This window comes from Heteronotia binoei, chromosome 15, assembly GCF_032191835.1.
Source record: "Heteronotia binoei isolate CCM8104 ecotype False Entrance Well chromosome 15, APGP_CSIRO_Hbin_v1, whole genome shotgun sequence".
NCBI lineage: Eukaryota > Metazoa > Chordata > Lepidosauria > Squamata > Gekkonidae > Heteronotia > Heteronotia binoei.
This window is the reverse complement of record NC_083237.1, coordinates 17010082-17152880: the sequence shown is the minus strand read 5'-3', so window position 1 is coordinate 17152880 and position 142799 is coordinate 17010082. Positions and strand designations below refer to the sequence as shown.

Here is a 142799-nt window from a genome sequence, read left to right as displayed (position 1 = left end):
AAGGGCAACTAGAATGATTAAAGGTTTGGAACACTTTCCCTATGAAGAAAGGTTAATACGCTTGGGGCTCTTTAGCTTGGAGAAACATCGACTGCTGGGTGACATGGTAGAGGTTTAGAAGATTATGCATGGGATGGAGAAGGTAGAGCAAGAAGTACTTTTCTCCCTTTCTCACAATACAAGAACTCGTGGGCATTCAATGAAATAGCTGAGCAGTCGGGTTAGAACAGATAAAAGGAGGTACTTCTTCACCCAAAGGGTGATTAACATGCGGAATTCACTGCCACAGGAGGTGGGAGGTTAAAACATGGAGGTTAAAACATGAAATTGGTGGGCATTGCAAGACTCTCCTTCCAGCCATTCCACATTTTCTTTGCAACTTTTTTTGTGCTGCAGCGTAAATCAGTGGAGTCCAGTGAAGCTTCGGGCTGGAGGAGAAGCAAGTGAAGACGAGGCTGAGGAAACTGGGAAGTCTGGCAGCCCTGAGCTCAGAAAGATGATGACAGGCAGGGGAGAGGGTGGAGGGTGCTGTAGAAGAGAGCCTTGAGCCAGATTGAAGCCCTGGGTGGGCCAGTTCTGTCCCATGGGCGGAAGGTTTGACAGCCATGCTCTAGGTGGTGCTCTTGCCCTAGTAAGGTTTTAGGGTTTCTCTGACATTGATTTCTATAGGGCTTGTGGTGAAACGGGCTGCAATGCCCTGCAGGCCGTATTCTGCCCTGCCTTCCAAGATTTTTCTCAACATCTGGAGAGGATTTTCTTTCCCTCTTGGGTAGCTCACCACCACCACCACTTGACCTTTGTAAGGGACTGCCTGCCAGGATGGTCAGTACTCTCAGCTTCCCTTTCAAGTTCTGTGGCCTTGACTCTGTCTCTCACTGCCCAGTGCTTGGTCACCACAGGGAAAGTTTACTGCCTTGTGCACTCCTGGAGGAATTGCTTCTTCCAACTGCTGGCCTTCCCCCTGTCAGTTTTTTTTTAAAATAGATGTCGAAGACAGTGGGGGTCTATGTAGGGTTGCCATGTCTAACTCAGAAAATATCCATGGACTTTGGGGGTAGAGCCAGGAGACTTTACCATGCCCTAAAATAAATTTAAAAATACAGCAGTGCAGTTCCCCTGAATACAGTCTTCATTTTCTCACCCCCAGCAGCTACGTTTCCACTAAATGAAAGTGAACAAACACTCTCACAAAGCAACCAAAATAAACACAGCAAGCGCACACTTTTGTGATCTCGCTGGGGCAATTTACTCTCATTACTGAGCATAATCACCTGCTGTATTTCAACCAACTTCTTCAGACTAATAGGAAATTGACTTTGATCAATTCTGGACCATTTTGGCATAAAATAAGATAAATGATGCAACAGGTATGCCTAGGGCTTTTAAAAAAGCAAGAACGCACAGGAACGCACTTCTGGCTGGCTTGGTGTCAGGGGGGGTGGCCTAGTATGCCAATGAGTTCCTGCTGGGCTATTTCTACAAAAAAACCCCTTTGTGAAATAATGGTGAGGTCAGAAGTGTGCCCTAATATGCAAATTAGTTCCTGCTGGGCTTTTTCTACATAAAAATCCCTGTGTATGCCCTTGACCAGGACATAAGGCTGTATTATAAGAGGCCTCAATTACATCTCTTTGCCCAGGGGTGGCCAACAGTAGCTCTCCTGATGTTTTTGCCTACAACTCCCATCATTCCCAGCCAGCATGGCTGATGGCTGGGGCTGATGGGAGTTGTAGGCCAAAAACATCTGGAGAGCTACCGTTAGCCACCCCTGTTTAGCCTTTGTCACTTTATTAAACTATTTTATTTTTGATCCAGCATTGATTTATCGATTTGTTGTATTTTGTGATAGGAGCCTCTATGTGTGTATATTTGTTTGACCTCTGAAGAAGACCATTTCAGGTCGAAACGAGACAGGTCAAATGGTTTCCCATTGTGGTTGTACGATTTTACTAAGGAAAGAGGCTAACGATGGGCCCCTAAATGTTTTTAACTTGCTGTAATAAATACATGTATTCTTGGTTATGATTTTACTTTAGATCCTGCTTTTAATTTTTGGCCCTTACTGCATATTAACCTTTTAGGTTCTTAATTCCTTCTTTTTCTTTTTCAGAATGCCATCTTCTTATTGTTTATTGGGGTTTTAACTGATGTTTTAAAAATGGGAACGTGGTTATTGTTATAAATTCTTATGTTGTAAACCGCCCTGAGCGTGCTGGCCGGGAGGGTGGGGTAGAAATTTAAAAAAATAAATAGTATTTCCCTTCACAGGAGCAGCGGATCAAAAATTCATGGCTATGGATTTCATGACCCAAGAAGCCAATTGCTACATGACCCCAAGAAACCAACTTGTGCCATTTGCAGCATGATCCTCTACAGTCTCCCAAACCAGCCCTATGGAAATCAGCGGCACTGGACTCTGCAATGCAGCAATGAAAATGTCCATCCTTTCTTGTTTTTCTTCCGTTAAGGGCTTCTGAGGCAAAGAAATTGAGGAAACAAACAACAAATTACTAATAGACCTTAAGGGAGCGCAGCAGCCCCTGCGGAATACAGCTGAGGTTTTATTATCTGTGTGAATCTTCAAACCTTTGGAATTTAACGGTGAAAAAAAAGCACTCACCTTGCTGCCAGTCTTCTAATCCGGAGAGCAGTTGGCTCGTAGCCGGTCTGTGTTGACTCTCCTTTCTGAAGGCATTCAGCATTCCTGACAGAAAGAGATACCAAAGTAGCATGCAAATTAGAGTTCAACTAATATGCTTTGTATGGATTTTAAAGTCCTTTAAAGTGCTGGGAAGCTTAAAGTGCTTCCCCTTAAAGTGCTGGGAAACTGCTACCAGTCAAATTTGGGAGTATTTGCCTGATTTCACCTAAAGCCGCTTTTCTCTCAACTTTACTTCTGAGGGTAGCCATATTAATCTGCTGCAGGGTTTGTGTTCCGGTTAGGGTTAGGTTTCTAGTTCTCTCAGTCCTAGGGGAACAGAAGCTCTTTGGCAAAATTGGCCATCTTGGCTTCCATCGCTCCTTACAAAGACTTGGATCTCCAGCAGTGAGAAATGAAGCAGCGTGCTCCAGTTCAGTAACACGGACAGTTTCTGCCTATTTTGGGGGTTTAGTGGTAATCAATTCCAGAGGGTCTTCAGGTCATTTGCGCTGTTGTAAGACAAGGAAACAGAGTTCTCATAGCAGAGGAACAAACCAGTTGATATTCAGAGAGGACTTTCAAAGAAGCAAGGACCTCATAGGAAAGATGGCATAGGTTTTGCCTGGATGATCCAGGTAAGGAGATATCTTGGTGATTGAGTATCTTTTTTACATCGAGGATATCCCAAGTTCCATGAGTGGCATTACCAGTTACAGAATCTCAGGAAGTAGGTACTGGCAGAAACCTCTACTTCGATTTCTGTTGTCACTCAAAAATTGAGAACAGTGAGAGAAAAGTGATTTGGAATATGGCAATTTTTTTATGTTTGTGCATCTGTGTTTGGAAAACATTATCAATCAAATGAGTTTCCTCCTTACCATTAAACACCTTGCATCAAGAAGCAAGTTTACCACAGACGGGTCTTACTAAGAAGCAGGGACCTCATAGGAGAGATGACATAGGTTTTGGCTAGAAGATCCAGGGAAGGAGAGATCCAGATGGCAGAGTATCACCCCAAATTCCATCCAGCTAAGGGACCTCAGGAAGCAGGTCCTGGGAAAAATCCCTACTTTGATGTCACTCAGAATTGAGAGAAGTGAGAGGAAACCAATGTTCCCTCTAAGCTGCAGAGTCTTGTGAGCAAAAATTCTACTTTGTGAACTACTGGCATGAAAGTTTGAGTTGCTGCAAAAATCATTTTGCTCTGGGACCATTTTTCCTGAGCTAGGACAAAAATGTGTGAACTGGAGGCTAAAAATCTGTGAGCTAGCTCACACTAACTCAGCTTAGAGGGAACACTGGAGGAAACTGGTTCAGAATATAACTAATTTTTTTATGTTTGACAATCTAGTGAGTTCCCCCCTGAGCATTAAAACACCCTTGTATCAAAAAGCTTTCTTAATCCCATCCGGCCATTGTCGCAGGTTACTCAAACCACTTACATGGAAATCTCCATCTTGGATGTCAAGGAAAACCTGGGGAAAGCACAAAGGTAAGATTTTTTTTGGTAGAAAAAGCCCAGCATGAACTCATTTGCATTTTAGGCCACACTCCCTGATGTTACCATTGTTTCACATGGGGCTTTTTTGTAGAGAAAGCCCAGCAGAAATTAATTTGCATATTAAGTCACACCCCCTGATGCCAAGCCAGCCAGAACTGCGTTCCTGCTCCAAAAAAGTCCTGGGTAAGATTATGCTCAACCTGAGGGAAACTGATTTGCACAGTAAGGGGGAAGCTGGGACAACTCACTCCGTGATGTCTGTGTGAATGCATGATCTGAAGTGCTGTTTGAAGGCACAGTTTGTGTTAATCTGATGGCAGTGTTTCAAGTAAATTAATTGAATATTGGTTAAGGCAGCTTCAGAGGGCAGCTGTGTTGGTCTGCAGTAGGACATCTGGATTCAGTTCCAGTTGGACCTTTGCGGTGGAAAGTCCTTCCAAGTCACAGCCAACCAAAGTTTCTGAAGGCAAGGGATGTTCAGAGGTGGTTTCCCATTGCCTTCCACTTTCTGCATGGTCTCTCATCCAAATACTAGGCATGGCTGTCTCTGCTTAACTTCTGAGATCTGAGAAGATCATGCTAGTCTCAGTCATCCAGGTCAAGGCAGAAGCACCTTAGAGATGAAAAAGATTTGGGGGTCAGTGGGTGGGGTTTAGTTGAGGTAATTCCTGTGTTTTCCCCACTTCTCTGTCTTCCCAGTTGCAGCCAACTGAGTGTTCTAAATGCGTGGGATGTATAGAGGTGGTTTTCCATTGTCTGACTCTGCGTAGCAACCCTGAACCTTCTTCATGGTCTCCCACCCAAATACTAGGCATGGCTGACTCTGCTTAACTTCTGAGATCTGACAAGATTTTACTAGTCTGGGTCATCCAGGTCAGGGCAGAAGCACCTTAGACCCCAAGAAGATTTTTGGGGGAGGGGAATTCCTGTGTCAACCCCCGCCGTTCCTCTGTCTTTGTAACATTATCATGCATACCAAAAGACAGATTGAATTTAGCAAGAATTGATTGCCCTGGGAGCAACAGAGCTGAGGGAAACTATGGTTTCTTTGTATATTTGGAAAGTCAACCATGGTTAGAGCAGGCTTTTGAGAAATCTGTTTGTTTGTTTATGGGGGCTGAAATCTGCCCTTCATTGTTCTTCTGCCCACCATTTAAGGACCCTGTGAGGCAACTTAAATGGAGTGAGTGTGTCATTTGGCACAAGGTCACCCAGCAAGCTTCTATGGCAGTGGGGAGACCCTAACATGGGTCTCAAAGATCCCAGCCTGACAATCAAATGACTATAAAACGTTGCCTGTTAGAATCATGGAGATTTATGTAGAGAGTATGACTACTTTGGGGACTTATATAACAATGCTGAATTTGTTGAGCTTCTTATGTGCTTCCTTGAGTTTGGCAGGGACAAAACAGTGTCCCTTTGAAAAAAAAAAACAGACCTAATCTCAAGAAATGCCACATTCACTCTCTGGTGTTCTTATTTCCACAGGTAGAAGGCCACAATGGATATTAAGAACCTCACCTCAATCACAGAATTTATCTTGGTGGGACTTTCTAGTCAACGAAAGACTCAGCTTCTACTCTTTGTAGCGGTCCTTCTCACCTACTCACTCACCATCCTGGGAAACCTGGTGGTCATCCTGCTGGTATGGTTTGATACCCACCTCCAATCACCCATGTACTACTTCCTCATGCACCTCTCTAGCCTAGAGATCTGCTATGTCACCAGCACAGAGCCCCAGATGCTGGCTCACCTCTTGGCTGGGAATGGAGTCATCTCCTACACTTGTTGTGCTGCCCAGCTGTTTGGCTACTTGTGTTTTGGTGCTGCTGAGTGCTTTCTGCTGGCCGTCATGGCCTATGACCGTTACCTGGCCATCTGTCAACCTCTGCTGTATCCTGTTGTCATGGACAGGTGGCGTCAGATGTACCTTGCCTCCAGTTGCTGGGCAGGAGGCTTCCTTGGGGGTGCAATATATGTGGGGTGCACCTTTCGCCACTCCTACTGTGGTCCCAACCGTATCAACCACTTCATCTGTGAGATGCCATCAGTTCTGAAACTTGCCTGTGATGATACCCACGTCACTCAGACAATTATTTTTGTATTGGCTGGGGTAGGCATCTTGATTACTATCGTTATTGTTCTGACCTCCTACGTGGTCATTCTGTTCTCCGTGTTACAAATGCGGTCAGTCACTGGATTGCACAAAGCCCTTTCCACATGTGCTTCCCACCTCATCGTAGTTACCGTGTTCTATGGAACTGATATTGTTACATATGTGATTCCACGATCAGAGACTTTCTCAGACCGTGACAAAAATATTGCCTTGTTTTATGTGGTGATCACCCCTTTCCTCAACCCTATCATTTACACCCTCAGGAACAAGGATGTCCATGAGGCCGTCGCCAGAGCACTTAGAAGAGGTAGATTTGAATCAAAATGAGTGTTGACTGTAAGACAAGATCAGCTTCCACACATATAGTAGAACGAGGTAGGAAGGAGACAGAATATTGAAATGTAGGGCTTTTTTTCTGGAAAAAGAGATGCCGGAACTCTTAAGAGGGAAACAAAGGAGAAAAATATGGGTGCCCCTCATGAATTTTTAAACTTTTTTTTTTTAGCATTTTGTCTCCACGAAGAGGTTCCAGAACTCCTTTCCACTGTGTTATCCCAGGGGGAAAAAAAGCCCTGCGGAAATAATTAAATAGATTTCAGAATTTTACATCAAATAACTTTTTAAAAATACAAGCCTTATAGGAAGAGGTGTGAGTTAGATGTGGTAGTGGCTGTTTTCAGAGGATTTTAGTTTCTTATCAAACTGTTTTGTGCATTCAGAGTTTGAACTGATTATGCTTGTGGAAAAGCAATCTCCACATGGGTCCAGTGGCATCTGGCCTCCATGCGGACAGGGAATTTACATTTTAGGGAGATTTCCTTGTGGGCCGCAAGTGGCCAGAACCAAGGCATGCCCAGCACTGCTCCTCTGTCAGTGCAGCTTGGCCAAGACCCTTGATTGTCAATGGTCATGCTTCAGAAGCCATTCTGCTTAGCTTATTCCAGGGCTATTTCCCCCTACCTATTGCGGCTGGTGGAGAGACCACCAATGTGGTCCATGGCAGGCAGAACCAGCAACAACAGTCGGCAGAGGGATGGATTCTGGCTTTGTTTTTAGACTGTTACATTGACCGTTTTCTCACACAGATAACCTCGCAGTCACAATCCTGTTCCCACCGCAGCGTCCGGTCGGATTTCCCACCCTCTGTGCCGAAGTTACAGGAGGTGCTGTGTCTTTTGCGTAGCAAACGTAAACTGCTAAAACCCAGTTTACGTTTGCTACGCAAAAGCCGCGGCACTTCCTGTAACTCCGGCACAGATGGTGGGAAATCCGACAGACGCTGCGGAAGGAACAGGATTGTGACTGCGAGGTAAGCTGTGTGCAAAAACGGTAATTATTTTTTCATAAGAATCTGATTTCAACTTTGCATTATTGTTTGTTGTTACCCGCTTAGAGCCCATTCGGGAAAGGGTGGGCTATAAATCAAACAGAATAAAAATAAATAAAATCTCCATTTCTGATGTTTGTTGCCTTTGCTGTTGTTTCTACACAGTCAACACAATCTAGCAATCATCAGACTCCAACTTGTGAGTCTCTTAACCTGCTAAAAACATTTCCACTACTTTGCATACTCATTCACTGCCCACTCTCTCTATTATGTAGGCCTCCTTTCCATTCCATCCTATTTTCTGATGGACTGTGCTTCTAGCATACAAAAGCTTCCATTGTCAATAAAACTTTGTTGGTCTTAAAGGTGCTCCTGGACTCCAACTTTGTCCCATTGCTTCAGATCAACACGGCTGCCCACCTGGGTCATTTTCCATGTGGTCATGTAATATAAGCCCTGACCAGGTCCTGTAAGAAGAGCCCTGCAAGCTCTTAGGAGACTGGCTACATGAGAGGGGTGTGGCCAGGGCTCTTTTTTTTGCAGGAGCTCCTCTGAATATTAGGCCATGCCTCCCCGATGTAGCCAATCCTCCAAGAGCTTAGAGGGTTCTTAGTACAGGGCCTGCTGTAAGCTTCAGGGTGATTGGCTACATTAGGGGTGTGTGGCCTAATACGCAGAGGAGTTCCTGCTAGAAAAAGAGCCCTGGGTGTGGCCTAATATGCAAAGGAGTTCCTGCTAAAAAAAAAAAAGCACCCTGATTTCAACACAGAGACAGGTGACAGTAAATCACACACGAGTGGCTCTTTCCTTGAAACCCCCAAGCGGTCGCTGCAAGTCAGCTGAGACTTTACAGCAGTTTCTACCACCTGAAGCAATGCAAAGCAAGGAGCTCTTTGGCTATATTGAAGGCATTTCCACACCCCTGGGTAAAGCACTACATACAACCCACCCAAGCAGGGACGGTGCTAGGCTTTCTGGCACCCTAGGTGAATCACCCTAGGTGAAGAGAGCCAAACTTTTCACTTTTTTAATTTAGTGATTTTTAATTTTATTATTATTTTTTAAATGTGTTAAGTTATAAAAAAATTGTGAGAATAAGTGCTCGCCAACCACACCAGGAAGGAGGGTGGTGGGATAGGATGAGGTAGGAGGCCAATTCACACATTGGGGAGAGGCAGGTGGCTTGGTTTTGTTGAAGGCAGCTTGGTGATGGGTGAGGAGACGGTGACAGTGACAGTGGTCAGGAGCCAGAGTCATGTGTCAGAGAGGGGGCGCCCAGTGATGCCCCCTAGGCCAGGTGGCGCCCTAGGCAACTGCCTGCTTTGCCTACTCCCACGCACCGGCCCTACACCCAAGACTAACTTTCAGAAGTCCCCATGCCGTTGCTTTCAGCAGGGGACACTTTTCTCGAAACAAAATGATTGGCGACAGGTGCAGAGTGCTGGAATTTTGCTGTTAATTGTGCAATCTTAGGCAAATTTAATCAGAAGCAGCTCTTTCTACATTCAATTGGATTCACTCTCAAGCAAGTCTTTGGAGGCGGGCAGACTTCAGAAGGCTAACTTTGTATGGTGGCAAGAATGGTTATATGAGGGGGGAACTCTAATAGAGGGCCCCGTATGCAGAGATGTCCCTGTCTCTCCCAATATGTCCCCCAGAGAGCCTTACGCTTAGGAGATCAGCATCTGTTGATGGTCCCAAAAGACATCTTAGCCTCAACCAGAGCCAGAGCCTTTTTTGACTCTGCTTCCAGCCTGGTGGAACATTCTCCCAAGCAGGTCTTTTTTTGTAGCAGGAACTCCTTTGCATATTAGGCCACACGTCCCTGATGTTCACACTGAAATGAGAAGCTTGATGCTGTGATTAGAGAATGTAGCATGGGGTTCTTGAATAATTGAGCCGTTAAACTGAAGAAAGAATTGAAAGGTCATCAAAATCTAGAGAGACATCTTTTAAGAAAGCGGCTAAGTTGAAGCTACGTTCCTCAGGAGCGCCCATTTTGTGAATTCCAGTTGGACTGTTTCCAAGTTTGGACTTATATCTATTCATATGGAGAAAAGGGGGTTTTTTTTACCCCTTTGGGGTTTCTGTCACTTTAAAAGGTCTTAGCACCGCCGACCTTTATCATTATTGTATCGTTTAATTTGTGTTGTACACAACTCTTGTAAGATATATTTTTGCAAATTGAAAGACGGTGTATTGCTTGGTGGCTTTCATCAGTCTACTAATTACACCAAGTGCCCTTTAAACAGCTACTGGGGACCTGAGCTGGGTAATGCTCAGATCTCAGCTTCCTCCTCATAAATACAATCATTCAATGCGATTCGTCTGTAGTGTTTCTCTTTCCATGAGCAGTGGATCAAAAACTCATTGCAATGTATTTCATGACCCAAGAAGCCAATTGCTATATAACCCCCCAAAACAACCTGGGCAATTTTCATCTCAATCCTGTGCAGAGTCACCCAAACTAGCCCAAGTGACATAAATGGCATTAGACTCTGTAACTTGGCAGGATTGCACCGACAGCATCGCTCCTTTCTTGTTTTTGTTCCATTAGGGGCTTCTGGAACAAAGAAACAAATAGCAAATTATTAATAGGCCCAAAGGGAGCACAGCAGTCCCTGTGGAATACAGCTGAAGTCTTTATTATCTTCCTGAGTCTTCAAACCTCTGTGATCAGATGGTGAAAAAAAAAACACTCACCATGCTGTTGGTCTTCTAATCCAGAGGGTAGTTAGCAAGTAGCTAGCCTGTGTTGACCCTCGTCTCAGAAGGCATTCGACATTACTGACGGGAACAGACACTAAAGTAGCGTACAACTTAGCATTTGATGAATAGGCTTTGTATGACTCTCAAAGGACCTTGAGTGTTTTTAGTACAAGGAAGCTCATCCCCTTGTAGTATTGGGAAGCGGCTGCCAGTCAAACTATAGAATACTTGCCTGGTTCTGCTTTTCTCTCAGCCTTACTTTTAAGATAGATCCAAATAGGCAGCCGTGTTGGTCTGAAGCAGTAGAATAAAATAGGAGTCGATTGCACCTTTAACACCAACTTAGTTTTATTCAGAACGTAAGCTTTCGTGTGCATGCACACTTCTTCAGACATAAAGCCCTTACTTTCATGGATAGCTGTGTTGGTCTGCTTTAGGGTTAGGGTTCCGGTTAGGATTCGGTTAGGTTTCTAGCTCTCTCATCCTGAGAGGACAGAATCTCCTTGGCAAAATTGGCCATCATGACTTCCGTCTCTCCTTACAGAGACTCTGATCTCCAGCAGTGGGAAATAAAGCAACGTGCTCTGGGTCTGTAACATAATAGTTTCTCTCTGTTTTGGGGATACGAGTGGGTAATTAATTCTAGGTCATTATTGCTGTCTTAACACATGGAAACACCATTCTCATAGTAGAGGAACAAACCAGATAATATTTTGGATACCACAGACAGGTCTTTCAAACCAGCAAGGACCTCATAGGAAAGATGACATGGATTTTGCATGGATGGTCCAAGTAAGGAGACATTTCTATGATAGGGTATCAGTTTTGCATCAAGAAGACCCCAAGTTTCATCAGTGGCATCTCCAGTTAAGGGACCTCAGGAGGTAGATACTGGGAAAAAAACTCTACTTTGATTTATGTTGTCACTCAGAATTAAGAAAACGGAGAGGAAACTGAATCGGAATGTGGCTAGTTTTTATGGGTATGCCTATGAGTTCAGAAATCATTGTTATTCAAACAAGTTTCCTTTAAACACTTTGCATCAAAAAGCTTTCTTTATTCCATCTGGCCATGGTTGCATATTACTGAAACCAGTGACATGAAAATCTCTTTCTTCGATATCATGGAAAACCTGGGGAAAGCACAAAGGTAAGGTTATACCCAACCTGAGGGAAATTGATTTGCACAGGATGGAGGAGGCTGGGACACTCCCTGATGTCTGTGTGAATGCATGATTTGAAGTGGTGTTGGAAGTGCTGTGTGAAGCTAATGTTAATCTATCGAAAATGTTACAGATGAATTAATTAAATGTTAGTTAAGGCACGTCAAGAGGGGAGGTGTGTTGATCTGCAGTAGATCGTCTGGATTAAAGTAAGTGGACTATCCAGATTAAAGCCCATTTAGTGGTAGAAAATGCCTTAAAGTCGCAGCCGACCAAGGGTTCTGAAGGCAAGAGACGTTTAGAGGTGGTTTGCCATTGCCTACCTCTGTGTAGCGACCCTGAACTTTCTCAGTGGTCTCCCTTTAAATGCTGACCAGGGCTGATCCTACTTACCTTTTGAGATCTGAAAAAAAAAAAAAGTAATCTGGGCCATTCAGGTCAGGGCAGTAGCACCTTAGAGATTTAAAAAAAAAAAGATTTGGAGGTATAGTTAAGATAATTCCTCCGTCTTGCCCATATCTCTGCTTTGTAATATTGTCTTGCCCATATCCGTCTTGCCCATATCTCTGCTTTGTAATATTGTCATGCATGCTGGAAGAAAGAAATTCAGTTTAGCAAGAACTGATCACCCTGGGAGCAAGAGGGCTAAGGGAAACCATTGAAAGTTGATGTCAAGGGGCATGGCTGATATAACCAGCACTCCACTAAAGTCGATCCCCCTGTCGTTGCTTCTGTATTCAAAATTTATGTCCCAGGAAATGACTCAGTAGGCATAGGGATGGATTAAACAAAAATTGGTTTACTAAAACAAACTGGCAGGGAAGGGTATTGGTATATACACAGGTGTTTAGGATTGAACAGAAGTAAACTTGCACACAAAACATCTGCTGAGGTAACTGGCTTTACCTGATACAGTGTTTCCCTTAAAGTTGTTTAACTTTCTCTCAGGGTTTCACAAATGTCACTGGTTTAACTTTTTATGACTGGACTATATTTCTGGTTAAGGTTTTCCTTTCACAGTTTCCCACAAACTTGAGTGCGCTAAGCTTTGTCCCTATGGGTAGAAGACCAAGGTCTCCGCACTAGACCTTGTCCTCTTGGCACGATCAATACTATCTGCCCCTTCAAACTAGTAACCTGGGCTTGTGGACACCTTTTGAGGACCTTATACAGTCCCCTCAAAATGCCTCTTACAAAGCCTGATCTGCCAGCCTTTCAGTCTTTCCCCCCCTTTGGACATTTAGCTTCCAAAGGGGCTGTTTTCCCCTTTAGGTGTTTATTTGATTAACAAATACAGAGACTGGTCTTCACTTTTGAGAGCAGTCTCTCACAAGAGTCTCTAATATTTAAAACCCCGCTTCATGGGCTTGGCATCAGACTCTGCCTTGTGAATTTTATCACAGTCTAGAGAGCATCTCCAAAAGACCTCTGCTCTCTTCTCCAGCCAGTCTTCAATTCCTCTCAGCTCCATAACTGACTTTTCCAACTGCCTAACTACCACTCTTCTTTGACAGTTCGAAGCAGCCTACCAATGAGAGTGAGTTCTATTAGCTGTTACTCAATGGTCCTTAGCATGCATATTTCTGCTGTTCATCACAGTTGACCATGGTTAAAACATAGAAACATGGGTTTTGAGAACTTTGTTTGTTTATGGGTACTGAAATCTGCCCTTCATTGTTCTTCTGCCCACTGTTTGAGGACCCTATGAGATAGCTTACACTAGAGGGTGTGATTGGCTCCATGTCACCCACCAAACTTCCGTATCAGAGGGGAGACCTGAACCTGTGTCTAAAAGTTCCCAGTCTGACACCCAAACTACTACACTATGTTGCCTGTCAGATTTGAGTAGAGGGTATTAGTTCTATGGGGACATATCACAATACTGAATTTGTTGAGCTTCTTCTGTGCTTCCTTGAGTCTGGCAGGGACAAAAGTATGTCTTTAAAAATATATATATTACCTAATCTCAAGAAATGCCACTTTCCCTCTCTTATGTCCTTATTTCCACAGGCAGGAGACCACAATGATTGCTGAGAACCTCACTTCAATCACAGAATTCATCTTGGTGGGATTCTCCAGTCAACGAAAGACTCAGCTTCTACTCTTTGTAGTGCTCCTTCTCATCTACTTACTTACCATTATGGGAAACATGGTGGTCATCCTGCTGGTACAGTTTGACTCCTGCCTCCAAACCCCCATGTACTACTTCCTGATGCACCTCTCAGGCCTAGAGATCTGCTACGTCACCAGCACAGAGCCCCAAATGCTGGCTCACCTCTTGGCTGGGAATGGAGTCATCTCCTACAGCCGCTGTGCTGCCCAGTTGTTTGGCTACTTGTCTTTTGGTGCTGCTGAGTGCCTTCTGCTGGCCATCATGGCCTATGATCGTTACCTGGCCATTTGCCAACCTTTGCTGTATCCAATTGCCATGGACAGGTGGCATCAGATGCAACTTGCATCCAGTTGCTGGGCAGCAGGCTTCATTTTTGGTGCAATATATGTGGGGTGCACGTTTTGCCATGCGTACTGTGGTCCCAACTGTATCGACCACTTCCTGTGTGAGATGCCGTTAGTTTTGAAACTCGCCTGTGATGACACCCACATCACTCAGACAATTGTTTTAGTGCTGGCTGGGTTTGGCATCCTGATTGCTGTTATTGTTGTTCTGACCTCCTATGTCGTCATTGTCCTCTCTGTGCTGAAAATGCGGTCAGTCACTGGATTGCGCAAAGCCTTCTCCACGTGTGCTTCCCACCTCATTGTAGTTACAGTGTTCTATGGAATTGTCATTTTTACATATGTGGTTCCCCGATCAGAGACTTCCTCAGACCGTGACAAAAACATTGCCTTATTTTATGTGGTGGTCACCCCTTTCCTCAATCCTATCATTTACACCCTCAGGAACAAAGATGTCCATGAGGCTGTGGCCAAAGTGCTGCGAAGAGGTGGGTTTGAACCAAAATGAACATTGACATTCTGAGCTGGAAGAAAATGGAGCTTCTATAATACTACATTTGTTTTAACTAGGGTTGCCAAGTCCAATTCCAGAAATATCTGGGGACTTTGGGGGTGGAGCCAGGAGACTTTGGGGGTGGAGCCAGGAGACACTGGGGTGGAGCTAGGAGCAAGGGTGTGACAAGCACAATTGAACTCCAAAGGGAGTTCTGTCCATCACACTTAAAGGGACCTCACAACTTTTTAAATGCCTTCCTTCCCTCCACCTTCCCCTTCTCCGATTCCACCCCAGAGGCGGAGCAGAGCAGGCGATGCTGCCGCACTGCTGCCGCCTCTTCCCCGCCCCACCGCAGCCGCTCCTCCGAGATGGGCCCAGCCTGAGCCCATCTCGGAGGAGCAGCCATGGTGAAGCGGAGAAGAGGCGGCAGCTGGCAGTGGTGTTGCCCGCTCCGAGATGGGGCGGCTCGCCATACTCCTTGGCGCCGTTTCCGCCCTCCCCCCGCTTCCGTTTTTTTGGGTAGCGGGGGAAGAGGCTGGAAATTTTGGGGTCCCCCGCCAGGGTGGGAGGGTTGGGAAGCCTACATCAACCCCACCTCCTTTAACAATGTTCTGAGTCCAAAATTACTGTTTACATTTCTACAGCTGACTTTTGTTACTTTAGGATGACTGCCAGAATGTTATGTCACTTTCTGCACCCAAATCTAATGATTCCCACAAAGGTCTTTCCTCCCCTCTCAGAACTGAGATCAGGTCAGCCTGCAACACCCACTTTTTCTCATGAAAGGCGACACAGCTTGGTCCAAGACGGAAGAAGGCAAAGTGCTGTAATTAGCCATCGGGTTGGTTTTCATGTTCTCAAACATTGTGTGGTGTATGATCCTTTTCAGAACTGGTTCTGTGAGCTCTATACCAAGGAACTGGGCTACTTTCTGGATTTCCCGGGCTGGGTCCTAGGGAGAGACAAGACTGCTGATGGGATTTTGGGCTGCTATTAAGCTGTTGTTTATTGTTTAACGGAAGCACTGCTGTGAGAACCCAACATAACAAAGTAATTCCTTAGGGTACTTCTAGCAGCAGCACTCCTTCATAGGTAAAATAACTACCTCAAAGAGTCATGTGTTTGTGTGTAAGAGAGAGACACAGAGAGAAGGAGGGGTTTCTTACCTCCTTTATATCTTCATAAAAGAGGTACAGAATTGGATGCCGGTCCTTGGCTTCCCACCAACCACGGACATGGTCAGACCAAGATCCATACAAAACTGCACACACAAGGTGGAGAGTGAGTGTAGAATTCTCATCTGCCCACTTCATTCATCACCACTTGATATTTACAACTTTTTGTAGGGTTGAAAAGAAAATAGTGGACTTTAAAAGGTTTTAAACATTTAAAAAGACAGTATAACAAAAATATGCCACATCTATTATACAATTGTGACACCAACTGCTTAGCAAAAGTCTCAACCTTCTATATTCTAAAAAGGAAGAAAAATTTAGTAGCCATTTCTTCAGGAACTAACCCATTTCCTAGCATGTTCTGCTAACTAACCCCAGCTAGTTCCTGTGATAAAACGTATATCCATACTATTTGCCCCCCCAATCGGAAAAAGAGGCAGACACAAAGTTGGATGAAAAAGGGCTGCTTTATTAAACACAGCTTGAATGAGCAGGGATGGCAAGAGGTCAAAAGCCTAACAGGATAAGCCCTGGGGTCAAACCCTGGACCCCGCCTTGTCCTAGGAGGGCGAGCCACCCTGCCCCCAGCCCAAGCCGAATATCATCCGGCTGGTGCTGAGCAGCCAGGCTCAAACGCCACCTCCACGTAGGCCTATATCCAACCCAATGGAAGAATCCACCGCTGTGAGGTTTTGTCGTGATCTGCACTCCCCGCACTGAGCCATGGAGCCCATCTGCAGTTCGTACAGACCACGGGCACCTATGGTGCCGAGCCATAGGTGCTCCCCAAACAAATGCTGTAGCCAATACCTCATCCTGCCACCGCCAATTCCAAGCTTCTGCTTAGGCATTTGCGCCCACCGGGCAGCCCAGAGCTGCCTGCAACCCCCTCTTAAGCTTGTCCAAAAAGGCCCGGTTTCTGAATTCAGATAAATGAACTCCATCCGGTCTGTACAGGTCCGGATTCCCGACCCGTATAGCCGGATTGGGGAGGAATATGCCCATGCCCCCTTCCATGGCCTTTTGCAAGGCCCGGTTGGCCTTGCATCTGGCCCACTCGATTGCCCCAGGATGTAGGGCGGGCCGCCAGACCCTGAGCGGCAAAATTGCCGACCAAATCAAAAGGACCCCCAGCCACCTCCACTTGATGGCTTCCATGTCCTCCTGTGCTTGCAGGGACAGGGCCTTGCCCTTCATAAAGCCCAGGTCATTCCCACCCAGGTGAATGACCAGGATATCTGGGGGGGGGGGCGCCTTCCTTTCCTGGAAAAGAAGCGGCATAATGCCTGGCCAACGCAGGCCACGGCGCCCAAGCCACTCCACTGTCGCCCACTTGCTGAGACCCAGCTGAGTACCAATCGGGGATCTCCTTGCATGGTGGGCCGCCCAAAACACCATGCTGTGCCCGCAGATGAGGATGCGATGCCTCCCACTACGAGCCACAGCACCTGAAAAACAGAAAAGAAGTCAGACACCGAAAACAACATGCCAACGCGCAACATTTGCTAACCATACGAAAACTTAACCGACCAATGGGCGGACATAAGACCTATAAGCAGCGGAACGCCACTGGCCCATCTGCTGAATAGCGGGGAGGGGGGGCATATCCCATAGCTGCCGCTGTAAATGCGGCCCCTATACGGAATGAATGGGTCCCGAACTTGACCCCACCCAAACCCAGCTGGGCCAGGGCTCTCCCAGTTATTGCCCAAAATTGGTACTTCGTGAGGGGAGGGCCATTGGCATGCCTAAAAAAGGGTCCCTCGCCCTCTCCCCTATGGGCAATATATTGCTCTAAAGCTCTGACTGGGCATAGCTCCGCTGTAACGCATTGGCCAATAACGAGTACTGTCCCCCTCTAATATTGATCGGTTTTTGACCGGCACACAGTCAGTTTGACCTGTGCTCCTGCAAACTTCACATCAGCAAACCCTAGGGCCCGGCCGGACTGGTCTCCCTTTGACTGCACCACTAGCTCGCTGATCCATAATGCCCCGAAAAAGGCGACCAAGGAGGCCGCATGGAACAGGGAGGCCTCAAACGAAGAGGAACAGACCTCCGGCCATACCCTGTGAAGCCCCTGAAGCACTAAAGGAGAAATTGGCTGCCGCGGGTCGACCCTGGGCCCCCGTTCCCTTAACCAGCCCTCCAACATCTTCCTAATCCTGAAATCGCTGGTAAAATCGGGGAAACCCTGGGCTTTACTAAGGAATGCTAATGCTGCCAATTGCCCCTTAATGGATTTCAGGCTTAACCCCTTCTCCTTTTGATGCACACAAAACTGAATCATGTGGGTAATCATGTCTTTTTAGAATTTTAATAGATTTTAATCAATTGTAGTTAAAATGTTATTTATTGTTATTATTGTACAATGTATGCATTAAGTTCTTGTTGTTAGCCGCCCTGAGCCGCTTTGGCGGGGAGGGCGGGATACAAATAAAAAGTGACTGACTGACTGACTGACTAACCGGGACCGGCCAGCTGTCTAAGAGCCCCACGTCTGTCCTGAAGCGCCGAAATTGTAATTCTGCCCTCCCATAGGCTTTTCTGGTGCTAGGCGTTAGAGCCAGTTGAATTGCCCTACCGGCTTTCACCTCTCAAGGTGCCAAAGCTCTGGTGGCATTCGTGCTGGTCGTTGGTCCGCCTCCAGAGCAAGTAGGCAAAAACGCTCCATCTGTTGACGAGATAGTGCGTCCGCCACCCCATTACAAACTCCTGGGACGTGCCGGGCGAGAAACAATATATTCAACCACAGCAACGTAAAGTAAAAGCTCGGACCAAGTTCATCACCACGACTGATTTTGAAGACAAGGAGTTGATAACATGTACAACCGCCATGTTATCACACCAGAAGTGCACTGTATGGTTGGACAACTGATCACCCCAGAGCCAAACGGCTACCAAGATGGGAAAAAACTCCAAGAAGGTTAGGTCACGACATAACCCGCTGTCCGACCACGCATCAGGCCACTGCTCCGCGCACCAGTGCCCCCTGAAGTATACTCCAAAACCAGTAGCCCCGGAAGCGTCGGAGGAGATCTGGAGTTCCGCCTCTATCTTCAAATCATCCCGCCAGAACGAAGTTCCATTGAAGGAATTCAAAAATTCCTCCCACACTTCCAGGTCTCCCCGCATGCCAGCATTCACCCGTAATCTGTGGTGGGGGGACTTCAAGGCCAACATTGCGTTGCATAGACGCCGCAGGAATGCCCTGCCCGGGGCAACCACTTTGCATGCAAAGTTGAGATGCCCCACCAACTGCTGCAGCTCCAAAAGCGACATCTTGCGTTGCTGTTTAAGGGTGGCCAACCTGGCCCTAAGGCCCTCAACCTTGTCAGCTGGCAGCCTAGAAGTTTGCTGCACGGTGCCCAATTCGATGCCTAAAAACGTAAGGACTGCCTTGGGGCCCTCTGTCTTCTCGTGTGCCAATGGCACACCAAGTTCTTGCGCGAGATCCTCAAATGCATGCAGTAATCTGGCACATTGACCGGACCCAGCGGGGCCCACGAAAAGATGTCATCCAGGTAGTGAATGGTGTCATTCAACCCTGACCTGGCCCTGACTGCCCATTCCATAAAAGAACTAAATCTTTCAAAAGCCACACAGGACACAGAACAACCCATGGGCAGGCCCTGTCCATATAATATTTTCCTTCAAATGCAAAACCCAACAAATCAAAATCCTTTGGGTGAACTGGCAGAAGACGAAATGCAGACTTAATGTCGCATTTTGCCATTTCGGCCCCTACGCCGCAAGCGCGCACCACCTTGATCTCTTGATCAAAGGAGGTGTACCTGACGGAGCAAAAAACTTCAGGGATGGTGTCATTCACCGATCCTCCCTTGGCGTAAGATAGATGATGTATCAAACGGTATTCCCCCGGCGCCTTCTTAGCACAACTCCTAAGGGGGATATCCATAATGTGGACAAGGGGGGGGGGCATCAAATGGGCCAATAACCCTGCCTTCCCTACATTCTTTCGCTATCTTATCCCTTACCATCTTTTTCATCCCCTTTACAGAGGGCAAATTAGGAGCCGAACCAGGGACCCCAGGTCCCTGGTAAGGAATCCTGAATCCATAAGTAAAACCCGCCAGTAAATATTCCTTATCGACTGTCAGGGGGTAACCGGCCAGCAGCCGCCTAAGTACCCTCAGATGAATGGGGCTGGGCCCCTTTTCCAGGTGGCTGCTGGCTCCCTTCGATTTACTGCAGGCTGAGAAGGCGTGAGACCCGCCACACAATGGACATTCGTGTCTGAATCTGCAGGAATTCCTGGAACAGACGCCCTTGGACGTAAATTCCCAGCAAAGCAGCCGGGGTTGAACCGACTGGCCCGCGACACTGCGGGCCCCTGCCCTGCTCTGCTGTCTCTGTACTAAGTGCCCGCTATCAGCCCTGTCCCCCGTATTGGGCTTCGCAGGGGACATCAACTGGAGCCAGAGCTGCTGGTTGATCTGATCCCATGGAAGCCCTGGATTGACAGCAGCACGCATCCGGAAGGCCTGGTCATATTGTAACCACGCTGCACCTACGAAATCTGTATACGCACGATGTCACAATATTGAAACAACGCTGCAGCCCGTGTAGGCTGTGCCCTGGCAATAACACCCACGTAAATCAGGAAACCCGGCAACCAGTTGGCCCAGGTCCTATCCACCTTACGGCGCTTCAGCTTCTCTTTCTCCTTATCATCGAGCTCATCTTTGTCCTTTTTCTCGAGCTCCCTGAAGAGAAGACTGAACACGTCCATGTATTCACCCCTCAATATTTTATCCCTAGTCGCTGCCGTTAAATGATCGCCTAGCGGTAGGGTGGTATCCCCATATGGCAAGGCATAGAAGGGAATAGACCCGTACAGATTGGGGGGATAATGCCATGTCCCCCACTGGCACCCAGGCCACCCTCCCAGCTGAGGCGTCTGCTGCTGACTCCCCCAGGGCAGTATGCTCGCTGTCGTCACAGACGCAGGACTGCCTTGTGTTGAGGGTGTGGCTGTCCCCTGCCCGGGGGGGTGAGAAACAGGCCCAATCGCCCCCTGGTATTGAGGCGCCGCACAGGGTGGGCCCCAGGCCCAAGAGGTACCCCATAGGCCCAGGCTGTCCCGCCGCCGCCGTCACCGAGCCCCCCCAGCCTTGTGGGGAGGGGGCCGGCTGCACCGGACCCCACGGCCAGCACAGCAACTGGGGCAGTGTCTGTGATTTACCCGGAACCACAGGAGGGGATACCACCACAGCCGGATCTGGATGTGGAATTTCCCCTTCAGGTCCCGGCGTAGGCTGTTCTCCACTGCCTGCTGCCTCCAAATCAGCCTCATCCTCTTGGTCTGACCCCTGCTGCTTATCCGCCGATGCACCCTGTAAGGCAGAAAGGCGAGCAAGAACTTCCTTCTCAAATGTCATTTTAGAGGAACGTGCCGACGCCCGGTGTCGTCCCTCCCAAGTAGGGGCCCCGGCCGCTCCCCTCTGCTGCTCGTGGGTTTCCAACTGCCCAATAATGGCTTGCCTCAACTGGGCCTCCTCACCCAGGTCCACGGGGGAAGCAGGCCGCTGGGTACGTTTCTTAGCGGGTTGCTTCCCTTTGGAAGTGCCCTGGCCCTTCTTGGGAGCCATGCCTTTTGCCACCCGGCTACTGCTGGCGAAGGCCTGCGCGCCGCCCGCATGGGCCTTGTTTGCCCGCTCAAATGCCGAGGATGGGCTAGCCGCACTGATTGGGGAGGGGGTGCCCACACTCGAGAGCACTGACTGCCCTAGGGGCCCCACTTGACCTCAGTCACGCCGCAGAGTGCGTGAAGCGGGGGGGGGGGCGAGGCCCGGCTCGCACCGCGGACCTTGCACCAGCTGTGCACCTGCTGCCCTCTTACCACTATGATCGGCGTAAAAGGTACCCTAAAAGACCCCCCAAAATGGGGGAGGGTGGGGATGGGGCGGCAAGGCGCTGCACCCTCACACAAGGGCTCTTCCCCGCCACACCACTGCATTGTGTTTGGCATTCCTAGCCACATAAATGACCTGTGGAAATACAGCAGAAACAAGAGGGAACCCAGAAGTGAAGAAGTCCCAGAGATTAATTATATTCAATCCCGCCTTACCCCCAGTCCCCTCCCCCAAGTTGTCCTGACCTTGCAGTTCTGTGCCCAGAAGGAAGGAGGCACCAGTTGAATGGGGAGGTGAGTTTTGATGGTCCTTGGAGAAGGTAAAGCCTCTGCATCTTCCAGGCCTGAAACACCAGGTGGCAAGTCCAGGAGGGGTTCATGCTGAGAACACCTTCCCCAGAACTAGACAGCTATTTCCTGAAACAGTACCTCCTACTCACCTGAAGTCATGGGTCTGGGAAGGAACAAATCTATGTAGGGCATACGCTTGTGTGTTGGGGCCCGAGCACATTTCTGTGGGTCCCCTCCCTGTTGGACCATGTCCACAATTTCCTGGATCCAGGTGGTCCCTGAGGGAGGGAGGAAGATAAATGAAGTGGTAATTCAGCCACTGGCCTCCAATCCCCACAGTTCCATAGTCAACCACCTTTTGTTTTGCCAGGGTTCTGGTTCCATATCAAGCTAGGGTTGCCACAATTGAGCTCCAGATGACCAAGAGCAGTTCTCCTGGATAAAATGGCTGCTTTGGAAGGTGGATTATATGGCACTGTATTCTGCTGAGGTCCCTCCCCTCTTCAACCCTGTTCTCCTCAGGCCCCACCCCCAAAATCTCCAGGTATTTCCCAACCTCCTTCTAGCTCTGCTACCTGCTTTGGGATAAGTGGAGATCAGAAGATTTTGGCTGGGCTGCAAAGGCCCACAAGAGACCCCAATGCTCTGCCGTATTGATGTGCAATAGGGTTGCCAATCCCCAGGTGGGGCAGGGGATCCCCTGGTTTGGAGGCCCTCCCCCCACTTCAGGGTCGTCAGAAAGCGGGGGGAGGGGAGGGAAATGTCTGTGGGGAACTCTTATTCCCTATGGCGATTTATTCCCTTAGAAAATCATGGAGAATTGATCAGCGGGTATCTGGGGCTCTGGAGGGGGGCTGTTTTTTGAGGTAGAGGCACCAAATTTTCCGTACAGCATCTAGTGTCTCTCCCCAAAATATCCCCCAAGTTTCAAAACGATTGGACTAGGGGGTCCAATTCTATGAGCCCCAAAAGAAGGTGCCCCTATCCTTCATTATTTCCTATGGAAGGAAGGCATTGAAAAGGTGTGCTTTCCCTTTAAATGTGATGGCCAGAACTCCCTTTGGAGTTCAATTATGCTTGTCACAGCCTTGATCTTGGCTCCACCCCTAACGTCTCCTGGCTCCACCCCAAAGTCTCCTGGCTCCACCCCCAAAGTCCCCAGATATTTCTTAAATTGGACTTGGCAACCCTAATGTGCAGCTTCCACTAGTTTTGCCCGTTTGATGGGGCTGATGTCGAACTCTTCAAGGTCAGATTTGAAATCCATTTTCTAGAAAGCCTACAAAAGAGATACTATTAAATATGGGAATATTCTGCCCTCCCCCCTTATCTAAGAAAACCATGCTGCCCCTCCACTGCCTGCTGCCACTGCCGCTCAAAAGCACTACTGCAGAAAAGCAACGGCTACTTACTGATTTTACTCCCCTTTCAGGCAAGTCAGAGTTCTGTACTTCAGCCTTTTTTTGCTCTGGCTTCCTGAAACCTTTTCTGGTTTGCGCAGGGCCTATGAAACCGGTTGGGTGTATCTGTAGGAGAGGGAGCAGAGGGGGCACACACGTGGCTAAAGTATCTGGCATGATAGGGCCAAGCACTTTGCCAGGACCTTCCCTTCAGGTCACTTGATAGATTTTGTGATTTTATAAACCAATAGGCAGCTAAGGGTATTGTATGTCCAGGGGAGCTGCGGCTTCTCCCACAGGCACCACACACACATACACTTTCAGAGTGTATGTGACCTGGAAGCTAATCTGCACTTTGTCCTCTCTTGTGCTATGTTCACAAAGGTCCCTGATTAGCTCTGGAAAACAAACATACAGGAGCTGGAACAGCACACGGAGACTGCCACGGACCTACTGTGTGGCCTTAAGTCCAAACCATACCTGAAAATGGAGGGGGTTCCTTGACCGAGCTCCCAAGTGATTTTTTCTCCTTTCCCCTTTTTTTTCTTTTAAAAACATAGGCCTCTCATTTAGATTGAGATAATGGCAAGGAAGGACTGGGGTTGAGGTGTGTTGAGTCTTCCTGTCTGTGCTATTTACCAAATGGAAATAGCCTTCCCGGGGCAAACATAAAGGGCGTGATGAGGTCTTGCTATGGATACCGTTAATGTTTCCTCAGTGGGGCAAATGGTGGTTCACCAGGGCTGCTTCAGATTAGGAAAGTGGCACTGATGTCAAGAGAAAATCCTTAAGGGCCATTTGGAGCAATTTGACCTTGTCTGTGTGAAAGGAGGTGGGGAAAGCATTTTGCAGAAGAGAGTTAATTTGTTTTGAGTGAACCTTGTTTTGAGTGAACCAAGTGAAGATCATTAAGTCATTACCTTGTCTATTTTAAGTAAGGTTGCCAGGTGGGATCATTGGGCCCGTAGGGGGATTGAGGGGCACTCTGGGAGTGAGCAATGATATTGTCCAATGTGCTGACATCACCCAGAAGTGACATCATTGCATCAGTGACACTGGGGGTGACCCTGTGGTTTTTCGGCAAAATTCTATGGTAAAATCGGCATCAAACCATAGAGCTTAGCCCAAAAACTAGAGTGTCGCCATGCAACGTCCCTTGTAAACAGCGGCAACACTGAGGTGCGGAAGAGGTCTGAGTCTGTCAGGCCCAAGGTACCTGTTACAATGGCACGCATCTGTGCCTTCAAAATCTAGTCTTCCCCTAGATCAAATCAGTATGATAAGTCCACTGAAAGAAATCCTCTGCAGAATTACTCCAGGCTAGGATTGCCCAGTTCCCCTTGGCCACCAGTAGGGATGGGGTGAGAGGCAGGGTTGCCAGATCCAGGCTGGGGAACTCCTGGAGACTGGGGAAGGCAGAGAGACATCAGTGGTGTACAATGCCATAGAGTCCACCCTCCAAAGCATTCATTTTCTTCAGGAGAATCGATCTCTTTGGTCTGGAGATGAGCTATAATTCAGGGGACCCCCCAGGTTTCACCTGGAGGCTGTCATCCCTACGCCAGGCTAAGCCCACAACCTGGATGGCACAAGTTAGCCGGATGTGATCAGATCTTGGAAGGTAAGTGGGACTGGCCCTGGTGAGTACTTGGATGAGAGATCACCAAAGAAGTCCAGGGCTATCAAAGATTTCAGGTTTTCATGGCTGGTAACATCATTAGGGTTTGTAGAATCTTTCGGGATCAGGTGCCGTGTTCTACTGGAGAAAGTTTTCCTTCCAGACGTTTCGTTCTCAGCGTTTCAACGTTCTCAATGAAACGTCTGGAAGGAAAACTTTCTCCAGTAGAACACGGCACTTGATCCCGAAAGATTCTACAAACCCTAATGAAGTCCAGGGCTGCTATGCAGAGGCAATGGCAAAAAGCTCTTTTGGATTCTTGTCTTGAAATCCCTATGGAATTGCCATAAGTCAGCTCTGACTTATTACCAAGACCCATCAGTGTGTTTAAACTAGAGTAACTCTTCAAAAGCCTGTGCATATGGATAGGAAGTGAAAAGCCCTTTCCCTCTTTAAGAACATAAGAACATAAGAGAAGCCGTGTTGGATCAGGCCAATGGCCCATCAAGTCCAACACTCTGTGTCACACAGTGGCAAAAAATTTTATATACACACATACACTGTGGCTAATAGCCACTGATGGACCTGTGCTCCATATTTTTATCTAAACCCCTCTTGAAGGTGGCTATACTTGTGGCCGCCACCACCTCCTGTGGCAGTGAATTCCACATGTTAATCACCCTTTGGGTGAAGAAGTACTTCCTTTTATCCGTTTTAACCTGTCTGCTCAGCAATTTCATCGAATGCCCACGAGTTCTTGTATTGTGAGAAAGGTCCGGCCCCTTCCCAGCCGAGCCAGCTGGCAAGCTATAGGCTGGGGGCCGTCTTTGCACCCCCGGAAGGAGGGAGGGGCACCAATATCACCCGACATACGGGTGTTTTGCAAGGCGCGGAGTTGGGGCTATATAAGCCCGGCTCCCGCCTTATTGCGCAGTTTTGTTTCGGCTCTCTGGAGAGAGCCACGTTGGTCCGAGCTCAGGGTTAGGCCTGAGCAACGAGGGTCGTCCTAGCAACTTGCCTTCCGGGGATCAGCTGTTCAGCGCGGCGTTGGCTTCGCGCTGCGAGGCGCTTGCGAAGGCCGAAACACGCGCCGGCGTAGCAGCGGCCTCGGAGAAACAGCTGTTCGGCGCGGCGGGGCTTCGCGCGGCGAGGCGCTTCAGAGGCTGAGTCAGGCGTGGGGGCCAAGGCCCAGTGGGGGGGAGGCTCGGGGGTGGCCGGGACGGATCGGGTCGGCGCGGCGCTCCCTGCTTAAGGCTTCCCAGCCCAAGGGCATTTTATTCCCATTGCTTAGCCCGAATCAGGGCTGCGCGAAGTGGCCCCTGGTCCAAGCGTGCGCAGGCGACTGGCCATTATTAGGCAGCAGCCTTCTCCTGGGGGTCTCAGGCCACCACAGTGCGGCGTTTTTTCCTCCCCTGGCCCTGACCTGGATAGCCCAGCCTAGCCCGCTCTCATCATAATTTGGAGGGGATTAGGCCACTGTTTTCCTTGGATTGAGTGGCGCGGCGAGCATCCTGTCCTCCCCAGCCCCCCCCCCCTGGTTTCTTTTGCTTGAGGGCCGGGTGCCTGGGCTGGTGCCTTTGGCAACCTTCCCCCTCTCTTCATCCATTCCCTACTTGTGGGGCTGGTAGTTTCTGGGGTGGTGTCTTTCTGTGTCTGGAGCTGTGGTGTGGGCCACCCCATTAACAGGGGTGTTTGCTGCTCTTCCTATTCTGGGAGGAGGTGGGGGCTGAAAAGGGGCCTTGGGTGGCCGGTAAGTCTCCGTTAGGGGCATTGGTACCATTAGAGGATGGCACCTAAGAAGGGACAGGGTAAGTCTAAGGGCAAGCAGCCTGCTCGCCCACCCCGGGGGCGGGGCCAGCAAGGAGCCCCAACTGAAGATCAGGGCCAGAGTGAGCGGGTTCGCCTCGCTATTATTAGCCAATTGGACGCCCTCGAGCAGGAACGTGTGGCCAGAGGTTCACCCATTTGGGAGGGCCGTCGCCGTGCCACCAGCCGGTCGGCCCGGCTGACCTTTGAAACTGAATTGTTGGCAAGGTTGTCTGCTTTACAGGGCGGGCAGTCGGAGCCGGAAGCGCTGCCGGAAACTGACCAGGTGGAAGATCCAGGGGAAGGTCCTTCGGGCGTGCCATCGGGCGAAGGGGCATCTGGAAGCGGTGGCCCGCGGCCCCCTGGAGGCTCGGGCGTCTTTCCGGGTGATGGTGGTAAGCCCATGACTTTGCCCATTCAAGGTTGGCCTTGGGGTCCAGCCCAGCCAACCCCCCATTTGCTGGGGGTGGGCGGGGTGGGATGGGGGCCCGGGTGGTCAGGTGCCAGCGAACAGTTGGGCCCCGCTCAGCCGTGGGCTTTGGGTTTTCATACACCCAGTTTGCTGTCCAGTGCAGTTCCTGCCCCTGTTGGTCAGCTGGTAGGCGCTGGGGCGCCCCCTGCAGCCCCTCCTTCGCTGCCCACACCGGGCATTTGGCCAGGTGGTGGTCAGCAGGGGGCCCAGTTGCGGGGTGCATGGCCTTCAACTCAAGTGGGTGGGTGGTTCTACCCCCCGAACCCCTATGCGAGTATCCCCTTCCACGCTCTCCCCTACGGCGACACTTCTTTGCCGTTGGGGGATCATCTGACGGCGGCCACACGGGAGAGAATCCTCCGTGGGGAGTACGTCGATGTTTTCGGTCTCCTGTTCAGGGAGCTCGAAAAAAAAAGTAAGGAGGAGCTCGACGACAGGGACAAGGAAAAGATAAAGCGCAGGAAGGTTGACAGGGCCTGGGCGAATTGGTTGCCCGGCTTTCTGATCTATGCCGGGGTCATCGCAAGGGCACAGCCGGCCAGGGCGGCCGCCCTCTTTCAATATATAGACATAGTTTATAGGGCTTATACGGACTTCGCCGGGGCAGCATGGCTGCAATACGACGAAGCCTTCCGGATGCGGGCCGCTGTCAATCCCGGAATGCCGTGGGACCAAATAAATCAACAGCTGTGGTTGCAGCTGATGGCCCCGGCAAAACCAAACTCCGGGGATAGGTCCGACAGCGGTCATTTGGTGCAGGGAGCACAGCAACAACAGACTACCCCAGGTGCCCGCGTCTCCGCGGGCCAGCCGGATCATTCCCGGTTGTTGTGCTGGGAGTTCGCTTCCAAGGGGGTCTGCCCCAAGGAGCCCTGTAAATTTCGTCACGAGTGCCCGCTGTGCAGTGGGCCCCACGCACTGTCGGCCTGCAGTAGAGCAAAGCCCGGAGCGGGCGGTAAGCGCCCCGGAGGCGGAGGCGGCAGTTCGCAGCCACCTGGAAAAGGGCCACAGCCCCATCCGCCGGCCGGCTCCCAGTAGGTTGTTGGCCACATACCCGTGCTGGGCTGATGCTAGTTATTTCTGGGATGGTTTTGCTCTGAGGTGAACAGGTTGTCGGGGATAAAAGATCCAAGGTAGGCAGTCCTCCGTGGAGGGTTAGGGGGTCGGCCTAATGTTTACCAATTTTGTGCACGTTGCTGATTGTGGTTTGTTTTTCAGGTGCTGTGGCTCGGGGTGAGAGAAGGCGGGTTCTCATCCGCGGGCGCAGCATGGTCCGTTGGGGCTGCCCATTTCGCCGGACGGCTCCTGGGGCACCCAGCCCGGTCTCAGTGCAAGGGCAGACGTAAGGCCAATTGGGCCCTTCCAGGGTCTTGGAGGAGGGATTAGGTTTTTCCCCCTCATCCGGCCATTCGGGTCATTTAAGTCGACCTGTACCGGCCGGATGGTGTTTAATTATTGGATTTGGGTAACCGGGCCTTTGTAGAGGAAGTTTGGCAGGGGGTGCGGTTGGCTCTGGGCCACCCGTTGGGGCGCTAATGCCTAAGCAGAGGCTTGGCATTGGCGGTGGCTGGATTAGGTTTGGCCATTGGGTTTTCCAGGGGAGCACCTATGGCCTAGCACCGTTGGTGCGGTGGTATGCAGGAACCGTAGATGGGCTAAACGGCTCAGTACGGTGATGCAGATCACAGAGAGCCTCACCTGGTTGGATCTTTCCATGGGGATTGATGCCAGCCCGGTTGGTGATGGCTGCGGGCCTGGCCGCTCAGTACAACCCGATTACGGCGGGTTTGTGCTGGGGGCAGGGTGGCTCGCCCTTTGGACAAGGCGGGGTCCAGGTGTTGACCCCAGGGCTTGTCTGGTCTGGTTTTCCCTTCCCTGCCAGTTATGTTTGTTAATTCTAATAAAGCGGCCCGGTTTAAATCCCAACAATTGTGTCTGCCTCTTCATTCCGACTGGGGGGGCAAGGTCCGGCCCCTTCCCAGCCGAGCCAGCTGGCAAGCTATAGGCTGGGGGCCGTCTTTGCACCCCCGGAAGGAGGGAGGGGCACCAATATCACCCGACATACGGGTGTTTTGCAAGGCGCGGAGTTGGGGCTATATAAGCCCGGCTCCCGCCTTATTGCGCAGTTTTGTTTCGGCTCTCTGCCCGCCCGCCCTTCCCATTGGCAGTACAGGTACATGCCGGTCGCCTTTTGGGGCCAGGTAGGAATTTTTTCACTCCCACACAATTGGCCTATGTGGGGGTGTTTTTCGCCTACCTTGTACTGCCTAGTAGGTTAGGTTTTGTTGAGTATTAGTTCGGTCGCAGGCTGGATTAGGTTTGGCCATTGGGTTTTCCAGGGGAGCACCTATGGCCTAGCACCGTTGGTGCGGTGGTATGCAGGAACCGTAGATGGGCTAAATGGCTCAGTACGGTGATGCAGATCACAGAGAGCCTCACCTGGTTGGATCTTTCCATGGGGATTGATGCCAGCCCGGTTGGTGATGGCTGCGGGCCTGGCCGCTCAGTACAACCCGATTACGGCGGGTTTGTGCTGGGGGCAGGGTGGCTCGCCCTTTGGACAAGGCGGGGTCCAGGTGTTGACCCCAGGGCTTGTCTGGTCTGGTTTTCCCTTCCCTGCCAGTTATGTTTGTTAATTCTAATAAAGCGGCCCGGTTTAAATCCCAACAATTGTGTCTGCCTCTTCATTCCGACTGGGGGGGCAAGGGAGAAAAGTACTTCTTTCTCTACTTTCTCCATCCCATGCATTATCTTGTAAACCTCTATCATGTCACCCCGCAGTCGACGTTTCTCCAAGCTAAAGAGTCCCAAGCGTTTCAACCTTTCTTCATAGGGAAAGTGCTCCAGCCCTTTAGACACTTCTCTAACCACTTTTCTACTAGCTGGAAGCTAAAGGGTTTTTCAGACCATTGTGGAGAGCAGGACTTTGGGGATCAAAGTGGTAGCCAAAGGGAAGGTTCAGCATACATTTCCCTACAAACTTTTTTAAAATACTGAAAATGACATGTGACTTTGTTGTAGAAAAAGCTCAGCAGGAACTCATTTGAATATTAGGCCACACACCCTGATGCCAAGCCAGCTGGAACTGCGTTCCTGTGTGTTCCTGCTCAAAAAAAGCCCTGCTTATGCATAATATATCAAAATACATTAGGCAAGTCCGTTGAGAGATGTTGTTATCAAGGCTATTCTCCATTAATATAAATCTTCTCTAATCCATAGGCAGGAGGGGGAGGTGAAGTCACTCTGTGGTGGAGAAAGTTCCTTTCAGACTCTGATCCTTGGCTTGTACACTATTGTACTCCTTCTGGTGTTTGGTTTGAGGTTCCTGAACCCAGCACCTTTGGTTGGCTGCCCATGGCCTGGGCCATGAGAATGACAACATCACAAATCTGGCTCCTCCTCTTCCTGCCACTTGACTCTGATGTCAGGTGTGGATCCCATGCTTGCAGGTGTGGATCCTATGCTCAGTGAGTCCTGTGTCTGGAAAAGTTGAAGATTGCTTCCTGAGAAAGTTTTTCGGTATTTTGAAAAAAAACCCTCTGAAAATATTGATTGGGGCTCTGTCCCATTGTATTTAGTTCAAATATTTATGTCCTGCACTTCAGTTCACTGAATTCTGAAAGCGATAATAATGCAACAATTGCATAGAATTTAACAGTAATAGATACTATCAAAAATTCATTTACAAATGAAAGGAAACCCATAACCGAGAGAAATCACACTTGAAAACACAACAAAACCCTGTACACAAAATTTAGCTTGGTCGGCCTTAGTTTGAGGTTCATTTTATTTAGCACAGGAAACAATCCAGGCACATTTTGGTGTAAGTTTCACGGAATAACATAAAGGTGGGCTTACAGCTCTGTGCAGAAGGTCAGGCCAGTGCCCCCCAGTTTCCGAGCACAGACTTCATCCATCCGTTCACTCTGGGCCACTGTGAAGTGTTCCTTCCAGTTTCCTACAGCACCTGAAGGTGAGGGAAAAACCAAGCCAGACAAAAATGAACAATCTGCTTTCCTCCTTTCTTGGCCCCTTTTTTGACCTTCACTGAACTTCATTCTAAATAAATTTCTCTGCCACTTCCTTGCGCTTCTGAAGGTTGCCAGTGCAGACAACTTAAGGCAGTTTCTAGCCCAATATCAGGTCAGTAAAGAATCTGTCTTATCCAAGAGAGCTTGAACTTGCTTGGCCACCACTCAACTGAACACCTTGTCCAAAAGAGATAAATTGGCATCAGGGATTAAATTCTGAATGCCACCCCTCCGCACAGAGTTCATCACCATTCTCGGGATTCAGTCACATAGCCCCCCTCAGCTCTCTACTTTGAGCCATGAGGAGCAAATGTTAAAAATTGAAGAGTGGCATTCCTTCAAGTAACTTGCCCATATCTTCGTCAAACTACAGCAACTGAAATTCATCCAGATAAATGAGACTGCATTTTTTATGTTATTTTTATTGAAAGCCCACAGGTATGAAGAGTGGATATGGGAGGGGATTTAATCACTGTGCTATTTAGTTCATTAAAAATCCCCCCTGAGGTGTGTGTGTGGGGGAAAACAATAGGTGGGGAAATGGAAAGTTATCTGGAGAAATTCCTTCCCCATATCATCGAAGCCCAGTTTTTCTCTTTCCTGATCACAGCTTTTTAATCTCAAAGCAAATGTTAGACTCTCCAACCATAGATTTCCTGAGTATGGATACCTTATGGAGCCAGTTTGGTGTAGTGGTTAAGTGTGCGGACTCTTATCTGGGAGAACCGGGTTTGATTCCCCACTCCTCCACTTGCACCTGCTAGCATGGCCTTGGGTCAGCCATAGCTTTGGCAGAAGTTGTCCTTGAAAAGGCAGCTGCTGTGAGAGCCCTTTCCAGCCCCACCCATCTCACAGGGTGTCTGTTGTGGGGGAGGAAGGGAAAGGAGACTCTTCGGAGTGGAGGGCGGGATATAAATCCAGTATCTTCTTCTTCTTCTTCTTCCTTGGCCATCGTCTTGCTGGGAGCACAAACCACAAGAGGGAACCTCTCTCACAGAAACACACTCATGGGTCTGCATACATATGAGATCTGGTAGACTTATGGGCTTTTGTTGATCTTTGGTACTGTAGTCCAATGGCCAGCCCACTGTTCCAATTCTTAGCAATTACTTTACCCCACTTCCTCACACCTTCTTTCATTCTTTAAAGAGGTATAGAGTGAGGGCTATGAAGGAAAAGTACTTTCCAGCTTGCCTTTACTTGCCAATCTCCAATAATTATGCGCCAGAGCCATCTTGTAGATCAAATGTCATCAGGGCGTTCCCACAAGCCTGAATCTCGCTACTTCTTGGTTTAGGAACGAGGCACTGCTCCCACCTCCCTTGACAACATTTGGAGTCCAAAATTACTGTTTATATTTCTAAAGCTTACAGCTTACTTTTCCACAGCCAAAACAAATTATGCCACTTGACAAATCCGCAAAGAACTTTCTTCCCCTCTCAGAAGTGAGCCAAGAGGCTAACCTGTGACACTCACCTTTTCTCATGAAAGGTGACACAGCTTGATCCATAATGGAAGAAGGTATACTGCTGTAATTAGCCATTGGATTGGCTTTCATGCTCTCAAATGTTGTGTGCTGCACAATCCGTTTCAGAACTGGTTCTGTGAGCTCTATGCCAAGGAACTGGGCTACTTTCTGGATTTCCCGGGCTGGATCCTAGGGAGAGACAAGACTTCTGAGGGAAATTTAGGCTGCTGTTAAGCACTTGTTTCTTGCTCAACTTTGGCACTGCTGTAAGAACCCAACATAACAAAGTAATTCCTCAGAATATTTCTATCAGCAGCACTCCTTTGTAGTTAAAATAACTATGTTGAAGAGTTATGTTTGCATGTATGTATGAGACACATACATACACATATGTATGAAGCCCCATGGTGCAGAGTGGTAAAGCTGCAGTCCAAGCTCTGTTTACAATCTGAGTTCAATCCCAGCAGAAGCTGGGTTCAGGTAGCTGGCTCATGGTTGACTCAGCCTTCCATCCTTCCGAGGTTGGTAAAATGAGTACCCAGCTTGCTGGGGGTAAAGTGTAAATGACTGGGGAAGGCAATGGGCAAACCACCCCGTAAAAAGTCTGCCATGAAAACGTGAAAGCAATGTCACCCCAGAGTTGGAAATGACTGGTGCTTGCACAGGGGATTACCTTTATGAGACTCAGAGAGAAGGAAGAGTTTCTTACCTTCTTTATATCTTCATAAAAAAGGTACAGAACTGGATGTCGGTCCTTGGCTTCCCACCAGCCACAGACATGGTCAAACCAAGAGCCCCACGCAACTGCAGACACAAGGTGGAGAGTGAGTTGTAGAATTCTCACTTGCTCACTTCATTCATTGCCAATTGAAGTCTGTAACTTTTTGTATGGTTGGAAATAAAATAGTGAATAGCTATGCAGATTGATGGCATTTTCCCAGTTCCTTTTGTATTCTGCTAACCATTACTGCCCAGTTGCTATGGGGAAACTACTATGTACATAAAGTAGGGATGGCAATTTTTAGGTGAAGCTTGGAAGTCTCCCAGAATTACAATTGGTCTCCAGACTACCGAGATCGGTTCCCTGGATAAAATGTCTGCTCTGGAAGGTAAGCTCTATGGTAGTATACTCCACCAAGGTCCCTGTCCTTGCCAAACCATGCCTCCCCAAGGCTCCACCCCTAAAATCTCCAGGTATTTCCCAACTCAGAACTGGCAACCACCAGGCTGCAACCCACTTATGGCAACTCCAGCAAGGGCTTTCAAGAAAGTGAAAAACAGGCCATTTGCCATTTCCTTACCATGCAAAGTCTTCATTGGTAGTCTTCCATTTAAGTACTGACCAGCTTCGCTTCTGAGGTCTGATGAGATCAGGCTGAACCATGAAACCTTCCCTTTTTGCAAATTTTAGACCCATACTATGTCAAGAGGCTAGAGCCAGGGTGGGGGGCAAAAACTACCCCTCCCACACCAAGCACTTCCTGTTTCCCAGCTCCAGCTCCAGCCACTCCACTCACCCTTCCCAACAAGGTAATCTTCTAGAAACTGGTCCCAGTTTCCGGGCTCTGGCAACCCCTGGTTCATGCGATAGAAGTGAAAATAGGACACGGCATTGTCTTTGGCATTCCTGGCCACATAAATGACCTGTGGAAATACAGGAAGAGAAAAGAGAGCCCTCGCATCTGTCCCCTTACCTTTCCAGTCTGTAAGAGTCACTGTTATATCGTGGCAAGTTGTACATTTGGTGATGTTCCCTTATTGAACTGTTTAGTGACTTTCCCCTGATCCCTTAGGGCTGAAAAGCCTGTGCTGTAGATAGTTCAATTTCAATTTCTTCTCCTGGTAGTTAGCTATTAGTTTTTGCTCAAGCAGGTGCCAAGAAAGATTTTGTTCCAATAAAATTTTCAATCCCTCTGGCATGGTGTGCTTGTGGAATTATTACAGTCACCTTCCTCCATGTCCCCACTAAGAACAAATGAGTCAGTCAGCCTGTTTGGAATTCCTGGCCAGGATTATGATTATTCTTAGTCTGCAGACAGACTATTTCACAATTTCCAGAGCGTTAACTCCAAGATTGAGACCTGAGCTAAATTAAACCATGCACTCTACATACACTTTGAGGCCCTCTCCGTTTTTATTAGGACAGCAGGTTTCCACCTTTGAGCCCAGTAAATCAAGAAGAGGTCCCAGAGATTAGTCATATTCAGCCCCACCTGCCCCTCAGCCTCCTCCCCCCCCCTCAGTTGTCCTGACCTTGCAATTCTGTTCCCAGAAGGAAGGAGGCAAGAGCTGAATTGGGAGGTGGGTTTTGATGGTGCGTGGAGAAGGCATCACCTCTGCATCTTCCAGGCCTGAAACACCAGGAGGCAAGTCCAGGAGGGGTTCATGCTGAGAACCCCTTCTCCTGTTCTCTGAAACAGTACCTCCTACTCACCTGAAGTTAAGGGTTTGGGAAGGAACAAATCTATGAAGGGCATACGCTTGTGTGTTGGGGCCCGAGTGCATTTCTGTAGGTCCCCTCCCTGTTGGACCATGTCCACAATTTCCTGGATCCAGGTGGTCCCTGAGGGAGGTGAGGGGAAGAGACATGAAGAGCCTATAATTCATCCAGGGGCTTTCAGTTTCCCCAGCTCCATAGCCCTCCACCTTTTGCTTTGCCAGGACCTCTGGTGTCTCTTCCAGTTCTGCTACCTGCTTTGGGGTAAGTGCAGATCAGAAGATCGTCTGGCCGGGCTGCAAAGGCCCACAAGCGACCCCAGTTCTCTGCGGTATTACTGTGAAAAGGGACTCCCTCGACCTCCACTAGTTTTGCACGTTTGATGAAGTTGGCGTCCAAAACTTCCTGGTCAAATTCAAGATCCATCATCTAGAGACCCTACAAAAGAAACAGTATGAATGCTGAAAGTATCTCCCCTCCCCTCTCCTAAATAAATAGTGCCACTCCTTCAATACTCGATGCCACCTGTTTGCCAATCTCCAGATGGGGCCTGGAGATCTCATGGAATCACAACTGATCTCCAGACTACAGAGATCAGTTCCCATTGAGAAAAGGGCTGCTTTGGAGGGTAGACTCTATGGCAGGTAGGCTTCCCAATCTCCAGGTCCCAGAGGGGGATCCCCCGGTTTTACAGGCTTCTCCCCTCCCCCACCCCACAGCCATCATGCACCACCATGAACGATTCCCATAGGGAATGATGGGGAATTGAGCTGCTGGTATCGGGGGCTCTGGGGGGGGCTGTTTTTTGAGATAGATGCTCCAAATTTTCAGTATAGCATCTAGGGCCTCTCCCCAAAATACCTCCCAAGTTTCAAAAAGATTGGACCAGGGGGTCCAATTCTATGAGCCCCAAAGGAAGGTGCCCCAATCCTTCATTATTTCCTATGAAAGGAAGGCATTTAAAAAGATGTGCAGTCCCTTTAAATGTGATGGCCAGAACTCCCTTGGAGTTCAATTATGCTTGTCACACCCTTGCTCTTGGCTCCACCCCAATGTCTCCTGGATCCACCCCCAAAGTCCCCAGATATTTCTTGAATTGGACTTGGCAACCCTAATGGCAGGGGTGGCCAAATTTGTTTAATGTAAGAGCCACATAGAATAAATTCTATTCAAGAGCCACAAGACATGAATATCAGATGCTTGTGAGAAGGAAGGAAGGAAATAGATGGGGAGGGGAGGGAGGGAGAGGTAGAAAGAAAGCAACTAACTTTAAAATATGTTCTCCAAGCCACCAGCTGGTATGGCTTGGAGAAGTGATTTAAAGAGACAAATGCCTTCTCCAAGCCAGCCAACAGGGCAGTGGGGGCTTCAAGACCCACACAATATGTGTGAACGAACCACATGCGGCTCCCGAGTCACAGTTTGGCCCCCCCTGCCCTATGGCATCATAGCCTGTTGAGGTCCCTCTCCTTCCTAAACCCTCCCTTCCCCAGACTTCACTCCCAAAATATCCTGGAATTTCCCCACCCAAAGTTGGCAACCCCAGAGGGCACTACTGTAAAAAAAAAAGCACATCCACTTACCGATTTTACTCCCCTGTCAAGCAAGTCACAGTTCCTTACTTTATTTTTTCTTGCTCTGGCTTCCTGGTTTGCTTCCTGAAACCTTTGCTGGTTTGCGCAGGGCCTTTGGAACAGATTGGGTGTATCTGATTGTGAGAGGGAGCAGAGGGTGGCTGAACACGTGGATGAAGTGTCTGGCATGACAGGACTGGGCATTTTGCCAGGACTTTCCCTTCAAGTTACTTGACAGATTTCATAACAGATTAAGACAGAAGGCACCTAAGGGTATTGCATGCCAGAGAGCTGCAGCTTCTACCATGGGCGCCATAGATTGAGAAATCTATGTCCTCTCAAAAGAAGAAATATGGTAACCTCAAATAACAGGCTTCTTTGTTCCTTGCTGTCTGCATTGTTTGGATCTTTACAGAAATATATAAAAGGTAACTGAATCCTTATAATTTAAAGGTGCAATAACATCCCTGGGAATAATTGTACTTTGCTTCCAAAATAATTTGTAGCAAATTCAGAAATGGAATCTCAGCTTTACGTAAGTGCAGGTATGAGGTAGCTGCGCCTTTCTTTTAAACAGTGTCACCTGCCTTGTTTGATTATACCAATAACTAAGCCTCAGTGTTTTGTTTGCACTCATTTTGAAATTGGGAGTGGGAACCGTGGCTCTGTAGTAGAGCACCTGCTTGGTGTGCAGAAGGTCCTAGGTTCAGTCACCAGAATCTCTAGTCTAAATGAAGCAGGTAGTAGGAGATGTGAAAGACTCCTGCCCAAGTCCCTGCAATGTTGCTACCAGTCTGAGGAAACGATAGCGACCGAGAGATCTGATTTAGAATAGGGGAGCTTCATCTGTCCCATGTGGGTGTGTGGTTGTAAAAATAATTAAATGCACACAAGTCTTTAAAAATACTAAACTTCTGTCAAAACTTTAATTCAACATGTCAAATACACAGGGCTTTTTTTGAGCCGGAATGCAGTTCTGGCTGGCTTAGCATCACGGGTGTGGCCTAATATGCAAATGAGTCCCTACTGGGCTTTTTCTACAAAAAAGGCCCTGCAAATACATAAAGTCAAGTGGCAAACAATAAGGTACTGGACCATGAAAAGGAACCAGAAACAGCCCTTATTTTTGCCTTTTGAGTGTGTTGTGTTAATGTTTTGTTTGTTTCTGTTGTCATTCTTTACGGTTCAGTACCCTCCATAGGATTCCATGAGAGAGAGAGAGATCCATGGTTTCTGGCATCAATGCATTTGCATGAACATTAAACAACCTGCAGTTCTCAGTCTCACATTTCATACAGAGAGTCTATAATGTCCCCCTTTGGCTGTGGGTTCCCAGGTCAGAGTACTCACTCAAGTACCCATTCTCCAGTCCATTCAGCAGAGACAAGCTGGCTCAAAACATCAGCTGCTCATTTGCAAGGAGGCAACTCCAACAACCAACATTCTCAGCTAACATACAAAACTGGAAACTGAAACAAGAGCTCTGTCATTCGGACCAAACAAAATCTCTCAAATATTAGGAAAGGAGCAGACTGCTCAATTACATACATCTCTCTCTCTCTCTCTCTCTCTCTCTCTCTCTCTCTCTCTCTCCTGCTGTTATTGAACTATTAATGACTTCTAGAAGGATAGATTATATTTTTCTAGCATAACTTTGTCCAAAAGAGCATTCACTCTCCTGGCATTTACACTCATAAAGGATGGGGCTATGGCAGGATAAGAGAATGCAGCACATTATCATGGAGTGAAAGCCCGTCAGCACATCTCACTAGTGGAAGATGTGGGACTCACAAACTGTTCCTTGGTGTGTAAAGAGGGATGGGTAAGGAAATTCCTGGAGATTTGAATGTCCCAACACAGGCCTGACAATCCTAGGCAAAGGTGCAGATCAGAGAAAGTCATGGCAGCAAAAGGGTGGTGGTAGAAGTCACCACCTGTCCCACAACTTCACTGTCTGAAGACACTGCTCTCACCTCAGAGCTGACCCTGCCTGAAAGTCCCGGCATAAGGATTCTTATCTCTCCATGAGCTAAAATCTAAAAGGATAAGAGGCAGAGATTTCTGGCTTGTAGCACCACACAGCTGTAGAACTGGTATCCAACAGAAGTTTTCCCGGAACTTAAAAGTTCCAGATATTCCAGAGGAAATATATATTAGTGTTTTGTTTTGCTGAACCCGCTCTTTATGACTGTGGCCTAAGGATTTGATTTGTCCCTTGAATAAACAATTTTATTGGTAACATATGGTAGCAGAACTAAATCTACAACTTATAAAAAACTTAAAGTAAAAGAAAGATCTTTCTACCCCATATCTTACTTTCCCCCCACCCCTCCCTCTGTTACTTGACCCCCGCCAGTGTTATTTTCTTTTAAAAAGCAAGTATTAAAGGTACCCTTAACTATTAAGAAAAAAAAAACCCAAAGGTTATATTCTTATTTTAAAAATCTTAATCATCATCAAAGATTGTCCAATGTCCTTTTATTTTCCACTCTTTTTCTACGTATCTTCTGAATTTCTTCCACTCCAACTTAAAAAGTTCCAAATCATCGTCTCTTAATTTTCTTGTTAATTTGTCCATTTCACTCCATGACATAACTTTTGTAATCCAATCCCATTTCTCTGGTATTTTTTCTTGCTTCCACAGCTGCGCATACAATGTCCTAGCAGCTGAGAGCAAGTACCATATTAAAGTTCTATCTTCTTTTGGAAATTTTTCCATTTGTAGTCCCAGCAGAAAAATCTCTGCCACTTTGTTAAATTCGTATCCCAAAATCTTAGAAATCTCTTGCTGAATCATCTGCCAAAACATTTTAGCCCTTTCACAAGTCCACCACATATGGTAGAAAGAGCCTTCATGCTTTTTACATTTCCAACACCTATCTGGCATCTTGTTGTTCATCTTTGCTAATTTTTTTGGAGTCATATACCATCTATACATCATCTTAAAACAGTTTTCTTTAATACTATGACATGTTGCGAGTTTCATAGAGTTCTTCCACAGATATTCCCAAGATTCCATCTTTATTTCTTTATTTACATTAATTGCCCATTTTATCATTTGAGATTTCACTACTTCATCTTCTGTAGACCATTGTAAAAGTAATTTGTATACTTTTGAAATTAATTTCTCATTATCTCCAAGCAGAACTCTTTCCATTTCTGTTTGCTCTTTCCTTATTCCTTCAGTTTTAATATCATTCTCCACCAAGCTTTTTATTTGTTGCATTTGAAAACAATCATATTTGTAACTCAGTTCTTCTGCAGTTTTCAGTTCTATTTTCCCACTTTGTATTTTTAGTAACTGGTTGTATGATAGCTGTTTTTCTTTGGCTGTTTTAGCCGTTAACTTTATCACTTCAGCTGGCACTATCCACAAAGGTCTCCTCTCATCACCATATTTCTTATACTTTATCCATACATTTAGTAGACTACTTCTTATATAATGGTGAGAGAAAAGGCCATCCATCTTCTTTTTTCCGTAATACAAGTATGCATGCCAGCCGAATTTTTTTCCATGGCCTTCCAGCACTAAGAGTTTTTTATTTAACAACGTTATCCATTCTTTCATCCATACTAAACAAACTGCTTCATGATACAATTTCAAATCTGGTAGTTGGAATCCACCTCTCTCTTTTGCATCTGTCAAAATTTTCATTTTAATTCTTGGTTTCTTCCCGGCCCACACAAATTCTGAAATTTGATTTGTGACACTCTTTATAGCGTTTTGGTTTGATGTTTTTGTGTGGTCTGCTTCATAGTAAGTTTTTGATCATTCTGTCAAATGTTTGGCTATATTTTTCATGGCTGTTTTGAAAGCTTTCCAGTAGGGTTGCCAAGTCCAATTCCAGAAATATCTGGGGACTTTGGGGGTGGAGCCAGGAGACTTTGGGATGGAGCCAGGAGACACTGGGGTGGAGCTAGGAGCAAGGGTGTGACAAGCACAATTGAACTTCAAAGGGAGTTCTGTCCATCACACTTAAAGGGTCCTCACAACTTTTTAAATCCCTTCCTTCCCTCCACCCTCCCCTTCTCCAATTCCCTAACCCCAGAGGCGGAGTGGAGCAGGCAACGCTGCCACGCTTCTTCCGCCTCTTCCCCGCCCCACCGCAGCCGCTCTTCCGAGATGGACCCAGCCTGAGCCCATCTCGGAGGAGCAGCCACGGTGAAGCGGAGAAAAGGTGTCAGCACAGCGGCGTCGCCCGCCCTGCTCTGCCTCCGAGGTGAAACCAGAGAAGGAGAGGGTGGAGGCAGGCCAGGAGCGCGGCGAGCCGCGAGTCCGGGTCCTAGAAGGACCCAGACTCGCGGCCCGCCACGCTCCTGGCCCACCCCCACCCACCCCCTCTCTGACTCCACCTCAGAGGCAGAGTGGAGCGGGTGATGCCGCCGTGCCGCCGCTGCCCCCTTCCCAGCCCATCCCAGCTGCTCCTCCGAGATGGGCCCAGCCTGAGCCCATCTCGGAGGAGCAGCCACGGTGAAGCGGAGAAGAGGCAGCAGCTGTGCAGCGGCATTGCCCACTCCGAGATGGGTTGGCTCGCCACGCTCCTTGGCGCCGTTTCCCCCCTCCCCCCACTTCCGTTTTTTTGACGAGTGGGGGAAGAGGCTGGAAATCCTGGGGTCCCCCACCAGAGCGGGAGGGTTGGGAAGCCTAGTTTTAACCTATGTAGTAGAATGAGATGGGAAGGAAGCAGATTCCTGAAACAATGAAATGGAATGTACCATTTAATGACAGACAGCAGAGAGATCTTCTAATGGTTCCATGCAAAAAAAAAATCTCACAAGTATCATAGATGTAGGATAGGCTTCTCAACCCCCCCGCCCTGGCGGGGGACCCCCGAATTTGCAGCCTCCTCCCCCGATCTCCAAAAATCTGGAAGCGGGGGGAGGGACGCTGCCGCAGCAACACCAGTGCCGCCACCAGCGCCGCTGGCCCGGGCCCGGGCACAGGCAGCAGCCGCCGTCGTCGCCATCACCGCTGCCATCGCTGCTGCCACTGCAGCCCGAGCTACAGGCTGCCTGAGGAGAGCGGCAGAGGGTCTCCTCTCCCTCCGTCCCACCAGGCCCCGGTCACTCTGCAATTCATCCTCCAGTATGCCAGTTTGGTGTAGTGGTTAAGTGTGCGGACTCTTATCTGGGAGAACCGGGTTTGATTCCCCACTCCTCCACTTGCACCTGCTGGAATGGCCTTGGGTCAGCCATAGTTATCACAGAGGTTGTCCTTGAAAGGGCAGCTGCTGTGAGAGCCCTCTCCAGCCCCACCCACCTCACAGGGTGTTTGTTGTGGGGGAGGAAGGTAAAGGAGATTGTGAGCCGCTCTGAGACTCTTCGGAGTGGAGGGCGGGATATAAATCCAATATCTTCTTCTTCTTCTTCTTCTTCTTCTTCTTCTTCTTCTTCTTCTTCTTCTTCTTCTTCTTCTTCTTCTTCTTCTTCTTCTATGAACTACAGACCCCAGCATGCTGCACGACTTTAAGGCATGCCGGTCTATCTTGCGCCGCCGTAATCCACTTCAGACCACACACCCCAGCTTTCCTTGCGCCAACCCGCCCTCACCCCCTGCCTAGATGCATTCTGGGATTCATAGTTCTGTGCTTCCCGACGAAGTTTCTCTCTTCTGTCGGCTGTTGCCCATGCGTGAAAGAGCCACAAGTGGCTCCTGAGCCACAGTTTGGCCAGCCCTGCCCTATGAGGTCACCGTAAGTCAGCTGTGATCTGACATCCCTTTCCACCATCACCGCACAGCATCCAACTAACTCTATGCTGAGAGAATGTTATGGCTTTCCCTGAAAGCAGCTGTGGCAGGCAGTGGGGCAGATCTAGCCATCCCTCCGTGGATTTTTTTGCTACCTGTCCCTTTTTCAGCCATCTGTTTTGACCACCAGAAAGTTGGTTTCTTTGATTTCTTGACAAAGAAGCTCCCATCGTAACTCACCTCATATTGTTGTGAGCCGCCCTGAGCCTGCTTCGGCGGGGAGGGCGGGATATAAATCAAGTCAAATAAAATAAATAAAATGATAAATGCATCGCCTGCTGCCTGAACCTTCTCACTGGGGATGCCAGGGATTGAACCTGAGACCTTCTGCATGCTAAATAGATCCTTTGCCACCAAGCCCTAAAAGGAGGTGCCAGGCTGCACGGCAGAAGAGAAGCAGTGGATGAGTTCTTGGAATCTGTCATTCTGCCTTCATAGGATGGAGTTAAGTTTGGGAAAAAGTCACAACTCGGGGAGCAATGAGGAATTGCCAACTGAGCCCTTAAATGGCCGAGTTCCCTTGTGGCTTATCTCTTAAATAAAAAGAACAAAGTCATTAGGTGCTTGTGACCTCTGAGCTTCACGCCCAAAAAAGGTTCGCTGATAAGAGTCTTGACGAAAATGGCTGGGCGAACGCAGGTCGTCATCTTGTTTTTCATTGGAATGAGCTTTGTACAAAACAACACAGGTAAGAGAAATGCATGCTGTTGGCTGAAGGAGATGGAATGTTGTATCGAAGATTTACACCGGTGGCAAACTTGCTGTTATGGACTTTAACCCAAGAGGGGAAGGGACTCTGTTAATTTCAGGCAGCTCTTAACGGTTCCCGAATTGGAATGTGCTTTTAATTTGGTGTGGACTTAGTTGACAGGGTTTTTAGACAGCTCTGTATAACAGAGATGATACTCCCCGCCTGTTACTGGCAGTGCCTTTGATTTTAATCTGAGACGTTAGCTATAATTTATGAGGTGAGTTGAGCCTCTTGGCCAGGTTTTTAAGAAAAGTTACCGATTAAGCTGGAAAGTCGGGGAGGGAACAGTTTCAGAATCCATAAAACTAGACTTATTTAAGTGTCACAATATAAGAGCTGGAAGGGACCTTAAGGCTCATCTAGTCCAACCCCCTGCACAAAACTAGACATTCACAACAACCTCCCCGCAACTCACCCAGTGACCCCTGCTGTATTCCCAGAAGGCAGAAAAACTCCAGGATTCCTGGGCCACTCTCACCTGGAGGGAAATTCCTTCCTGACTCGAAAGTGGTGGCCAGCATTCCCCTGGAAATGTAAGAAAGGGCGACAAGGGCCAAGCACTGGCTTGTCCCTTCCTGCCCTCCCTCTCACCAGCTGTCTAAATTTGGTGTAGATCAGAGGTGGCCAAACTTGCTTAACGTAAGAGCCACATAGAATAAACATCAAATGTTTGAGAGCTGCAAGACATGAACGTCAGATGTTTGAGAGTGGCAAGACATGGACATTAGATGTTTGAGAGCGGCAACACATGGACATTAGATTTGTGAGAGCTGGCCAGGGAGGGAGGGAGGCAAATAGATGGTGAGAGGGAGTTGAGAGAAAGAAAGCAACTTTAAATGCATTCTCCATGGTGCCAGTAGGATGTACTTGGGGGCTGTATCCATATCAATATAGAGGGAATTGGGGCCAATTGGGGCTAACAAAAGTAGAAGCAACAAGACAGGCAGAAAAGGCTTCTGGCATTTTACAGTTGAAGAAAAGAGGAACTAAGTAAGAGTAGCCTGTAACATTCTTAGAACCAAGGCAGACTGGTAAGTTACTGTATGCGCATCAGTAGGGGCCTTCCATATAGGCTTCAGTATCTAACTGATGGTTTGTGACCGGGGAAAGCACCCCGATTTATCAATAGGAAACTGAAATACCAACGGTCTGTTTTCCGTGTGCCTGACTGGAAAGTCCCATACTCTCCTATGCTGCTGTATGTAATGTACCGGACCTAGAACCACTGATCTGTAACCAGTACCCATCAGTTCATGTTCAGTAGTGTGCGGTCGCATGTAACCAGGTGACCTATGTTTGAAATGGTATAAAAGATTTGTGTTTCACTGTGTCCTTTGCTCAGACTCCCACCTTTGTGGCAGATGCCAGGGGGGTCTGGCCCGCACGTGTGTATATTAATAAACGAATGCTGTTTTTCCTGATTACGCCTCAGACCTCCTCTGCTATTGCACCCGCTTTAACTTACAAGGTGGGGTCTTCCTGCAACAATGCTAAGGATTATGTTTCAGGAGGCATTTGGATTGGAATATGTATCTAAATCACTGTATGAGTTTTTATTCAATGACTATCCTTGGTCACCAATTTTTTATACGGTGCCCAAAATACATAAGCCCAATAACCGCCCCCTGGTTGCCCCATCATTTTCAGGTTTAGTTCCATCTTGGAAGCACTTGCTAAATATTTCAATTCCATCTTGAAACCTTTTGTGGAATCTATGAATTCTTATATTAAAGATACCAGGGATCTTATAGTGAAATGTGAGGATTTAGCTTTCCCAGAGGATGTAGTACTAATAACGTTCGATGTGGCATCCTTATACTCATATAGTCTCCATGAGGAAGCCAAGACTATCTTAGAGGACATGTTTAATAAGAGGGAAAAGGGATGGGCACAGACCCGAACCTGAACTAAAATCTGGCCCGGACTTTACTTTGTTTGAGGTTCGGACAGCTTGGTTTGAAAGTCACATGTTCAGACCAGGAAGTAGGGTTGCCAATGCCCAGGTGGGGGCAGGGGATCCCCCGGTTTGGAGGCCCTCCCCCTGCTTCAGGGTCATCAGAAAGCGGGGGGAGGGAAGGTAAATGTCTGCTGGGAATTCTATTATTCCCTATGGAGATTTATTCCCATAGAAAATCATGGAGAATTGATCCACGAGTAACTGGGGCCCTGGGGGGGGCTGTTTTTTGGGGTAGAGGCACCAAAGTTTCAGTACAGCATCTAGTGCCTCACCCCAAAATACCTCTCAAGTTTCAAAAATATTGGACCAGGGGGTCCAATTCTATGAGCCCCAAAAGAAGATGCCCCTATCCATTATTTTCTATGGAAGGAAGGAATTGAAAAGGTGTGCCATCCCTTTAAATGTGAGGGCCAGAATGCCCTTTGGAGTCCAATTATGCTTGTCACAGCCTTGATCTTGGCCCCACCCCTAATGTCTCCTGGCTTCACCCCCAAAGTCCCCAGATATTTCTTGAATTGGACTTTGCAACTTTCTGCCTGGTTCAGAACCTCTCATGCACTCTTGGCAAAGAAACTCCATCCATGGAGTTTCGTGCTGAAAAGTGGGTATGGGTGGGTGTTTTCAGCCATTGAGGGACCAACAGTGACAATCTGAAGATGATAGGCAAATCTGATTTCCAATGACAGGCATCGATCTGATTTCCTCAGGATGGAGGGGGTGGGGTATATATAAGCACTGGAGGCACATTCCTGTCCTCTGTTTGCGTCTGGTTTTTGCGAGTCTTGTTCTTCTTGCAGGTGAAAGAATATATTTTAGTGGATTGCGGGAGGAGGGGGGGATTACTGGGGTGAGTGGAGAAACCTGTTGAATCTCCTGGCCTCTATACAAACTGCCAGAGTAAAAGCATCACCTCTCTCTTTTTTTTCTTTTCCTTGCATTCAGAGCTACATTTCTCTCCCCCCCCCCATCTTTTTCTTCACTGTGAAGAGTGGGAAACATGGGTAGATTTTTTTCATATAAAACATGTTTTTTATTTGATTTGGGGTTGGACTGTTCACTTTTGCGGGTTCTGAAAACTGCCCTTTTCTCTGCATGCTGGCTGTGGGGTCCCCTTTCTGCTCCTCCAAAAAGCACCCTGTTTCTTCCTGCATTGCTTGGGTCTCTGCCTGGGGGGTTTCCTCTCTCCTCTCCCACTCAGGCACCCAAACTACCTGCAAATTTCTGAGGGGCTTGGCTAACTGCCCTCTTCCCTGGTTGTGGGGTACCCTTTCTGCTCCTCCACAAAAGCATCCTTTCTCCTCTGTTACATATTTCCACACATTCCCTTAGCTAGTCCACTAGTGCCCCCTCCCATTGCTGCGCAGTGAATCCCGGTTGCCAGGCTTGTTTGTCCCTGTCACCTTCCCAGGTAGGATGGAAGGCTTGGTCCCAATTAGTCATCATGTCACCACGGCTGGGTGGCTGGTCCCAGGAAGACACAGCCACTTGCAGTCATGTGGGTGGTCCCTGCGGAAGTACTCTGGGAGTCTGATACCTGTAGCTTAACCAGGTCCACACTGTAGTGTCTCAAAATGACACTGGACAACTCCCCCCAAAACAGTTTCCTGGAGGCATCTTGCTTAGTGGTCTGCTACTTGGATCCTCCCAAATCTGACATGCATGCAACATATGTGGGCCATGTGGAGGGTCAGCCCAGGGAGGAATTGTGTGCGTTGAAGGCCTCTAGCTCACCCAGGTCAGTTTTTGTCACTCCTGAACCAGCAGAGTGACATTCCATTGAAAAGCATTGCACTGAATTACCTTTTTTAGGGGTCTGCAACTCAGCCCCCTGAAGTCCAATGTGGACCAAACTTGGTGGGTACACTGAGGAGAGTGATCTGGAGACAACCTGCTATTTTGGAGCTTTGAAGCCTTGTGAGGGCTTTATAAAAACCGGACCAGTTTGCGAACTGGTTCGCAAACCAGGCTGTGGTTTGGTTTGCGAACTGGTCCGGGAACTGGTCTGGTTCCATTTGTGAACCAAACCAGCATTTTCTGGTCTGTGCCCATCCCTAAGAGGGAGTATCTGAATCCACCAATCCATTTTCTGATGGACCTCAGAGACTACGTTTTAGAACAAAACTACTTCAGGTACCTGGATAAGTTCCATTTACAAGTTAAGGACATTGCAATGGGCAGCCCATTGGCACCTGACACTGCAAATTTATTTGTGGATAACTCTGAACTCAAATGGATATCTAATGCTAGAACTAACCCCTTTTACGGTCACATAGTCCTCTACAGGAGATACATTGATGATCTGATTTTCCTGTACAGAGACAAATTTAATATCAAGGAGTTCCAGAACTGGTTTAATCAGCTACACCACTCTATCAAATCTGAAGGGTGATGGGATCCCAATAGAATATCTTATTTAGGCAGAGTGGTAAAGCAGCAGTACTGCAGTACTGTGAGCTGAACTCTCTGCTCACGACCTGAGTTCTATCCCAATGAAAGCTGGTTCAGGTAGCCGGCCCAAGGTTGACTCAGTCTTCCATCCTTCCGAGGTCGGTAAAATGACTACCCAGCGTAAGTGTAAGTGTAAAAGACTGGGGAAGGCAATGGCAAACCACACCGTAAAAAGTCTGCCATGAAAACGTTGCGAAAGCAATGTCACCCCAGAGTTTGAAACGACTGGTGCTTGCATAGGGGACCCTTCCTTTCCATATATAGGTCCAAGCAGAATGCTGTAGCATTTGAACTGTACAGAAAGTAGACTGACTGCAGCTCATACCTATATAACCTCACCACCCAGCTCAGCTAAGAAACAATTTGCCAGATGCCCAATATCCTAGACTTAGAAGAAATTCTACTCAGCAGGGGTTCTTTCTGAGAGATTTAGCAATTCTGGACCAACAACTAAGTAAGAGGGGTTATCCCAAACAGGTGCTCAAGTCAACTAATTGTAGAGCTTTAGCTATGGAATGTACTCACCTTTCAATAATTACAGCAAGGACAGGAGACAAAATTTATGTTGGAACATAGACTTCACTGATTTAGCTGTTCCGATTAAAGATTTAGTTAAAAAAAACATTGACATTTGATATCAAACCTCCCAGCCTGTCAGGAGGGTCCCACTATAGTGTTTCATAGGAGTGAGAATGTAAAAGGCCTGCTTATGAGATCTGATAGGCTTAATTTTATACATCTCCTAATGTAAGATCTCCTAACCTTCAGGCATGCATAAATGTGGTCATTGCACCATCTGCAAGTTTATATGGGAAACTACTACTATAGAGTTTCCAAATGGCCAGAAATATGAGATTAGGGATTTTTATAATTGTTCAAGCACCAGAATAATTTACATGATCTTCTGTTCCTGTAACTTGGCATACATAGGAAATTCCTCCAGAAGCCTGAGGGTCTGAGTTCAGGAACATAAATCAGGAATAAAGTTGAAATATTTAGAATCTCCATTGGTATCTCATTTTTCATCTAAACATCACACTGTTGAAAATATGTGAGTGGCTTTATTATATAGAATGTCAACACATCCCTATAACTGTACTGATATAAGGAAAAGACTGACAAATAGAAGCCCAGTTCATTTTAAAATATAACATGTTAGAACCATATGGGCTTAATCAATTTAATGATTTGGGATGTTTTCTGTAAGTTGTGCAATGACTTATAACATGGTGCTTCATATCTTTCAGTGAATTTTGGTTGACATGCTACATAATTTCATGGAAGATGTAGCTGGCCATAGTAGGAACTTGTGGAATTTGGGAAGTGATTTGGAAGATGGTGCATTATACCTCAAAGAAAATATTAAATAATGTTCAATATGCTGTAATTTATGGGAGCTGTAGCCAGCCAATAAGAACATGGAGCCTATTGGAAATGAGCCATGGCTGCATATGCATTGACAGAAGACTCATTGTTCCATTGTGAATTTTTCTACCAGGGAAACTGTAAGTATGAATCAGGCTGCCTTTGTAATGACTTTTGCTAACTGCCTTCATTACATTTACTGTGATTTATTTTGTCTCCCACAGTCTTTCTTGTTTAGTTACTTTCCAAAAGCTGAACCTTTTTTTCAGGTGCACAGCCATACTGGGGACCTGATTCTGGTAATGCTCAAATCTCAGTTATCTCCTCATGAATATAGTCATAAGTGGGATTCCCCAGTAGTGTTTCATCATTCAGGAGCAGTGGATCAAAAACTCATTGGAGTGTATTTCATGACCAGGCCTCGGATTCAGTGGGAGCTCACAGGATCACAGCTCCTAAACCTGAGAGTTCCACCTCCTTGTCCATTGAATAGTAGGTGCAGCTGCATAACAATCCCTGGATGAGCTCTACCACCTATTTTTCTACAAAACGGCCCCTGTTCATGACTCAAGAAGCCTATTGCTATATAGTCCCCCCATCCCCCCAAAAAAGAACTTGTGCAATTTTCATTACAGTTCTGTGCATAGTTACCTAACTAGCCCTATTGAAATAAATGACATTAGACGCAGTAACTTTGCAGTATTGCACCAACAGTTTCAATTTCAGAAGGCATTCAGCATTCCTGGCAGAAACAGACACCAAAGTAACATGCAAAGTTGAATTCAAAGAATACGCTTTGCGTGATTCTCAAAGTCCCTTGGGTATTTTTACTACAAAGAAAGTCATCCCCTTGTAGTACAGGGAAGCTTCTGCCAGTCAAACTAGAGTGTACTTGACTGGTTCTGCCTAAAGCAGCTCTTCTCTCAGGGTTAGTCTGCTGTAGCATTAAGGTTTTGATTAAGTCTCTAGCTCTTTCAATCCTAGAGGACAGAACCTCCTTGGTAAAGGTGGCCATCATGACTTCCATCTCTCCTTACAGAGACTCTGATCTCCAGTAGTGGGAAATGAAGCAGCATGCTCTGGATCAGTAAGATGTACGATTTCTATCTAGTTTTCAATGTGTTAGTGGGTAATTGATTCCAGAGAGTCTTCAGGTCATAATTACTGTTGCAAGCTGAGGAAACAGTTTTCATAGCAGAGAAACATACCACTTAATATTCAGTCTATCAGAGACAGGTCTTTCAAAGAAGGGACTTCATAGGAGACATGACATAGGTTTTGTCTGGAAGGCTCAGGTAAGGAGATATCTAGAGTAGAGTATCAGTTTGGCACTGAGAAGATCCTGAGTTCAATCAGTGAGATCTCCAGTTAAGGGACATCAGAAAGTAGGTGCTAGGAAAACCTCTACTTTGAATACTGCTGTCACTCAAAATTGAGAAAAGTGAGAGGAAATTGAATCAGAATATGGCTAATTTTTATGTTTATGACTCTGTGTTTGGAAATCACTGATAATCCAATGAGTTTCCTCCTTACCATCGAACACCTTGTATCATAAAGATTTTGGAATCCCATCTGGACAGCGTAGCATATTACTCAAACCAGTGGCATGAAAATCTCTGTTTTGGATGTGAAGGAAAACCTGGGGGAAGCACAAAGGTAAGATTATACTCATCCTGAGGGAAGTTGATTTGTACGGGATGGGGGACGCTAGGATAACTCACTCCCTGATGTCTGTGTGAATGCATGATCAGAAGTGCTGTTTGAAGATACAGTATAAAGTGTGTATTACTCTGGTGACAGTGTTACAGGTGAACTAAATAAATATCGGTTAAGGCAATTTCAGAGGGGTGATGTGTTGGTCCACTATAGAACATCTGGATTCAAATCTCAAAGTCAGTTTGCACAAAAGTTATCCATCCATTCATCCATCCAGCCAGGCAGCCATCATCAATTTAGGAAAGGAAAGGTCCCCTTTGCAAACACCAGTCATTTCTGACTCTGGGCTGACGTTGCTTTCACAACGTTTTCACTGCAGACTTTTTGTGGGGTGGTTTGCCATATATGCAAGAGCCCCATGGTGCAGAGTGTTAAAACTGCAGTACTGCAGTCCTAAGGTCTGCTCACGACCTGAGTTCGATCCCTGGTGGAAGCTGGGTTTTCAGTTAGCCGGCTTGAGGTTGACTCACCCTTCCATCCTTCCGAGGTCAGTAAAATGAGTACCCAGCTTGCTAGGGGGGAAGTGTAGATGACTGGGGAAGACAATGGCAAACCACCCTATAAAAAGTCTGCCGTGAAAATGTGAAAGCGACGTCACCCCAGAGTCAGAAATGACTGGTGCTTGCACAGGGGACCTTTTCTTTCCTTGCCATATATAGATATAAATAAAAAGTGCCTTCAAGTCACAGTCAACTGAGGCCTCTAAAAGCATGACATATTTAGAGGTGATTTGCCATTGCCTGCCTCTGTGTAATGACCCTGAACTTCCTTAGTGGTCTCTCATCCAAATCCTGACCAAAGCTGACCTTGCTTCGTTTTTGAAATCTGAGAGGATTGTACTCATCTGACCCATCCAGATCAGGGCAGCGGCACCTTAGACACCAAAAGGTCTGGGGGGCTTAGTTAAGGTAATTCCTCAGTCTTTCCGGTTCCTCTGTCTTTGCAATATTGTCATAAATGCCAAAGACAGAGATTTAGTTTAACAAGAATTGATGGCCCTGGAAGCAACAGGTCTGAGGGAAACGATGGTTTCTTTGTATATTTGAAAAGTTGACTTTTGTCAAAAGAGTGAACCATGGCTTTTGAGAACGTTACTTGTTCGTTTATATGTGGGAACTGAAATCTGCCCCTTTGTTCTGTCCACCATTTAAGGTTCCTGTGAGGCAACTTCGATTGGGAGGGTGTGATTGGTGCCAGATCACCCAGCAAGCTTCCATGCCTGAGGAGAGACCAGAACCTTTAAGGTCTTGAGTAGTCTGGGACCAATGTATCTGTGGGACCACCTCCTCTGCTATGTCCCTAGTCGAGCATTATGTTCTTCTAGTAGTAATCTGCTGGTGATCCCTGATCCTAAGGAGGCCTGGCTGTCCTTGACTAGGGCCAAGACCTTTCCTGTTCTGTCTCCAACCTGGTGGAACTCTCTGTAAGGTGAAATCTGGGCCCTGCAGGGCCTGTAAGGCAGAGGTGTTCCACCAGGCCTTTGATTAAAGACAGGAACAGCTGGCACCTTTCCTTCTTTTCTGTCCACTGCTTCAGAAATTTTGCTCCTTCCCCTCCCCCATATGCTTTGACCGTTCAGAAAGAGAACTTAACGAGTGGGTTGCTATTATGGACTTTTAGAGTTTTATTACCTTAACTTTTTGAAATGTCTTAATTGGAATTTTATTGATTTTGTATTGCTTTATCTGTTGTACAGGAGCCCCATGGCACATAGTGGTAAAGTTGCAGTATTGCAGTCCAAGCTCTGCTCACGGCCGGAGTTCAATCCAGGCAGAAGCTGAGTTCAGGTAGCCAGCTCAAGGTTGACTCAGCCCTCCATCCTTCTGAGGTCAGTAAAATGAGCACCCAGCTTGCTGGGGGGGAAAGCATAGATGACTGGGGAAGGTAATGGTGAAGTACTGCGTAAAAAGTCTGCCCAGAAAATGTCATGATGTGACATCACCCCATGTGGCAGTAGTGACTCAGTGCTTGCACGGGGAACTACCTTTACCTTATTTAGACTTTTATTGATTTTGTAGTGCTTTATCTGTTGTGTACCACTCAGAGACTGCCTTGGCCAGGATGGGTGATTAAACTAGTCCAAACAACAACAACCTTGAAAGGACAGCTATTGTGAGAGCTCTCTCAGCCCCACCTACCTCACAGGGTGTCTGTTGTGGGGGAAGAAGATAAAGGAGATTGTAAACTGCTCTGAGACTCTGATTCAGAGAAAAGGCCAGGATATAAATCTGCAGTCTTCTTCTTCGCTCAAACTCTTGATTGTCAGTGGTCATGCCTCAGGAACCACGCCACTTAGCTTAATCGAGGGCTGTCTCCCCTACCCATTGGGGCTGGTGAGGAAACCAGCAGGCTGGTCAACGGTAGATGGAACCAGCATGAACTGTCGACAGACAGATGAATTCTGGTTTTGTGTCCATCTTCCTTCATTTCTATAGTACAGAAGAAGACAACTGTATGTACAAAATAGTCTCTAGAGACATTTTTTGCAATTATAGAAAAGGAAGATACCAATCCTCTGGGCCAATGCCAGGTACTCTGGAGCCACAAGTAGACAGTTTCCAGGGACTCCCTCCCCTCCTCTGCCCACCACTGGCACTCAACTCAGAGGGAACACTGCTGAAAACTGAGAAAAGTGAGAGGAACATGATTCAGAATAGAGCTAATTCTTCTGTTTATGACTTGGAGTTCAGAAGTCTAGTGATTTTTCTCATGCCCTTTAAACACCTTGGGTCAAAAAGCTTTCTTTAACCCCATCTGGTCGTTGTAGCATATTAGAATCATAGAATCATAAGAGTTGGAAGGGACCTTGAGGGTCATCTAGTCCAACCCCCTGCACAATGTAGGAAACTCACAAACACCTCCCCCTAAATTCACAGGATCTTCAGTGCTGTCAGATGGCCATCTAGCCTCTGTTTAAAAATCTCCAAGGAAGGAGAGCCCACCACCTCCTGAGGAAGCCTGTTCCACTGAGGAATCGCTCTAACGGTCAGGAAGTTCTTCCTAATGTTGAGCCGGAAACTGTTTTGATTTAATTTCAACCCATTGGTTCTGGTCCTACCTTCTGGGGCCACAGAAAAGAATTCCACACCATCCTCTATATGATAGCCCTTCAAGTACTTGAAGATGGTGATCATAACACCTCTCAGCCGCCTCCTTTCCAGGCTAAACATCCCCAGCTCCTTCAACCTTTCCTCATAGGTCCTGGTCTCCAGATCCCTCACCATCTTTGTCACCCTCTTCTGGATCCATTCCAGCTTGTCTATATCCTTAAAATGTGGTGCCCAAAACTGAACAAAGTACTCCAGGTGAGGTCTTACCAGAGCAGAGTAAAGCGATACCATCACATCACGTGATCTGGACGCTATACTTCTGTTGATACAGTCCAAAATTGAATTTGCCTTTTTAGTCACCGCATATTAAACTAATGGGATAAAGATCTCTGCTTGGCTGTGAACATGGGGGGAAAGCACAAAGATAAGATTATAGTTAATAGGTCTGTAGTGCCCAGGGGTTCCCTGAACCACCACCCCACTCCCTAGAGGGAGGCCAGCCTGAGGCTTATTGGCAGGGCACTCTCTCTATGCTGCCACCAGGCTGGGTTTTTTCTATTGGGGCCCAGCCTTCCCATTAAGAGCTCCCTAATTTCCAGCTCCCCAACCTGGCAATGGGTTTGCTTTGTCTATAATAGGGCCAGATAGCCACTGTTACCAAGCAAGCCACAGACACAGAAATTACGAAAATATATCTATAAAAAAATTATTCTGTAAGGCCGGTAAAACCCCAACATAGTGCATAAACAAAATAACAAAACATTAGCTAATTACCTTAACCTAAGTTACAGGTAAAAGTTCAGCAGATTGAGTCTTTCAAAGCTTCTTTCCGGGATGAAACAAACACCTCTCAGGGCTTCCAAGAAATACAAACTGACCCTGAGGCCACCTGAGCTTCTAACCTGGACAAGAGCCATCATGGGGGAAAAGGTTTCCCCTTTTCTAGCCACCAGCTTGTAACCTCCAGAACTAATTACCTATAGCTGGTGGCTCCACCCTATGGCCACCCAACAAGGGAGGCATCCTGACATGACTCAAGGCTTCCTTAAAACGTGCCCCCTGGCACTACAAGGTCAGAAATGGATTTCCATAGGATGGAGGAATTGGGACATCGTGTTGCTGATAACTGGCTTGTTTGAGTTGTTAACAAACTGAGTTGTTTCAATGCCTGAATATTATTTGGGTACTTCTGTGGTCTTTGCCAGACTTTACAGTCCCCAAAATCAAGATACTCATGGTCAATGGCAGTGCTGGAGGCTCTTAGGCAGCTGACATCTCGGGGGCCTCTCGCAAATTATGTGAGTTGGAGCACCCACCCCACCGCCCACAGCCGCCACCGCAGCCTGCAGGCACCTTCTCAAAAGCCCCTTTGACAAAGCTGTGGGGGAGAGACACAGAGAGGAAAACTTGGCAGCAATGCCAACAGCAGCTGCACCAGGCAAGTGGGGCAAATAGTGGCTCAGATGCTGGCTGTGTGTGCAGGCTGGGAGTGCTGCAAGCAGGGGGGAAATGGAGAGGGGAAGCCAGCCCAGGGTCCCTAAAGGCATGGGGGCCCATAGGTTAGTGCAGGAGTGGGCAACAGTCGCTCTCCAGATGTTTTTTGCCTGCAACTCCCATCAGCCCCAGCCATTGGCCATGCTGGCTGGGGCTGATGGGAGCGGTAGGCAAAAACATCTGGAGAGCCACTGTTCCCCACCCCTGGGCTAGTGCCTACTTGGCCTAATGTTAATTCAGCCCTGATCAATGGAATTGGACCAAAGCCCGCCTCCTTTCCAAGAGTGACAAGGTGATTGAGCAAATGGCATGCAAAATTTCATCTCTGATGTCAGAGGCTGCTGTTACCCAGCAGAGAGTTATAAAATGCGTTTTCATCCCCATCAAATATCTGGCAATGGCCCTGAACTTCCATGAAAAATAAGTAGTCTGGCCCAAACTGGATTTTGGTCGAGGACCTGCCTACCTGAAGGACCACCTCTCCCCATATGAACCCCAGAGAGCACTGAGGTCAGTAGGGAAGAACCAACTGACTATCCCAGGGCTGAAGGAGGCAAAATTAAAGAAGACTCGTACACGGGCCTTCTCCATTGCAGCTCCACACCTATGGAACCAGCTCCCAGAAGAAGTGCGGGCCCTGCGGAGCCTTGAACAGTTCCGCAGGGCCTGCAAGACCTTCCTTTTTAGGATGGCCTTGTCTTAAGTGATTCCGCCATCATACTTACTTGCATCTAATAGAATAGCACCAGAAATGTTAATTTTAAATTGGAATGTTTCAAGTTGAATGTTGATTTTAAAATTTGTTGTATAACTCATTGTACTGACTGATTATGTTGTTAGCCGCCCTGAGCCTGCTTCGGCGGGGAGGGTGGGATATAAATAAAATGTTGTTGTTGTTGTTGTAATAATAATAATAATAATAATAATAATAATAATAATAATAATAATAATAATAATAATAATAATTATTATTATTATTATTTTCCTTTGTCCATAAGGAATCAATGTGTTCAGAATGGCCCAAAGGGTAATTTTAGTGTAAACCCCCAGGGGCCCAGGATTTCAGACTCTAGGTGGTGCTCTTGCCCAAGTAACTTTCTGTCTAGGGTTGCCAATTCCCAGGTGGGGGTAGGGGATCCCCTAGTTTGGAGGCCCTCCCCCTGCTTCAGGGTCATGAGAAAGTGATGGGGGGAGGGAAATGTCTGCTGGGCACTCCATTATTCCCTACGGAGACTGATTCCTTTAGGGTATAATGGAGAATTGTTTTATAGGTATCTGAGGGGGTGGTTTTTTGAGATAAAGGCACCAAATTTGTAGCATAGCATCTGGTGACTCTCTTCAAAACACTCTCCCAGTTTCAAAGAGATTGGACAAGGGGGTCCAGTTCTATGAGCCCCAAAAGAAGGTGCCCCTATCCTTCATTATTTCCAATGCAGGGAAGGCATTTAAAAGGTGTACAGTCCCTTTAAATGTGATGGCCAGAACTTCCTTTGGAGTTCAATTATGCTTGTCACACCCTTGCTCCTGGCTTCACCCCCAAAGTCTCCTGGCTCCACCCCCAAAGTCTCCTGGCTCCACCCCCCAATTCCCCAGATATTTCTTGAATTGGACCAGGCAATCTTATTTCTGTCACATTGCTTTCTATAAAGAATGATAGAGTTTACCCTTTGGTGCAACTGGCTTGAAACCTGAGGGATCTTTAGTGGACAGGCAGCACTAATTCTCCTGCAACTATGGTGTCATTTAATTATTTTTTTAAAAAAATAACAAACCCACTTCCACCCTTCTCCCCCATCCTATTATGGAAAATAACTGTACAGACTTGCAGGCTCTGTGTACCAAATTTGAGACAAGGGATTTGAATACTGTTTGTGCCCTTTCCAAAATCTAAAACAGAACAATAAAATTTTAGGTCCACAGCCTTACTGGGGACTTGATTTTAGTAATCCTCAGATCTCGGCTATCTCATCATGAGAATATAATCATACAATAGGATTCCTCAGTAGTGTTTCTCTTTCCATGAGCAGTGGACCAAAAACTCATTGCAATGTATTTCCTGACCCAAGAAGCCTATAGATATATTGGCCCTCCCCCCCCAAAAAGAACATGTGCAATTTCCATTGCAGTCCTGCGCAGAATCACCCAAACTAGCCCTATTGAAATAAACGGCATTAGAATCTTTGCAGGATCGCACCAACAGTTTCCATTCTTTCTTCTTTTTGTTCAATTAAAGGCTTCTGATACATAAACATGAAGGAAACAAACAACAAATCATTAATGGATCCAAAGAGAACACAGCAGTCCCTGTAGAATACAGCTGAAATGTTTATTATCTTTGTGAATCTTCAAACATTTGTGATCAGATGATGAAAAAATCCATTCACTAAAATGCTAGTCTTCTAATCCAGAGAATAGACAGCAAGTAGCCAGTCCGTGTTGGCCCTCATTTCACAACGCATTTGACATTCCTGGCAGAAGCAGACACCAAAGTAGCAAACAAACTAGAATTCAATGAATATGCTTTGCATGAATCTCCAAGGCCATTGGGTGTTTTTACTACAAGGAAGGTCTTCCCCTTATAGTATTGGGAAGCTGCTGCCAGTGAAACTAGAGAGTACCTGCCTGGCTCAGCCTAAAGCAGCTCTTCTCTCATCCTTACTTTTGTGGGTATGTGTGTTAATCTGCTGAAGGGTTAGGGTTCTGGTGAAGTCCCTAGCTCTCTCAAACCTAGAGGACAGAATCTCCTTGACAAAGGCAGCCATCACGACTTCAGTCTCTCTTTACAGAGACTCTGATCTCCAAGAGTGAGAAATGAAGCAGCATGTTCTGGATCAGTAACACACAGTTTCTTTCTCTTTTTTTGGTAGGTTGATGGGTAATTAATTCCAGAGAGTCTTTATATCATTCTTGCTGTCTTTAAGATGAGGAAAGAGAGTTCTCATAGCAGAGGAACAAAAGTTAACATTTAGTCTACTACAGACAGATCATTCAAACCAGTTGGAACTTCATAAGATAGATGACATGGATTTTGCCTAGAAGTTCCAGGTAAGCAGACATCTCAGTGGTGGATAATTATAGTTTTTTCATCGAGAAGATCATGAGTTCCATCAGTGGAATCTCCAGTTGGGACCTCAGACTGTAGGTACTGGGAACAACCTTTCGATTTTTATTGTCATTCCAAATTGAGATAAGTGAGAGGAAAGTGATCTAGAATATGGCTAATTTTTATATTTATGCCTCTGAGTTCAGAAAGAATTGTCAATCCAATGAGTTTCTTCCTGATCTCTAAACACCTTGCATGAAAAAAAGAAAACTTTTTTTAATCCCATCTGACCATTGCAGCATTAAATATTGATTAAGGCAGTTTCAGAGGGGAGCTGTGTTGATCCTCTGTAGAACATCTGGGTTCGTCCACTAGGATACATCAGAATTCAAGTCCCAAAGCCAATTTGCACAAAATTATCTATTTTATCTATTTTATCTATCAATCTATTGTTACAGATAAAAAGGGTCTTCAACTGGCAGCCATCTGAGGGTTTTAAAGGCAAGGCACGTTTTAGATGTAGTTTTCCATTACCTGCCTCTGAGTAGTGACCATGAACTTTCTTGGTGGTCTCCCATCTAAATACTGACCACAGCTGACCTTGCTTCATTTCTGAAATCTGAGAAGATTGTACTCATCTGGCCCATCCAGGTCAGGACAGTAGCACCTTAGACACCAAAAGATTTGAGGGGTTTAGTTAAGGTAATTCCTCAGTCTTTCAGATTCTTTTGTCTTCGTAATATTGCCATACATGCCAGAAGACAGAGATTTAGTTGAATTGATGGCCCTGGGAGCAACAGGCCTGAGAGAACTATTGTTGCTTTGTGTATCTGGAAAGTCAACCATGATCAAAGCAATGAAACATGGCTTTTGATAACTTGTTGTTTGTTTGTGGGGACTGAAATCAGCTCTTCATTGTTCTTCTGCCCCCCATTTAAGACAGATTGATGAGGCAACATAGATGAAGAGGATGTGACTGGTGCAAGGTCACCCAGAAAGCTTCCAAGGCAGAGGGGAGAACTGAACTGGGTTCTCAAAGATCCCAGTCTGAAACTCAAACTACTATATCTGTTAGAATCATGGGGATTTGAATAGAGACTATTACTACTGTGGGGACTGATATCACAATGCTAAAGTCGTTGAGCTTCTTGTGTGCTTCCTTGAGTTTGACAGGGACAAAACAAAGTCTTTTTTTTAATTGACCTAATCTCAAGAAATGCCAGTTTCTCTCTGTGGTGCCTTTATTTTCATAGGCAGGAGATGACAATGGATGCTGAGAACCTCACCTCAATCACAGAATTCATCTTGGTGGGACTCTCTAATCAACGAACAACTCAACTTCTACTCTTTGTAGCAATCCTTCTCATCTACTCACTTACAGTCATGGGGAACCTGGTGGTCATCCTGTTGGTTCGGTTCGACCCATGTCTCCAAATCCCCATGTATTATTTCCTCATGCACCTCTCAAGCCTAGAGATCTTCTACGTCACCAGCACAGAGCCCCAGATGCTGGCTCACCTCCTGACTGGGAATGGAGTCATCTCCTACACTCGCTGTGCTGCCCAGCTCTTTGGCTACTTGTCTTTGGGTGCTTCTGAATGCTTTTTTCTGGCCGTCATGGCCTATGACCGTTACCTGGCCATTTGCCAACCTTTGCTGTATCCTGTTGTCATGGACAGGGGGTGTAAAATGCAACTTGCCTCCAGTTGCTGGATAGGAGGCTTCCTTTATGGCACAACATATGTAGGGTGCACCTTTCACTACTCCTATTGTGGTCCCAATCGTATCAACCACTTCATGTGTGAGATGCCATTGGTCTTGGAACTTGCCTGTGATGATACCCACATCAGTCAGACAATTCTTTCTGTAATGGCTGGGGTAGGCCTCCTAATTCCTATTATTGTTGTTGTGACCTCCTACACGATCATTCTATTCTCCGTGTTACAAATGCGCTCAGTCACTGGATTGCGCAAAGCCTTCTCCACGTGCGTTTCCCACCTCATTGTAGTTACCGTGTTCTATGGAACTCTCCTTTTCATGTATGTGATTCCCCACTCAGAGACTTCCTCGAACCATAATAAAAACATTGCCTTGTTTTATGTAGTAGGCACCCCTTTCCTCAACCCTATAATTTACACTCTGAGGAACAAGGATGTCCATAAAGCAGTGGCTAGAGTGCTGCGAAGAGGTGAGTTTTAACCAAGATGAATGTTGACATTCTCAACCAGAGGCCAATAGAACGTCTACAAGGTTTGATAAGCTTCAGCCCATGTAGTAGAATGAGATGAGAAGGGGATAGAATCCTGAAACCATGAAGTGGAATATACCATTTAATGTCAGACAGCAGAGAGCCCTTCTATTGTTTTCACTTTAAAAATATACAACTATCATATAGAGAGGTGTAGGTTACATGTGGTAGTGATTGATTGAGAGGGATTTTAGTTTCATATGAATTACGTATGAAAATTTTATCTGCTTTGCGGGTTCAAACTGCTCTTGCTTGTGGGAAACAGATATCCACATGTTCCCAAAGGTAGCTGGCACCTGTGTGGACTGGCCCTTTATTTGTTTATTATTGCATTAGGATTTTATTCTGCCCTTCGTATGAGCAGTTTAATCTACATGGATATTTTTTGTGGGCCACTGCTGGCTAAAAGGAAGCCAAGCCAAGTCCCAGCAACTCTGTCATTACCTCCTGGCTCAGACCCTTGACTGTCTATGGTCATGCCTTAGGAGCCACTCCACTTAGCATAACTCTTGGCACATACTTTACTTGATCAATTCTTGTTCCAGGTGGCATACAAGAAAACACTGAATGCTATAGGTATGCCCTTGATTAAGACATAAGGCTATAGAACAAGAGGCCTCAAGAACCTCTCTAAGCCTTTGTCACTTCACTAAATTTCCTTGTGGTCCAGCATTGTTCCATTGTTTTATTATGAGTCAATATGTGTACTTACCTTTCTGACCTCAGAAGAAGACCAATCTAGGTTGAAACGCATCAGGTCAAGTTGAGAGGGTTCCTATTGTGGTTTTATGATTTTACATAGGATATAGGCTTATGATGGGCCCTTAAATGCTTTCTACAATAAATTCATGTATGTTGATATATGGTTTTTTTACACTTTGTTTTTAATGTTCGGCCCTTTAATTGCATATTAACCTTTTAGGTTTCTTACTCCAGTTTTTGGGATAAGTTTCTTTCCCTTCTTTGTTTTTCTCTAAAAGCAAGCCAAGCCAAGGCAAAGCAACTCTGTCATTACCTCCAGGCTCAGACCCTTGACTGTCTATGGTCATGCCTCAGGAGCCACTCCACTTAGCTTAATCCAGGGCTGTTTTGGGGCTGGTAGGGAGACCAGCAGGCTGGTCAATGGCAGGCCAAACCAGCAGCATCATTTGACAGTATTTTTCAGGTGGACTGGGGCCAATGTTTCAGCTCCTTCCTCATCAATACAATCAGAATTCTCAGTGGTGTTTCTCTTTCCATGACCAGTTGCAGAATGGGAGGCCTTCTAGTGGAGGGCTTCTGGTGGACCTCCTGATGGCACTTGGTTTTTTTTTTTTTACCACTGCGTGACACAGTGTTGGACTGGATGGGCCATTGGCCTGATCCAACGTGGCTTCTCTTATGTTCTTATGTTGCTCAAAAATCCATTGCTATGTATTTCATGACCTGAGAAACAAATAGCTATGTAACCTGAGAAGCCAACTTGTACAATCTTCAGTCTTATGCAGACTCACCCAGACTAACCCCATTGAAATACCTGGTTTTAGACTGCTGTAACTTTGCATCAACAGTGTTCATCCTTTCTTGATTTTCTTCCAGTAATACCTCTGATGTGAAGGCATGGAAGAAAGACACTACACATTATTAATATTAATAATAATTAACAATCATTAATTATCAAACCATCAAGGACCTTATTAAACCAAGTAGTTAGATGACATACATTTTATGTGGCGGTTGCAGATAAGGAGATATCTCAGTGGTAGAGTATCATTTTTGCATTGAGAAGATCCTTATTTTAATCTATGGCATTCTTAGTTAAAGGACCTCAGGAAGCAGGAACTGGGAAAGATCTCTATTTTGAGTGCTGATGTCACTCAAAACCAATGCTCCCTCTAACACTGTGGAGTCTTGTGAGCAAAAATCCTGCTTTGTGAGCTACTGGCTTTAAAGTTGTGAGCGAACGATTTGGCTACTGCATAAATTAGTTTGCTCTGGGGCCACCCTTCCTGAGCTAAGACAGAAATGTGTGAGCTGGAGGCAGCACTGGCCCTAGACTGTCTGGCACCCTAGGCAAGGCAAACGTCTGGTGCCCTTCCCTGCTGTGATAACATCACTGAATCACACGGCAATTGCCTAGTATGCCAACTGACAGGGTTGGCCCTGGCTGGAAGCTAAAAGGCTGTGAGCTAGCTCACACTAACTCAGCTTAGAGGGATCACTGCTCAAAACTGAGAAAAGTGAGAGGAACATGTTTTGGAATAGAGCTAATTCTTCTGTTGATGACTTGGAGTTCAGGTCTAGTGAGTTTTCTCATGCCTTTTAAACACCTCGTGCCAAAAAGCTTTCTTAATCCCATCTGGCTGTCATAGCATAATAGTTAAACCAGTGGTATAAAGATCTCTGTTTGGATGTGAAGGAACATGAGAGGGAGGGAGGGAGCACAAAGATAAGATAATAGTCAATAGGACGGAAATGGATTTCCATAGGATGGAGTAATTGGGACAGCATGTTGCTGATAATTGGCTTGTTTGAGTTGTTAAGAAAATGAGTTATTTCTTTTCAGTGCTTAAAGAATATTACTTGGGTACTTCTGTGGTGTTTGACAGGCTTTACAGTCCCCAAAATCCAGATACTCGTAGGCAAAAGAGTTGGCCCAAAGCCCGCCTCTTTTCCAAGAGTGACAAGGTGATTGAGCAAATGGCATGCAAAACTCCATCTCTGATGTCAGAGGCTGCTGTTACCCGTCAGAGAGTTATAAAATATATTTCCATCCCCATCAAGTTTCTGGCAATGGCCCTGAACTTCCATGACAAATAAATAGTCTGGCCCAAATGCGATTTCCTTTGTCCAAAAGGGATCAATGTGGTCAGAATAGTCCAATGTGCAACTTTAGTGTAAACCCCTAAGGGCCCAGGATTTCAGACTCTAGGTGATGCTCTTGTCCAAATAACTTTCTTTCTAGGGTTGCCAATTTCCAGGTGGGGACAGGGAATCCCCTAGTTTGGAGGCCCTTCCCCTGCTTCAGGGTCATCAGAAAGTGGAGGTGGGGGAGGGAAATGTCTGCTGGGCACTCCATTATTCCAGAGCCAGTTTGGTGTAGTGGTTAAGTGTGCGGACTCTTATCTGGGAGAACCGGGTTTGATTCCCCCCTCCTCCACTTGCACCTGCTGGAATGGCCTTGGGTCAGCCATAGCTCTGGCAGAGGTTGTCCTTGAAAGGGCAGCTGCTGTGAGAGCCCTCTCCAGCCCCACCCACCTCACAGGGTGTCTGTTGTGGGGGAGGTAGGGAAAGGAGATTGTGAGCCGCTCTGAGACTCTTCGGAGTGGAGGGCGGGATATAAATCCAATATCTTCTTCAATATCTTCTTCATACGGAGACTGATTCCCTTAGGGTATAATGGAGAATTGTTTTCTGGGTATAGGTGAGGGGGTATTGTTTGAGATAAAGGCACCAAATTTGTAGCATAGCATTTGGTGGCTTTCTTCAAAACACCCTCCACGTTTCAAAAAGATTGGACCAGAGGTTCCAATTCTACGAGCCCCAAAAGGTGACCTGGAATCCGGATCCTGCCTTGGTAGTCTTTCAGCAAAGTTATTGTTCTAATAAGCAACTTGTGGGTTCCCTTTAGGAAGTTTTCTTCTGTTATACAAACTGGGAGTGAAGGTGATGGCTTTCTCCAGTCCCTGGAGAGGGGATGGTGCAGGGAGGGATTTCAGCCTGTTACAGTGCTTTGGAGTCCATTGTCCAGGGCAGCTGTTTTTTCCGGGAGAGCTGGTCTCTGCAGTCTGGGGAGCGGTTTTAGAGGCGGGAGGTCTCTGGGCCCCACCTGGAGGCTGAAAACTCTAAAAGAGACCTGCTACATAGTCTGGTTACAGAGGCAAAGAGGAAATTAGATCTCGGAGCAATAAATTTGAGAGCTAGACATTTTATTTCTTTTTGCATTTTGCCAGAATGGTACTAATTAGAGGGACTTGTTTCCCAAGCTGAATCAAAAGCATCTTTGATTCCACAAGGTTGAAATTTTAAATGGGTGCCATTGTTACTCATCAAAGGCTCCTTAGAAAGCTCAAGAGTCATGGAGTAAAAGGACAGGCCCTCTTGTGGCTTCTGATGCATAAACATGAAGGAAACAAACAACAAATCATTAATGGATCCAAAGGGAACACAGCAGTCCCTGTGGAATACAGCTGAAATGTTTATTATCTTTGTGAATCTTCAAACCTTTGTGATCAGATGATGAAAAATCCACTCACTAAGCTGCTAGTCTTCTAATGCAGAGAATAGATAGCAAGTAGCCAGTCCGTGTTGGCCCTCATTTCAGAAAGCATTTGACATTCCTGGTGGAAACAGACACCAAAGTAGCAAACAAACTAGAATTCCATGAATACGCTTTGCATGAATCTCCAAGGTGATTGGGTGTTTTTACTACAAGGAAGGTCTTCCCCTTATAGTACTGGGAAGCTGCTGCCAGTGAAACTAGAGAGTACCTGCCTGGCTCTGCCTAAAGCAGCTCTTCTCTCATCCTTACTTTTGTGGGTAGGTGTGTTAGTCTGCTGTAGGGTTAGGATTCTGGTTAAGTCTCTAGCTCTCTCAAACCTAGAGGACAGAATCTCCTTGACAAAGGCAGCCATCACGACTTCAGTCTCTCTTTACAGAGACTCTGATCTCCAAGATTGAGAAATGAAGCAGCATGTTCTGGATCAGTAACACATACAGTTTCTATCTTCTTCTTTTTTGTATGTTGATGGGTAATTAATTCCAGAGGGTCTTTATATCATTCTTGCTGTCTTTAAGATGAGAAAAGAGAGTTCTCATAGCAGAGGAACAAAAGTTAACATTTAGTCTACTACAGACAGATCATTCAAATCAGTTGGAACTTCAAAGGATAGATGGCATGGATTTTGCCTTGAAGGTCCAGGTAAGCAGACATCTCAGTGGTGGATAATTATAGTTTTTTCATCGAGAAGATCATGAGTTCCATCAGTGAAATCTCCAGTTGGGACCTCAGACTGTAGGTACTGGGAACAACCTTTGGATTTTTATTGTCATTCCAAATTGAGATAAGTGAGAGGAAAGTGATCTAGAGTATGGCTAATTTTTATATTTATGCCTCTGAGTTCAGAAAGAATTGTCAATCCAATGAGTTTCTTCCTGATCTCTAAACACCTTGCATGAAAAAAAGAAAACTTTTTTTAATCCCATCTGACCATTGCAGCATTAAATATTGATTAAGGCAGTTTCAGAGGGGAGCTGTGTTGATCCTCTGTAGAACATCTGGGTTCGTCCACTAGGATACATCAGAATTCAAGTCCCAAAGCCAATTTGCACAAAAATTATCTATAAAATCTATTTTATCAATCCATCTATTGATATAGATAAAAAGGGTCTTCAACTGGCAGACATCTGAGGGTTTTAAAGGCAAGGCACGTTTTAGATGTAGTTTTCCATTGCCTGCCTCTGAGTAGTGACCGTGAACTTTCTTGGCGGTTTCCCATCTAAATATTGACCACAGCTGACCTTGCTTCATTTCTGAAATCTGAGAAGATTGTACTCATCTGGCCCATCCAGGTCAGGGCAGTAGCACCATAGACACCAAAAGATTTGGGGGGTTTAGTTAAGGTAATTCCTCAGTCTTTCAGATTCTTTTGTCTTCGTAATATTGCCATACACGCCAGAAGACAGAGATTTAGTTGAATTGATGCCCCTGGGAGCAACAGGCCTGAGGGAGACTATGGTTGCTTTGTGTATTTGGAAAGTCAACCATGATCAAAACAATGAAACATGGCTTTTGATAACTTTGTTTGTTTGTGCGGACTGAAATCAGTTCTTCATTGTTCTTCTAACCCCCATTTAAGACAGATTGATGAGGCAACATAGATGAAGAGGGTGTGACTGGTGCAAGGTCACCCAGAAAGCTTCCAAGGCAGAGGGGAGAACTGAACTTGGCTCTCAAAGATCCCAGTCTGAAACTCAAACGACTATATCTGTCAGAATCATGGGGATTTGAATAGAGACTATTACTGTTGTGGGGACTGATATCACTATGCTAAATTTGTTGAGCTTCTTGTGTGCTTCCTTGAGTTTGGCAGGGACAAAACAAAGTCTTTTTTTTTAATTGACCTAATCTCAAGAAATGCCAGTTTCTCTCTCTGGTGCCTTTATTTTCATAGGCAGCAGATGACAATGGATGCTGAGAACCTCACCTCAATCACAGAATTCATCTTGGTGGGACTCTCTAATCAACGAACAACTCAACTTCTACTCTTTGTAGCAATCCTTCTCACCTACTCACTTACAATCATGGGGAACCTGGTGGTCATCCTGTTGGTTCGGTTCGACCCATGTCTCCAAACCCCCATGTATTATTTCCTCATGCACCTCTCAAGCCTAGAGATCTTCTACGTCACCAGCACAGAGCCCCAGATGCTGGCTCACCTCCTGGCTGGGAATGGAGTCATCTCCTACACCCGCTGTGCTGCCCAGCTCTTTGACTCCTTGTCTTTGGGTGCTTCTGAATGCTTTCTTTTGGCTGTCATGGCCTATGACCGTTACCTGGCCATTTGCCAACCTTTGCTGTATCCTGTTGTCATGGATAGGGGGTGTCAAATGCAACTTGCCTCCAGTTGCTGGGTAGGAGGCTTCCTTTATGGCACAATATATGTGGGGTGCACCTTTTATCATACCTACTGTGGTCCCAATCGTATCAACCACTTCATGTGTGAGATGCCATTGGTCTTAAAACTTGCCTGTGATGATACCCACATCAGTCAGACAATTGTTTTTGTACTGGCTGGGGTAGGCCTCCTAATTTCTATTATTGTTGTTGTGACCTCCTACACGATCATTCTATTCTCCGTGTTACAAATGCGCTCAGTCACTGGATTGCGCAAAGCCTTCTCCACGTGCGTTTCCCACCTCATTGTAGTTACCATGTTTTATGGAACTATCCTTTTCATGTATGCGATTCCCCATTCAGAGACTTCCTTGAACCATGATAAAAACATTGCCTTGTTTTATGTAGTAGGCACCCCTTTCCTCAACCCTATCATTTACACCCTGAGGAACAAGGATGTCCATAAAGCAGTGGCGAGAGTGCTGCGAAGAGGTGGGTTTTAACCAAGATGAATGTTGACATTCTCAACCAGAGGCCAATAGAACGTCTACAAGGTTTGATAAGCTTCAACCCACATAGTAGAATGAGATGAGAAGGGGATAGATTCCTGAAACCATGAAGTGGAATATACCATTTAATGTCAGACAGCAGAGAGCCCTTCTATTGTTTTCACTTTAAAAATATACAACTATCATATAGAGAGGTGTAGGTTAGATGTGGTAGTGGTTGATTGAGAGGGATTTTAGTTTCATATGAATTACATATGAAAATTTTATCTGCTTTGGGGGTTCAAACTGCTCTTGCTTGTAGGAAACAGATATCCACATGTTCCCAAAGGTAGCTGGCACCTGTGTGGACTGGCCCTTTATTTGTTTATTATCGCATTAGGATTTTATTCTGCCCTTCGTATGAGCAGTTTAATCGACATGGATATTTTTTTGTGAGCCACTGCTGGCTAAAAGGAAGTCAAGCCAAGGCCCAACAACTCTGTCATTTCCTCCTGGATCAAACTCTTGACTGTCTATGGTCTTGCCTCAGGAGCCACTCCACTTAGCATAACTCTTGGCACATAGGCTCTGACTTTACTTGATCAATTCTTGTTCCAGGTTGTGAGGAAAAACCCCCTTACAGAACATCATAGTCACCAGCCTAGTTGCCAGAGCACCTGGAAAAGTAACTCACACACGTCTGGCCAGAGAGTTTGGGTTTGCCTAACCAGGCATGGAAGGGACTTGTACAGTACTCGCAGCCATAACGCTACTATAGCACTCGAAACCAATGAAAGAGTGCTAACCAGGAGAACAGATGGTTTCCCGTCACTCCGTGTGATGTTCATCTTGGCCGTGGAATGGGAGAAGTTGCGCTGCCAGGAACTATCCAGGCGAGCGGTTTTCAGCACTGACCATGGAATCCATCATGGGAGGCTAACAGCACACACAGCTATCTTCCTACCATGCCAGACTCCATTCCAGTGAAGCGAACGGCTCACGTAGTCACCAGATGTCACCTTTACATACAGCAATCGAGCGTATCCCGGGCATGTACAACTGTCCAACCACCACAGTCTTTGTCCAATGGAACTCTAGACAAAGACTGGTGCCAATGGAGGATTGAGGAGGAGAAAGACCATCTCCACCCTGAGCCAAGTGTCTTTGTGTAGACTGGGTGTTACCTTAGGCAGCAATTTGGCCATCTATTGTCACCATTGCAGCTAAGTTCAACCACTCCCATGTACCTCCACCCCAGTACTTTCACCCTTTCTTTCCCTTGACAGCTACCCTGGAGCATCCCACCTTGGCCCATTGTTACCAGGAGGTCCAATCAGGTAACTAGTGCCAAAACCTCATTAGCTAGGAGCAGGCAGCCAATTAGGTGTCCCCTCCAAACCAGCCATTGGCTACCGCACAAGTCCAGCCCTTAAGGTCACTGTGGAGCCTCCCCTTTTTCTGAGGTCATGCACCAGCTGACCACTTTTCTCCTCCCTCGTACCTCACATCCCCTGAGGGCTCAAGGTACTCCTTATAACCTGTGGCCTAGCCACCCACAGGTGTGCTTCTAGCAGTATCCCAATTCCACTGTCTAGATCCATCCCCAATTCTAAGGCCTAGTTTCGGGTCCCCTCTCCCTCATCCTCGCTCGTTGCCATTGGAGCCTTCCTTGAAGACTACGATCGGTAATTATCACCCTGTTCGTTTACCCATGTGTTTCTCTATGTCTCTATCTAATTTTCTTAGGACTGTATGTATGATTTTATGAGTATTTTATCTTGTGTGTGAGATCTATATTTTCTTGAAGGAATCATCAGTCGACACATGTTGGTTCAGGAAGAAAAGAGGTCTGACTTCCTCAGCCAACCTTTACTTTATGTATACATTCTGTCTTGAAGCTACATATTTGCTTAGTACATAGTGTTTAAACAAACAACAGGATGCATCTGTTCAAGGGAGACAGACCATATCTGCTGTTTACAGGATTCAATACAGTCATCAATTTGTCAATACTGCAAGGGTCAGCATAAAGAGTGAGAATGTGGTTGAACACGGATGTGAGATGCCTGTGCCCTTTTGACTCTTCAGACACAATGCGGAAGCAGGACTCCAGGCTGGTATGCCAGGCACATGGTCGCACCCACGTTCCTGTCTGTGGTCTTTGTGGGACCCAGGAATCAAGCAGTTTCTCAGGGCATGACTCCTACATTTTCTAGAATAAATTCAAATTGCTTTCACTTAATTAGTGTCCCTGGCATATTTGAGCAATAGTTTCTGGATGTGGAGCCTGTATACATAATCTCTGATCCTTTTTAAAGTCAAGTGCCCACCTGCCAAGTCCCCAACCTTGGCTTTGAGGGCATTTCGGCTTACAAGGTGTCATACCACAAAACACTGAATGCTATAGGTATGCCCTTGATTAAGACATAAGAACAAGAGGCCTCAAGAACCTCTCTAAGCCTTTGTCACTTCACTAAATTTCCTTGTAGTCCAGCATTGTTCCATTGTTCCATTTTGTTCTGTATTATGAGCCAATATGTGTACTTACCTTTCTTCCCTCTGCATAAGACCAATCTAGGTCGAAATGCATCAGGTCAAGTTGAGTGGGTTCCCATTGTGGTTTTATGATTTTACATAGGATAGAGGCTTATGATGGGTCATTAAATGCTTTCTACAATAAATACATGTATGTTGATTTATTATTTTTTTAAACTTTGTTTTTACTGTTCGGCCCTTTAATTGCATATGAATTATGTATTAAAATTTTATCTGCTTTGGGGGTTCTTGCTTGTGGGAAACAGATCTCCACATGTGCCCAAAGGCAGCTGGCCCCTGTTTGGACTGGCCCTTTATTTGTTTATTATTGCATTAGGATTTTATTCTGCCCTTCTCATTAGTAGTTTAATTGACAGGGATATTTTCTTGTGGGCCACTGATGGCTAAAAGCAAGCCAAGCTAAGGCCCAACAACTCTGTCATTACCTCCTGGCTCATACCCTTGACTGTCTATGGTCATGCCTCAGGAACCACTCCACCTAGCTTAATTTAGGGTTTCCCCTCCCCATTGGGGCTGGTGGGGAGACCAGCAGGCTGGTCAATGGCAGGCCAAACCAGCAACATCATTCAACAGTATTTTTCAGGTGGACTGGGGCCAGAGTTTCAGCTCCATCCTCATCAACACAATTAGAATCCTCAGTGGTGCTTCTCGTTCCATGACCAGTTGCACAGTGCAAGGGCTTCTAATAATAATAATAATAATAATAAAATTTTATTTATATCCCGCCCTCCCCGCCGAGGCGGGCTCAGGGCGGCTAACAACATTTCATAAAATTATACAGGGTTTAAAATCACAATTAAATTTAAAACATTCCAATTAACAGATTTCCAGGTGCTAATTCCATTTATAAATGATAATAGCGAAGTCACCCACAGCAGTCTCTCAGCCAGCAAAGGCCATCCTGAAAAGTGTGGTCTTGCAGGCCCTGCGGAACTGGTCAAGACACCGCAGGGCTCGCACTTCTTCTGGGAGCTGGTTCCATAAGTGTGGAGCTGCGATGGAGAAGGCCCGTGTACGAGTGTTTTGAAGTTTAGCCTTTTTTGGTCCAGGGATAGTCAGCTGGTTCTTCCCTGCTGACCTCACTGCTCTCTGGGATTCGTATGGAGAGAGACAGTCCCTCAGGTAGGCAGGTCCTCGGCCATATAGGGCTTTAAAGGTAATAACCAGCACTTTGTAATGAACCCGGTAGGTAACTGGCAACCAGTGCAGTTCGCGTAGCCCTGGCTGTATGTGCTCCCACTTCGGGAGCCCCAATATCAGCCTAGCCGCCGTGTTCTGCACCAGCTGCAACCTCCGGGTTCGGCACAGAGGCAGCCCCATGTAGAGGGCATTACAGTCATCCAATCTTGAGGTGACCGTTGAATGGATCACTGTTGCTAGGTCACGGTGCTCCAGGAAGGGAACCAACTGCTTTGCCCACTTCAGATGGAAGAATGCTGACTTAGCAGTGGCTGCTAACTGGGCCTCCATTGATAGTGAAGGCTCCAGTAGAACTCCCAAGCTCTTGACCCGGTGCGCCGCTTTCAGAGGCACACTGTCAAAAAATGGGAGAGGTATTTGTCACGCCTTTGAATAATTTTGCATAATATTTAAAAAATTATCTTTTTTTTCTTTAAAAAAAGAAAAGAAAAAAAAGAAAAAATGGAAGAGTATTTACGAAATATCCAAATAGTGCCCCTGACTGAGTACATGAAAAAGATTTTAAATGATCCAATTGAAAAGATCGAAATTGAAGCAGCAATAAAAGCAATGAAAGAAGGTAAGGCTCCTGGGCCAGATGGATTCACATCTAAATTTTATAAAACCCTCAAAGATGAGATAACACCCAAACTGCAGAAACTGATCAATATAATAAGAGAAAAAGGGATAATTCCAAATACATGGAAAGAAGCTGTAATTTCGTTGATCCCCAAAGAAGATAAAGATGTCACAAATGTAAAGAATTATAGACCAATTTCATTATTAAATAACGACTACAAGATCTACACAAGAATTCTGGCAGAACGATTGAAGCAATATCTGATAAACTTTATAAAAAAAGATCAAGCTGGATTTCTTCCTAAAAGGCAAATAAGAGACAATGTAAGAGCTGTCATCAATGTTGTAGAATATTATGAAAAGCATCCAGAAAAAGAAGCGGCTTTATTTTTTGTAGATGCGGAAAAAGCCTTTGACAATTTGAACTGGGGCTTTATGTTTGCAGTAATGGAAAAAATTAATTTAGGGGAACATTTTATAAGAATGACGAAAGCAATATATACAGAACAGCAAGCAAAATTGTGCGTAAATGCAGACCTTACAAGAGAATTGATGGTAAGCAAAGGTACAAGACAAGGATGTCCGTTATCACCATTGTTGTTTATAATGACTCTTGAAATTTTATTACAAGTGCAAAACGACAAAAAAATAGAAGGATTAAAAATTAAAGGATTCTCTTATAAATATAAAGCTTTTGCAGATGACATTGTGTTTATTATAGAGAATCCGATTCAAGTAACACCGTTGCTCTTAACCAAGATAAAAGAATATGGAGAGATTGCAGGACTATATATAAATGCAGAGAAGTCGATGTTTTTATGTAAAAATATGCAACCAAATAGACAGAATGAATTGCAGGCACTGACGGGGTGTAAAGTTACTTCTAAAGTAAAATATCTTGGCGTAGAAATAACTATGAAGAACATAGATTTATTTAAAAATAATTATGAAAAGCTTTGGTGCAAGATGGACAAAGATTTGATAAAATGGAACAGACTTAATTTGTCTTTATTGGGCAGGATTGCTGCAGTTAAGATGAATATTTTGCCAAGAATAATGTATCTGTTTCATACTATCCCGATCATGAAAGATAGCAAACAATTCAATAAGTGGCAAAAGAAGCTCTCTGACTTTGTATGGGCCGGGAAGAAACCAAGAATTAAGATGAAAATTTTAACAGATGCAAAAGAAAGAGGAGGCTTTCAGCTCCCGGACTTAAGATTGTACCATGATGCTGTTTGCTTGACATGGATCAAGGATTGGCTAATGCTGTTGGATAAAAAACCTTTAAGGTTGGAAGCTCATGGGAATAAATTCGGCTGGCACGCGTATTTGTATTATGGGAAACACAAGATGGATGGGTTTTTTTCTCATCACTATATTAGAAACACTTTATTAAATACTTGGATAAAATATAAGAAATATGGTGATTAGAGGAAGTCGCTTTGGATAGTGCCAGCAGAAGAAATAAAAATAACAGCTGAATCTGAGGAAGAAAGAGTGATGTCATACAATCAGTTGTTAAAGATTCAAGGTGGGAAAGTTGAATTAAAGTCAGCAGAAGAGCTAAATAATAAATATGACTGGTTCCAAATGCAACAAATAAAAAGTCTGGGGGGAGTGGCTTTGACCAATATCCGGTCAGGAGCCTTTGCCTAACGCTCTCCCTCCTGCCTCCAAAGTTATATCTTTTTTTACCTCTTTAAATTATATTTTTGAACTTTTGAAAGATGCCTCCGAAAGGGGTGAAAAAGACCAAGCAGAAGGAAAAAAGCTTTCAGCCTTTAACTAATTTCTTGGAACTGCCTTCCACCTCCCACGCAAGCTTGGAGAGATGTGAGGAACCACCTGCAGAAAGTCCTCTCACGGTGAATTTATTGTTTTAGGCAATGTCTAAACTAAGAGAAGAAATACGAGAGGACATAACTTCTATGCTTCAACCAATGTGTCAGCGTCTGGATGAATTAGAGAATTCTTGTAAGCAAGCAACCCAAACGGCGCAAGAAGCGTTAAAAAAAGCTCAAGAGATAACAGCAGATGTATGGATGAGGGAACGGGTTTTAACAGTGGATTTTCGTAGCCAGGAGCTGTGCCTAAAATTTAGAGGCTTTAAATTGGATGAGGAAGCAGAAATGGACTTATATATATTCATGGCAAATTGGCTTGCTGAAGTAATCCACCTGGAGGTCGAGGTTCTTCCACTCATCTAAAAAGCATATCGTGTAGGCGAGGTATGTGAAGACAATTTGTCTTATACCAGAGATATTGTGGTGCAGTTTAAGGATTATCGAATGAGGCAAAGAGTCTTTGCAGAGGCTAGGGAGAGAGGAGGCCTGGACTACCAGGGGTTAAAGATTCAGGTGTTTCCGGATCTCCCTCCTGAATTTTTAAGAATCAGAAGAGACCTTAAGGACACAACTGCCAAATTGCGGGACTTAAAAATTAAATATAAATGGCTAAAAAGTCTGATGGAAAATGATATGAAATCTGATGGAATTAGACGTGAGCAAACAGAATTGGAAAAGGTTTTGCTTGGAGACAATGAAAAATTAATATCAAAAGTATATGTTATTATTGAAATGGTCTACAGAAGAGGAAGTAGTAAAATCTCAAATGGTTAAATGGGCAATCAATATAAACAGAGAAATCCAAATGGATACTTGGGAGTACCTTTGGAAGAACTCGATGAAGATATCAACATGTCAGAATATCAAGGAGAACTGTTTTAAAATGATGTATAGGTGGTATATGACTCCGAAGAAACCGGCAAAGATGAGTAAAAAGATGTCAGACAGATGTTGGAAATGTAAGCACCATGAAGGTTCTTTTTTTCATATGTGGTGGACCTGTGAAAAAGCAAAAAACTTTTGGCTGATGATACAACAAGAAATTTCTAAAATTTTGGGTTATGACTTCAAGAAAGTTGCAGAGACTTTTCTGCTAGAATTACAAATAGAAAAATTTCCAAAAGAAGATAGGACTTTAATTTGGTATCTGCTCTCAGCTGCTAGGACATTGTATGCGCAGCTGTGGAAACAAGAAAAAATACCAGAGAAATGGGACTGGATTGTGAAAGTTTTATCGTGGAGCGAGATGGATAAATTAACAAGAACTTTGAGAGACTATGATCTGGAAGTGTTTAAAAAGGAGTGGAAGAAATTTAAAAAAATATATAGAGTTAGAATGGAACGTAAAAAGACATTGGACAATTTTTTAATATGAATGAGAAGAAAAAGACAGTGTGTTTTGATGGGTTTGGGATACCTTTATATTTGGATTTAAATATATAACTTCGGGGTAAGTCTAATAACGGAGGGAGGGGGGATTGAAAATATCATATGGGTTAGGGATAGAAAAGATATAGAAAAGATATAACTAAACATCGTAACCGTATGTTATTAATAAATTGTTAAAATACAACATTGGAGGGAGGGGGGATGGAAATGTCATACGGATTAATATTGAGATAATTAAGAAATAACTAATAAATTGTTAATAATCAATAAATTGTTAAAACACAAAAACTGGGAGAGGTATTTCCCTCCCCAGGGTGCTGCGACCCACGCAAAGGACCTCTGTCTTCGTTGGGTTCAGCTTCAGCCCACTCAGCCTAAGCCAAGTTGCCACGGCCTGCAATGCCAGGTCCAAATTCCCTGGAATGCAGTCAGGCCGGCCATTCATTAGCAGGTAGAGCTGGGTGTCGTCTGCATATTGGTGACACCCAAGCCCATACTTCCGGGCAATCTGGGCAAGGGGGCGCATATAGATACTGAATAGCATTGGGGAGAGAACTGCTCCCTGCGGCACCCCACAATCAAGTGTGTGCCTCTGGGACAGCTCACCCCCAATTGCCACCCTTTGTTCCCGACCCTCGAGGAAGGAGGAAAGCCATTGTAGGGCTAGCCCCTCAACCCCTATGTTCTAGTATCCTGGCCCCACTGGTGGACCTCCTGATGGAACTTGGGTTTTTTTTACCACTGTGTGACAGTGTTGGACTGGATGGGCCATTGGCCTGATACAACATGGCTTCTCTTATGTTCTTATGTTGCTCAAAAATCCATCGCTATGTATTTCATGACTCGAGAAACAAATAGCTATGTAACCTGAGAAGCCAACTTGTACAATTTTCAATCCTATGCAGACTCACCCAGACTAACCCCACTGAAATACCTGGTTTTAGACTGCTGTAACTTTGCATCAACAGTGTGCATCCTTTCTTGATTTTCTTCCAGAAATACTTCTGATGTGATGGCTTGGAAGAATGGAACACTTTCCCTATGAAGAAAGTTTAAAACGCTTGGGGCTCTTTAGCTTGGAGAAATGTCGACTGCGGGGTGACATGATAGAGGTTTACAAGATTATGCATGGGATGGAGAAGGTAGAGAAAGAAGTACTTTTCTCCCTTTCTCACAATACAGGAACTCGTGGGCATTCAATGAAATTGCTGAGCAGTCGGGTTTGAACGGATAAAAGGAGGTAGTTCTTCCCCCAAAGGGTGATTAACATGTGGAATTCACTGCCACAGGAGGTGGTGGCGGCCACAAGCATAGCCAGCTTCAAGAGGGGGTTAGATAAAAATATGGAGCAAAGGTCCATCAGTGGCTATTAGCCACAGTGTGTATATATATATGTGTGTGTGTGTGTGTGTGTGTGTGTGTGTGTGTGTATATCACCATGCTGCCGGTCTTTTAATTCGGAAAGTAGTTAGCCAGTAAGTAGCAAGGCTATGTTTGGCAATCATCTCACAAGGTTTTAAATATGTCTGGCAGAAACAGACGCTAAAGTAGCATATAAACTAGAATTCAGTGAATATGCCTTGTATGTATCTCTAAGGCCTATTTGGCATGTTTAGTACAAGGAAGCAGGGCTTTTTTAGTAGTAGGAACCTCATTGCATATTAGGCTATACACCCCTGATGTAGCCAATCCTCCTAGAGCTTACAGGGCTCTTAGTACAGAGCCTACTGTAAGCTCCAGGAGGATTGGCTACATCAGGGAGGTGTGGCCTAATGAGCAAAGGAGTTCCTGCTAGCCCTGCATGGAAGGTCATCCTCTTAAAGGACTGGGAAGCTGCTGCCGGTCATGAGTTCCATCAGTGGAATCTCCCCTTCCAAATTTGTTTTGTGAATTTTAAATGTTTTTTAAAATGAATTCCTTTCTGTATACGGCCCTTGGGGCCATTGGTGTGGCCCTCGGGGATTGCTGGACCAAACTGAGCCATGTGGCAGCCTCCCTGGGGCCTGGCTGGCCAGCGAGGATTGTGGGGCCCAGCCGCACTGTGCAGCAGCCTCCCCAGGGTCAGGCAGGAATCACAGGGCCCAAATGTACTGTGTGGCAGCCTCCCTGGGGCCTGGCTGGCCGGCCAGAATTGCTGCAGGGCTGGAAAAGTTACTGTCACAGTTCAGTTTGCACTTGATTTTCCCTGCCTAATATGCTAATGAGTGTGTGACCTAATATGCTAATATTAGGGAATGTGTCTAATATGCTAATGAGTTTCTGCTGGGCTTTTTCTACAAGGCATTTGCCTAGGGCAGCGGGCCAGGTATGTGTGTGTGTGCGCGTCAGATTAGGCTCTCCCCACATTACTTTAAATAGAAATACAATTATTTGCATTAATTTTGCTGGCCATAATCATTCTCCCTCAGTGGAGCACTTTTTTTTTTTAAGTTGATAATTTTTTATGGCCCACGAATGATGTTATAAATATCCAAATGGCCCTTGGCAGAAAAAAGGTTCCTCAGCCCTGAACTAGCGTTTACTTGCCTTGTTCTGCCTAAAACAGCTTCTTTTTCAACTTTGTTGGTCTTCAAGGTGCCCCTGGGGTCAAACTTTGTTCTGTTGCTTCAGAACAACAGAGCTTCCCTCCTGAATTTGTTTTGTGAAGTTTAAATTTAAAAAAAAAATGAATTCCTTTCCTGTCAAAACAATACAGTGTGATGGCGAATGGTGCAACTGAATAGGACATGACATGACCCACTCATGGTACCCCCAATTTCCTATAAAATGAAGTGAGGAAGCAATCTATAGTGCACCATGAGGGGGCAGGAAGAAGAAAGTGATAGGGTTGCCAAATCCAGTTCAAGAAATATCTGGGGGGTTAGGGGGCGGAGCCAGGATACTTTGGGGGTGGAGCCAATAGCAAGGTTGTGACAAGCATAATTGAACTCCAAAGGGAATTCTGGTAGGGTTGCCAAGTCTGGGGGACTTTGGGGGTGGAGCCAGGAGATTTTCACATTTCCTAAAATAAATACATTAAAAAAACCCAGCAGTGCAGTTCCCCTGAATACAGTCTTAATTTTCTCACCTCAACCAGCTGTACTTTCTCTCTCTCTCTCTCTCTCTCTCTCTCACACACACACACACACACACACAGAGGCCAAAATAAACAGTTTGCAATCCCACACTTATGTGTTCTCACTAGGGCAATTTACTCACGAGTTAATGAAGTTCCAAGTGCTAAAGAATAACACAAGGAAACTAAAGGTTCTAGTTTACCTTTTCCTGTGCAAACGGCCTCTGAGAAGATTATAAAACCAATGCAGTTTCTGGGCTCCTTCCCTTCCCGCAGGCACCTTGTTCTGTAGTCTCACCCTGCCCCCAGCCTGGTCTAAAATTTAAAGGCACATGCACCTTTCTAGGAAATAGCTGTTCCCAGTGTCTTTTTAAGCTTTTGAGGTTTGAAGTCACAAGTGGCCTGTTGGGGTGGGGCTTCCCCCCGCCTGTCAGCTGACTGGGGGCAGGAAGGAGCCTGCAAAAGTGGGGGAACCCCCTTGGGACCTGTAGGTTGGCAAGCCTAGAAAGCGAAGGCTCCCCCTTCTGGGTTTTTTTCCTACCCAAAAGAGCTTTTCAAAATTTATTTTCTTCCAAATGAATGCTTCTGCCAGTCATGGAGTTCTCATGGGGCTATCGTCTGACTATGGCTGTAATGCTACACCACTAATGCTTCTGCCACTGATGGAGTTCTCATAGGGCGTTTTCGCACTCACCTTCAAGTGGTGCGACCACCCTCCTCACGCCGGCAGATCTGCAGGGATTTCGCACCAGAAGCGCCGGCGCACCCAAAAGAGCCGGCGACTTCCGTCGCGAAACCAGCTCAAACGTTTTCCTGCTTCTTGTCGGTTTCCGTTTGAGCTGGTTTCGCGACGGAAGTCGCCGGCTCTTTTGGGTGCGCCGGCGCTTCTGGTGCGAAATCCCTGCAGATCCGCCGGCGTGAGGAGGGTGGTCGCACCACTTGAAGGTCAGTGCGAAAACGCCCATAGGGTTGCTTTCTGACCTTGGCTACAATGATATGTTTACTTACTTGGCAGGAGGCCTTGAATTCAGCAGGAGTTCACAGGAGCACAGCTCTTGAACCTTTCTGAGGGCTCCCCCTCTTCCTCCCCACCTATCTACCATCTCCCCATTGAATAATAGGTGTAGACGCATAACAATCCCTGGATGAGCTCCACCACCTATTTTTTTCTACAAAGTGACCCCTGCTTGGCAGTAAATACCCTTAAGCCTTGACCTGGGTGGCCCAGGCTAGCCTGGTCTCATTGGATCTTGGAAGCTAAGCAGGGTCGGCCCTTATGAGGATTTGGATAGGAGATCACCAACAAATAGCAGGGTTCTTGATTGGAAAAACCAACCACTCATTGAATTCAATAGGCCTTGTTTTGAACAAGCATACATGGCATTGGACTGTGTAGCATCATTCTGACCTCCTTGAAGGGAGGAACAGAGACATACTAAATAGCTATTTAAAACATTAAAGATGCTTTTCCTCTGTTCTTCTCATTTGCCAAGAAACTGCAAAAAAAGGGGGGAGAGGCTTCAGTCACGTAAGACAAGAGTTTGGGCAGCTTACATTATAGGGCTTTCTTCTTTTTGTTGAAAAGTTGGGATACATTTTCCACATCGTGCCGGTTTCAAGACCCAAGAGGCTGAAAGAAGAAACAACAAACACTAACGATCCACAGGAAAACCACCATGGGGATCAGAGCAGCCCTTCTGGAACAGAGCCACGGTCTTTATTACCTTACTGAAACTTCCACTCTTTCCCATTTCAGAAGGTGAAGCAATTTAGCATGCTGTCACATCTTTTAAGAAGAAGAAGAAGAAGATATTGGATTTATATCCCGCCCTCCACTCCGAAGAGTCTCAGAGCGGCTCACAATCTCCTTTACCTTCCTCCCCCACAACAGACACCCTGTGAGGTGGGTGGGGCTGGAGAGGGCTCTCACAGCAGCTGCCCTTTCAAGGACAACCTCTGCCAGAGCTGTGGATAACCCAAGGCCATTCCAGCAGCTGCAAGTGGAGGAGTGGGGAATCAAACCCGGTTCTCCCAGATAAGAGTCCGCACACTTAACCACTACACCAAACTGGCTCTCCAGGCTGTTTAATCAGGCAGAATAATCAGACAGGTGCACAGGTTGATTGGTCATCATCTCATGGGCAGTCTTCGGTTGGAGGATCACCCATTATGGTAGTTTGGGGACCATGTGTTAGTGCAAGCAAAGATTCTTAGACAAGAGGGCATGGGAGGACTTCTACTTGGGGACTTCCCAGAGCTGCTACAATTCCAAACAGAGAGTTCTGGCTGGGATACTCCAATTGTCTGATGAAAGCAGTTTCACATCCAAGAGGAGAGGGAGAAGAGCTCTTTGGAAACTTTGGGCATCCTAATTTCCTTCCAAACTCTTAGTGGAGATGCAAACGCCAAGCAATAGGAAGCTAGCTAAGAGCCATTGTTCTTTGGGCATGCGGATCTGTCCAAAGATTTCATTATCTGCTTAGTATGCTGTTTTAGAGCTAGGGAATCTCAGATGTTTTCACCTCTCAAACTGGAGAAATTAGCCAATAAGCATTAGACAACCAAGATCCTGCACTTGCAACATTTTCAAAATAGGATGGAGAAACTTTTCTCCTGCATGTGAGGATCATGGATTCAGTCAATGTCACAAACTACTTGAAGAAGTTCCTCATGATTTTTCAACCTCTTGTTTGTTAACACATCTGACTTTTGTATAACCTGGGAAAGCTGTTACCATGAAAGATTCTTACTTCTTTTATGAGGCGTGCCTGGGACAAGCATGAAGGTATGATACTTTGCATTTGCGATAGAAGATTTTCTTATAATTTTAGCTCATACTTTTTGTTGGGGACAATCCCTCTTCCCTTGGTTATAACTCCAATGGCTGAATTTGTAGGCATGTTCTATCTTGAAATTTTACCAAATTTTATGACTTGCATTTTTGCCCCTTTCTACACTGTTCTTAAACACCCAATGAAAACACATCCCTTTTCATGAGTTTTGCCTTTTTAATATCTCTCAATGCTGAAAACCTTCCATGAAATGTAGCTTTTGTTTAATCCTTCATTACTCTCCCTTCCATTTTCTATGATGTACTCCATAAATAGTCTGACATCTTTGCTGCATGTTTAGCCCATTAATAGTGGAGTACATTTTACCTCAGCCTTCCACCCAGGTAACCAGGAAGGCATATTTGTGGAGTGGGATGGGTGGATGGTACCCACTCTGTCAACTACTTCAGAAGAGGAGTTTGCTTTTGCATTTGAACTCACTTCTTGTCCAACGTATGAGGAGACTTCCATTGGCTTCAGGTGTGTTGGAGTCATAATTTAAGGGACAGCACATCTGAACCAAATTGTATGGATTGGTGATTTAGTATTGCTGTTCCGTCTGTTCTCATGTGCTTTAATTTCCTTTCAAAATCATAGCAATAGAGATAAAGCAACTACATGATTTCATGTACCAGACCAGTGTGCAAAGTATAGTTTTAGTCACTGATGAAAATAATTTTGTTCCGTTGTCCCTGAATAGGACATCTCTTATTCTTCCTTTTCACCATCCTATGAAAGCATCCACCACATTGCTAATAATTGTCCTGTGATGCTTTAATGAATTCCTATTTTATTTTTGTTTTGTTTGACTTATATCCCACTCTTCCCAAAAAGCAGTCTCAGAGTAGGTTCCATCAGAGGTTAACAATTAAAACAAGATTAAAATTACAATATAAAACAGCTGAAATACAGACTTAAAAACTCTGCTTCAATAGTATGACCCGATTAGTCCAGAGGTCCATCAGATTCCAAGTTTCCAAATTACAAACTTGAGGAACATTTCCATTCTACCCACCAGCAGACCTCGGGTTCAGGGGGAGCTCACAGGAGCACAGCTCCTGAACCTTTCTGAGAGTTCCCCCTCCTCCTTCCCACCTTGTCCATTGAATAGTAGGTGCAGCTGCATAACAATCCCTGGATGAGCTCCACCACCTATTTTTCTACCAAACGACCCCTACCCATATTTATTTATTTATAACCCACCTTCCCACAATGGGCTCAACAGTTATATGATAGGGATTGGCTACTTTAATCTGTTTTCTACTTGATTCCAGCTCATTCCCTATTTGTTCATTTTTCAGCACCTTTTGCTATTTCGTCCTCTCACCTTTCCTCAACATCCAGCTGATTCTCCTCTTTTATCCTATCCAAACTGCACCTCCATATCTCAACATTCTCTTATTTCTCACTAGTGTTCCTCCACCCCCAGGCATCTGTTTCCCCCAGTGCAAGTGATTGCTTTCCCACCAGTTGCTCCACAGGCACATTTTGACACGTGACTCCCTCCAGTTCCCCTCACAGCTTTGAGATGCTGCCTTTTAAGGATTAAGAAACCACAAGGGGAACTGGAGAGAGCGGCACATCAAAATATGCCCGTGAATTAACTGCAGGAAATAGAATAGGAAAAGCAGGATAATGCTAGTGAGAAATTGGTATTTCTCTTTCACATGCACATGCATTACTTATGGAGAGTTGAATAGCAACTCATGCTGGTTCATTATTGTGCCTGTACAGAACAGGGTTGATGTTCATCAGACTCAGATGTAACCTGTAGCCTCTTGATTTTACAAGATGGCAAGAAGGACTTGCTGTTGTCTTCCTATAGACACCCATCAGGAGGAAAGGGGTTCATCCAACCAGGTTTAACTCCTCTGAGAACAGTGTTTAGCTAAACCATGTATTCATTTTATGTCCAAAATCTCAACAATGGGTGAACTACAAATACTTGTTATGGCTACAGAGGATCATGGTGAAAATGAACTCTGCAAAGATAATGTAGGGCATTTTAAAACATGACGGTCCAATGAGAAAGCCTTAAAAGTTGCAATCAAATAAATGATTGCTGGAGATGGTAATAGAAGATCATGCTACTGGGCGGATGGAGATCATTACAATGCTGACTGATGGGCTGATGTAGGGCTTACTCCTCAGTTTCTGGATGCAAAATACTGTGGTTATTCCGGAGCCCCAGCAGCTAGGCTAGCTCTTTCTAGCTGCTGTGCCTAGGTGTGGCCAGCTCGCACAAACACACTTGCAGAACTTTTACAGACTTTACTGACATCCAAAGCATTTTAAAGAGTACTCACTGTGCCCTGTCAACAAGTGGGACATGCATGCTGAAATAGCTTTTACAAATGATGGATGAGAAGTGGAAAGACAGACCTTCGCCCCTGGGTCTCCATGTTGAACTACTAGTTAACAAAAGATTGTAAAACAGACAGGAAAAGGATAATAAAACTTCCCCGGGTCCGCGAAGGGGGCCGGAACCTTCCACAATTAGCCAGTTAAGGGGAATTATATAATCCCACCTGAACTACAGCACCTAAAGAACTACAAAACCCATAACCCCATGCATTTAAAGGTACAGCATCTCCTTCTTCTTTCTGAATTAATTCTCTGCTCTCTTGCGCAGGCAGAACAGTGGTGGATCCAACCATTTTCAAAGTAACCTTCTTCCATCTTGTGGCCCTTCCTCCAATGGAAAATGAGGTAAACCAGAGGAAGTCTCCTTAGATGGAGGAAGACTTCAAACTTGATCCAAAATGAAAGCTAGGGTATAAATACTTTAATAACCTTTCTCACTGGAGTAGTGGGATGGGGGTGGGGCTGTAGGATTCACCCTGTTGCTTGGTTTAGGGGTTTTGTATATGATTCTCAAAGGCTCTTGGGTATTTTTACTACAAGGAAGGTCATCCCCTTATAGTTCAGAGAAGCTTCTGCCAGTCAAATTAGAGTGTACTTGATTGGTTCTGCCTAAAGCAGCTCTTCTCTTAGGCTTAGTCTGCTGTAGCATTAGGGTTTTGATTAAGTCTCTAGCTCTTTCAATCCTAGAGGACAGAACCTCCTTGGTAAAGGTGGCCGTCATGACTTCCATCTCTCCTTACAGAGAATCTGATCTTCAGTAGTGGGAAATGAAGCAGCATGCTCTGGATCAGTAAGAGGTATAATTTCTATCTGGTTTTCAATGTGTTAGTGGGTAATTGATTCCAGAGAGTCTTCAGGTCGTAATTACTGTTGTAAGCTGAGGAAACATGTATATGAAAAAATATCACCCTCTCTTCTTGTTGCCCTTCCTCTACAAGCAGGAGAACAGGATGGGTGCTTGGAACTTCACATCTGTCACCGAGTTCATCTTGGATGGCCTATCTAACCATCGCAATACACAGATTCTGCTCTTTATAATAATCCTCCTCATCTATGTCCTTACTCTTACGGGTAACTTGATCATTGTAATGTTGGTGCAGGTCGACTCCAGCCTCCAGACACCTATGTACTTCTTCCTCACAAATCTCTCCAGCCTTGAGATCTGTTATGTTGCTGTCATGCAGCCCCAGATACTAGCTCACCTCCTATCTGGAAATGGAATAATCTCCTACACCCGCTGTATGGTCCAGATATTTGTTGTATTGACTTTGGGAACAGTGGAATGCTTTCTGTTAGGGATCATGGCCTATGACCGGTACCTGGCCATTTTCCAGCCCCTGATGTATGCAGTCGTCATGAGCAAGTTACGTCAATTGCAGCTTGCTTCCACTTGCTGGGCAATAGGTCTCCTCTTTGGTGTGATATATGTGTGCTGCACCTTTCGCCACTCCTACTGTGGTCCCAACCACATCAATCACTTCATGTGTGAGATGCCAGTAGTGTTAAAACTTGCATGTGATGACACTCACATAACGGAGGCCATTGTTTTTGCAATGGCAGCCATGGTCCTTGTGATTCCTGTTCTTGTTATTCTGACCTCCTACGGGCTCATACTGTACTCTGTGTTACAAACGAAGTCAGCTGCAGGACGGCGCAAGGCCTTCTCCACATGTGCCTCCCATCTTGTGGTTGTTACCGTATTCTATGGAACTGTCATATCTATGTACATGATTCCTCGTTCAAGTGCATCACCTAATCGCGACAAGCAAGTTGCTGTTTTTTATGTTCTGGTGGCCCCTCTGCTCAACCCAATCATTTACACTCTGCGGAACAAAGATGTCCATAAGGCAGTGTCCAAAGTGCTGCGACAATGAGGTGTTAAGCAGAAAAGTTGAGTATTGAAGAGAAGAAGAAGAAAAGGAGATTGAATTGATGCCCCACCCTTCACTCAGCAGCTTATGATCTCCTTCCCCTCCTGTCCCCAGAACAGACACTCTGTGGATTAGGTGGGGCTGAGAGAGCTCAGGGAGAGCAGCTCTCGAGAGAACAACTCTGAGAGAACTGTGAACGAGCCAAAGTCACCCAGCAGCTGCATGTGGAGGAGTGGGGAATCAACCCCAGTTCTCCGGATTAGAGTCTACAGCTCTTAACCACGAAACCAAACTTGCTCTCTTGACATCTTCCTAAAAGGTTCCTGGTTTTGCCAAAGGTCTGCCAAATGCTAAATGGAAGTGGTCTGAATATTGGATTTGGACAAGGCAGATAGTGTTTCTGCTAAACTTCAAAGTTTGTCCAGTGGCTTTGGGATGGAATTTTCCCTCAGCCTGATCTATGTCAGAGGCCTGTGTGGCACACACAGTTAATAAGCATATCTTTGCCTGTCCCATTCATTGAACATTAGTGAGATAAACAATAGAAATAAAATGAAACAATGAGTCACATTGACAACATGGGAGAACTTACCTTGCATAGATTTGGAAACCTGATGAGATCAGGTTACACCAGATTATTCCACATCCCTGCCAAACATTAGGCAATGAGATATATAAGCTGTTATGCAACGGACTGTGTAATTATAAGATCAGCGGTAGTGGTTGCACAGTTAAAACTCTTGCTATTTAAGACTTTTCAGGAATAATATTTCATTCAGTCCATTTCTCAATTGTCTTCCCACTATAAAATAGACACTGTTTCATATAGAGATGATAGATAGATAGATGCTAGATAGATGGCTAGATAGAGAGATGGATAGATAGATAGATAGATAGATAGATAGATAGATAGATAGATAGACAGACAGACAGACAGACAGACAGACAGACAGACAGACAGACAGACAGACAGACAGACAGATAACACTCTTTCTATTTAAGACTTTTCAGTAATAATATTTCATTCAGTCCATTTCACAATGGTCTTCCCACCATAAAATAGACACTGTTTCATAAAGATAGATAGATAGATAGATAGATAGATAGATAGATAGATAGATAGATAGATAGATAGATGATAGATAGATAGATAGATATTATTAGGAAGAAAAAGAAAACACTAACAAAGCATAAGAGATATACAACCAGGGCCAGCCTGTGGGATCGTGGTGCCTTGGCAGGAGCCCCCTGGCTCCCCCCACCGCTCCCAGCCAGTGCCACCCAAAGGTGCCCCCCCGCCATTGCCTTCCACCCCCCAGTGTGGCGCTGCAACGCAGTGCCATGCTCCATCACAACCCCCCTGCCGCGGCGAGGCAGCAATGGCACCCCCTTCCCAACCGTTCCCTCCCCCCCCTCCACTCACAGCCTGACGCCAGTGAAACTTATCTTTTGAATGAACGGGCTGAAATGAAGGCTTGGCTCCCCCCTCCTTTCTGGAACCGGAGTGGGGGGGCAGGGGAGTGAAGGGAAGGGACAGGAAGGGGGTACCCCCACCCTCCCGGCACCCTAGGCAACCACCTAGTTTGCCTAGTGGGCGAGCCAGCCCTGTATACACCATACAAAGAACACGAGAAAAGAAAGAACAAAAGAATATACATATGTATATAAATTAAAAAGAAAACAGGCTTCCAATTTTCTCTATGACAAACATAAGTTTAATTACATAATTTTCTCTTAACCTATACATTCAAAATAAGAGCTCTTTTTTCTATTATCTATTAACCTACACATACAAAAAAAGAGCTCTTTTTTTTATGATCTATTATTCTTATCCCCCCTAAACCATAAATCAATAGACCATTATTATCTGTTTCATGTAAAAAAGTCTATAAGAACTTTCCAGTCAGTAATAAATGAACTTACTGCCTTTTAGGGAAGACACACCCGGCAATCTTGATTTCCCTCAAAGTGAAGTGGGGAGGCAGCCTGAAATACAGTATGGGGGGGTCATTGCTCAAACATTAAGGAATTTCCAGTTCAAAGAGTATTAAGTCATGGAGGATTCATGAAGGACAGGTCTATCAGTGGCTACTAGTCATGGTGACTGAGGGGAACCTTCACATTCAGAGGCACAAAGCCTCTGAATCCCAGAGTCCAGAGAGGACATCAGGGAAAGACCTCGGCCTCCACGCCCTGTTGTTGACCATCCAGAAGAACTGGTTGGCCACTATTTGAGACTGGATGCTGGACTACATGGACCACAGGTCTAATCCAGCAAGGCTCTTCTTATGTTCTTAAGTCTGTTGCCTATCCAGTGAATGTTTTGTCAAGTCATGGAATTCTCATGGAGTTGTTATCTGACTGTGGTTGGAGTGCTATGTTGTTTTTTCTGAATAAAATAAATACAGGATGTGGTTGTCCCGCACCTTTCTTTTGGCATGCAGGATTGGAAAGAGGTTCAATAAAAAATATTAAAGATTTCCCACATTTTTAGAATATGTGTACTATTGCGGGGGTGGAGAAGAAAAGTATTTGGCAGGCTACATTGCATGATTTTCTTCCTTTCAAAGTTTTTTGTTGAGGTCATAATATCTTTTCCTATATTGTGAGTCTGAATAACTGATACTCAGGAGAGTCAACAACAACAATCTATTAATAATGATCCAGAGCAAAATCCCAAAAGGATCAGAGTAATCTTCATAGACTCTTTCCTCAGTCTTTATCAGCTTAACCCAAACAGTAAATCTTTCATATCTGAAGCAAAAAGGAAGTCAGCAAGCAGCCACATCTTCTATCTACTGCAAATATCTTAGGTAAGAGGACATAGAAGTATATGCAGAGATAGTTCTGGGCTACAGTGAACATTGCTTTGACTCCATATACAAAGCTTCCAGATTATTCCTAAAGAATGTTCTCAGAAGCAATGGGTATCACGAATTCCTCTTTTGAATGGGGATTACAACCCCCAGCAATATTAAACTACCAACCGGGAACATACATTATCCATATATTTATTTGGGGATGTGTGTTCAAAGCTGTAATTCTCTTTTGACTCTGTTGTTTTATCGCTCGTAAACCCTGGATGCATTTGGATAGTGAAGGAACTAGCCTTATAAAGCAGTTGGCAACCTAGACTCTGCCAAGGGCACACTTTTGAAAGCAGAACAAAGATACTTGCCTCCTGGAGCCCCCACATGAGATATGGTGTAAGCCAGGGGTGGCCAACGGTAGTTCTCCAGATGTTTTTTGCCTACAACTCCCATCAGCCCCAGCCAGCAGCCATGCTGGCTGGGGCTGATGGGAGTTGCAGGCAAAAAGCATCTGAAGAGCTACCGTTGGCCACCCCTGGTGTAAGCTTTTCCTTCAAGTCTTGGAGAGTCCAATGAAGAAGATGTTGGATTTATACCCTGCCTTTCACCCAGAGTCTCAGAGCAGTATGATAATTAAAGCTCATTCTGGTCAAAGTTAATAGAGTGAACTTTGAGAAGGTGAGGATGCTGGGATTTCACCCCCCTCCCCCCCCCCCCCCCCCCCGTATTAATTTTCTATCTACTCAGGAAAGACAATAACTTTGGGTGTTCCACTTTCCTGCCAATTATATATTTCAGTCTTTATGGGAAATAGTACCATTATAAATCTTTGGATTGTTTAGACCATTGACTTCTCACCAAGCAATGTCTTATTTTTGCATGAGTTTCACAGGTCCTATATGTTATTTATATGTTTCCATTTATTTTGTAAATGCTTTTATTATTTAATAAAATCCTTGAAATATGGAAAGCAAACAAACTAGAGAGCTGAGTGCTCAAACCTTCTTACTGCCCAAAATATGCCATTGGTTCATTTCTGGTCAAAGTTAATAGAGTGGGCTTTGAGATAGGTGAAAAACAAGAGAGCCAAGTGCCCAAACCTTCTTGGTGCAAAGGACAGCGGGATGGTGGCTCAGTGGCAGAGCACCTGCTTAGGAAGCAGAAGGTCCCAGGTTCAATCCCTGGAATCTCCACTAAAAAAAGGGTCCAGGCAAATAGGCGTGAAACACCTCAGCTTGAGACCCTGGAGAGCTGCTGCCAGTCTGAGTAGACAATACTGACTTTGATGGACTGAGTATAAGGCAGCTTCATATGTTCATGATATACCATGGGCTCATTGCTTAGGCTTGTAGTATGATCAGAGCCCCTAAGCATTTTGTCACCTTGATGCTCATTTAAATTGCTGTGTTTATTTACAACATTCACAAGTGTGCCACTAGGTCTGCAATACTCTTGGGAAGACTGGTGTGTGTGTGGGAGAACTCTAGGTTTGTTTGAAGATACATTTCTGGCACTGAATGCAGTCTGTGCCAATTTGGACTCCAGTTCTGATCCACAATCTACTTCAACATTTCTTTAAAAAGCACAAAACTTGTGCAATAGGTACCCCTCCTACTGGAAAGTGCTTTGTCAGAAGAAGCTCTAGCTGGAATTCTTCCAGCTGTAGCCTTCTCCTTCATTAGACTGTTTAATCCAGGGGTGTCAAACATGCAGCCTGGGGGCCTATCAGGCCCCCGCAGGGCTCCTTTCAATCTCTCAAGTAACTGGCTCTTGTCTGCGTCCTTCTCCCTCTTTCTTGCTTCCTTCTACATCTTCCTTTGCAAGGCTTGCTCAATCGCACAGGAGCTACATAGCAAAACCTCAATTTTCTCCCTTGGTTGAGGTTCCTCCCCCTTCTGGTCCCCTGGGGAAGGAGGGAAAGAGCCAGAGCTTCCTTTACCCAGTTCCCTGGATCCCAAGGGAGAAACACAAAGAAAGCACCTTTCAGACCAATAAGTGTTAATGTTTTAAGCATGTTTTAAGTTTTTTTTAAAAAAAAATCTTCGGTCATGTTTGCCTGCGTCCTTTAAAAAGTTTATATCTCTGCTACCTAATCTTAAATAGGTACACACATGGCCCGGTTTGGCCCGACAAGGTCTCATTTATGTCAGATCCGGCCCTCATAACAGATGAGTTCAACACCCCTGGTTTAATCCATACCTAGCTGTCACCTTAGCTTTGGGGGCAGTTGGGGATTGTAGTTTAAGATCCATGATTGCCATTAGTGGCCACTCCGTTGACAAAAAAAAAATTCATTGCCGTCATTGTAAACAATGGAACTGCTTGCTGCATGCAGCTCTGTGAGCATTTAAAAGATGTGGTTAAAGGTTATAGTCATTGGGGATGAAATATGTAGGAAGGGACCAGTGTCTATAGAGGGTGAAGTATTGGGTAGGCAGAGAGTCAGAGAATGTAGGTGAGAACAGGAGAGTGAAAGAACTTTGTAATTCCCCCCACACATGATGCAATTTCCTCCTAAAAATCAACACCCATGTGTTGCTTGAGGCTGGGTAATCAAGAGGAGAGGGGGGACATGTATGTGTAATAGGAATGGGCAATAACTGGAAAAATAGACGTCATCTATGTATTTAGTAAATCATGGTTATGATCAGGGCTTTTTTTGAGCAGGAACGCACAGGAAGGCAGTTCAGGCTGGCTTGGCATCAAGGTGGGAGTGGCCTAATATGCAAATGAGTTCCTGATGGATTGTTTCTTTTAAAAGCCTCGTGTGAAACAATGGTGATGTCAGGGGGTGTGGCCTAACATGCAAATGAGCTCCTGCTGGGATTTTTCTACCAAAAAAAGCCGTGGTTATGATAATTTCTTTACACAGGAAATTGGAGAACCTTTTGCTAGCATTTGGATGGAGATCATGATAACGACTCGCCTTAATAAGTTGGTTTGCAATTTACCCCAGTAAATCTGGTAGCAAACCATAGCTAGTTTTTAGAAATACTCTACACCCTGAGAATAATAATTTCATCTTCTCTGCAGGCAGGATGAGAAGATGGGGGCTGAGAATTTCACTTTTGTCATGGAGTTCACCTTGGAAGGATTGTCCAAACACCGCAAGACACAGGTGCTCCTCTTTGGGGCCATTCTTCTGATCTACTCATTGACCATCGTGGGGAATCTAGTGGTCATCCTGCTGGTGCGGTCTGACTCCCGCCTCCACACCCCCATGTACTTCTTCCTCGCACACCTCTCAGGCGCCGAGATCTGTTACGCCACCAGCACGGAGCCACAGATGCTGACTCACCTCTGGGATGGGAAAGGAATCCTGTCCTTCGCCAGCTGTGTGGCCCAGATATTTGTCGTATTGTTTATGGGCACTGCTGAAAACTTTCTGCTGGGAATCATGGCCTATGACCGCTATCTGGCCATTTTCCATCCTCTCCTGTACGCCGTCACCATGAGCAAGTGCTGCCAATGGAAGCTTGCTTGTGCATGCTGGGTGTCAGCCTTCCTTTTCAGTCTGACATACATCTGTTGCACCTTTAGTCACTCGTACTGCGGTCCCAACTACATTGATCACTTTATCTGCGACATGCCCTTGGTGTTGAAACTGGCATGTGACAACACCCACGTCACACAGACTATCATATCAGTGATGGCAGGGCTGGGCCTCATGATTCCCATTTCTCTTATCATGACCTCCTACGGACTCATCCTGTTTTCTGTGTTAAAAATGCGCTCAGCCTCCGGACAGCGTAAAGCCTTCTCCACGTGCGCTTCCCATCTCATGGTCGTTACTGTTTTCTATGGCACTGTCATTTCAATGTACATGGTTCCTCGGTCGAGCACATCTTCAAATCGTGACAAACAGATTGCTGTGTTTTACATCATGGTCACCCCTCTGCTCAACCCAATTATTTACACCCTGCGGAACAAGGATGTCCACGGAGCAGTAAGCAAAGTGCTGTGGAGACGAAACCTTGGAGGAAAAAGCTGAGGGTGTACATCTACCTGATGGACCCCCTGATATTGCACAAAGGGTACTAGTTACTTGGGGCAATTTGAATGTTGGGTTTGGAAATGGCAGCTGAAGTTTTAGCCCAAATAAATGAATCAAAACTGTAGATGTGGGTTTGGAGAAGGTTATTACGATAATGTTATTAAGAGGCGGATTTAAAAGGGAAAGAATTATTCTTTTGTCATTAGATTTCTAATTATTTGGATTTGCTTTGGATTGTTTGGATTTGATTGATACTTTGTGATCTTTGTTTCATACTTTATGCTTGATATTTTATGAATTTATTTTGCTTGGTACTTTTTGATTTGCTTTGGATTTGCTTGATACTTTATGATACTTCAATTGATCAGGGAATCAATATCATGCAATAATTAATGTCTAGCTATGTGGCATACAGAATCTGTTTGCCTCTGCTAAAATCCCGTTTCCAAAACTTCAGCTGGCAAGCATCTGTTTGGAGGATCTGTTTATGGAATATGCTTTTTCTGCAAAAGCAGTCTGTGTATCAATGCAGGAAATGGCAAGATCTAAAGATCCCTATCGAAAGATCAACAGAGAATATTGTTGGGTACCAGAGCTATTGTAAACTAGGGTCCACTTTGATTGAAGTGCCCTCCAATGGAGCTCAGATGGTGTGGAGCACCAGCTTGTTCTTAGGGGAGAGCACTTCCTTTCCCCTAGATCCACTCTCTTCTTTGCTGGAAGTCAGAGCTGGTTTATCATCCTTGGCTTCCTCCTTCAGACCTTGCATGGTTCTAAGCCAGGGGTTTTTTTGTAGAAAAAGCCCAGCAGGAATTCATTTGCATATTAGGCAACACCCGATTCCAAGCCAGCCGAAACTGGGTTCCTGTGCATTCCTGCTCAAAAAAAGTTCCAGTGATATATCTGAAATATCTTTCAGACAGCTGTCCTCTCCCCACCACCAGTAAGGAATGCCGATCTTTAACTATTAGAAAAGGACATCGTCTGCGCTGCTGTCTGCGGTGTTGGATAATTAAATTTGGTGGTGTCATTTAAATAGATCTGGTCACTTGGCCAGTTTGTTCAGGGAAAAAGAAAAAGAAAGAAAGAGGATCACCATTTGACACCCCCACAACTCGGGAGACGAGGGGTCTGTCAGGATCAGCCGTGGGTTGTGCGGCTTGGGGTGGGTGAACGCAGACTGCTGGTGGTACCGCCCCAGAGAGGTCCTCCTCTCAAGTTGTGCAGCTTGGGGGACTGGAGCTCCAAGGGGTAGCCTGCTATGCCAGCCAGGTCTGAGCCACAGAAGGATGGCACATGCCAGGGCAAAGTGGCTCACTCTGTGGGGCAAGGGAAGGGTCAAGGGTGACCACACAATTAGGTTGGCCTTCGCCACTTGCATGGGCAAATCATTAAATAAATTATAATAATGAATAAAGTGGCCTATATTCATCCCAACCTTGTGTCCATCTTTTTCTTTTGACTGGGGAGGGCAAACATGTTCTACAGTTGACCAACCTCCCCCCCCACCATCAGCTGAGTGGACAGTGTAATCTATTGCACCCCTGCCCAACTGTGTTGCAGCCGCTTGCAAGCAGGAAACCAATAGACCAGGGGTGGACAAACTTGTTTAACGTAACACCCACATAGAATAAACGTCAGGCATTTGAGAGCTGCAATACATGAATGTCAGATGGTTGAGAGCAGGTAGGAAGGAAAGAATGGTGGAAAGAAAGAAAACAGATGGGGAGGGAGGGAGACATGGAAAGAAAGCAACTTTAACTTTAAATTCATTCTCCAAGCTGCCGGTTAGCTTGGCTAGGAGAAGTGATTTAAAGAGACAAATGTCTTCTTCAAGCCAGCCGATGGGATAGTGGGGGCTTTGAGAACCACACAATATGTGTGAAAGAACTCTGGCGATAATCAAACTGACTCCACATTCATTACCAGTGAACAGATCATGACCTGAGTTAGGAGGTATTAGAAGAAGAAGAAGACTGCAGATTTATACTCCACCCTTCTCTCAGAGCGGCTTACAATCTCCTATATCTTCTTCCCCAACAGACACCCTGTGAGGTGGGTGGGGCTGAGAGGGCTCTCACTGCAGCTGCCCTTTCAAGGACAACTCCTGCAATAGTTATGGCTGACCCAAGGCCATTCCAGGAGCTGTAAATGGAGGAATCAAACCTGGTTCTCCCTGATACAAGTTCACGGACTTAACCGCTACACCAAACTGGCTCTCATTCCCGAGCATCCCTGAGCAGGGCTGACCCTAGACTGCCTGGCACCCCCCCACACATGAAAACATCAGTGAGTCACATGGGAGGCCCCGATTCAGCTCCCCCAGAAGGCCAGCGCCCTAGTGGCAGGGCTGGCCCTGTCCCCAAGGCAGGATTCTTTTTGAGGTGGATAAGGCAAGACCAGAAGTGGGTCACTTCAGAGAATATAAGTGACAAATAAAATATGGAGTGCTTGATAGGCACAGCTTTCTTACACAGCCACCTGGAACAGCTTCTGAAAGAGAATGAATGAGAAATAAATCTGAATGACCCAGAAGAGATGTCAGAAGGCCAAGGCGGGTCTATAAAGAAAGGCCATATGTGGGAAGTTTCTAAAAAGTCCCACTTGACAGAACTCCATCTGAGGTGAATAGAAGAGGAGCTAAGCGCTGCTGAGGATTCAGAGGGACTTTGGTGAGGCGGTTGCTCCTCAGCCAGTAGAATCCAACCCCTCCTAGGAAGCAACATGGAATTTTGAGTTTGAAAACCAGAAAATGGTGCTGGGTACAGGGCCATATTTGGTGAGCCTGTTTGGTGTAGTGGTTAACTGTGAGGACTCTTACCTGGGAGAACCGGGTTTGATTCCCCACTCCTCCATTTGCACCTGCTGGAATGGCCTTGGGTTAGCCATAGCTCTGGCAGAGGTTGTCCTTGAAAGGGCAGCTGCTGTGAGAACCCTCTCAGCCCCACCTACCTCACAGGGTGTCTGTTGTGGGGGGAGAAGATATAGGAGATTGTAAGCCACTCTGTGTCTCTGATTCAGAGAGAAGGGTGGGGTATAAACCTGCAATTCTTCATATTGTACCCTGGATGAGGGTACGCTCCTGCCATAACTCAGAGTTGAAAGATTGTAGTTTCCCTTCATTGTGGCCTACCTACAAGGTCTACCTTACACGCACTGGTCTCTCCATGTCTGTTTATCCTGCGTCTCACATGTGGGAAGCTTTCCAGTTCCACTGACTGGGCTTGGGTGCTCATTGTTTTCTGTGTCCAGACTTAAAGCTGTGCTCTCTGAAGTGACAAACATAGACAGCTTCAAGAGGAGATTGGATAAACATATGGAACAGAGGTCCATCAGTAGCTATTAGCCACAGGGTGTAGATGGAACTCTCTGTCTGGGGCAAGAGATGCTCTATATCCTTGGTGCTTGCGGTGGGGGGGGGGCAGTGGGAGGGCTTCTAGGGACCTGGCCCCACTAATGGACTTCCTGATGGCATCTGGGGGTTTTTTGGCCACTGTGTGACACAGAGTGTTGGACTGGATGGGCCATTGGCCTGCTCCAACATGACTTCTCTTATGTTCTTATGCCATACTGATAAGTAAAAAGGTAAAGGTAGTTTCAACTGGGGTGATGTCACATCACAACATTTTCACGGCAGACTTTTTACAGGGTGGTTTGCCATTGCCTTCCCCAGTCATCTGTACTTACCCCCCCCCCACAAGCTGGGTCCTCATTTTACTGACCTCGGAAGAATGGAAGGCTGAGTCAACCTTGAGCTGACTACCTGAAAACCCAGCTTCTGCTGGGATCGAACTCAGGTCGTGAGCAGAGAGTTTGGACTGCAGTACTGCAGCTTTACCACTCTGTGCCATAGGGCTTGGTACCGATAAGTACGGTCACCTAAATATCAATCATATTTTTCCACCATTCATGTTGCTAGACAAGAAATTGAAAAAAATTATCAGCTGCCATCACGTAAGCACAAACAAGGTGTTTGCAACTTGCGCTTTATGGTTGCCTTCCTTCTCTTTGAGGGTAAGCTAAAATGTAATTCCCCCCTCATACTGCTAGGTTAAATGCTTCAGACCCAAGAGGCTGAAATAACCAACAACAGATATTAATGATCCATCAAAAAGGAGCAATGGGATCAGAGCAATTCTTGTGGGACACAACCATAGTCTTTATTACCTTACCCAAACTGTCAATCTTTCACACCTCACAAAGGAAGCCATTTCAGCATCAGTTAGGACATGTCTCCTAACCCCGAGAAGAAGCAGAGAGGGGCAGAAGCTGAGTTATGCTGACTATCACCTTAAAAGTCCTTACACATTGGTTGGAGGAGCACCTGTTAAGATGGTTCTGAAACTGTGTATCGGTACTAGTATTCGTGCTTTACCTGATCAATGTCCCAAGTGTGCCCACTGGAAGTATCTAAGATATATCAGAAGAAATCTGCATTTGGCCTTGTTGAGGTGCTGTCCCTCAAAAGACAGAATACTGGGAGAGATAAACCACTAGTCTGGATGGAATATAAAAGAAGTCCTCCAAAGAGGTGGTGGAAATTCTTAGATATCTTTAATTCCTCCCTCTTCTTCTAATAGCCCACAGCATCAAACTAGTCAAAAGTAACATACACACTCCATGTTTTTCCTTGGAGGTGTGTGTATATCCAAAGATTTAACTATCTTCTGCCCTTGATACTTGGCATCTAAGAATTCCTAGATGTTTCTCTGCCCTTCTACTGGAGACAATAGGCATGAGGGTACCTATATCTTGCTACAGATAACTTTTCGAGAAGAGGAAGGAGGAGTTCTCTAACTCTGACCAGCACACAAAAGGTATAAGCTTTCTGTTGAATCTATGCAGAGCCCCAAAAGAACTTTATTGTGCTTTTTGCAGCTTTTTGCATTAGAAAGTCAAAGGAAATTCACTGAGCTTTTATGCATAAACCCGAGTCATTTCTTGAAATAATTTTTTGAGGATTACCGTGGTGAAGAGGAAGGTAAGATTAAGTTTGTCAGTATGGAATTCAGATTCTCTGTGTGTGTGTATGTGTGTGTGTGTGTGAGAGAGAGAGAGCTCCTTTGCTTGCTAGATCACACTACTCAGCCTTTCTGACTGTATTGTTTCTCTCTCACTTGAGTCACTAAAATGGTGAGCACTTTCTAGCTTGAAAAATTTGATTTCTAATACCAATATTCACACTTCTGTGTATGCCCTGATTTCTGCCTTGAAAGTCTGCCTGTTTCTATCAGTTATGAATTTACAAGTGAATGGGATTTTGTTCATTCTTCCAGCTCGGTCTTTAGAGGGGCCCTGAGTGAGAACAGGTCCCTTTTAATTACTTTTGCCTTCTGCACACCTTGCTATGCTGACAACAGGTCTCAGTAATTGCTATTTTAGCAACCTTCCCTGAAATGGAATCCTTGCCTAATCCCAACTTCCTGTCCCTCCTCCTCAGTAGACGGCATTCTCTAAGTAGGGAATTGTGTAATCAGCTTCCTTATGTTCAAATGCTTAATATCCATCACATTTTTATCCCGCCCTTCCTAAAAGGATTTCAGGGTTACCTAGATGGTTTTCACCTCCTCACTGTTGTCAACACAGCCAACCCCATGACCTAAGTCAGGCTGAGAGAAGTCAGCTCCCTATGGTCAATCAAGGAACTTCATGACTGTGACCATAGCCTTTATCCAGTTCTAACCACTGCACATCACTGTCTCTTTTTTGTGATTTTGACACTAAGCCTTATACTTGTGCTTAGTAAGAATCCTGTTCTCACTAATGTTCTGGACAATGGAGTGCAACATCAGTGGGAAGACTGACATTCACATAAATGAATCTCAAGTTGTGTTTTTAAAAGTGTGCCATTATTTCAGGAAGGAATTGAATGTGTTCTTTGTCATTGGACTCTCTCTTTCTGTTTCTCTCTGTCTCTTTCTCTGTCTCTTTCTCTCTCTCTCTCACACACACACACACACAGAGAATCTGAATTCCATATTGACAAACATAATCTAATCTTCATCTTCTCCCCAGTAATCCTCAAAAATATACTAGCCATATACTTGTGGCCCTGGGTCTGCTTTTGTTCTCTTATTAATTGGTTAAATGTACAGATATTTTTAATAAATGGACTTCAGCCCACATAAAGAAGGGCTTACATCTAGCCAAAGTTAGAATAACAGAAATGTAATCGAATTGACAATCATGTGCCCAAATGGGTTTTTCACTCGATTCAATGTCAATTCCTTCCTGAAATAATGATACACTTCTAAAAATACAACTTGAGATTCATTTATGTGAATGTCCATCTTCCCACTGATGATACACTAATTGTCCTGAACATTACTAAGTGAAAAGAAGATTCTTACTTAAGCAACTGAAAAAAGCACCACTTGCAAACTTTACATTTCTGTTAGTAAAGGGATTAGAGGCTTTGGAGCAGAGGAGTTATGGCTCAATAGTAGAGTATCTGCTTAGCATGCAAAGGGTCCCAGGTTCAATCCCCAGCATCTCTAGTAAAAGACCAAGTTGTAAATGATGTGAAGACCTTGAGATTTTGGGGAACTGTTGCTAGTCTAAGTAAACAGTACTGAACCTGAAGGACCAATGTTCTGATTCGGTATGAATTTGAGATTCATGTGCTTGTGTACTTTTTTAAAACCCTGCAGATATAGTATAGGTGCCTAGAAAATGCATGCGGAAGAGTTGTCAACAACCTGGGGGTGGGTGGGAAATGCCTTGCCCTTTTAACAAAGGCTTAAGGTGCGGAAATAGGCCACAAAAGTTTTTGATGCCATGGGGGTGAATAGCATCACCTGATAAATCACATTCTATTTAGACTCCCCCCCTCCCCCCATTATCGGCAACTCAAGACTGTGGTCATTTGCTTGGTTTAAAACAGAATATCTTGCAAAGAAGGCATGCCTCTTCCCCCCCTTTTTGAGGAAACTTCACAGGGGGAAAAATGGGAATGGGTTTCGACAAGTAACGTGTTTGACTCTGCTGTTTTTAAACAGGGAAGGGAGTGAGGAAAGGTTACATCCTGTCTTAGCCGACCTATGGCAACTTGGTGAGGTTTTCAAGGCAAGAGATGAACAGAGGTGATTTGTCGTGGCCTGCTTCTTCTGCGTAGTGTTTTTGGACTTCCTTGGTGGTCTCCCATCCATGTACTAACCAGGGCTGACCACGCTTAGCTTTTGAGATCTGACAAGATCGAACTAGTCTGGGACACTTATTTAATAGCTTTAAATAAATAGATGTCAAGACAAATTAGCAAGAAAAGAAGTTATACATTTTAAACTATCTCAAATTGTAGTCTGAAAACAAAAATAAGTGCTGTTCTCCTAGAGTTGCCAGTAAAACCACAGAGTTTCTCCTGATCCCTAGAATGTTAGCCCAGAAATGATGTCATGCTGTCAATGCAATGCCACCCCCCATGTCATCACCACCGGCTGATTGTTAGCCACTACATGTGCTTTAAGCATGCATGATCTGCAAATGTAGAGCAAATGTGGCTCCTATAATCCATGGGGTGACCTTCGGAGTCACCTGTACCCAGATGTTATTCATGGCAGAGGAGCATGCATTCATTCGAACAGTTGGCAACAGTGATTCTCTTTCTACAGCAGCCATTAAAGGCACCTCTCTAGACAAATAACAAATCAATCTCATCTCTAAGGGTGGGACTGCACATGAGATGCCATTCTTGATAACTTTAAAGGACCTGTTATAGATTGCAGGAATTGGGACTGAAATATACAGGGAGATAATGATGGGGGGCAGGGAAAGAGCTTAAAAACTTTTCCCTCTGCGTTTCCTCCCTCCACGCAAGGTACATCTGCTGCTGTTGAGACAAACATTGTTATGGGAGGTGGATTCCCTCTCCCATCCTTTTAAAAAATATGGCCCTTGGCAGAGGTTGTTTGGTAGAAAAAATAGGTGGTGGAGCTCATCCAGGGATTGCTATGCAGCTGCACCTACTATTCAATGGACAAGATGGGGGGAGGGAAGGGGAACCCTCAGAAAGGTTCAGGAGCTGTACTCTTGTGAGCTCCTGTTGAATCCAAGGCCTGGCTTCTTTTTTCCTCTTTCAAAGGTTCAGGGCACTGCCCTGGAAGTGAGTCAGGGCAGAAACCGGAGCAGAAACCTGGAAGTGAGCCAGCAGAAACTGGAGCACCCCGGAGTGTCCAGATGGCCTACGGACAGGGACAGGCCACAAGTGTCCTGAGGGAATGTTCAGAGCATTCATGCCACAGCTCCACAGGCACTTTCTGGGCACTCACCAGCAGTCCAGACAGTCAGGGTGGCACCTCGGAGGCCTCCCAGCAATTAGTGGTACATTGCAAAGTGGTACCTTTTAGAGCTGGCTCCCAGTAAGTCGAGGGCAGGTTGAGGATGGGAGTGAGATAGCAGGCAGATGTGCACATTTGGATGTGCTTTTGGGGGGCACTCTCCTGCCATCCCTGGGGTGTCTTAAACCTCCCATCTGAACCCAGCCCTTAAATGGTCTACTCAGATGACTGAACACTGAGGGCTGAAGCAGAACATCTTGCAACTGCTTCCACAGAGCATTTCAAGTTGACTGATTTTGATGCCCTTGTTTGTGTTTGATGCCCTGATGCTCTATTATTTCATAGAGGAAATGATCATTTCTTTTAGGACTGTTCTGTGCAAGAAAGCATTACAGCCATGTATTTACAGTTGCCCTTTCTTTGCAGAGAGGATAACGTGATGGGGGCTGAGAACTTCACCTCTGCCACAGAGTTCATCTTGGACGGATTGTCCAGCCACCGCAAGACACAACTGCTACTCTTTGGGGTTATCCTTCTCACGTACATACTTACCATAGTAGGAAACGCTGTGGTCATCATGCTTGTCCTGTCTGACTCTCACCTCCACACGCCCATGTACTTCTTCCTCGTGAACCTGTCAACCATAGAGATCTGCTACGCCACCAGCACAGAGCCACAGATGATGGCTCACCTCCTGGCAGGAAATGGAATCATATCCTTCACGGGCTGTGCGCTCCAGGTCTTTGTTGTATTGATTATGGGCACTACAGAATGCTTTCTGCTGGGCATCATGGCCTATGACCGGTATTTGGCCATTTTTCGTCCCCTGACATACCCCGTTGCCATGAGCAAGTATCGCCAGTGGCAACTTGCCTTGGCCTGTTGGACAGCAGGCATCCTTTTTAGCATGATCTATGTATGTGTTACCTTTCGCCACTCCTACTGTGGCTCCAACCGCATCAACCACTTCATATGTGAGATGCCAGTGGTGCTGAAACTCGCCTGTGATGACACCCGCGTCTCACAGGCCATTGTTTTTGTGATGGCAGCCATTGTCCTTGTGATTCCTGTTGTTGTTGTCCTGACTTCCTATGGGCTCATACTCTTCTCTGTGTTAAAGATGCGATCGGCCGCCAGTCAGCGCAAAGCCTTCTCTACATGTGGTTCCCATCTTGTAGTTGTCACGGTGTTCTATGGTACTGTCATTTCTATGTACTTAATTCCCCGGTCAAACCCGCCGTCCAATCATGACAAACGGATTGCTGTGTTCTATACGGTGGTCACCCCGCTGCTCAACCCCATCATTTATACCCTGCGGAACAAGGACGTCCATGGGGCAGCGGCCAAAGTGCTGCGAAGACATCATTTAGAACCAAAAATCTGAGTATTGACATCTTTCTAAAAGGGTTCCCTCATCGTGTACTACAGTTGCCAACTATGGTTGCTCTTTCTGAGTGATTTTAGTGTTGAGATTGGACACTGGATTCTTTCACACATGCTAAATAATGCAGTTTCAATCCACTTCAGCAACCATTTGCAAGTGGATTTTTGCCATTTCACACAGTAAAATCCAGTTGCAAAGTGTATTGGAAGTGTATTGAAAATGTGTTATTTAGTGCGTGTGAATGCAGCCTTTAGTAAAGAAATATTAGCAGCAGAATGGAATGTTGTGGAAGATTGTTGTGAAAATCAAGTGGAAGGATGATTTAGGAAGTGAAAAAGTTGTGTGTGTGTGTGTGAGAGAGAGACGGAGACAGAGAGAGTGTATATGATGAGTCCCTGATCAACAGTACCTAGGGTTGCCAAGTCCAAATCAAGAAATATCTGGGGACTTTGGGGTGGAGCCAGGAGACTTTGGGGGTGGGACCAGGAGACACTGGGGGTGGGGCCAGGAGCAAGGTTGGAACAAGCAGAATTGAACTCCAAAGGGAGTTCTGGCCATCACATTTAAAGTGACAGCACACCTTTTAAATGCCTTTCCTCCATTGGAAATAATGAATGATAAGGGTACCTTGTTTTGGGGTTCATAGAATTGGACCCCCTGGTCCAATCCTTTTGAAACTTGGAGGGTGTTTTAAGGAGAGGCATCAGATACTATGTTGCAAATTTGGTGCTTCTACCACAAAAAAGCACCATCCCCAAGCCCCAGATACCAGTGGATCAATTCTCCATTCTGTTTTAAAGGTACGTCAGAGGATCTCATAGAAACAGTTTATGTTTATGCTTTTCCTGGTGTATATGTATGCAATCGTTCCATTTTATCCTTTTTTAACCAATTTGCTCTGATATATATATCTATATATTTTATGCCAATAAAGGCTAACTTGACTTAACTTGAATTCTCCATCGTTCCCTATGGGAATTGTTCTTCATAGGGAATAATAGAGTGCCCAGTAGACATTCCCCCCGCTTTCTGATGACCCTAAAGCGGGGGGAGAACCTCCAAACCAGGGGATCTGCTGCCCCTACCTGGGGATTGCAACCCTAATGGTGCCTCACTCCCTATTAAGCAATCAAAGTGCAGTTAAAGGTAACACAAGAAATAATTACTTTGTTAAATTCCACTCCCAAGTTTTCTCTTGCAAATATAGGATTGGAGGGCTCATTGTATAATCTTGTCCACAACAGCAGTTGGTGGAGAGCTGGGCTTGATGAGTTTCTAAACGTATTATTGGCAACCGTGTTTCTAGCTTTCAGCACTGTGAAGATCACTAAAAAGTAAACAGCCTGAGTCCTTTTTCAAACTTGAGAAATTGTGAAATGTAGAGATAAAGGGTTCAGGTGGCTATGGTACAGCGTGCTCCGTACCCGGTTCTCATGATTTTCTGCAAAGGGAGGTGGGGAAACAATCTGAAAGGCGGCATGGGATGGGGAAAAAAATCATTTTTCTTTGAACTAGCCTTCCCTCCATCCATGCAGGGCCCGCTAGGTGATTGCCTAGGGCGCTGGCCTTCTGGGGGTGCCAAATTGGGCAGCCCCATGCGACTCGGCAATGTTATCAGTGCAGTGTGTGTATGTGTGTGTGCCTGAAGTTAGCCTTGCCTAGGGCGCCAGGCAGTCTAAGGCCAGCAGTGCATTCATGGAATTCTTGTGTGGTGTTGTCTGACTACGGTTGCAATGGTGCGCTCAGTTCCTTGGGAGTAAGAATCGGTGCACACAGTGGGATTTTGTTTCAGAGTGAACAGGGAGACACTGGGCTCCCAACTCCCGGGAGGGAAGGTTAAATAAATATTTAAAAATGTAAGATACTCCTCTGTTGTCCCCATTTATCAAGAAACTGCAAAGCCAATGGGAAACCTGTGTTTTGGAAACATTACCAAGGACTTGGTAATCGACATTGTAGGGATTCCTTCCTCCCCCACCCCCCACGCAAGTTCAGATACATTTTTCTCATATTGTGATGTTAAATGTCGAAGACCCAAGAGTCTGAAATAACAAACAACAAATATTAATGATCCAGTTAAAAACTGACCCCAGGGAATCAGAGCAATCTTGGTGGAGCAAAGGCGCTTTTATCTTGCTGAAATCTTCAGCCTTTGACATCTCAAAAGGAGGCAAAAAAATAAACGCGCTGTAAAGTCTTCTAACACTGAGAATCATTGGGCAGGGATCATCAGGGATCATCAGGGATTTTTTTTTTTGTAGCAGGAGCTCCTTTGCATATTAGGCCACACACTCCCTGATGTAGCCAATCCTCCTGGAGCTTACAGTAGGCCCTGTAAGAAGAGCCCTGTAAAGCTCTTGGAGAGTTGGCTACATCAAGGATGTGTGGCCTAATATGTAAAGGGGTTCCTGCTACCAAAAAGCCCTGATGATAATCATCACAGAAGTCTTTACCAATTGTTTGGGGGAGCACCTCTTAGAGTAGTTACAGAATTATATATCAGTGATACTATTCATGAACACACGAAGCTGCCTTATACCAAATCAGACCATTGGTCCCTCAAGATCAGTATTGTCTACTCAGACTGGCAGCAGCTCTCCAAGGTCTCAGGTAGAAGTCTTTCTCGTCACCTAGACCTTTTAACTGGAGAGGGTGGGGACAGAACCAGGGATCTTCTACATGCCAATCAGATGCTCTGCCACTAAGCTACTGGCCCCTCCTCTCCTGCCTTTTGTATATGAGGTACCTCGTGTGCCCACTTGAAGTATCTTAGATAAGAGGGAATAGGGCTTTGGAGTCCTGCTGACATTCAAATTCAGAACATTGGGAGAAACATTGGGAGTACGACTCAGTAGGACATTCAGATTCAGAACACTGGGAGTAGGACTCAGTAGAAATAAATTTCTTGTCCTAAGGGGCACCAAACTAGTTACTTCCATCTAGCACCAACTAGGGAGGGGATTGGGCCAATCTGAGGGTGACAACACCAGGGAGACTGGCAGGAAAACCACCATAATGGAGCCAGAAGCTGAATTGTCCATTGGTAAGGTTGCTAGGTGGTGCCTGGTGATCTCCTGCAATCACAACTGATTTACAGAAAGCAGAGGTCACTCCCCTGGAGAAAATGGCTGCTTTGGAGGGTGGACTCTATGGCATCATTCCCCACTGAGGTCCCGCATCTCCTTAAACCAGTGGTGGGATTCAGCAGGTTCGCACCAGTTCTATGGAACCGTTACCTAATGTGCCATCAGTTCTATAGAACTGTTTGTTGGTCGGGCACCTGCTGTTAACCGCCGCCTCCCCCTTCACCGCTGAGCAGCAGGAGGAGGAGGAAGGAGTCGCCTTTGCTTTCTGCGCCCCGATGAAGGTGAGGCTGGAGGAAACGGCGGGCTCCATAGGGCAGCGAGACCAGGCTACTCATTCAGTAGTTCATGGAGAGCAACATCTACAATTGCCATCAACCAAAAGAGCCATATTTATTTCCATCCCTGGCAGGAGGACTGCACTTTAAGGAGGATTGCAGCTTACCTGTTCCACTGGTGGCTATTTCAAAGTGAGAACCAGCTATCAGCCACAAGCCCCATTAGGCAAAGTCTTTGGTCTACTTTCCTGAAACATGGGCCAGGTCCTGCACTGGGGAACAGTACTCAGAAAAGCATGCCAAAGAGCCACATGTGGCTTCCAATCCATTGAGTGAAAAACACTGATCCAACTGTAACGATATACAACTGGAATCTTTGTGGCAGGGTGCAGCTTTTAAAGAGCTCTTCTACACAATCCTTCAGAGCGCTCCCTAACCTGCAGTGCTGGTATAGTTTAGTGGCTCAGCCACAAACCACAAAGCTCCAGGTTCATATCTCACCTATAAATGAATTTAGTGGGTGGTCTTATGCAGTGGTGGGATTCAAATAAATTAACAACAGTTTAGTTGTCTTTACCTCTTTTACTGTTCTTATTGCAGTATTTAATGCGTGAATTATTAAACTACCTTTCAGTATATCTTTTGGTATAGTTAAAATGGTCATTAGGACATAGAACCTGTTGTTAATTTATTTGAATCCCACCACTGCCTTAAACCCTGCCCTTCACAGTCTGCATCCCCAAGCTGCCCAGAAATTCCAAGCCCAGAGATCAAACCCTTCCCATTGGAGAAAAGCTGTCAAGCAGTGTGGCAGGGCTCTTAACCCTTGTGAAAACTGCTTCTCTTAATAACATTCGACAGCCTGCATAGAGCCTGTTTTAGAGCCTGCATTTATTTCTGTGTTTTGTTTACTGGGAGGTGGGACAGGTGACAGAGGTGGAAATTTCCTCTTTCTAAACTCAATGAATTCTGGCTGGGAAGGTGGGATACAAATTAAACCAAATACATACATAAATCCGTACGTACATACAGGGGTCGTTTTGTAGAAAAATAGGTGGTGGAGCTCATTAGCATAACTCATTAGCAAATGCTGCCGCCCCCAGCCAAAAGCAACCCAATGCAAGAAAGGAGAGTCCTGGGCAAGTGAGTCCTGCTTGGGATGGCTAGAGATCCAGCCAGGCCAAGCAGACCTTGCTCACCTGGTGTTCTCCTTGGTCACCACCACCCCAGAGTCAACAGGGCAGCAAGCCACCCACCACCCATCACATAAGAAGTGGAGAAAGGGTGGTGTGGGCTTCTCTAGGGGTTAATGAGGGCTGCTGGGGGTGTGGCAAAGCCCCTAGGGGCTGGCTGGCTGCCCGCTCTCCTAATCCAGGGATTGTTATGCAGCTGCACCTACTATTCAATGGACAAGGTAGATAGGGAGGAAGAGGGGGAACCCTCAGAAAGGTTCAGCAGCTGAGCTCCTGTGAGCTCCTGCTAAGTCTGAGGCATACATACATACATACATTCATAGGGAGGAGGAGGAGTCACGATCCATTCCATGATCTGTGTGAAAGCATAGAGGCCAACTCCTTTGCCCCTTTGTTGTTGGAGAAATCTGGAAGGAGTGGTTCCCTGCTTTTCTTGCTTAATGCAACTGGTTCTGGATGATGATACTGAGGCCTACCTACACAGCTTGGACTGTACCACAGAGGTGACACAATGACCCTACCTAATCCAAAACTAACAGCCCTACCTGCTTTGTTCACCAGGAACTGCAGACAATGACCAACTGAAGGAGACCATCCGGCGCTGTTATTTCTCTCCTGTGGGGACCCAAGTTGGTTTACCTCATTCTACTCTCTTCTATTTTATCCCCACAACGATCCCATGAGGTAGGTCTGGTTTGGAAAGTGTGACTGGAACAGGGTCATCCAGGAAGATTCCATAGCAGAATGGGGAGTCAGACCTGAGTGTCTCAGGTCTTAACCCAACAATTTAACCAACACACCACACTGGCTGTACTGGAAAACCAGGAAATATTTCCCCTGCCACAGCAATACCAACAAAAATTATTCTAATATGAGGCTTTATGGAGCAGAGGCTATTTCTTCAGGTGTGTGGAGAAATGCTTTGTCTTCTGGAAAGCAAGTAAGCAGGCTTTAAGTTTCTTTCTCTGAACAAGCAGGAGTGTGTGTGTGTGTGTGTGTGTGTGTGAAGTATATTAGCCCATGGTATTCCAGAAGTACCTGGGCTATCTCTTAAGAAATGCTTGCCTCTGACTGCTGGGCAGCTGGATTTATCATTGTGCTGGCACTGACTGACTCCCAACTCCAGACACCTATGTACTTCTTCCTCATGCATCTGGCAGGCCTGGAGATGTGTTTTGTCTCTGCCACTGAGCCCCAGATGCTGGCTCACCTCATGGCTGGAAATGGAATTATCTCCTTCACTTGTTGTGCAGTCCAGATGTACGTTGCTACATGCCTGGCTAGTGTTGAATGTTTTCTCCTGGCTGTCATGCTGAATCCTTTGACCTCCTCGACCTGGATAGAAGCAACTTGATATGGAGCCAAATAATCCACCCAATCTAGCACTGTCTGTTTCAGTTGGCAGCACCCGTTCAGGCTTCTCTGTGAGGGAAGATTATATTTTGCATTGTAAATTTCCTTTTTCAACTTTCAGCCGCTCAAAAAGTTGCTTCTCTTTCAATGTCTTCTTGCACCACACTCCAAAGCAGGGAAATCATTGCTAGAGACAGACACACCCATCTTGAAGGAACATGTCATAATAAAATCCGTTCTTTATAGCTGGACCATAATGCAAAAGCCACCACATATTCTCTCCATGGTTTTGCCCATTAGTGGGCATGAAAATGATGGAATGACACTTGAACGTCTTCCCTTGAGCAGTTCAGTCTTCCTCTGTTTTTTATAATTTTTATTAGTTTTAACTACAAAAGAAAGAAACACAAGCATAGATACATAAAAAAAATCTCAGCACAGAACTAGCTGTTTTGGCTTAACCATGTTAAAGACACAAACTAGTTTGTTAGTTTAACACTATCCTCATTAGCATAGACACAAACATTTCATATCTTTATCCTTAAGAAGCTAAAAAAAAGAGAGAAAAAATACAACATAGTATTTTGTCTATCTCAATATGAACAGTTTCTCCTGGGATTGTCAGCGTAGGGTTCATGGACGCTCCAACAATGGATAGACTCTTTTCATTTGAAAATAAGTTTCATTTATTGGATACATACATGTTACTGCTACGAGAGTTCTTTGAAAGTGATAAGGTACACACACACTAGCTGGCCTTTATGGCCCAGGATCAAAGCTAGGGGGTTTACATCATTCTCACAATACAGTTGCATTCTACTTCTAAGAGGTGCGAGGTTCACAGACTGATATCTTGCGTAGCTAGCCGCGTCCGTTCTCTCTCCCCCACAGGCAGCCTTGCAGTGGCTGAGAGCCGATCACATAGTTTGCACTTCAAACACCTTTACAGCTCTTGGCGCCAAGCTCCTCTCCCCCCCCACTCCTCCTGCTCTCACAGCTGAATTATAGTTACAGTTCACAGGGTTAGTAAGCAATACAACAGTTTAGGCATTCTGGTTAGTATCAATTTGAACACAAGCTGACAGGGATGCATACTAAAAACAAATCGACCAGTTTACATAACGTCTGTGTTGTCTGCCTTTTTAACAATTAGTCCACCTCTTATACCCCTATTGGGCTAGGAAAAACAACTTATTATGACCCAAAAATAGAAATCACATGCCTGTTCTTATCGAGAGTGCCATACCCAACTACCCACCAAAAAAAGAACATTTCAGGAAACCCTTCTTGCTAAAAAAAAAAATCTATCTCCTGATTTATAACTAATATGCACCTTCTCTCTCCTTAATGCATAAGAACATAAGAACATAAGAGAAGCCATGTTAGATCAGGCCAATGGCCCATCCAGTCCAACATTCTGTGTCACACAGCGGCCAAATATATATATATATATATATATATACACACACACACACACTGTGGCTAATAGCCACTGATGGACCTCTGCTCCATATTTTTATCTAACCCCTTCTTGAAGGTGGCTATGCTTGTGGACGCCACCACCTCCTGTGGCAGTGAATTCCACATGTTAATCACCCTTTGGGTGAAGAAGTACTTCCTTTTACTTTTGCAGTCTATGACCAATATCTTTATCCTTGACAAATTAAAAATAGAGCACCATAGTTTATTTTATTATTAGACAATTTCTTCAAACAAGCATATTAAAAGGAAATCTACTAATTAGCAAAATAATTACAATATCTACCTTCTTAACAATTATAGATTAACTTGTAGAATTACCCATATCAATAACAAGTATAAAAACTAATATCATTATCTATTAAAAACAAGTTCAGCAATTTATCAGGAAATTACGCTATCTGCCTTCTTAAAAGTTAATCTGTTAACTATTTTTTCATAAAGTTCTTTTCAAAGACTTTTTAGTCCTTTAACTTTTACATCCATATTGTAGATTTTCTTACAAAGTCCATGTCTAGCTATCCACTGAGAAAAGTCTATTTCAGGAAACTGTTCTTTCTGAAAGATTTCCACATCATTATTTTCTGGTTAAAATGCATCTTCTTACTTCTTAATGCAGTCATCCTTCTCAAAGAAAGTGAGAAAAATTCCACAGCCTTTGTTCCTCTCAACCTAGCTTGAGTCGATCTCCATTTCTGGTCGTCTTTTTTAACTACGCCACAGGATTCCATTTTAATTTTCTTTTTTTCGTTTCCCAGCAGGTCAGTCTCTCATTTCAATTCCACAGACATCACTGGGTTCTCTTTAGCACTCTGCTCATGTAGATTTGAGATTTTGCTAGCTTTCAGCAAAAAAGCATCCATTTGCTTCTTAACCAAGTCTGCCAAAAAACCAAGATCTTGCCTCAGAGATTTCAAACTGCTTAAAATATCTTTTTTAATAAAAAAAACTTTGCTTAGCAAAGCCATTTTTCTCTGTCAGCAAACTCAGTCCATTTAGCCAGATTGGCAAGTAACTCAAAAGCCCCAGATAGCCCGTCCTTCCCAGTCTCCTCCAACTGGAGTTTTAGATGTAAATATATGGATTTCAAATAAGGCAACAAGGAGAAATCCCTCTAACAAGTATCTCATTTTGTTCAGACCGTATTGCAGCCGAATAATAGTCTCTTTAACAAATATCCAATTATGATCTGGGTCAATTTAAGTGTCCAAATTCCAATTAATTCAAATTGTTTCCAGTACTTAGAGATATTATTTAGTTTTCCATGACCTCATTCACAGGGAAATAAGAGATATCAATCTCTTTCCCTTCCTTTGAACTACAAAGTCATTAATATGTAAAAACAACCCATTAGCCCTTGGTAATTGAAAGCCAACTTACTTGCATTGTAGAATTGTCATGCTTGAGATAGAGGGGTGATAGATCAAAAGCTATTTTGAAGAAAAGAAAAGCAATCAATTGGGCATTCACCTCTTGCTGCTGTAATAGCGATCACGACAGGAAGAGCTTCAGGGCACACAGACGGAACCGGAGCAACTGCCGATGTGCCCCTGTCCTGCTGTGAAAGCCCCATGCCTAAGAGACCTCCCCCTGCCTGATTTAGGGGGATTGCGAGCAGGAGAGCTCGCGAAGCCACCTAATAGCAAGGCGACGTAGCCCGGAAGTCCTCCAGTCTCCCTCTGAAGGATGGTCTAGATCCCAAACCATTTTGTTCACTCAGGCAATGACAGTATAGTCAGCAAACCTTGACTGATCAAACAAGCAATTTGGTATGGTGTTGTCTTCCAAGATTCATCATCAACCATCTTGTGATCAGGTAAGGTAACTTTAATGGGGCGGCTTTCTTTAGCAGCTCATTTTCCAGAAGTGAGTCATGCTCTGCTTTAAACTTATGGAACAATTCTAGACACTGGTTAACAGATTCAGGCTATGGATTCAGCTCTGGGCAACCACCATCAGTAGTTACTTCCTTGTTTTTCTTCTTTCCTGCTTTTGTCTTCTTCTCCCCCTTCTTGGCACCAATCAGCTCATCTGCTACCTCCATCCTCTCCACCCTCAAACTGAGCCAGATCCGCCTAGCCCTATCAAGCAATGCCACACCAATGACAGTGCAAGCTGTAGGAGCCACTAGAAAGCTTGCACAAATGTGACCATCATGCAGTTGCAGTTGCATGCAGCTGATGCTCAGCCAACATTGTTCAAAGAGTTAGGGAAGTGCTCTTAGCTGACTGACTCCATACTAGTACACTGTGGCATTCTGAAAAGTTGTTAAAGTCTGAGTGAATCCTCCTGACTGTTTTTGAACTGTTCTTACTTACTATAACATTTGCTGAAATGTACATATAGAAAAGACCTCAGGAAGCATACTTAAGAACATGGGTTTGATTCAGTCAAGAGTTGGGAGGGATTTCCATGAGTAGAGTGGGACTTTGTCACTCTCCTGTCCTGCTTCAGCCATTAAAAAGCTGTTAGTGGAAGACAGGAGAACCTAAGGAACAGTATGTTTCATGAATTAGGGCTCTGAAGTAGAAAAATAAATTGAGAAAAATCACCCTTTTCCCATCAGCAGAAATTTACTCCTGGATCCCCCACCATGTTCTTGTGTGATATACTTAACTTGTTGGGGAATTAAATTCATAGATATTTGGCATGTTTGCAGGAGGAATTGTAATCAGGAGTAATCAACACCTAAAGAAAAATCCAAGAATTTTAAACTTGATCTTATTAATTTTTGCTTTGAGATGAAATAAATCATTATTTTAAAAAAGATAAAATGAACAAACAACCTGAAGTAAGGTTCAGGAGCCAAACTGATGAAACAATCTGGGAGAATTGGTTTTAATTGGTTTTTCAGTAGGAACTTATTAGTATGTTAGGCCACACCCTCTGATGCCAAGCCAGCCAGAACAGCATTCCTGTGTGTTCCTGCTCGGAAAAAGCCCTGCTTTTAAAGTGAATTTATCATATCTTGCAAAAGTAGATGTTGGTAACCTAGGCAGAACCCGCTGAAGGGAAAATGAAGGCTGACTCTGGTAGTGATGGCTGTTGTCTTTTTTCCAACAGTGTGACTGGATACTTCTGGAAGGTCAACAAGCAGGGTGTGACGGCCACAGCGCCCTCAGCTCCACATTGTCAAATCTTCCATTAGCAGCGACCGAGTTCATTTTGGTTATGGCATAGACTGCAAGAGGTCAATAAAGCAATTTTAACGAATACTATAACTGCCAAATTATGTGCTAAGATTGTAGATGAAGCCTGGAGAGGTAGAATAGAATTCTGAGGTAATTTCTATTGCTTTTTTCTCTCCCCCCCACCCCACTTCATTGTGAGTGATTCACACCAATACCTTTGTTCACAACACAATGAAATAAGTTTACTGTCTCTTCTTTAGAATGGCTCAGCGTTTATTGGTTTGGTGGATAAAACAGAAAATATGACAAGAGATTGATTGTTTACAGCAATAGGCAGCAGAACTCTGAGTTAAACAGTTACAAATTCACACAAAGTTTCACTGCACCAGAAGGAAATTTCTGTTAGACAGAATAATTTTGTTTGGGACTTCTTAAACCCATGAATCTCAGCCTACTGAAATAGGCTTAGTTTGTCTCTTGGGATATTTCCCTTAATCCTCTCACAAATCCCTAATGTACTGTTTCCTTAAGGTTACCTGGGATGAGGTCTGAGAACCTCACATCTGTCACTGTCAGTTCATCCTGGTGGGACTCACCAGCCACCGAAGATCTCAGATTCTGCTCTTTGTCATCCTCCTTCTTATCTACACATTTACGGTCATGGGAAACCTGGGCATCATCATGGTCATCCAGGTCGACCCTCATCTCCACACGCCCATGTACTTCTTCCTGAGGCATTTTGCAGGCCTAGAGATCTGTTATGTCACCACCAGCATGCCCCAGATGATGGCTCACCTCCAGGCTGGAAATGGAAGAATTTCTTTTAGGCTTTGCACAGCCCATATGTACGTCAGTACATGCCTTGGCATGGTTGAGTTCCTTCTGCTAAGTGTCATGGCCTACAACCGCTATTTAGCCATCTGCTATCCCCTGGTATATACCATTGCCATGGGCAGGGGTCGGCAGTTGCAGCTGGCCTCAGCCTCCTGAGCAGGTGGCTTTGTCTCTGCTTTCATATATGTGGGTTGTGTCCTTCGCCACCCCTACTATGGACCCAACCACGTCAACCACTTCTACTGTGAGCTGCCTCTCGTGCTGAAACTGGCATGTGCCGATATCCACATCACGGAGGCCATCATTTTTGTGTTGGCAGGGGTTGTCCTCGCAGGTACACTTGCAGTTATTCTGACTTCATATATTCAAATACTTTCCACTGTGTTACAAATGAAGTCAGGTGCCAGAAGGCGCAAGGCCTTCTCCACCTGCGGCTCCCACCAGCTGGTGGTTTCATTGTACTATAGTACTGTTATTGCCATGTATTTGAGACTCAGGTCAAGCTCAGCTTCTGACAGAGACAAGCATGTTGCGGTCTTTTATGTAGTGGTCACTCCACTTCTCAATCCTATCATTTACACCCTGCGCAACAAGGACATCCATGTGGCTGTGGCCAAAATATTGCGAAGATGACGACAGTTTAAATTTATATTTGAAGATTTAAATAAAGAGCTTTCTTTCAGATTTCAGTGTCCGCAGCTGAAAGAAAAGATTCGACTAGGATGCTTAAATGGACCTTTGTATGTGTGTGCATTTTAATCTTTACAGACTAAGGCAATTGCAAACAACTTCTGCTTTATTACTTGCCTTGAAAGCTTTATGGGGGTTCCGTGGATCAGCTTCTATTTGATGACACTTTACACACATACAACACACACACAAACACATACAGAGAGAGAGAGAGGGAGGGAGGGAGAGTGTCTCCTAAATCTATGTTTTTACATATAGTTGATAAAGTTTTGTTAAACCCATGAGCACTGGGTTAAATGGACTGGAATTTATAGAGAATCTTACCTATGTTATGTGTAGCTGTTTGGATGCACTGCTGAAAGGACAGGTCAAACAGAGGCTGCTTCCACACACACTAAATAATGCAATTCCAAGTCACTTTCAATGCACTTTGCAACTGGATTTTACTGTGTGCAATGGAAAAATCCACTTGTAAACAGTCACTGAAGTGAATAGAAACTGCATTATTGACTGTGTGAAAGCACCCAGAGAGGCAGGGAAGGGGGAAAGAAGTTGAAATCCCTTTCCTATTTGACTACACAAACACACATCTTGTGGTCTCTTCAGGGGGACACAAGTAAGTGTGGACTCCAGACAGTTCCCGGAAAGACTCCTCTGAATAGTAGCAGCCACACAAGAGTAAATATGCGGAAAATGGAAGGTTAACTGGCTAAATTAATCCCTATGAATCTGAGAACTGTGAAAATTCTTTTTCTTCGACAAATAATGGAAACCTCCCATCCCACCCTCACTGTGATATTTTGCTGCAGGAAGGAGTGAGATGAGGGCTTTACAGAGAGAGGGAGAGAGAGGAGAGAGAGAGACAGAGTATACGATGAGTCCCTGATCAAGATCTCCAGGGACCATGCACTGAAATATAGTTTCATAACCAGAAATCAACCCACAGCTGTAGTAGCCTGCAAGGGGGAAAGATAAAATGAGTGGCCATAATTTAGGTACCCTTTTTTGCCTTTGGAAGCAAGTAAGAGCAGCAGGGCAGCAGAGGGGAGGAGTATACCACATGATGGGAGGAGTTAGAACTCCTCTTCCCTTGCATCCAAATTAGGTTTCTGAACAACTACTATTCATTTTATTCTTAGTTGCAAGTAGGGTCCCACATCTTACCTAGCTCTGGGTGGGAGACCATAGAGTTTTTTACCCGATTGCTAGAGCCTGGTGCATGTGACGTGTCCGGCCCAATAACATCACTTCTGGGTATTATCATCGCACCAGGCACGTCATGGAATGTTAGAGAGCCAGTATGGTGTAGTGGTTAAGTGTGCGGACTGTTATCTGGGAGAACCGGGTTTGATTCCCCACTCCCCCACTTGCACCTGCTAGCATGGCCTTGGGTCAACCACAGCTCTGGCAGAGGTTGTCCTTGAAAGGGCAGCTGCTGTGAGAGCCCTCTCAGCCCCACCCACCTCACAGGGTGTCTGTTGTGGGGGAGGAAGGTATAGGAGATTGTGAGCTGCTCTGAGACTCTTCGGAGTGGTGGACAAGATATAAATCCAATATCTTCATCCACCTCACAGGGTGTCTGTTGTGGGGGAGGAAGGTAAAGGAGATTGTGAGCCGCTCTGAGACTCTTCGGAGTGGAGGGCGGGATATAAATCCAATATCTTCATCTACCTCACAGGGTGTCTGTTGTGGGGGAGGAAGGTAAAGGAGATTGTGAGCTGCTCTGAGACTCTTCGGAGTGGAGGGTGGGATATAAATCCAATATCTTCATCTACCTCACAGGGTGTCTGTTGTGGGGGAGGAAGGTAAAGGAGATTGTGAGCCACTCGGAGACTCTTCGGAGTGGAGGGCGGGATATAAATCCAATATCTTCATCTACCTCACAGGGTGTCTGTTGTGGGGGAGGAAGGTAAAGGAGATTGTGTGCCGCTCTGAGACTCTCTGGAGTGGAGGGTGGGATATATATCCAATATCTTCATCTACCTCACAGGGTGTCTGTTGTGGGGGAGGAAGGTAAAGGAGATTGTTAGCCGCTCTGAGACTCTTCGGAGTGGAGGGCGGGATATAAACCCAATATCTTCTTATTTCTATCTTTGGAGGTGGTGCTCCCAAAAGCCCATTATGGGGAGGCGGGTTGGAGGCCCCAAAATCAGGGGAAACCTTGCCCCCGGCAGGAACTTGGATCCAACCTCTCAACTTTCAGCATCATCTCATTAGAATGTGTCTAACTGGATTTGACTAGAAATTCAGGATCCCATGATGGAGCATATTTCTGGGCACTGGATGCAGTGGCTGCGCTGCCTACCTCGAGTGCTGCAGGAAGATCATAGAACTGGAAGGGACCTCCAAGGTCCTCTAATCCCACCACCTGCACGATGCAGGGAATTCATAAATACGTTCCCTCCCCCACCAACACACCAAGACTGATTTTGCACCAGGGCTTGTTCTGAGTGGAGAGCTCTTTTGATCCTGGTGCTTCTCTCTGTTTTCGCACAAGTTGCCCCAGAGCTGCGAGTTGGCGCGCCATTGTCCCGTAGCAAACAGAAACTGCTTGGATCTTGCTTCCTGCGGAAGAGCGCCATGCCAGCTTCGGGGCAACTTGTGTGAAAAAGGAGAGAGCAAAAGGGCTCTCCATCCGGAACAAGCCTAGTGCGAAATCAGTCTTGGTGTGTTGGTGGGGGAGGGAACGTATTTATGAATTCCCTGCATCGTGCAAGCGGTGGGATTAGAGGACCTTGGAGGTCCCTTCCAGTTTTATGATCTTCCTGCAACACTTGAGGTAGGCAGCACAGCCACTGCATCCAGTGCCCAGAAATCAGTCCAAGTGACTCCTGCTTCATGCCCAGAAGATGGCAAAAAACCCTCCAGGATCCCCGGCCGCACTGAGCTGTAGAAAAACTGCTGCCTGTTCCAGAGGGGCAATCAGCATTTCCCAGGGCATGTAAGAAAGGGCCACAAGAACTAAGCATCGATGCCACCCTTCCTGCCCTCCTTCTCATGACCTGCCTAAGTCCACAGAATCAGCATTGCTGCCAGAAGGCCATCCAGCCTCCGTTTAAAACCTCCAAAGCAGGAGAGCCTATGGCCTTCTTTACCTTCTCTTCTTGTGCCTCCTACCTGCCAGTGGTTGCCATGTTCTATGGCACCATTACCTATGGTCCCCAATCAATTGTCAGTCATGATCACAACAAGCCAGTGGCTGTCTTTCGTATTTCAGTCACCCCTTTGCTCATTCCTATCATTTACACTCTGAAGGACGTTGGTGGTAAAAGTGCTGCAAAGGGTTTTGACCAAACAAACAACGACCTTGAGCAATGACATCTTGGAGAATCCATCAGAAGTGGCCTTGGGGGGAATGAGCTGCCTTCAAGGATTCTTTGACACAAAGGCTGAACTGTGGGTTGGGATGCGGAGGACACAATGGTTAGCCTTCGAATTCACTCAAGAGTTCTTCTTGGAGAGTCGTGACCAGTATAGCCCAGGCAAGCCTGACCTCATCAGATCTTGGAAGTAAAGCAGGGCTGACTCTGGCAAGTATTTTAATGGGAGACCTCCTTGGAATACCAGAGTCAGGAGGTAGAGGCAGGCTATTAAGCCACTTCTCTGAATGTAACCCATGCCCCAGTATGAGTCCCCAGAGGTCGCTATTACTTCCAGGTACATGGGCACACACACACACACAGACACACAAACAAATGCAAAAATACAAAAAATACAGAAAAAGAAAGTTCTTCTTGGGGAGAGAAGAAGAAGACGACAACATTGGATTTATATTCAGTCACTTAACCACGACACCAAACCGGCTCTCCATGTCTTTGCCTCATGTGCAGCAAGGACATCCCACATGCTCCATATATGCCATTGCCATGGACTGGTAGCATCAATGGAAGCTTCCTCTAGCTTCCTGGGCATGTTGTTTCTTCAGTGCTGCAGTTGTACCTTGCATTATTCTTTTTCCAGCATGAACCACATCATCCACTTCTAGCATGAGCTGTCCTTGGTACTAAAACTTGCATCTGCTGACACCCATGTTACAGAGGCCATCCTTCAGGGAGACATCTGTGTTTGCACTCCTGAGTCCCCTCTCTATTATCCTGGCCTCCTGTGGGCTCGTTCTGTGTTCTGTATTACAAATGAGATCTGTCTCAGGCATGTGCAAAGCTTTGTCCACATGTGCTTGCCACATAGCAGAGATCAACCTAGGGCATCGTTATGTTCATATACTTGAAACCCCAAGCGGTCTCATCTCCTGACATGAACATTTCTGTGTTTTACATAATGGTCAGATTACTCCCTTGTATAACCCTGGTCATGATTCTGAAAATAATGGCACCCATTGGGCCAAAGGCACTCTCCCCAGGGGGTGGGTGGGGGAGAAATTTTATCCCGAGTCCCTGTAGAAAGCTTGCAAGTGTAGCACATGCCTTGCCCACAAAATGCATGCAACCCTAATTATACACCAGCATTATATAGTCAAAAGAGGCCATTTGTATTTCACCATCTCTTTTTTGAAGACAACGAAATGAAGTAAGTTACAAAAGGCTCTTAATGAGCCAGAAGAAAGAAAGAAGCAAAGGGAATGGAGTGGTCTCGATGGAGGAAAGCCGTGGTCTTCTTTAGCTTAGTCAATCCTTGCATCTTTTCCAGTGAGTATGAGAAGCCGCCGGGAGACAAAACATCCCTTTCTTCTAACAGAGAATGCTTAAGTTGCATTTACCACCATTGGCAAAACCTTGAAAATTTAACTGAAGTTCTACCTTTGCAGATGGCTCAGATTAGTGGAAGGGCAGATGCTTTGCAGGCCTCCAGCTGAATGACTTGGGCACAGAAAGGTCTGCAAAGGTGCTGCCAACCGAAACAGACAGTGCTAGACTGAATGAGCCATTTGTATGTCTCCATATAAAGCTGCTTCTATCTCAGTCTGGGAGGTCAGAGAACTCACTGGAAAAGATGGACATTACTCCATCCTCCTTCCAACAACAAAAGCAAGCTCAGTGGCATCTTCCAAGAAGTCATATTCATGATCTTCATATTTAGTTGTGTGTGTTTAATTCACTCACGTAAATCATTTTGGAACATTTCCAGATGGTTGTTCCCAATATAATGGTGGGAAAGGCTATAGGTTTCATCATAGAGAGGAGTAAAGTACGCTCTAAATTTACCAAGATCTTGCTATGGGCAATCTGTCTTTTAAACAGCATCGGGGACTCATCAGAAATGCTCTGGAAGTCATTTGAATCAACATTTTGCATGAGAAACTTAGAAACTGATTGAAGCTTTATTACGAGCTGAGTACATGATAAGCTCCTTGCTGATTGTTGAGCAGGATTCCCTGTAAGATTCACAGAGGGAAGATTATATTTTATATTGTAAATTTCCTTTTTCAGCTTTCAGTCACTCAAAAAGTTGCTTTTCCTTCGATATCTTCTTGCACCACACTCCAAAGCAGGGAAATCATTGCTAGAAACAGACATGTCATAATAAAATTCGGAGGAACATGTCATAATAAAATCCATTCTCTATAGCTGGGCCATAATACAAAAAGCCAGCATATATTCTCTCCATGGTTTCGCCCATTATGTGGGTCCAGGGATGTCGGAATAACACTTGAGCTTTTTCCTTATCACCCTTGAGCAGTTCTAAGGTTCAGTCTCCCTCCAAAGGATGGTCTTGATCTCAAACCATTTTGTTCACTCATGCAAGGACAGTGTGGTTAGCAAAAACTTGACTGATCCCACGAGCAATTCAGTATGGTGTTGTCTTCCAGGATTCATCATCAACCATCTTGTGATCAGTTGAGGTAACTTTAATGGGGTGGCTTTCTTTAGCAACACGTTTTCCAGAAGTGAGCCATGCTCTGCTTTAAGTTTAGGATACAGTTCTAGACACTGGTTAACAGATTCAGGCCATGGATTCAGCGCTGAGCAACCACCATCAGCAGCTCCCTCCTTGTTCTTCTTCTCTCCTGCTTCCATCTTCTTCCAGAGCCAGTTTGGTGCAGTGGATAAGTGCGTGGCCTCTTATCTGGGAGAACCGGGCTTGATTCCCCACTCCTCCACTTGCACCTGCTGAGATGGCCTTGGGTCAGCCATAGCTTTCATAGAGGCTGTCCTTGAAAGGGCAGCTGCTATAAAAGCACTCAGCCCCACCTACCTCACAGGGTGTTTGTTGTGGGGGGGAAGGTAGAGGAGATTGTGACTGCTCTGAAACTCTGAGATTTAGAGTATATAGCAGGATATAAATCCAAAATCTTCTTCTTCCCCTTCCTGACACCAATCAGTTCATCTGCTACCTCTGTTCTTTCCACCCTCAGAGTGAGCCGGATATGCCTAGTCCCATCAAGCAATGCCACACCAATGACAATGCAAGTTGTGGGAACAGGGCCGTAGCCAGGATTTCATGTTTGGTGGGGCCCATAGAAGCATTTTTTGTTGGTGGGGGGGGGGGGGGCAGGGGGCCACCCAGTTTGGCCCTAAACATTTTATCTGCTTTTCAAATAAAGCTACGCCTCCCCCCTTTGTCTAATTCAGTATACCTTCCAGGGGGATCCGGCTGCAAGTATTTATTTATTGATTTGATTTATATCCCACCCTCCCCACCGACGCAGGCTCAGGGCGGCTCACAATATGAAATAACAACAAACAAATAAAATCAATACATACTATAAAAATTATTTATTTATTCCATAACTTATACTCCGCCCTTCCCATAAAATGGCTCAGGGCGGCTCACAGCAACGATAAAACAATAAAACAAAGTACAGAGTTATTACATTTAAAAAAGTCGAAGCATTTAAAACCTAAAAACCTTAAATTCTTAACATTAAAACTATACAGTATATTCACAGAAGTCTAATAAGCTACATTTATCCAGTCAGGCATAGGCTAACCGGAAGAGGGTTGTCTTACAGGCCCTGCGGAACTGAGTAAGATCCTGCAAGGCCCTCACCTCTTCCGGTAGCTGGTTCCACCATGTAGGGGCCATTGTAGAAAAGGCCCTGTCTCTGGTTGTCTTGAGATGGACTTCTTTGGGCCCGGGGATGGTGAGAAGGTTTTGAGTCCCAGACCTCAGTACTCTCTGGGGAACATGTGGGAAGAGACGGTCCCTCAGGTAGGCAGGTCCCAGGCCATATAGGGCTGTAAAGGTAATGACCAGCACCTTGTACCGGACTCGGTATGTTATTGGAAGCCAGTGCAAAGCCTGAAGACCCGGCCGAATGTGCCCCCACCTTGGGAGGCCCAATAACAGCCGGGCCGCGGCGTTCTGCACCAGCTGCAATTTCCGGGTCCGGCACAGGGGCAGCCCCATGTAGAGGGCATTACAGTAATCCAACCTCGAGGTGACCGTAGCGTGGATCACTGTTGCTAGGTCGTCGCGGTCCAGGAAGGGGGCCAACTGCCTTGCCCGTCTAAGATGAAAAAACGCGGACTTGGCAGTGGTCGCTATCTGAGCCTCTATCTGAGGCCCGCTTGAAGATCACAAGAGACCGGGCCTTCTCTGTAATGGCTCCATTTTGGTGGAACCAGCTGCCGGAGGAGGTAAGGGCCCTGCGGGATCTCACCCAATTCCGCAGGGCCTGTAAGACAGTCCTCTTCCGGCTGGCCCACAACTAACGGCCCTGTATACCGACTACTGAATGCTGTATATTGTATACTGAATTTTTATCCGAAGCTGAATAGAGTGTAGCTCCACGACTGCTGGCTGTTTTAATGATGTATAGTTATAACAAATGTTTGATTTTAATTATATATTGTGAAATGTTAATTTAAAGTGTAATTTTATACTTTTATGTTAGTTTTATATATGTTGTAAGCCGCCCTGAGCCACTCGGTGGGAAGGGCGGGATATAAATCCCAGATAAATAAAAAAATAAATAAATAAAAATCTTTAAGGACAGCTCTAGTAGCACCCCCAGGCTCTTGATCCTGTCCACCGCCATCAGCAGCGCACCGTCAAAAGCTGGCAGGGGGATTTCCCCGCCCCCCGGTCCCCAATGGCCCAAACAAAGGACCTCTGTCTTCGCAGGATTCAGTCTCAGTCCACTCAGTCTGAGCCACTCAGCCACGGCCTGTAGTGCCCGGTCTAGATTTTCTGGGGCGCAGACTGGTCAGCCGTCCATAAGTAGATAGAGCTGGGTGTCATCAGCATACTGGTGACACCCCAGCCCATACCTTCGGGCAATCTGGGCAAGAGGTCGCATATAGATGTTAAATAACATCGGGGAGAGAACCGCTCCCTGGGGCACTCCACAATTAAGTGTGTGCCTCCGGGATAGTTCCCCCCCAATCGCGACCCTTTGTCCCTGACCTTCAAGGAAGGAGGAAAGCCACTGCAAGGCCAGCCCCTGAATCCCCGCGTTGGCGAGGAGGCAAGTCAGTAACCGATGGTCGACCGTATCGAACGCCGCCGATAGGTCCAACAGCATCAGCACTGCCGAGCCACATTCAGTTGTTAAAAACAGACAGAATTAATTTGGTGCTAATCTCTTTGATATTATATGTTTTCAGTGGTGATTTGTATTTCTTCAATTTCCCTACGATATAGGCTCCACGTCGATTGAAAGCCAACTGGAAGAGAGCAGTCTTGCAGGCCTTGTGGAACTGGACAAGTAGGCTTCTCCTCCCCCACCCCCAATGCCAATCTGAAGACCCTACAGTAGCAATGCTGCATTTGTTCAGAGCAGTGGCAAGTGAGCAAAGGGGGCAGATTGGAGGCCCTCCAATGGAGGAGCCATACAGATGGATGGGGGGGAGGGTTCAGTGGAGTGGCCTGGGCCCTCTGGGGCCCCCTAAAGCTATGGGCCTGTGTAGGAGCCACTAGAAAGCTTGCACAAGTGTGACCAATGCTCAGCTCCACGCAGCTAATGTAAGGCTCAGCCACATTGTTCAAAAAGTTAGGGAAGTGGTCTTAACTGACTGACTTCACACTAGTAGATTGTGGGCATCCTGAAAGCTTGTTAATGTCTGAGTGAATCCGTGACTCTTTCTAAACTGTCCTTAATCATTGTAGCATCTGCAGAAATGGGCATATAGAAAAGAACTAAGGAAGGATACTTAAGAACATGGGTTTGATCCAATCAAGAGTTGGGAGGGATTTCCACGAGGACAGTGGGACTTTGTCACCTCTCCTGTCCCACTTCAGCCATTAAGACGCTGTTAATGGAAGACAGGGGAACTTAAGGATCAGCATGTTTCATGAATTAGGGCTCTGACGTAGAAAAATAAATTGAGAAAAATCACCTCTTGACCATTAGCAGAGATTTACTCCTGGATCCAACACTATGTTCTTGTGTGATGTACTTAATTTGTTTGCGAATTAAATTCATAGATATTTGGCACGTTTGCAGGAGAAATTGTACTCAGGAGTAATCAACACCTGAAGACAAATTCATGGTAGTCTCTGCTATGTGGCAAGCACATGTGGATAAAGCTTTGGACATGCCTGAGACAGATCTCATTTGTAATACAGAAAACAGAATGAGCTCACAGGAGGTCAGGATAATAGAGAGGAGAGCCAGGAGTGCAAATACAAATGTCCCCCAAACAATGGCCTCTGTAATAGGAGGCTCAACAGATGCAAGTTTTAGTACCAAGGACAGCTCATGCTAGAAGTGGATGGTGTGGTTCATGCTGCAAAAAGGCTTAATTCCACCAGAGTAAGAGTCTTCTGGGTTGTGTAGCAGGCCCCAGTACTTTGGAACATCCTCCCAGAAGGCATCAGGGCCCTGCGGGACTTATCACAGTTCTGCAGGGCCTGCAGAACTGAACTGTTTTGGATGACGTATAACAGGGGTGGCCAACGGTAGCTCTCCAGATGTTTTTTGCCTACAACTCCTATCAGCCCCAGCCATCAGCCAGCATGGCTGGGGATGATGGGAGTTGTAGGCAAAACATCTGGAGAGCTACTGTTGGCCATCCCGGTGTATAACATCTTATGGGCCACCACATCTGGATCTATCACACTTTAGTACTAACTGCCTAGGATCTGCACACGCTGAGAAAGGAAAATATTATATGATCCACCTGAAGTAGCACCATCGCAATGTATTTGTTTTATTGTTTAGTATTGCTTATTCTGTATTTCATGCTCTTAGCCACCTTGGGTCTGCATACAATGGGCAAGATATAAATTACAGGAGTGGCCAACAGTAGCTCTCCAGATGTTTTTTTGCCTACAACTCCCATCAGCCCCAGCCATCAGCCATGCTGGCTGGGGCTGATGGGAGTTGTAGGCAAAAACTTCTGGAGAGCTACCGTTGGCCACCGTGAAATAGAATGTAAATAAATAAATAATGCAAGGGACAACTGCAGCGATGCTGAAACACATGCCCAGGAAGCTAGGGCAAGCTTCCATTAAAGAACCTTGTATAGCCCATGGCACCCCTTGGCCCAATGGCACTCTCCAGGGGTGGAGGGAGATACTTTTATCCAGAGTCCTTATAGAAAGCTTGCAAGCATAGCACATACTTTGCCCATAAAATGCATGTTTATGTACCAGCATTATATAGTCAAAAGAGGCCATTTGTATTTCACCATTTCTTATTTGACAACAACAAAATTAAATAAGTTTCAAAAGGCTCCTAATAAGCCAGAAGAAAGAAGCAAAGGGATCTGAGCGGTCTCTGTGGAGGAAAGCCGTAGTCTTTTTTAGCTTAGTCAATCCCTACATCTTTTCCAGTGAGTATGAGAAGCCACTGGGAGACAAAACATCCCTTTCTTCTAACAAAGAATGCTTAAGTTGCATTTGCTATCATTGGAAAAAACTTGAAAACTCAGCTGAAGTTCTACCTTTCCAGGTGGCTCAGGTTAGTGGCAGGGCAGATGCTTTGCAGACCTCCAGCTGAATGACTTGGGCACAGAAAAGTCAGAAAAGGTGCTGCCAATTAAAACAGACAGTGCTAAATAGGATGGACCATTTGCATGTCTCCATATAAAGCTGCTTCTATCCCAGTCTGGGAGGTCAGAGAACTCACTGGAAAAGATGGGCATTACACCATACTCCTTCTAACAGAAGCTCTAGAGTACAACCTTAGCAAGATAAGTGGCATCTTCTAAGCATATTTATTTCTTGTGTGCATTGAATACCCTTGTGTAAATCATTGTGGAACATTTTCAGATGGTTGTTCCCATTAGGATGGTAGGAAAGGCTATTACGGTTTTCGCACACAGCTTACCTCACAGTCACAATCCTGTTCCCTCCGCAGCGTCCGGTCGGATTTCCCACCATCTGCGCCGGAGTTACAGGAAGTGCCACAGCTTTTGTGTAGCAAACATAAACTGGGTTTTAGCAGTTTATGTTTGCTATGCAAAAGCTGCGGCACTTCCTGTAACTCCGGCGCAGATGGTGGGAAATCCGACCGGATGCTGCAGAGGGAACAGGATTGTGACTGCGAGGTAAGCTGTGTGCGAAAACAGTATTTAAGTTTCATCATTGAGAAGAATAAAGTACTCTCTCTAAATGTACCAAGATCTTGGTATGGGCAATCTGTCTTTTAAACAGTATTGGGGACTCAGAAATAATATCAGTTTCTTCACAATTATTCTGGAAGCCCTGTGAACCAGCATTTTACATTAGAAACTTTGAAACTGATTGAAGCTTTCTTATAAGCTGAGTGCATGACAAACTCCTTGTGGGTCATTGAACATAATAATAATAATAATAATAATAATAATAATTATTATTATTATTATTATTATTATTATTATTATTATTATTATTATTATTATTATTATTATTATTATTATTATTATTATTATTATTTGTATCCCGCCCTCCCTGCCGAAGCAGGCTCAGGGCGGCTAACAGGACATGGTCTACACCATGATTTGTATAAAACAATTTTAAAATACAGTTAATAAATACATTTAAAAATAGTTACATAAAAATTTAAAACTACAATAAATTAGGTGCTATTTCCAATAGATGTATTCCGGCGGCTAGATATCGCTTTCAGGGTTACTTATAAGCTTGCAGAAAGAGGGTGGTTTTGCAAGCCCTGTGGAACTGATTAAAGTCCCGCAGGGCTCGCACTTCCTCCGGTAGTTGATTCCACCAGTGGGGGGCCATTATAGAGAAGGCCTGCTCCCTCGTTACTTTCAGTTTGGCCTCCTTTGGTCCAGGGATCCTTAAAAGGTTTTGGGAGCTAGATCTTAGTGCTCTCTGGGGAACATGTGGAGAGAGGCGGTCCCTAAGGTAGGCAGGTCCTCAGCCATATAGGGCTTTATAGGTAATGATCAGCACCTTGTAGTGAACTCGGAATATAATTGGAAGCCAGTGCAGTTCCTTCAGCCCAGGCCACACGTGTTCCCACCAAGGTAGTCCCAGTAGCAGCCTGGCCGCCGCATTCTGCACTAGCTGCAACTTCCGAGTTCGGCACAGGGGCAGCCCCATGTAGAGGGCATTACAGTAGTCTAATCTTGAGGTGACCGTTGCATGGATCACTGTTGCTAGGTTGCTACGTTCTAGGAAGGGGGCCAACTGTCTCGCCCTTCTAAGATGGAAGAAGGTGGATTTAGCAGTGGCTGCTATCTGTGCCTCCATTGTCAGGGAGGGCTCCAGTAGCACTCCCAGGCTCTTGACCCTGCGCACTGGTATCAGTGACGCACCGTCAAAGGCTGGTAGGGAGATCTCCCCTCCTAGCCCGCAGCGATCCACGCAAAGGACTTCTGTCTTCGCTGGGTTCAGCTTCAGCCCACTCAGCCTGATCCAGTCTGCCACAGCCTGCAACGCCCGGTCCAAATTTATAGGGGTGTCAGCGGTCCGACCGCCCATCAATAGATAGAGCTGAGTGTCATCAGTGTACTGATGGCAACCCAGCCCATGTCTCCGGGCAATCTGGGCAAGGGGGCGCATAAAGATATTAAACAACATTGGGGAGAGAACTGCCCCTGAAGCACCCCACAGTTGAGTAGGTGTCTCCGGGACATCTCTCCTCCAACCGCCACCCTTTGTCCCCGACCTTCAAGGAAGGAGGAAAGCCACTGTAAGGCTAGCCTCCCGAATTCCTGCGTCGGCGAGGCAGCGGGTCAGCAGCCGATGGTCGACCATATCGAACACAGCCGATAGGTCTAGCAACAGCAATACCACCGAGCCGCCTCGATCCAGATGTCGCCGGAGGTCATCCATGAGGGCGACCAACACCGTCTCCACCCCGTGGCCCGGGCGGAAGCCAGACTGATATGGATCCAAGGTGGAAGTGTCATCCAGAAAACTCTGCAACTGCAACGCCACAGCCCTCTCGATATTTTTGCCCAAAAAGGGCAAATTTGAGACTGGCCGGTAATGAGCCAATTCGGCTGGATCCGATGTAACCTTTTTCAGGAGAGGGCGGACCACTTCCTCCTTCAGAGGCAATGGAAAATAGTCCTCCAAAAGAGATCTATTTATGACATCTTAACTCCTCCCGGCAGGCCTTAATTAACCAGGAGGGGCATGGGTCCTGATCGCATGTAGTAGGGCGTGCAGTTACAAGGATTCTGTCAACCTCCTCCAAGCTGAGTGGGTCAAAGCAGTCCAGGGTCGAATTAGAAGACACGCACGGAGCCTCGAGTTTGCTCACTGTATCTAATATGGCCAGGCAGTCATGGCGGAGTGATTGGACCTTGTCTGCAAAAAATTTCACAAAAGCCTCACAGCCTATTTCCAATTCCTTAAAATTTGACTTGCCTTGTGACAATGTAGTAAAATTCCGAATAATCCTAAACAATTGTGCCAGGCACGAGTTTGCAGACGCAATCTTGGTCGCAAAGTATGTTTTCTTTGCAGCCTTGATTGCCATCTCATAGGACCTCATAAATGCCCTATAAGATGATCTAGTCACTTCGTCACGGGTGCGTCACCATTGCCTCTCTAGCCGTCTGAGACCTTGTTTCAGCTGACGCAGCTCCGGGGTGTACCACAGGGCCAGCCTACTCCGAGGCCGTAGAGGGCGTCGAGGTGTGATCTTGTCCATGGCCCTAGATAGTTGAGCGTTCCATATCTCAACCAGGCCATTGAGGGAATCGCCAGAGGGCCAGAGATCCCGCAGGGCCGATTGGAACCGTTCAGGGTCCATCTGGCTCCGCGGGCGAGCCATAATAGGCTCGTCGCCTAAACAGGTTTGGGGTGGCATATCTATATGAGCCCTAAGGGCGAAGTGGTCCAACCATGGCACCACTTCAGTGGTTATATCGTCCACCATAACCCCGGCCACAAAGACCAGATCTAACATGTGACCGGTTTGGTGAGTGGGGGCTGCAACAAACTGAGAGAGTCCTAGTGTTGCCATGGATGACACCAGGACCATCGCCTGACTAGAGGCCGGGTCATCAGCATGGATGTTGAAGTCACCCAGGATCACCAGCCTTGGGTGCTCCAGCGCCCAGGTTGTCACCGCCTCGAGTAGGGACGGTAAGGCGCCGGCTGGTGCGTTAGGCGTACGGTATACCAGCCAGATCGCCATTCCCTCTCCAGCCTCCAGTGCCAAGCCAGCACATTCAATGCCTTCGATCTTTGGGGCCGGGAGCGCCCTGAAGGAGTAAGCCTCATGTATAAATAATGCCACTCCTAGTCCGTGATTGGTGAAAGACCGAATAACCTGGTGGAGCTGTTTGTGAGAGGGCTATTGTATCTCCCTCTCGGACCCAAGTTTCGATCACGCATGCCAGGTCCATGTCCTGTTCGATTAGGAACTCTCAAAGGACAGAAGTCTTGTTTTTAATGGACCTGGCATTGCATAACACCAATGATGGAGGTGGGTTATTTTTCCTGGCCCTACTCCCTGTCACCATTGGGATGGGACACAGATTGGAGGGTGAGCGAGCACTACCTGTCTCGGTCTCCCTCCCTTATATCGTCTGCTCCCACCGCCATACCTCCCCCTCCTCAGGAGCACTGGAATCCCTAGACCAGCCATTCTGCACTGGTGGTTACTGCTGTCCTAGCCAACACTGGTGCACAGTAGTCACAACGCTCTCCAGATCACACCGTCCTACTAGATCCCAATTTCCGAATTAACCCAATAAACCTACCCCCCAGTTCCCTTATATATGATTGGTCAGATGCATAATTTAAGTCTGATGGCTAAAATTAATTATAAATCCCACCCCATAAGTTATCCTCAATTTAATTAGCCAGTAAAATTCATAAATTCAGATCCAATACATACAATAAATATCTAATAAATTAAACAAATGAACTAATTCCCAAATCAATTTTTAAACTAGTGGTCCATGAGTGAGGTAGAACGTTACTAAAGTGCAATATGAGTTCTTCCTGGTCAAGGTAGTACGATGTGGTATGAGGTAATAAGCAGAGTGTGATAAAGTGCCCAGTGATAAAGTGATGAAGTGCGGGTAGTTGCAAAGTCAACGTTAATGTTAATGTAGGGGGCGGTGCCGAGCCAGCCGTAGCACCGGGTAGCGATCGTCGTGTCGGGTGCAGGTCTAATGTCTTCTGCACGGCCTGGTGAGCGCTGTGAAGCCCCACTGCTCTCCCCGCAGAGAGGCCAGTCCACTCGGTACCCGGCAATGTCGGGACCGTCATTTACAGCTCCCGCCGGTGGCAGCGGCACCCCCGGCCCTATCCGCCGTCGCCCCCGGGCCTCCCCCGATGCTATACTCCTCTCGGGGCTCGGCCCCACTAGTCACTCGGCACCTCCGTACTCCGCACTCCGTCGGCAGCTTGTGCAAGTAGTGAGCATATGAATGTATGAACATATGAAGCTGCCTTACACTGAATCAGACCCTGGGTCCATCAAAGTCAGTATTGTCTGCTCAGACTGGCAGTGGCTCTCCAGGGTCTCAAGTTGAGGTTTTTCATGTCTACTTCCCTGGACCCCTTTTAGTTGGAGTTGCCGGGGATTGAACCTGAGACCTTCTGCTTACCAAGCAGATGCTCTACCATTCCCTGAAATTTCAGGATTCCCTGAAAGAAGCACAGAATATTTTCCATTGTAAATTTCCTTTTTCAACTTTCAGCCACTCAAGAAGTTGCTTCTCCATCAGTATCTTTCCCACAACACTCCAAAACAGGGAAATCGTCATATTGAAGGAAGATGTCGTAATAAGATCAGTTCTCTGTACCTGGACCATACCACAAACAGCCATCATATAGTCATTGTGTGGCTTCATCCATTATGTGGGGACAGGAATGAAAGTGTACAGCCTTCTTCATTGTCACCTTGGAGCAGTTCCAAGGTTCAGTCTCCCTCCAAAGGATGGTCTTGATACCAAAGCACTTTGATCACTTGCTCAACGACAGCATTGTCAGTCAAACCTTGACTTTGGTGTAGTGTTTTCTTCAGCATCAAAAATCTTGCCATCAGGTAAGGTAACTTTAGCTGCTCATTTTCCAGGAGTGAGTCATGCTCTGCTTTAAGCATATGTTACAGTTCTAGACACTGGTGAATAGATTCAGGCCATGGATTCAGCTCTGGGCAACCACTGTCAGCAGTTATCTCCTTGTTTTTCCATTTGCCTGCTTCCTTCTTTTTCCTCTCCCAGGTACCAAGCTGCTTTTCTGCCACCTCCATCCTCTCTGCCCTCAGACTGAACCAGATCAGTCTAGCCCCATCAGGCAACACCAATCCCTTGACAGCACAAGCTGGTGCAAGTATAGGCCATCTGCAGCTGCAAACAGTTGATGAGCCAGTTTGGTGTAGTGGTTAAGTGTGCAGACTCTTATCTGGGAGAACCGGGTTTGATTCCCCACTCCTCCACTTGCACCTGCTAGCATGGCCTTGGGTCAGCCACAGCTCTGGCAGAGGTTGTCCTTGAAAGGGCAGCTATTGTGAGAGCCCTCTCAGCCCCACCCACCTCACAGGGTGTCTGTTGTGGGGGAGGAAGGTAAAGGAGATTGTGAGCCACTCTGAGACTCTTCGGAGTGGAGGGCGGGATATAAATCCAATATCTTCTTCTTCTTCTTGATGAAAGGCACAGTCAACGTTGCTCCTGACTCCTGCACAGCCATAGATAGTGTGGGAGTGTAGAGACGCACACACAAAGAAAAGAAGCATCTAGGAGTATGACTGTGAATCCCAAAGAATTTGGGAAGTGCTCATTTTATGCTTGTAGCTGCAATTGACTCATACTGATACACCATGGGCATCCTAAAAAGTTGTTAAATTCTGTGTGAATCCCTGACTCTTTCTGCATTGTTTTCACTTACTGAAGCATTTTCTGAAAGGTACATATAAGAACATAAGAATATAAGAGAAGCCATGTTGGATCAAACCAATGGCCCATCCAATCCAACACTCGGTGTTACACAGTGGCCAAAAACCCAGGCACCATCAGGTCCACCAGGAGGTCCACTCATTGGGCCAGGACACTAGAAGCCCTCCCACTGTTGCCCCCCCCCACAAAAACCAAGAATACAGAGCATCACTGCCCCAGACAGAGAGTTCCAACAATATGCTGTGGCTAATAGCCACTGATGGACCTCTGCTCCATAGGTTTATCCAATCCCCGCTTGAAGCTGTCTATGCTGGCAGCCGTCACCACCTCCTGTGGCAGTGAATTCCATGTGTTAATCACCCTTTGGGTGAAGAAGTACCGATATCTGAATCCTGCAGCCTCAGATTAAGCTTGGGAAAGAGGTGGGGCAAGTCACAGACCAGCAGCTTTGCATGCAATATCAGGCAAAAGCACTGTGGAGAAAAGGAGCATGAGACCGGGACAAAGCTAGTGAGCAATTCGTAATGGTTTTTTCATGGTAGTAAGGGGGAAAGTCTGGACTAGAAAGATTCCTCTGAACAGCAGCAGCCACTCTGTAGGAATGGGGTTTATAGGTTTAGGTTTGCTATTTTTAAACATTCCTTTGGTAATTGCAGATTTTCCAGTCTGCATGGCTATGGTCTTAGCATTGTGGATCCTGACGCTTCACCAGCAACTGTGATTGGCATCCTCTGGAGATCTCTCTGGGTCAAAGTGAGAAGAAGATGGGAGGCAGGTAATTTATATCTACTCAGGAAGGTGGAGTTGACACAGAGAGAACTCTATCTTTCTTTGCTATACATCTGAGGACGCCAGTCACAGCTGCTGACGAAATGCCAAGACCATGGCCATACAGCCCAGAAAGCCTACAACAGCTCATGAACTCTGGCCATGAAATCCTTTGACGACAAAACCCTATGAATTTCATATCTAGTAATTTTATTATGAATGCTTAACTTATACTGATAGTCGTTAACAATAATTTTTTCGGTTGTAACATATTCCTCTGGTATTGTATTGAAATTTTACTTATCTCCAGGGCTTGAATTCAGCAGGAGCTCACAGGACTACAGCTCCTGAACCTACAGCCAGGGTCTGCATGCAGTGGGGAGAACTCCCCACTGCACACAGATCCCAGGGCATATCCAAATTAGATATGCTGCTGAGCTGCTGCATCTTTTTTTCTACAAAATGACCCCTGCTTATCTCTATATGGCCTATATGGTCGAGGACCTGCCTACTTGAGGGACCGTCTCTCCCCATTTGAACCCCAGAGAGCGCTGAGGTCAGCTGGAAAGAACCAGCTGAATATCCCTGGGCCAAGACAGGCCAGATTGAAGACCACCCGGGATCGGGCCTTCTCCATTGCAGCCCCACTGCTGTGGAATCAACTCCCGGAGGAGGTACGTGCCCTGCGATGTTTAGACCAATTCCACAGGGCCTGTAAGACCTACCTCTTCAAAATGGCCTTCACCTAATGCTGAGTCAAGAAAGTCTCGCTGGACATATTTTAGTCACTGAATTTTACTAAAGACCTAAGTTATAGCACCACAATGTTAATTTTAATGTAAGTTGTTAATGTTTTAATGCTGATTTTATAATTGTAACTGTATTTATTATGTATGGTTTTTTAGTATATTATATTTATATGTTGTGAGCCGCCCTAAGCCTGCCCTGGTGGGGAGGGCGGGATATAAATAAAAAGTATTATTATTATTATTATTATTATTATTATTATTATTATTATTATTATTATTATTATTATTATTATTATTATTATTATTATTATTATCTATATATCGTTGTGCCTTTAACCATACTCCTTAAAATCATTCACTAAGACTGTTGATGTTCTGTTTACTCTTGCATATTTTAATAAAAAATATTTTATTACAAAAACAAAAGAAGTCCTTTGGTGCTTGGCTTAGTTGAACCTACAGAGCTGGGACCCCAAGGTACAGAGGAGGAGGTTGGCTGCTGAAGGAAGTGAACACCAGGAGGGTCTGCGGCAAATGCAACCAGAGCATCCACAACAGACAGCCCCTTTGCTTCTGCTTAGGCCGCCAGGCAAGTTTGCCACCCCTTGAGACAGTCTGTTCCACAGCTGAAAAGCTTATGCCATTAAGAAGTGCCTCCTGTTATTGAGCCGAAATCTACCTCCTTGTAAGGGCCACATATTACTTCTGGTCCTAAGGTTGTCATGTCTGACTCAAGAAATATCTGGGGAAGAAGAAGAAGATATTGGATTTACATTCCACCTTCCACTCTGAAGATTCTCAGAGTGGCTCACAATCTCCTTTACTTTTCTCCCCCACAACAGACACCCTGTGAGGTGGGTGGGGTTGGAGAGAGTTCTCACAGCAGCTGCCCTTTCAAGGACAACCTCTGCCAGAGCTATGGCTGGCCCAAGGCCATGCTAGCAAGTGCAAGGGGAGGAGTGGGGAATCAAACCCGGATCTCCCAGGTAAGAGTTCCCACGCTTAACCACTACACCAAACTGGGAATTTGGGGGTGGAGCCAGGAGACATCAGGGTTGGAGCCAGGAGCAAGGATGTGGCAAGCATGACTGAAGTCCAAAGGGTTCCAAATGGCCATCACATTTAAAGGGACCGTGCTCCTTTTAAATGCCTTCCCTCCATTTGGAATAATGGATAGGAGCACCTTCTTTTGGGGCTCATAGAATTGGACCCCCAGTCCAATATTTTTTGAAACTTGGAAGGTACTTTGAGGAGAGTCACCAGATGCTATGCTGAGAATCTGGTGCCTCTACCTCAAAAAACAGCCCCTTCAGCGCCCCAGATACCCACATATCAATGTTCCATTATACAGTCTAGAATCCTCATGTGGACAAGGACTTCACATTGGACTTAAGGACTTGATGGATTCCATTTAAGAACTGATAAGTGCGAACTTACAATGGACTTTGTGCATTAATTCTGTTTTCCATTGGACTTTATTGCCATGTTAAGTGGCAATAATGTTGTGTATAATATAAACAGACTTAGACTCTGCTATCACTGGCATTTCTGAAAATTGTTCTTTATTCATATTCTTGTGTGCTATTACAGCTAACAGTGTGTTGGCTTATTCTGGCTATACAAAACATGACAGACTCCAGACTAAGTAATAAGCAGACACTAAAGGGACTGCACAAGCCTCTGTGGAGAAGAGCCACAAGTTTTGTAAGTTGACTGGATGCAATATTGTGTTGTAAGAAGTCATGGGAAGGGGGCAGAGCCATCGTGCAATCAGTCTCCTAACGCAGAGTATAGCTGATCAGACCATGACACAAAGACAATTTTAGGAATTGCTCAGGTGAGTCCATGTTAAGGTCATCTTGCAATCGGAGCTTCATGGCAGAAGACGTGCCTGGCATTACCAGGTAAAGGATCTCAGGATCCGAGGCGAGGGACTCCCTCTGAAACGATGGAGACCTGCTGACCAGGAAAACTCTCACCTCGATGGACTACTTGAGGTCATTGCCAGGCAAAGGATCTAAGGCAAGGAAAGACTCTACCAGAAGCTATGGAGAACTGCTGCCTTAGAAAATGCTAAGCTAGATGGACCATTTGTGCTGGAGGTCATGAAGTCTCTTGGTTAATTAGCAACATAGAGAACAAGTTATTCCTTCTTCCTCCTATGCCGTTAATGGAGGTCATAGTGGCCATGAGTAGCAAGCTGCCAATAATGTAAATCAAGCCACATGCATCTTCTGGATGTGTGTGCGATTAATTCAAGAGGACCTCCAGGCAATGAATTGCCATCTTAAAGATAAGAAATTTTTCATGTTTTGTGCTCCCATCTAAAAGGAATAAGCCTTTAACTTCAGGCTTTTGTGTACTACTTCAAGCCAACTTTCTTTCAAAGGCAGCACAGGGAAGTTTTCCTTCAACAGATCTCAGCAAAAGACAGCAACAGTTTCCCCACAAAGTCAGTAGCATCGAGGTAATGATGCCTCAGCATCCGTCCACGGAAAGCTGATGTGCACTTATTCGACTGCTCGTGACGAGGTAAGTGGAATGAATTCCCCCCCCCCCTTTGCATGTTGAGGTCACACCTGTTAGATGCACAACTGTTGCAAGTTGCCATTTGGAAATCCAATTTTGTGAGGAGGTTGGGAGGTGGCTTGAGTTTGCCACCTGCAGTTTTTGTTTGAATTGTTTGGGTTTTTTTAAATCTTGAAGAGTTTATTTCACCCAATGAAAAGTGCCATGTCCCACATTCCTCTTCCCTCTCTGCAAGAAGCCCCCTTTGGTTTATAACTGTAAAATCATGGAAGGATTTGAAGCAATAATCATTGAAAGGAGATGTTGAAGTCAGCCTCAATACATCAAAATTGTTGCATGGGTTACTTGCACAGATGTACACATCTGAATTTAGAACTGTGACTGGCAAAAAGGCAAAGCATCTTTGTGCTGTTGCCATTTTCAAGAGCTGTCTGTTCTGCCCTCCCATTAGCTAAGCAACTGCTACCAGTTTGTTGGGTGTGGCGAGGAGGGGCCATCGGGGTCAGGAGGGAAAGAATGGATGTAGCTTCGCTGCTGCCCCCCAAGGCTTCTACTTAGAAGGAGGGCATCACATCCTCCACTTTGCCAGACCCTTTCCTTCCCCTCTTGCCTAGGAGCAAGAAAACTTCAGGATGTGATGTTACTCCATGGGTCGGTAACGACTCAGTACTTGCACAGGGACTACCTTTACCTTTTTATTTGTGAACTTCCTGCATTGTGCAGGGGGTTGGGCTAGATGACCCTGGAAGTCCCTTCCAACTCTAGGATTCTATGACATTTCTACTAAGTAAACAATTCTCTTTTGTTGGAGCAAGGCATCAAAGTTTGGGTCATGTTTGCAAATCAGGTATTTTTCTGTATGGATAGGATGAATGCTTCTCATCGATGTATTACATCTAATGCAGTCAAACATGCCAAAATAATTTTGGGGTTGGGTGGAGGGCAAAATGTAAACATGCTTTCATAGTAATTTTTTTTTTTTGAAAAGGTTATTTAATTCAGAGTTGCTGCTGCGTCCCTTGTTCTTTGTATTTGTGTCTCTTCCTCTTCTGCCTTTCAAGTTGTCCTTGTTTTATTAGTTAATATACTAAAAAGTCCATAAGAACACATCTTCAAAAGGAGATGCTACTAAAGGTGTACATTCTAGAATTTTGGAGCCAAAAATATATATGCAAAAATCAGCATTTGGGGGCTTTGCCATGATTCTCCAGGACAGCTACAGAAATCCACTATTCCTAGGCATTTCAAAAAACGCACCCCGCTAAAATATTCATGTAGTTGTTTATGATTGGGTGCTTACCATGAGCAGCAACAGGTGTCTTGTTTTTCATTAATTCTTTGATTTCCCAGGCAGCGGCCTGAAGAAGGGAGTTCCTAACTAGCACAAGGAGTTGGTTGATTGTAGAGGTGGTGAAGTTATGCAGCTAAAGTGGAGGAAAAATGAGAACCTTTTCAAGATATCACATGAGGGATTTTGCAGATGAGAGAAATAGCCAGGTAAAATATCCAGCGGGAAAGCACCTTTAAAGTGGGTTGAAAGTGCATTATTTAGTGTATGTGACCACACCCTCTGTGAAGTTACCTGTTTTGCAGGCTGTTCTGTTCTGTTCACCGTGCCTGTCAATTTCTTTCACCAATGCCCTTTTTCTACAAGCAGGAGGCCAGGATGGAGTCTGAGAACCTCACATTTATCACCGAGTTCATCCTGGTGGGGCTCACCAGCCACCGAAAGTCCCAGATTCTGCTGTTTGTCATCCTCCTTCTTATCTACATGCTTACAGTCATGGGAAACGTGTTGATCATTGTGCTAATCTTGTCTGACCCTCATCTCCACACACCCATGTATTTTTTCCTGAAGCACTTTGCAGGGCTAGAAATCTGCTACGTCACCACCGGCATGCCCCAGATGTTGGCTCACCTTCAGGCTGGAAATGGAAGGATTTCTTTTGGCCGTTGCGCAGCCCAGGTGTATGTCAGCACTTGCCTGGCTACTGTTGAGTTTGTTCTACTGGGTGTCATGGCCTACGACCGCTACTTGGCCATCTGCTGTCCCCTTATATATGCCACTGTCATGGGCAGGAGTCGGCAACTAAAGCTGGCGTCAGCCTTCTGGGCAGCTGGCTTCATCTCTGGTCTCATCACCCTGAGCTGCGTCCTTCACCACCCCTACTGTGGACCCAACCGCATCAACCACTTCTACTGCGAGCTGCCTCTTGTGCTGAAACTAGCATGTGCAGATACTCACATCACGGAGGCCATCACAGTTGTGCTTGTAGGTGTGGTCCTTGCAGGTCCTCTTGCAGCTATCCTGGTCTCCTATACATTAATACTTTCCACTGTGTTACAAATGAAGTCAACGGCTGGAAGACGCAAGGCCTTCTCCACCTGCGGCTCCCATTTGCTGGTGGTTTCCTTGTACTACGGTACTGTTATGGCCATGTATATGAGACCCCGGTCAAGGTCATCTCCTGACCTAGACAAACAAGTTGCCGTCTTTTATGTCGTGATCAGCCCGATGCTAAATCCTGTCATTTATACTCTGCGCAACAAGGACATCCATGTGGCGATGGCCAAGATGTTGCAAAAATGGGGGAGTTGAACACAAAAGAGAAACAAAATGTAATGGGTATGATTGTAGCCTTTAATACAGTAGAGTGACTGTAGCATTTTGTTTAAATGTACTAGCTATCTACTTGATTTAGTAGCTCCAGTGTTAGAAAGGTTCAGTACGGAATAGTGGTTACACTTACAACATCAGGCTAGGCTTGGACGGACTCATTGCCAAACCCCCAGATGGCCCTGAAGCTTACCAGATGACTCAATATAAATCCAGGTGGGTAGCCATGTTGGTCTAAAGCAATAGACCCAAGTTTGAGTCCAGTGGGCAGATTTAAAACAAGCGAAGTTTTATTCAATGATAATTCCAGCTTCAGAAATTTCTGGAGATTTTAGGTAGCACCTGGGGAAGGACAGAGTTTGAGAAGTGTCACTTTTAATGACAATTATGGTTTGCCATTTGTGAAGAATGATGTCTCTATTGACTTCCTTCAGGGCAGAGAACAATTAATTCATGAAGGAGGAGGAGGGGAATCCTGAGGTGACAGACGAGACTCTAGAACATCAGACTCTAGGTTCAGAAATAATATGTTTAATTCCCTTCCACCAATTAAAATAATTTTCTCTAAGCAGATATCATCTAACACACCCAAGCCAGTGCTGGACTGGACCTTTTTCTTGCTGCTGTACAAATGCAAATATATGAGGAGGCTTTTTCGATGTAAGGTCAGAGAAAAAGGAGACTCCAGCACCTCCTGTGTGTAGTGGTACAGTCCATTCTACCACTTTATTCTTCTGCAAAAATCAATCCTGAGGAGCTTGCAGTTAGGAGATTCCATGGAACTCTACCCAAGCACCTCTTAGAGACACCGACTGACTCAAGAAATATCTGGGGACTTTGGGGGTGGAGCCAGGAGACTTCAGGGGTGGAGCCAGGAGCAAGGGTATGGCAAGCATAATTGAACTCCAAAGGGAGTTCTGGCCATCCCATTTAAAGGGACCACGCTCCTTTTAAATGCCTTTCCTCCATTTGGAATAATGGATAGGGTCACCTTCTTCTGGGGCTCCCAGAATTGGACCCCCTGGTTCAATCTGTATGAAACATGGAAAGTATTTTGAGGAGGGTCACCAGATGCTGTGCTGAGAATTTGGTGCCTCTTCCTCAAAAAACAGCCCTTTAGAGCCCCAGATACCCATAGATCAATTTTCCATTAAACTAGGAGAGTCAATCTCCATAGAGAATAACGGAGTGCCCAGCGGACATCCCCTCCTCCTGGTTTTCTGATGACCCTGAAGTGGGGGGAAAGCCTCCAAACCTGGGAATCCCCTGACCCCAACTGGGGATTGGCAGCCCTATCTGGTCCTGCCTTCAACAGGATGAGAAGATCTGCTCTGTCTTTTGTATTCTTTATAACGGCCCTATGAATCGGGCCAAATGGATCCATGTCAATCTTAGTCTGAGCCAAAGAATTTTATACTTCTCTTTGATGAAGGAAAACTTTAAGCCCCACTTTCACAAGGGGGGGTTGGTTGAAGAGTGGAGTGAGATAAGGTTAGGGTTGCCAAGTCCAATTCAAGAAATATCTGGGGACTTTGGGGGTGGAGCCAGGAGACTTTGGGGGTGGAGCCAGGAGAAATTAGGGTGGAGCCAAGATCAAGGCTGTGACAAGCATAATTGAACTCCAAAGGGAGTTCTGGCCATCACATTGAAAGGGACGGCACACCTTTTCAATTCCTTCCTTCCATAGGAAATAATGAAGGATAGGGGCACCTTCTTTTGGGGCTCATAGAATTGGACCCCCTGGTGCAATCTTTTTGAAACTTGGGGGGGTATTTTGGGGAGAGGCACTAAATGCTATGCGGAAAATGTGGTGCCTCTATCCCAAAAAACAGCCCCCACAGAGCCCCAGATACCCGTGGATCAGTTCTCCATGATTTTCTATGGGAATAAATCTCCATAGGGAATAACAGAGTTCCCAGCAGACATTTCCCTCCCCTCCCCCTGCTTTCTGATGACCCTGAAGCAGGGGGAGGGCCTCCAAACCGGGGGATCCCCTGCCCCCACCTGGGGATTGGCAACCCTAGATAAGGTATATAAAAAGAGAGAGAAGTTGGAAGGGTGGGCTACAGACATTTCATGACTATACTCTCACATCCACACAAATGCTCAGAACTTAAGAACAAAGCAAAACACCTTTGTTGGTCTTAAAGGTGCCACTGGACTCTTAACTTTGCTATACATGCAGACATAATTTCTACTTCTGGTTGTGTTAGTAGACCCAAAGGGGTGGGGGGAGATAAGTGGTCTTCATTTTTCCTTTCAAAAATTAGTCAAAGCAACACAGCGGCAGAAGAAATTCAACAGGTCAAGTCACATAGTTAGAACTCTTTCCTTGCAACAAAATTAGCTTTCTCTGCAACCACCAGAGATTTTCTAAAGCAGGGGCGCACAAGAACGCAGTTCTGGCTGGCTTGGCATCAGAGGGTGGAGTCTAATATGCAAATGAGTTCCTGCTGGGCTTTCTGTATAATAAAAAAAGCCCTGGCAACCACTAATAACTTTAAAAAAACCTGCACAGCCCAGCCTCTAAACTCTCTGCATCTCTTAATTGGAATGTTTTTGGTTGAATTTAACTAGAAATTTAGGATTACACATCAGAGCATATTTCTAGGCAGGATTAGTGGTTCTACTGCCTGCCGAGAGGAGTGCATCTACCTAAAGCCTCCACTAGGTGCTCTCTGTCACACATTTTGTTGTTCAGTCGCACAGTCGAGTCCGACTCTCTGCAACCCCATGGACAAAGTCACACCAGGCCCTCCTGTCTTCCACCATCTACCGAAGCCTGCTCAAATTCGTGTTTGTTACAACAGTAACACTGTCCAGCCATCTCATCTTTTGCCGTCCCTTCTTCTTTTGCCTTCTGTCTTTCCCAGCATCAGGATCTTCTCCAGTGAGTGCTCCCTTCTCATTTGGTGGCCAAAGGATTTCAGCTTCAGCATCTGACCTTCCAGGGAACCGCCTGGGTTGATTTCCCTTAGGACTGACTGATTGGATCTTCTTGCAGTCCAAGGGACTCTCAAGCTATTTCTCCAGCACCACATCTCAAAAGCATCTATTCTTCTGCGCTTGGCCTTCCTTATGGTCCAGCTCTCACAGCCATATATTACTACTGGGAATACCATCACTTTGACTATATGGACTTTTGTTGGCAGGGTGATGTCTCTACTTTTTATTATACTGCCCAGGTTTGTCGTAGCTGTCCTCCCAAGGAGCAAATGTCTTTTAATTTCATGGCTACAGTCACCATCCGCAGTGATCTTGGATCCCAGAAAAGTGAAGTCTGTCACTGCTTCCATGTCTTCCCCTTCTATTTGCCAAGGAGCACATACAGCCAGGGCTGCGCGGACTGCACTGGCTGCCAGTTATACACCGGATTCATTACAAAGTGCTGGTCATTACCTTTAAAGCCCTATATGGCCGAGGACCTGCCTACCTGAGGGACCGTCTTTCCCCATACGAACCCCAGAGAGCACTGAGGTCAGCAGGGAAAGACCTGTTGACTATCCCAGGGCCGAAGGAAGCAAGACTGCAGAGTACCCGCACCCGGGCCTTCTCTGTTGTGGCCCCACACCTGTGGAACCAGCTCCCAGAGGAAGTACGGGCCCTGCGGGACTTTGACCGTTTCCGCAGGGCCTGCAAGACCTTCCTCTTTAGTGAAGCCTTCACCGACTAAACACTGAGAGACTGCTTAAATGAGTTTGTTATCTGTCAGAATAGCACCAAGATGTTAATTTTATTGTTTTACTGTTTTGAGAATTTTAATCAATTTTTATCTACTGTTAAAATATTGTATCATTTGTTATATTGATTAATGTTGTTAGCTGCCCTGAGCCTGCCTCAGCGGGGAGGGCGGGATATAAATAAAAGGTATTATTATTATTATTATTATTATTATTATTATTATTATTATTATTATTAGGTTCTCCATGACTGTAAGTGTGTACATGAGGAGGAGGGTGACAAAGAGCAGGATCTGGGATCTTCGGTGACTGGTGAGCCCCACCAGGATGAACTCAGTGATAGATGTGAGGTTCTCAGACCTCATCCTGGCCTCCTGCTGGTAGAGAAAGAGCAACAGTGAAAGAAAGCAGCATAGAAAAATGGACTGTAATTTGGAGAACTGAGTTTGATTCCTCACTCCTCCACATGCAGCCAGCTGGGGGACCCTGAGTCAGTCTCAATTCCCTTAGTACTCCCTCAGCCCCACCTATATCACAGGGTAAAAGGAAGTACTTCTTCACCCAAAGGGTGATTAACATGTGGAATTCACTGCCACAGGAGGTGGTGGCGGCCACAAGTATGGCCACCTTCAAGAGGGGTTTAGATAGAAATATGGAGCACAGGTCCATCGGTGGCTATTAGCCACAGTGTATGTGTGTATATAACATTTTTTGCCACTGTGTGACACAGAGGGTTGGACTTGATGGGCCGTTGGCCTGATCCAACATGGCTTCTCTTATGTTCTTACAGGGTGCCTGTTGTGGGCCCTAAGAATTAAGCTATTCTAATGAAGGCACAGTAAACTTCTTTCATTGTGTTGTGAAAGAAGGTATTGGTGTGAATCACCATCTTCAAGTACTTGAAGGGCTGTCATATAGAGGATTGCGTGGAATTGTTTTCTGTGGCCTCAGAAGGTAGGACCAGAACCAATGGGTTGATATTAAATCAAGAGAGATTCCGGCTCAACATTAGGAAGAACTTCCTGACCGTTAGAGCGATTCCTCAGTGGAACAAGCTTCCTCAGGAGGTGGTGGACTCTCTTTCCTTGGAGATTTTTAAACGGAGGCTAGATGGTCATCTGACAGCAATGAAGATCCTGTGAATTTAGGGGGAGGTGTTTGTGAGTTTCTTGCATTGTGCAAGGGGCTGGACTAGATGACCCTGGAAGTCTTTTACAACTCTGTGACTCTATGATTCTATTCTATTAATCACTCAAACAGAAGAGGAGGGGAAAATAGGCTTCTCAGCCTCTTACCGGGGCAGGGTCCCCCCTGATTTTGGGTGCATCAACGCACCTCCGTGGAGATGGCCATAAGGGGGAACCCTGCCCCCAAAGAACACTGGTGTACCATGATATGCCTGGAGTGATGACATCACCTGGAAGAACATAAGAACATAAGAGAAGCCATGTTGGATCAGGCCAGTGGCCCATCCAACACTCTGTGTCACACAGTGGCCAAATACACACACACACACACTGTGGCTAATAGCCACTGATGGACCTCTGCTCCATATTTTTATCTAACCCCCTCTTGAAGCTGGCTATGCTTGTAGCTGCTACCACCTCCTGTGGCAGTGAATTCCACATGTTAATCACCCTTTGGGTGAAGAAGTACCTTCTTTTATCTGT

At 45.7% G+C, this 142799-nt stretch overlaps 9 protein-coding genes across 9 annotated transcripts; 8 read left to right on the top strand and 1 right to left on the bottom strand.

Moving 5' to 3' along the window:
* The first annotated feature begins 5643 nt into the window (after positions 1–5643).
* On the top strand, positions 5644–6585 carry LOC132583209 (olfactory receptor 2D2-like). Its single transcript, XM_060254877.1, has one exon. The coding sequence runs from the start codon at positions 5644–5646 to the stop codon at positions 6583–6585; it is 942 nt and encodes a 313-aa protein (XP_060110860.1).
* A 6894-nt stretch (positions 6586–13479) lies between these two features.
* LOC132583208 (olfactory receptor 5V1-like) lies at positions 13480–14421 on the top strand. The gene has a single exon (XM_060254876.1). The coding sequence runs from the start codon at positions 13480–13482 to the stop codon at positions 14419–14421; it is 942 nt and encodes a 313-aa protein (XP_060110859.1).
* A 16394-nt stretch (positions 14422–30815) lies between these two features.
* Positions 30816–36692, bottom strand: LOC132584113 (sulfotransferase 1C2-like). The gene is made up of 8 exons (XM_060255913.1): positions 36566–36692; positions 35237–35420; positions 34980–35108; positions 34799–34896; positions 34063–34189; positions 33255–33349; positions 32554–32734; positions 30816–31013 (listed from the first exon to the last, which is right to left on the bottom strand). Exons 2-8 carry the CDS (start codon positions 35409–35411, stop codon positions 30901–30903), a joined length of 918 nt encoding a protein of 305 aa, XP_060111896.1. The 5' UTR covers positions 35412–35420; positions 36566–36692; the 3' UTR covers positions 30816–30900.
* A 22703-nt stretch (positions 36693–59395) lies between these two features.
* Positions 59396–60328, top strand: LOC132583207 (olfactory receptor 5P52-like). Its single transcript, XM_060254875.1, has one exon. The coding sequence runs from the start codon at positions 59396–59398 to the stop codon at positions 60326–60328; it is 933 nt and encodes a 310-aa protein (XP_060110858.1).
* Positions 60329–66542: 6214 nt separating this feature from the next.
* Positions 66543–67475, top strand: LOC132583206 (olfactory receptor 5AP2-like). Its single transcript, XM_060254874.1, has one exon. It carries the CDS (start codon positions 66543–66545, stop codon positions 67473–67475), a length of 933 nt encoding a protein of 310 aa, XP_060110857.1.
* Positions 67476–84210: 16735 nt separating this feature from the next.
* Positions 84211–85134, top strand: LOC132584320 (olfactory receptor 5T7-like). Its single transcript, XM_060256182.1, has one exon. The coding sequence runs from the start codon at positions 84211–84213 to the stop codon at positions 85132–85134; it is 924 nt and encodes a 307-aa protein (XP_060112165.1).
* A 5853-nt stretch (positions 85135–90987) lies between these two features.
* LOC132583205 (olfactory receptor 2D3-like) lies at positions 90988–91932 on the top strand. Its single transcript, XM_060254873.1, has one exon. The coding sequence runs from the start codon at positions 90988–90990 to the stop codon at positions 91930–91932; it is 945 nt and encodes a 314-aa protein (XP_060110856.1).
* Positions 91933–100647: 8715 nt separating this feature from the next.
* On the top strand, positions 100648–101592 carry LOC132583204 (olfactory receptor 2D2-like). The gene has a single exon (XM_060254872.1). It carries the CDS (start codon positions 100648–100650, stop codon positions 101590–101592), a length of 945 nt encoding a protein of 314 aa, XP_060110855.1.
* Positions 101593–136498: 34906 nt separating this feature from the next.
* Positions 136499–137431, top strand: LOC132583203 (olfactory receptor 2D3-like). Its single transcript, XM_060254871.1, has one exon. The coding sequence runs from the start codon at positions 136499–136501 to the stop codon at positions 137429–137431; it is 933 nt and encodes a 310-aa protein (XP_060110854.1).
* The last annotated feature ends 5368 nt before the right edge of the window (positions 137432–142799 follow it).

Excerpts from the sequence above, each read along its gene's own strand:
- LOC132583209 (XM_060254877.1), top strand. The coding sequence starts at position 5,644 with ATGGATATTAAGAACCTCACCTCAATCACAGAATTTATCTTGGTGGGA.
- LOC132583207 (XM_060254875.1), top strand. The coding sequence starts at position 59,396 with ATGGATGCTGAGAACCTCACCTCAATCACAGAATTCATCTTGGTGGGA.
- LOC132583205 (XM_060254873.1), top strand. The coding sequence starts at position 90,988 with ATGGGGGCTGAGAATTTCACTTTTGTCATGGAGTTCACCTTGGAAGGA.
- LOC132583204 (XM_060254872.1), top strand. The coding sequence starts at position 100,648 with ATGGGGGCTGAGAACTTCACCTCTGCCACAGAGTTCATCTTGGACGGA.
- LOC132583206 (XM_060254874.1), top strand. The coding sequence starts at position 66,543 with ATGGATGCTGAGAACCTCACCTCAATCACAGAATTCATCTTGGTGGGA.
- LOC132583208 (XM_060254876.1), top strand. The coding sequence starts at position 13,480 with ATGATTGCTGAGAACCTCACTTCAATCACAGAATTCATCTTGGTGGGA.
- LOC132584113 (XM_060255913.1), bottom strand. The coding sequence starts at position 35,411 with ATGATGGATCTTGAATTTGACCAGGAAGTTTTGGACGCCAACTTCATC. Across the intron at positions 34,190-34,798 it reads TCTGGGAACAGAATTGCAAG|GTCATTTATGTGGCCAGGAA; the intron begins GTCAGGACAACT and ends GTATTTCCACAG. Across the intron at positions 33,350-34,062 it reads AGATTACCTTGTTGGGAAGG|TTGCGTGGGGCTCTTGGTTT; the intron begins GTGAGTGGAGTG and ends TTGTGTCTGCAG.
- LOC132583203 (XM_060254871.1), top strand. The coding sequence starts at position 136,499 with ATGGAGTCTGAGAACCTCACATTTATCACCGAGTTCATCCTGGTGGGG.
- LOC132584320 (XM_060256182.1), top strand. The coding sequence starts at position 84,211 with ATGGGTGCTTGGAACTTCACATCTGTCACCGAGTTCATCTTGGATGGC.